The sequence below is a fragment of the Acomys minous genome (genome assembly GCF_964271855.1).
Source record: "Acomys minous genome assembly, chromosome: 9".
Lineage (NCBI taxonomy): Eukaryota > Metazoa > Chordata > Mammalia > Rodentia > Muridae > Acomys > Acomys minous.
Genome location: NC_140490.1, coordinates 85167676 through 85311854, shown reverse-complemented (window position 1 = coordinate 85311854; position 144179 = coordinate 85167676). Strand labels below are relative to the sequence as shown.

Sequence of the window (144179 nt, the reverse complement as noted above, 5' to 3'; positions counted from 1 at the left end):
GACAGAATGAGAAATCAAAAGCCTTCTGACTTAAAAAACTATAGGTTGGGATGAATTTATAACATCCTACCAGACACCAAAGAAAACCATCAACCAAAAATTTTAAAACTAGATGAAAGGAGCATGGGAGAATAGCAAAGTAGAAGGATCCAGATGGTCCTAGAAACCTACAAGTAGAGCATTATGATAGGCAGATTTGGGCCCAGGGGTCCCGCTCAAACTAAGGCACCAGCCAAGGACAATTCAGGTGGGAAACTTTAAATACCTACCCAGATATAGCCGGGCAGAACATTCTCCACAGTTGACTGGAGAGTGGGGTGTGACTTTCACACGTACACTGGTGCCTCATATTTGACCATGTACCCTGGAGAGGGAGACCTGGTGGCACTCAGAGGAAGGATAACAGGTTACCAAGAAGAGACTTGATACTTTATTAGCATATACAGGGGGAAGAAATCCTTCTCGGGAACAGTCATAGGGGAGGGGAATAAAGGGAAAATGGGAGGGAGGGAAGAATGGGAGGATACAAGAGATGGGTTAACCATTGAGATGTAACATGAAGAAATTAATAAAAAATTCAAAAAACAAAAACAAAAAATTTTAACTAGAAATAGAAGTATAGCTTAATATGTACCATGGAGAAAGATGCAAAAAATCATCAACAAAATACTTCAAATCCAAATACACGTAGTTTTCAAAAAGAATATTCTCCAGGATCATATTGGCCTGATCTCAGATATGCAAGGACGCATCAATAAATATAAGAAAATAATTGTAATAAATCATTACTTGTTAGTGTACTTAAAGACAGAAATAAATCTCATCTGCATGGATTCAGACCCTTTGAAGCAGTAAAGAAATGTTCCACCTGACTTGCCTTGTTTTAGGTGCTCTCACAGCTATGCTGAGGTCAATCACAAGGAAGTCATTACAGGACCCAGCGTTGTTCCGATGGCTATGGAGACATTCAGAGACCTGTGTCCCAGACTGAGAAAGATACCCATGGATCTGCCCTCCATCAAAAAAAGCACCACTATTGGAAGAAGACATCCATAAACCCACCCACCCACCATGCCACACAGGCAGTCTGTGGACACAAAGAGGTCTACTTCCTCACATATCACACAGGACAGAGAGAGGAGGTCTCCCAAAGGTTCACCAGCTGTGTGGCTTCCTGAAGCAGGAGCCATTGCAATGTGCAAGTGTGTGGTGAACAGATGGACGAGAACGAGAAGCAGAACGTTTTGAGCATTGTGAAGGGAGACAAAACTGGAGACATGAGGGAGGAGGGGAATAGCCTGTTGGGAGTATCCAGCCTGGAAACCTGAGGCAATGGGAAGTCCAGTCCCCTGCCATGTCTCTCCCATGTGAGAGGGACATTCTAATTCTGCAGGACACTAGCACATTTAAACATCAATTTATAGCACCCAGTTCTGTCCATAGGCATTAAAAAACCATTCCAAGAGTAAGCATTTGTTTTCTTGCCAGAGGAAAAACAGGGGGACATCTTTATGAGGCTGTTTGTGCTCAATTCTGTAGCTTCCATAGAATGTCATTCATCTGATTAAAGAACTTCAGTTGTAATTCCAGTCATGTCCAATTCATGTCTGGACCCCTGTCCATAAAGCAGCAGGGGTCAGTATCCAGGTTCATGACTCATGTTATCACTAAGTACCACGGGGACATCACTGGCCAAGACAGCTGCCTGGGATCACTTGGATATCCAGGAGCTGTGCAGAACTGGCCCTGCCCCTCACAGGCTTCCATATTCTGGACAGCTGGCCCAACCTTCTACCTGTGGCAGCACTCAGGAGACCAGGCCATGCACATTCTCAGAGCAGCACAGTGATGGCCCTGGTGGCTGGTGCTCAAGTGAGCCAGCCCAGTGGATATGAATTTGGGCTTACCATGAAGAGTGGGTACAGGGGTGATACCCTACCCCTCTCACTCCTCATCACCTGTGGGAGCTAGGAGGCTCTTACTTCTTTTGGGAACCACAGTCGAGCTGTCCCTGATGGAGGGGGCTCAGTGATATGAGAACAGGATAATTGGCCCTGTCATGTGAAAGCTCGATGGTGGCATGAACATGGATGTGGCACTCTTCTCCCATGCAAACACTACCTATGATAGTCAGGAAAGCTGGCATTGTCCATGGCAGGCAGAAGAGTGGACCCTGTACCTTGCCTGGGTACCACAGTGGAGTTGGCCTTGTTGGCAAAGTCATGAGCGAGCCGGCCCCTAGAGTGTGAGAGCAGGAGAGCTGTTCAAGCCCCTCAGCAGCTGCACACATTGACGAGTGGGGTCTAAGCCTTGACTGGGTGGGCAGTCCTCAAGAGCTTGCCTTGTTGGTGCTAATAAAATAGAGCCAGTATGCTGACCACCTCATCTAACTCCCAGGCACAAATCCAGAGCTTTGAGTTGCTCACTCCCAAATTTACATCATCTGTGGATTGTTGAAGTACATACAAGGGCTGGTCCCTCTAACTTAAAGCTATAGGATCTCTATGACACAGGGAAATGACAGGATAATCAGAAGAACTCCTGATGAGGAGCCAATATTCATAGTGCCACAGCACCCAGAGAAACTGAACCAGGCCAGTGACTCACTGCAATAAATATTTACAAGAGTTGATGTGTGGACAGAGGGCCAAATTTTGTGAAAACACCTGCCACAATATATAATTTCCATGCTTTGGTGGTGGTGGTGGTGGTGGTGGTGGTGGTGGTGGTGGTGTGTGCGCATGCGCACGTGCGTGCGTCCATGTGTGTTATTTTGAAGGGCAGTGGGCAAATGTGTGAGGACGGAGATGACTGAAATTCTGATGTAGAATGTAAAACACAGAAGCAACTATTTGGTAATTTCATGATACAAGTCTTAGAGAGACTTAAGCTATGGGGAGCAAATCTCAATATAATAAAGGTTACATATAGCAAATCCAAAGCCAATACTGTCCTAAATTGAACAAATCTCAAAGCAATCCTTGTAAATCAGATAGCTATCTATTCCCCTCGTTACTTTTCACCACAGTACTCAAAGTACTAGTGCAGGAAAAAGACAAGAAAATGAAAATAAATATAATAAAAATTTTAAATAGCTTTATATATGGTATATTCATTAGAGATTCCACAAGTTTCTTTTTTATTAATTTATTCTTGTTACATCTCAATGGTTATTCCATCCCTTGTATCCTCCCATTCTTCCCACCCTCCCCTTTTCCCCTTATTCCCCTCCACTATGACTGTCCCTGAGGGGGATTTCCTCCCCCTGTATATGCTCATAGGGTATCAAGTCTCTTCTTGGTCACTTTCTGGAAGGATAGCAGGTTTCCACAAATTTCAACAAACCCAATTGGCACATCCGTTAACCACAGACACCTTGGGATTGAGATCATGATAATTGTCCTTTGCATGATAGCATTTTTTTAATGGAAGAATTGAAGGATTTCTACAATGCAAACTCAAACCTCAGAAGGAACAGGCACAGGAAGATGGTAAATGACTGAAATGCATCCCATACTCAGGAATTGGTAGATGTAATATTGTGAAAATAACCATCCTACCAAAAACTTTTACAACTTTGATAAACTCTGAATCGATTTTCCACATTTTTCAAAGAAACCATCATAAAATTCATATCAACCTATGAAATACCCAGATAACAAACTAATCAAGAAAAGAAAAATACTGGAAAGCCTTATTTGTTTGTTTATACCATCATCTGAAATTCTTAAAAGGATAGAAGAAAGCTTTCTTTTATAGTTTCTAGGTTATTTTAAGTACAGTAGTTGTTCATTACTTTTCAATGTTCTGCCATAAAATTTTCTAGTGATTCAATTTGGTTCTGGGCTGTTATTGCTGTGAAACTAGACAATTGCATCAACCTAATTTCTGCTTATACATCTTTTTGATTATTTACTTCATCTTGGTTTTTCTTTATTCTGACAAATGCATCTAGAAATTTACCAATTTCTTTCACAAGTTCCATCTTTCTCGAACTTTATATACAGTTACTGTATTTATATAACTTTTATTTTTTGATCCCTAACTCTTCTAGTGACACCAATATTTTTCAAAATTGATGATTCTTAATAAAACACTCACACACCTAATTTTCAGAAAATATAGAAGAAGAATGAATGATCTTGACAGCCAAAAACTGAGGGAGCTTGCTGTGATAATATTTCTTCTAGGATAGTAGATGATATGCCATAACTTCTCACCCACATGACGCCAAAAAAATGTGACCTAATCAAAGAAGCTACCAACTAACTTGGTAAACTAGACAGGATAACGTGTGAAGGCCTCAAGCTTATATAAAGAACCACAGGCAACTGATTAAACCTGAAAATAGAAAAGGGCTCTTCCCCAGGGAAAGGAACAAAAATATTGTAAATATAATCTAAAATGTAAAAAACTACTAAATTTCACTTAAGTGATTTATCCCTATACTTTTGACAAGAATATGAATCTGGTCTTATCAAAATAACATAACACTTTGGGAAGAAGATGCACCCTAACAGCCCTGCACTGGAAGCCAAGATGGAGAAGACTTCCACAGCCACCATGACCTTCCCCTTAGTGCTATGGTAGACAGGAAGAAAGGTGACCCAGACACTGCAGAACACCAGCATGCTGAAGGTCAGGAATTTGGCTTCATTGAACCTGTCAGGCAGATTTCTGGCCAAGAAAGCCACGGTGAAGCTTCCCAGAGCCAAGAAGCCCATGTATCCCAGGACAAGGTGGAACGCAATGGCTGAGCCTTTGTTGCACACAATGACGATCAGCCCATGTTCAGAGTGTGTATCTGTGTCAATGAAGGGTGGTGACATCACCATCCAGATTCCACAGAGAACAAGTTGGACAGAGGTACAGATGGGAATGACAAAGTTAGGTGCCCCTGATACCAGCATCCATCTCATTCTTCTTCCTGGAGTAGTCAGCTTGAAGGCCAGGATCACAGTAATTGTCTTGGCCAACACAGTGGACAAGGCCACTGTGAAAAAGACTCCAAATGTGATTTGCTGTAGGATACAGGTGCCCATGTTGGGATGCCCAATGAAGAGCAAGGAGCAGAGGAAACAGAATGTGATAGAGATCAATAGGATGTAGCTTAGAATGCAGTTATTGGCTTTCACAATGGGTGTGTCATGATATTTCACAAAAGTACCAAGTACAAGGGATGTGAGGATAGAGAAACACAGGGACATGCAGGCCAGAGCCATCCCCAGTGGGTCCTCAAAAGCCAGAAAGGACACACGTCTTTGCAGGCAGTGTGTGTGCTCTGTGTTGGCATACTGGTCATCTGAACAGCTCATGCACTGCTCCATATCTGCAGAGATCATTAACAACAAACACTAATGAAACATCATCATTACATACGTAATCACTTAGTATCCATATGAATCAGAGCATACCACAGTAAACAACATGTTGTTAAACAACAGTTTTTATCTTGTCTGTTGTAGGAAGCAGTGAGATCAGGATGCTCCACAGAAATGCATTCCTTGTGGTGGAACATACCACCTTCATGATAAAGGGAGAAGAAAAGTTACTTATTGTTATGTATAACTTTCACATTATTAAAAGTTTATAAAAATAAGAAAAATACTTTGTCAGTGCCTTATACATAGTAATATAAAATATCTAATATTAATTAATTACTCAAAACTTAAATTTACTATGTACAAATCTGTGGACTCCATTTGTGCGGTTTGGGTGAAAATGGCCAAGTATATCAGAGATCTGACTGCTCGGTTACTAGGGAGTAGCACTATTTGAAATGATCAGGTTATATGTTCTTGTTGGAGTTAGTTTGACCCAGTTGGAGTAGGTATGTTGAGCTAGAGAAATTATGTCCGATAATAGGCTTAGGGATTTTAAAAGCTCCAGCCACCCTCAGTGTCTCTCTCTTCCTCTTGTCTGAGGATCTGTATGTAGGATACTCCATCCCTTCTCTGGAACCATGCATGGCTTCACACTGCAGTACTCCCTCACACTATGATATGAGACAATATCTGAAACTGTATTCAAGCCCCATTAAGTGCTTTCTATCATTATGGCTGTCATAGTCAATATATTGCTATGACAAGCCTGACCATGCTGCTTGTTTGGAATGTGAGTTTTGGAACTTTAGATTAGGAAGGCAGTTGAATGATTTAAGTGAGGATTAATAGGCAATACTAAGGGAAGCATAGAAGATCATACTTAGGAATATTTTAACTATGTAGGCCAAACTCAAAAAGTTTTAGAGGGGAAAATATTAGTAAATGGCCTAGAGACTTTTAATAGTTTGTGTTGACTCTTTCTATAAAAAAAAATCTGCCTGCACTTAAATTGAATAGTTTTTGATAAAATGTTTTGGAAGAGAAAATGTTAAGATAGCCTAGTTTTGACTATCTCATATGGTTATTAGTGGTCACTCTTAAATAGAACAATAAAGAAAAGGAGCTGGGACAGCAAGGAAAAATTCAAAATGTATAGTTTGAGGAGAAAAAGAGCAACACGGTGTGTAAGGGAGCTAATTCCAGAGCTCGAGGCAATGAAAAGTTTGAAGAACATCCTGATGCTAAGTGCAATCAATGAAGTAGCAAGCTCAGAGCAAGACCCACTGAGCTAAGCTTCCAATTTGTGAAAGGAATGGGATGAGAAACTTAAGCCATGGAAGATGTCATCCAAAATAGAAAGTTGTTGAAAATGTCTTTAAACAATGGGCCAAGTTTTATTTCCAATCAACAGAAAGCCTTGGAAGCTTTGGCCACATGGTTCTGGCATTAGAGTAAGAGATAGAAGTAAGGGACTGTGAAATCTCCCTCCATAACTAAGGAAAGCCACTAAGCCAGGTATTTGTCAGATAGCTCAGTGTGTACAGGCTACCGGGTAAAGCTATGGATGTAAATATTGGGTTTTATTAGAGTTCCCAGAATTTTTGGAAATTTCAGAGTCATGAGTGACTTGCCAAGGAAAGCTGAAGACAGGGCTTCAAACCTGCCCAAGACAGAATTTGTTGCAGCCCACAAAACAGGAAGAAGTAGGGGATGTGAAGAGTGCCTTGACATCCCACATGGAGATGCAGAATTTGGAGTTCTCTCGGCTGAATTTGGTCTGTCTTTGGATTCCTCTCTTTGCTTTGGCTCATCCCTTTTGGAATGGTAGTAATGTGTTCATTGTCCTAGTATCTCGGCAGTATGGAAGTAATGATACGATTTATTATTTTGCTTTACAAAGGGTTACAGTTAAGAGATTGCCATGAGTCTTAGAAAAGACTGTAAACTTTTGCAATTTAAGCAGTGTTGAGAGTGTGAGAGATCATGAGTAGTTTTGAAGTTGGACTGTTTCTGTGTTATGATGTGGCTTCAGGGCTATGGGACCAAAAAAGTGGCATATGGTGATTTGAAAAAGTATAGCTCTCATAGGCTTAAGATTTCTCTGCTTGATCAATAGTGAGTAGCACTATTGGAAAGAATTACTAGATGTTGCCTTGTGGTAGTAGATGCAGCCTTGTTTCAGATAGTGTGTCACTGGGAGTGGGGCTTTTTGATGTTAAGATCTCAAGCAGGCCCAGTGCCTGGCTCTCTGTTCCTGCTGCCTAAGTATCTGGCTATAGAACATTCTCCAGAACCATATCTGCCTGTGTGCGTCCATGTTCCCTGCTATCACAATAATAGACTAAGCATCTGAAAGTGTAAGCAAGCCCCAATTCAATGCTTTCTTTTAAAGGAATAATCATGTTCATTGTGTCTCTTCACAACAATCAATCACTGACTAAGAAAGACACCATGTCTAGATTAAAAAGTCAGCCAATACAACGCATTGTGCACATTGCCTCATACCCTTGGCCTGTATCTCCATATAGCAAAAGGATATGTAATGTCTAATGCACATACCGTTTGCACAAAGCAATATTTCCAATAAAGAAGCCTTACATCTCATGTAACAAAATCCACTTCAGCTTAAGTTCATCACTTCAACAATTAACATACGGATTTGGAAAAACGACATTTGCTTTTCAAACTAATATCTATTCCTATGATGTCTGATATATGGACTTCTCTATGTTAATATATACTTTTGTTCTTGTCACTACTCATATGTTAGAAGCAAAAACCCAAACTACTTATTTATTTTGTATATCACAGCATAAAAATATAAATTGTTATTAAACATTTTATTTAACATTGCTGCATATATATATATATATATATATATATATATATATATATATTATATCTTTCTTTACTCTGCCTCTCTAGGACATTTGCTATGAACTTGCGGATAGAGGGGATATATAGTATTGATTTAAGAGATGGTATTGGGAGGTGCTAAAGGATGAAATTGAAGGGGAAGTAATAATCTTTCAATTAAAAGATATTTAAATAGGATAAAATCATGTGTGTATGAGGTAACACATAAATGTGTATCCATGGTTGTGTGTGTAATTTTTGATTGTCAATCAGAGAACACGTGTCTCTTTGCATGTATTTGCTGTTCAGAAGACTGTCATCAGCCATGTTTCTTTACTGTCTATTCACTGTGGTAAAGTCCTTTTTATTCCCAACTATACATTCCAAGCTAAATATCATGCAACATTTTGCATATTTTGGATCCTTCCTTCCTTTCTCAGCAGCGCTGATTACTGAGGAAATCTACCACATCTTTGCGTGCATCTGGGAATGTGCCCTCCTGTCCTAATTCTTGCACAGCAACTGCTTCATTCTCTGAGCTGTTCCCTAAGATCTTAAATACATTTTATTCCACAACAACAAGATTATGAGCTGGGCGCTAGGACAACAAGACGACATGGACCAGTCATGTAAATTTAATTCATACAAAAAAATCAAAGACGATTAGACATATGCAAAGCAATACTGTGTGCAAGTTTTTCTGGTAGAATACTAGTTACAAACCTTTTATTAAACACTTTCTGGAAAATATATAAGACATGTAGCCATCATAATGTGTGGTTTAAGGAAGGCAGTGCATGTTCATTCCATGGTCCATAATATGCTTGATATCAGTACAATGATAACACATATTTTATGTCTTCAGTTTCCTTTCATGCCCTGTCAAATTCTTAGTTTGGATAAAAGAAGATATTCAATTTCAGCAATTTCTTCTGCACACAATTACATACCTGTCTCATTAGACACTTCATTCTCTAGGCACTGGACACAATCAAAGCAGCATTCCACTGTTTGTTCCTGATGTAATTTCCTGAATCCGGGAGAGCATGTCACACTGCATGTAGAAGTGGGAACCTAAGGCAGATGGGATAAGAATTGGTAACTGAGGTGAGTTATATATATTTTCCTGTTATCCAACATTATTGTACTCAAGCATTTGAGCATGTCATCTAAGCCTGTAATGAAAATGAAGGCCATAAAATAGGCCATTAGGTAGCATTCTATGTGTCAATATGTGGGTATAAATTAAGATTTCTTTCTTCCAAAATGTGGGAAAGAGCCTAGAACTCATTGGCACAGGAGACAATACACTGAATGGAAAGCCAGAAGACCAGGTTCTAAGATCAAAAATTAATAAATGGGACATCAGGAAACTGAAAAGCTTATGTAAGGCAAAGACCCTGTGAGCAGAACAAAGTGACAGACCACAGATTGGGAAAAGATCTTTACCAATCCTGCAACCAACAAAGGGCCAATATATAAAATATATAAAGAACTCAAGAAAGCAAACACCACCAAGCCAAATAATCCAAGTAAAAATGGACAATACAGGCGGTAAACCTTAAACCCCTACCCAGATCTAGACAATGGACAGAACACTCTCCACAGTACAGTGGAGAGTGGGATATTACTTTCTCACATACTCTGGTGCCTCAACTTTGACAATGTCCCCTGGAGGGGGAGACCTGGTGGCACTCAGAGGAAGGACAGCAGGTTACCAAGAAGAGACTTGATACCCTATGAACATATACAGGGGGAGGTAATCCCCCTCAGAACAGTCATAGGGAAGGGGAATAAGGGGGAAATGGGAGGGAGGGAAGAATGGGAGGATACTAGGGATGGGATAACCATTGAGATGTAACAAGAATAAATTAATAAAGTAAAAAAAATGGGGGAGAGAACTAAACAGAGAAGGCCCAACAGAGGGATAGCGAATGGCTGAGAAACATTTAAAGAGATGCTTAATGTTCCTAGTCATTAGGGAAACGCAAATCAAAATGACTTGAAAATTCCATCTTATACCTATCTGAAGGTGAAGATCAATAACTCGAGTGACAACACATGCTGGTCAGGACGTGGAGAAAGTGGAACACTCCTCCACTGATGATGTGAGTGCAAACTTGTGCAGCGACCTTGGAAATGAATATTGTGCTTTCTCGGAAAATTGCAAATAGTTCTACTCCAAGATGCAGCTATACCACTGCTGGGCATATACACCAAAAGATGCTCCACCATACAACAACGACATTTGCTCAACTATGTTCATAGCAGCTTTATTTGTAATAGTGAGAATCTAGAAACAACCTAGATGTCACTCAACCGAAGAATGGATAAAGAAACTGTGGTTCATCTACACAATGGAATACTACTCATCTTAAAAACATGGACATCTTAAAATTTGCAAGCAAAATGATGGAACTAGAAATGATCATCCTAAATGAGATAACTGAGACCCGAAAAGACACTACATATGTCCTCTGAGAGACTCTACCAGGTGGAAAATAGGGACAGTTACTAAGAATTGAAGTTGGACACTGGGCAGAGTGCTGAGAGTGTAGCTAAGCGTGGGGGGATGTAAAGCCTGGGAGGGAGCAACAGCTCCAAAGGGAGACCAACAAGCCTGTCCATGGAGGCACAGGGGGTTCTCCACAAACTGATGATCCAGTCAGTGACAACATATGCAAAGAACCAAGAACCCTTTTTCAAATGTAGCCAATGAGATCCTTCACATGGGAAGATGGGGAAACTGCTGCTAAACCTCTCCTATACACTCAGTGGCCCACTACTTTGACTCTGCCCCTAAGCAAGATTTCATAGTGGGCACACAGTGGAAGGGGATGCAGATTACTCTCATGATAGGCTGTTCCCAGAGGTCTAGAACAGGAGAATGACCAGAAGATGGAGGTAGAGTGCCAGTGGGAAGATGAGATGGAGGGGATAACAAGTGGGAGGCATACTGAATAAATTATAATAAATATAATATACACTTAAAATCTGAACAGAGAAGATGGTTACTGCAGAGACAGAGAAACAAATCAAGAACCATGAATGGTGAGGATCTACACACTCTGCTCATTTGTAGTACATAGACAGCACAGTCTCCTTGTGGGTCCCACAATATGGGTTGTATGAAACACCTCTGATATGGACTGGGGCCTTCTAAAGCTGGTCACTTCTGCCCTGGCAGCATGGCCTTGGCAAGCCACAGAGAAAGAGGTTACGTGTAGCACAGGGACTACTGGATAAACTGAGTTCCGACTTTAGGAGAAGGTAGCTCCTCTCTCTAAGGACTAGGGGAGGGATGGTAAGAGGATAGGATTGGGAAGCGTTAAGGGAGGGGGCTGCAATCTGGATGTAAAAGATTCAAAGGAATTCAAACTTCTAATCTCACTACATGGGAATAGCTCTGAGGCTGGCTGAGATACTAATGCAAATGCATAGACAAGGCTTCATACTGGTCACAGATCCTCTGAGACATTTTACTAGAGGCCACTCTTTGTAGACCATGAAGGAAGATTGTCAGATGTCTTACTTCTGCAGATACAATGAGCAGAACATCAGCTTTCATAGATCTGTGCATCCTACACACCTCATACTATTACAGTGTTAGAACTGTGTAATGCCTGTGAGAAATTATGTTTTCAGAAAAAAAGAACCGGACACTGATATTGGATCAAACCTGACAGAATTCATGTCTCTCAGCGGGCTGCATGCTGACATCCTGCATGCCCCTTGTTCCAGCCCCAGCACCTCAGTTGCTGTTACCCATCAGAACTGCACAGTGTGTTAGAACACTTCTGAATGCCAATTCATCCAGCATTTTAGTCTGACCCTTACAGGACTCCTACTAAGCCTGGAATCTCTCAACATTTAGAAACTGGACCACAAATGCAATCCCTGGCTTGCTTAACTATTTTCACTGATTTTTGTCATGCCCCTTCAAAGGTATTATTTGCGCCAAATCAGGCTGAAGAAACTGTAAGAGAATGACATCCCATTTCCTCTAAGGGGGGTTGGGTAGGTTTCTGTTTGTCCTTTTGGTCTACAGATGCTTATTTTCATTGGGGTTTGGTTATAAGTTATTATTGGTCTTATATGGAAAGAAAACTATTTTGGATTTAGGGAGATCTCTCCTTTCTTCTTTCTTTCATAGGTAAAGAGATAGGAGCTGAAGAGAAAGAAAGGGGGATATAGAACTAGAGAGGGAGGATAGAACAAAAGGTAGATGATTGAACCTACTCCTTACCTCAAGGCCTTAATTGTTACTCACAAAGAAGGTTATTTTTAATTCACAAATATAGAATTTTGTATATTGATGCAAATCATGACCGTGTCAAATACTAGCCTAATTTTATCACACAAATATATATCCTAGGACTAACAGATAGATATGATTCTATAGATATATAATTTAAAATGGTTAAAGAAGGTCTTCAAAAGTCTCAATGACCTACAGAATATGACATTAGTTTTTTTTGTTGTTGTTTTGTTTTTTGGTTTTGGGAGGTCTTTTTTTCTTTTTTGTTTTCCAGACTGGGTGTTTCGGTGTAGCCTTGGCTGTCCTGGACTCACTTTGTAGACCACATTGGCCTCAAAGTCACAGCAATCCACCTGCATCTGCCTCCCAAGTGCTGGGACTAAAGGCATGTGCAACCATGCCTGGCCAGAATATGGCATTTAAAGATGTTTTTATTCTTCTAAAGATTCTTTGACAAGACAAGTTAACTCATGACAACACCAACCTGAATTCAAAGAAGATGATCAACACCAAAGATTCTCTTTATGGAGTTTGCTTCAAAGGCCACAAACAAGCCTCTGGGAAAAATGCCCTTGTTTTTGTCACAGACAGAATTCTGCCAAAAAAATGGGCAAGCTTAGATGCAGGCAGATTAGATGACTGAACTGTGCCATAACAGGTAAGCAAGTCCTCAATAGTTTCTGCTTTGCAAATATGTCTGGCAGAAATATTGAGCTAGAAGGCCAAAGATGATGCTCCAATGTTATAAAGAGTGTTGAGTGATTGTTCAGGCAGTAAATTGTCTCATTCACTTTTTCATTTTGGATGTTGCTAACATGTACTTTTGGTTCACTCAGACATTTAAATTTTATTCCTTCTCAAGACTCTGATAGGGTAGTAGATCAGATAGTTTAGTCTTACAATCAAGAGTAGTAGGTTAGGTGAGAAGATATTTTTAGATCAAGATAGATGATTTAAGTAAAGAGACGAGGTATGATAGATATTGATTTTCATTCAGTTATTTATACTACACAAGATAAGAAAGATGTTTACTCCAAGCTTGACAAATACAAACAGCCAAATCACTGTGAATGTAACATTTATATAACTCATGGTTCTCCCTGCTGTATGTAGTTTACTTTATTCATGCATAATAACATAAATATGGTAAAAAAGAAACATAATAAAATAATTTTTAAAATACTTTTTTCTTCATACATTGATCCTCCAGGAATACTTAAGTGGAATAAATAGCTCTTGAAGGGTTTATAGAACAATGAGTTGGGTAGAGGAACACACATGATGGAACGGTGAAAAGTTATAGGATGAACATGAACAAATCACATTTTTAGAGCACCCTCCTAGACTTGAAAGTTTTTTTTAACTTATAATGAAATGCTACAGTACAGAGAAATGTTTCTGTAAACAGTTACATGACATTGTTGATTACACTATAAAATTGTTCATGTATAATCTAGAAACTTCATGGTTTAAACCTCATCACATAATTTTAACAGTTTAAATATTTATTATTCTTCTAATTTTGTATATATGTTTCTACAGTATAAGTGAAGAGAAATGTCACATTAGGTGTCCAGGGAAACCAGAAGCAAATATCCCCATGACCTGCATTTATAGAAAATTGTGAGTCATCAAACATGGATGTTGAGAACTCTGCTTGAGACATTTGCAAGAAGAGCAATTGTTCTTAACTCGGCCATCATTCCAATGACACAATACTTTATAAAGTAAAAGTATGGGTAAGTAAAGGCATGTGTACATACCAGTGTTCCTCCCATGGACCACTCCAAGTCTTCAGATATATGCAACTGTTGGCTTTGTGGGAAATAAGGGGAATAGTCTCCTATTTTCACTTTTAATCCAAACCCTTGTGGAAAATTCCAAATGTTGAAAATGTCATAATCTGTGCACAGTTTTTTTCTCCAATTCATGTTCACTAGCTCTCCAACAGGGTTAGTAAATACAATGTTCTTCAGAAAAGAAGCTACCTAAAGGAGATGCATCATTAAGTAGTTACATATACCTACCCAGAAAGGCCAAGTGATGTTGTGAATATTCAATGATTTCCAATATAGCCCAGAAAAGACATTTATGTTGATGGTTACCTATCCAGTGAAAAGCAAGATATCTCATAGGTAATTACATTATATTATACTTCATTTCTATGTTTTATGATGCAAAATGTCAGAAAAATGCTTACCAAATATTGGGTAACATAGTACAAGAGATCTTTACACTCATTACTTGTGTGAAAACTGTCAATACACCAACTAACTAAGTCTGGATGTTAAGAGTGTGTGTGTGTGTGTTTGTGTGTGTGTGGAGCAAGACATTTTAAAGTAGAAGCCAAAAAATTTGAGAGAATAAGAGGCCTGAAATCTGTTGAATGGAAGACAGGTAGTGAGTAAATCATGTAAATATTGTATACATATATAAAATACAAATAAATTTAATAAAAATTGGTAGTCATTATATGTCTACATAAGTAATTGATGTTTTATAAAAATAATTATCCATGACATTGGTCGATATGTTTGTTCTTGAGAAATAAATTAATTTCTAATTGTCACTTGTGTACTTTATGATAGATATTTTAGTTATTATTTCTCATATCGAACTCATTTGGTGAAATGTTCTGATGCATTCTCACAAAAATGACTATCTTCATACAAAAATGTTGTCATCCATTTAATGTTAATCTTGTGTTGGGGGATGGTCTAATGTATTTTGTTGTTAATTACTACTTGCTGTCTCTGTGACCCACATTTTGATTAATAAAAAGCCATCCCACCTGGGCAAGGCAGAGGAGATGAAGGTGTGGCTAAGATTCCTGGGCTTAGGAGAGAGACAGGAATCCTGGGAAGAAGAAGAGAGAGAGACACGAAGAGGGTCCAAGGAAAGGAAGAAGAAGGCTGCCATGGGTTAGATGGAAGAGAAACACATGGCCAGTGTGGATGGAGATTTGTCCCAGATGCAGAACATTAACCAGTATTTGGGATAATGGATAGGAGGTAGCTTGATAGAAATATTTAGAAGCAGATGGCATGGTAGTGGGGCAGGTATGTGATATCTGCCTCACTCCCTGTTTCCACTATGGGAAATAGTTTAGAGAATTGATGTCTGCCCTGCCCCAGGATAACTAAGGCTATTTTAAAATATAACAAGTATCCGTGTCTTAATTGATTGCTAGCCAGGCATACTAATATTACAGATAATTTAATAACAACAATCTCGTGTAGTATATTTATTCACTTAAAATTTTTAGGAGCTGGGTGGACCTTGTTTAGAAACCAGAATAATCGAGTCAGAGATTTGGACTATTTTCTTAACCAGAAATACCAAGCTTCCGAGTCCAACACAGAGGGAGAATTCCACTGTTCAAGAGAAATAAACTACAAAAATCCTGCATGCCCCGGAATGCTCGGTAAGCACGGACCAACTGGCAAGGTGCCGCTGCAGTAGCCGCAGCCGCACTAACAGGTAGCAGGGGATACAGGCAAGATCCTGCCTGCAGAGGGGTTTGGCGCAGTGTCTGGAAGACTTGGACAGTAACAGGGGGATCAAAGAGCTTGGTTCTGGGGTTCCACAGTGAGACCCTAAACCCGTACAGCGCACGGACCTCCTAGAGAGCAGCCTCTGTGCCTGTAGACACTCAAACAGGTATCTCAGATCACTGGCAAGGCCCTGCCTACTGAGGCAATTGCCAGGTAGTTCTGAAGAGCTGGACAGAAATAGGTCTAGGGGGAACAGAGAGTGTGCTTCGGGGGTCCACAGTGAGACCCTAACCTGCGTCGAGCATGGATCCCCTAGAGAGCAGCCTCCTTGTCTGCAGATACTCAAACAGGCAGCAGAAATCGCTGGCAAGGCCCTGCCTACTGAGGGGCTTACCTCGGAGTCCTGAAGATCTGGACAGTAGCAGGTCCAGGGCTAACAGAGAGTGTGCTTCTGGGGGTCCACAGTGAGACCCAGAACCAACGAGTAGCCACTGTGGCTGCAGACTCTCAAGCGGGTAGCCTGGAGCAGGCAAGGTCCTGCCGGCTGAGGTGATTGGTGTGGTGCCTTGAAATCTGGACACCACATGGCCCAGTGAGATAAGAGCGTATTTCTGGGAACCCACAGAAAGTTTCAGAGCCCGTGCAGAGAGCACAGACCGCCCTGAAGAGCAGCCACCAGGCCTGCAGCCACCCAAGTGGGTAAACAGAAGCAAAGACAAGGCCCCACCTAGTGAGGTGATTAGCGTGGTGATCCACCTGTAGGTGTGATTGCCATGGTGTCTGGAAGATCTGGACCATACTAAGTCCAGGGGGATCAGAGAGCTTGTTTCTGGGCTCACCAGTCTGCAAAGAGTCCCAGAGCTCGACAGGAGAGCAGGCAGGTGGGGATACACCTGCCAGCTGCAGTGCTAAAGCTGTGCCTACAGCTTGTCTGTTCTGTTCTAAGAATTTAGAGGAAGGGTGTACTCTTCCCAGCAGTGGGACAGCAGCCTGCCATCGTTAACCTGGAGCTTTGTATCTGAGACTGAACTGTGGGTGGTGTATCTCCAGGCTGGAACTACTGGCCCAGGAACAACAGAAGACAATGGGTGGCTCTGATGCCAGACCCACCCGCCAGTCCCGAGAAAGCCCCAGGGGCCAGTGTCTAGGTGTGCGGGAGTGCAAAACCTAACACCAGACCCGAGGATGTTAGCCTCATCTGCACCCCCTGTCTTCTTCTCAGACCATTCGTGGGCCTCTTGCCCCAGAGGGAACAGGGAACATGGATCTTAGCCTACCAGTCCACAGAGAAACCCAGGGCCATCACAGGGAACCAAGAAGCTGTTGATACTCCACCCCCACAGACACAGCGCTAAAATGGTACACCCAGTTGGTCTAATCTAAGAACCTGGAGGAACGGTGCACACTGGCCAGCAGCTCAACAGGTTCCCATCAGTGATAACCAGGAACTTGGTATCTGAGACTGAACTATGGGCAGTGTAACTCCAGACTGGGGTTACTAGCCCAGGAAAACAGGTGGTTCTGATCTTGGAAAAACCTGCAAGTCCTGATAAAGCCTCAGGGTCTGGAAACCACTGCAATGTGAGCACAAAACCAAACTCTGAGCCAAGGGTGTTTGCATCAATTGTGCCCCCTGTCTTCCTCCCTAACCACCTGCAGGCATGCCGCCCCAGGAGGAATGGAGAGTGTACATCAAGCACACCAACCCTCAGAGAGACCCAGGGCCCACACAAGGTCTCAGGCAGCTGCAGTCACACCTCCGGCCACAGCTTTAAGGCTTCCCACTGACGAGCAGACGTGCTTGAGGGCGTGTCACACCTGCCCACCCTCTGTCTCCCTCTCTGGATGCTTGGTGGGCCTGTTGGCCCAGGCAGAACAGAGAGGGTGGATCAGGGCCCTAACTTCAGAGACATCAAAATGACTAGAGGTCAACGAAAAACCTTAAACAACAAAATCCCCCAAAATATGGCATCTCCAGATCCCAATTATCCCAATGAAAACAACCCTAAGAACTCAAACACAATTGAAATACAAGAAAATTACCTCCAATCCATCGTAATGAAGACGATAATGGAGCAAACAAATAATAACTGACAACAAATGCAAGAAGATGCAGCCAAACAAATTGAAGACATTAAAAAAGACCTATAGAGAGGAACTGGAAAAAATCCAGGAAAAGACAAACAGCCAGATGATTGAAGTTAATAAAACAATTCAAGATCTTAAGACCCATAGAAAGTCACTGGAAGAAACTCAAGAAAACACAAACAGTCAGATAAAGGAAATTAATAAAATGGTTCAAGATCTGAAGATGAAAATGGAAACAATGATAAAAACACAGACAGAAGAAAGATGGGAACAAACAAACTCAGAGAAGCATGCAAGTAATACAGACCTAAGCTTCTCTAACAGAATTCAAGAGATGGAGGAACGAATCTCTGCAGCAAAAGATGCTATGGTAGAACTTGAAACAAGCATTAAAGAAAATGCTAAATCTGAAAAGTTCCTGACACAAAACATCCAAGAAATAAAGGACATCAAGAAAAGACAAAATCTGAGGATAATAGGAGTTGAGGAAACAGAAGATGCCGGGCACCAAGGACCTGAAAATATCTTCAACAAAATCATAGAAGAAAATTTTCCCAATCTAAGGAAGGAGGTGCAGATAAACGTACAAGAAGCCTATAGAACACCAAATAGAATAGACCAGAAAAGAAAATCCTCCCGCCACATAATAATCAAGACACAAAATGTACAGAATAAAGAAAAAATATTAAAAGTGGAGAGGGGAAAGGGCCAATTAACATTTAATGGCAAACCTATCAGAATTACACCCGACTTTTCAACAGAGACCATAAAAGCCAGAAGGTTTTGGAGAGAGGTCCTGCAAACCCTAAGAGACCATAGGTTCCAGGCAAGACTACTCTATCCAACAAAACTCTCAATAAATATTGATGGAGAAAACAAGATTTTCCATGATAAAAACAAATTCAAACAGTTTCTGTTCTTACAGAAGTTAATAGAAGGAAAACTCCAAACCAAAGTGACGAACTACAACCAAAACTATATGGGATTTAGATAACTATACTGTCTCAAAAACAACCACATAAGTACTATACTGCAACCAACATCAAAATCATGGAACGTAACAGTCACTGGTCACTAATATCTCTCAACATTAATGGTCTCAATTCTCCAATAAAAAGACCCAGACTAATCGAATGGATGCATAAGCAAGATCCAACATTCTTCTGCATCCAAGAAACACATCTCGCCCATAATGATAGACATTATCTCAGGGTAAAAGGCTGGGAAAAAGTATTCTAAGCAAATAGACACAAGAAGCAATCTGGTGTAGCCATTTTAATTTTTAATAAATTAGACTTTACAAAAAATAAATCAAAAGAGATGAGGAAGGACACTTTATACTCATCAAAGGTAAAGTCAACCAAGATGACATCACAATTCTGAACATCTATGCCCCAATACAAGGGCACCCACATTTGTAAAAGATGTATTAACAAAGCTCAAACCACACATCAATCCCCACACACTAATAGTGGGAGACTTCAGCACCCCACTTTCACTGAAGGATAGGTCATTAAAACGAAAACTAAACCAAGAAGTAATATCATTAACCAACGTCATGAATCAAATGGATCTAACAGATATCTACAGAACTTTTCACCCAACCACAAAGGATTATACCTTCTTCTCAGCACCCCATGGAACCTTCTCCAAAATTGACCTCATAAAAGGTCACAAAGCAAGCCTCAATAAATTCAAGAAGATTGAAATAATACCTTTTATCCTATCAGATCACCATGGTCTGAGACTGGACTTCAACAACAACAGAAACAATAAAAAGCCTACACACCTAAACAACTCTCTACTTGATGACACCTGGGTCAGGGAAACAATAAAGAAAGAAATAGAAGACTTCCTGCAATTCAATGAAAATGAAGGAACAACATATCCAAATTTGTGGGACACATTGAAGGCAGTGCGAAGAGGAAAATTCATAGCACTAAGTGCCTTTAAGAAGAAAGTGGAAATATCCCACATAAGCAACTTAACAACACAGTTTGATGCCCTAGGAAAAAAAAGAAACAGAAACACCAAAGAGGAGTAGACATCTGGAAATAATCAAACTCAGGGCTGGAATCAATAAATTAAAAACAAAGAGAGCAATTCAAAGAATCAACAAAAACAGGAGCTGTTTTTTTGAGAAAATCAACAAAATAGACAAACCATTAGCCAAACTAACTAAAAGGCACAGAGACACTATCCAAATCAACAAAATCAGAAGTGAAAACGGAGACATAACAACAGACACTGAATAAACACAAATAATCATAAGATCCTATTTTAAAGGCATATATGCCACAAAATTTGAAAATCTATAGGAAATGGACAATTTTCTTTATTGCTTTCACTTGCCAAAACTGAATCAAGAACATAAAAACCAATTAAACAGTCCTATCTCTCCTTATAGAAATAGAAGCAATTATTGATAGTCTCCCACCCCCCCCCCAAAAAAAAGCCCAGGGCCAGATGGTTTCACCACAGAATTCTACCACACCTTCAAAGAACAGCTAATACCAATACTCTTCAAGCTACTCCAAAAGATAGAAATGGATGGAACTCTACCAAATTCATTCTATGAGGCCACAGTCACGTTGATACCTAAGCCTAACAAAGACCCAACAAAAAAGAGAACTTCAGACCAATTTCTCTTATGAACATTGATGCAAAAATACTCAATAAAATACTCCCAAAAGGAATACAACAACATATCAAATATATCATTCACCATGACCAGGTAGGCTTCATTCCTGGCATGCAGGGTTGGTTTAATGTTCAAACATCCATCAATGTAATCTACCAAATAAACAAACTGAAAGATAAAACCCCACATGATCATCTCCTTAGATGCAGAAAAAGCATTTGACAAAATCCAACACCCTTTCATGTTTAAAGTTTTATAGAAATTGGGAATACAGGCACATATCTAAACATAAGAAAGGCTATATACAGCAAGCCAACAGCCAACATAAAATTAAATGGAGAGATACTCAAGGAAATTCCTCTAAAATCGGGGACCAGACAAGGCTGCGTACTTTCTCCATATCTCTTCAATATACTTCTTGAAGTTCTAGCCAGAGCAATAAGACAACAAAAGGAGATCAAGGATATCCAAATGGGAAAGGAGGAAGTCAAACTATCCCTATTTGCTTATGATAGGAGAGTGTACATAAATGACCCCCAAAATTCCACCAGAGAACTCCTACAACTGAAAAACACCTTCAGCAAATTGGCTGGATACAAAATTAACTCAAAAAGTCAGTAGCCTTTCTATATACAAAAGACAAACATGCAGAGAAAGAAATTAAGAAAGCTACACCCTTCACGATAGCCACAAGCAATATAAAATATCTAGGAGTAACTCTAACCAAGCAAGTGAAGGACTTGTTTGAAAAAAACTTTAAGTCTCTGAAGGAAGTGATTGAAAATGACATCAGGAGATGGAAGGATGTCCCTTGTTCATGGATCGGGAGAATTAATATAGTAAAAATGGCCATCTTACCAAAGCAATTTACAGATTCTATGCAATCCCTATAAAAATACTTACACAATATTTTAAAGACACTGAAAGTTCAATTCTCAATTTCATATGGAAAAACAAAAAACCCAGAATAGCAAAAACAATCCTATGCAATAAAAGATCTCCTAGAGGAATCTCCATTCCTGATCTCAAGCTGTACTATAGAGCAACAGTAATTGAAACAGGATGGTCCTGGCACAGCAATAGGCCGGTGGATCAATGAAATCAAATTGAAGATCCAGAAATGAATCCACACACATATGGTCACTTGATTTATGACAAAGAAGCCAAATCTATTCAATGGAAAAAGGATAGCATCTTCAACAAATGGTGCTGGTCTAACTGGATGTCCACATGTAGAAAAATACAATTGGACACATATTTGTCACCATGTACAAAATTCAAGCCCAAGTAGATTAAAGACCTTAACATAAAACCAGAGACACTAAATCAGTTAGAAGAAAAAGTGGGGAAGAGCCTAGAACACAATGGCACAGGAGACAACTTCCTGAACAGAACACCAACAGCCCAGGCCTTAATGTCAACAATTAATAAATGGGACCTTATGAGGCTGGGAAGCTTCTGTAAGGCAGGAGACACTGTCAAGAGAACAAAGCAATAGCCTACAGACTGGGAAAGATCTTCATCAACCCTATGTCTGACGAAGGTCTGGTATCTTAAATATATAAAGATCTCAAGAAATTAAACACCACCAAACCAACTAATCCAATTAAGAAATGGGGCTCAGAATTAAGCAGAGAATTCTCAACAAAAAAATATCCAATGGCTGAGAAACACTTAAAGAAATGCTCAACGTCTTTAGTCATCAGAGAAATGCAAATCAAAATGACTCTGAGATTCCATCTTACACCCATCAGAATGGCCAAGATCAAAAGTTCAAGTGACAGTACATGCTGGTGAGGATGTGGAGAGAGAGGAAAAGTCCTTCATTGCTGGTGGGAATGCAGTCCAGTGCAACCCCTTTGGAAAGCTATCTGGCACTATCTCAGAAAACTGGGAATAGGGCTTCCTCAAGACCCAGCTATTCCACTCCTTGGAATATACCCAGAAGATGCTCGAGCATATAATAGGGACATATGCTCAATCATATTCATAGCAGTCTTATTCATAATAACCAGAACATGGAAACAGCCTAAATGTCCCTCAGTAGAAGAATGAATAAAGAAACTGTGGCACATTTACACTATGGAATACTACTCAGCTACTAAAAACAAGGAGTTTCCAAAATTTGTGGACAAATAGATTGAACTAGAAATGATCATAATGAGTGAGCTAACCCAGAAGAAGAGAGACTCAAATAGTATATACTCACTTATATCTGGACACTAGGCCAAGGGGTACGTCTCATGAAAGTCTTCACTTACCAGGAAAATGGGATAGTGGTGAGGACATCCTAAGGTGGGAGAAATATGGGAAATAGGGAAATAGATGGATCCAGAGGGTCCTAGAAACCTACAAGAAGAACACTATGATGGGCAGGTTTGGGCCCAGGAGTTCTGCTCAATCTATGGCACCAGTGAAGGACAATATGTGCAGTAAACTTCAAACCCCTACCCAGACCTACCCAAGGGACAGAATATTCTCCACAGTTAAGTGGAGACTAGGGACTGACTTTCACACGAACTCTGGTGCCCCTTATTTGGCCATGTCCCCTTGATGGGGAGGCCCGATGGCACTTGAAGGAAGGATAACAGACTATGAAGAAGAAACTTGATAACCTAGCATCATATTCAAGGAGAGGAGATCCCAACAGTCACAATCATAAGGAAGGGCAATGGGGTGAAAGTGAGGGGGACAGAGGAATGGGAGGATGCATGGGATGGGATAGCAATTGAGATGCAATATGAAGGATTTTATTTAAAAAAAAAAATATTTGGGACAAAAGGCAAAAAAAAAAATTTATATTAAAGTGTTTTGAAGTCCAGAAATCCTTCTATTGAGAGAATAATTCATATGATCGTTTGTGGGGTATTTTAAAATATCATAACAAGCATAATCTATGTACAATAATTTACCTGATGACAGTCATTGAATATTCCTATGAGTTCTGCTATTTGCTGAGACTCTACTTGTTGAAGAATGACTTCATGGTAGGTGTGAGCCACAGCATAAACAGCATTATATAAATTGTAACCTTCTTCACTCAGAGCCATCATAAATTTATGCTGCGATAACCATTCCAAAGAAGTGTTGAATGAACAAGGATTCATTGTGCTATAGTTGGTACAGGAAATTGAACAGTTAAAATGATTCCACGTTTGTCTCATCCCAGAAATGTCTACTGGGTATTTGGAAGTGCTCATTGATTCCATAAAATTTCTAAATTTAGAAATATCACCATGGTGATGTGCAAAAGTGACAGCCCCATGGAAGCGGTCAAGGCAGAAGTCTTCCTTAGATGTGATGACATCCCATTGTGAGGTGGTGACCCAGATTCTCTGTACACCTAAATATACCCATCTTCTGAAGCTGGCTTCTAGGGTAGAGTTCATTTCACCATAAATGATAACAACCTTTGCTGTGGATGTCAGGATTTGTTTCTCATATATTACACCCCTTGTCACATATAAGTGCATATTATCTGGGATCACATTCTCAAAAGCTAAACAGACTCCATTAATTTGCATCTCTTCTTTCAAATCTGAGAGAAACTGTATACCCTTGCCATCCTCCATGATGACTAAACCTATCCAGGACCATGAAAAATAAAGCATCAAAGAGACCATGGCCTGGGTCAAACATGTATCCTTGTGTGCTATCTGGTAGACATGGGGAAACTGGACATTGTCATTCAGAATAGAAAGAAATGGTCCAAAGAAAATCTGAAGGATGAAGAACAGAAGAAGCTATGTGAGAAATATGCTTGGTTGGAAGTTCTTTCTTAGATATGTTGTGTTACTCACTATCCAGAGCTCCTATAAAGGACAATAAGATCACTTTCTAAAGGCCCTATATTATTTCAATAGAATTCTTTACTTTTCTGACATGCTTGTATGTTCAGCCAAAGTTTTTGTGTTTGTCCATTTCAATCATTTTTTGTAGTACAAGGAAATATTAGTGAAATATCAATATCAGATACTTTAATTCTTTAGAATATACAGATCAGCACACACAAACCCATGCTGCCATTATTCTCTGTCATAATTTAGGGTTAGCACAGATAAATTTTACCTCTCCTTTTTAATCACACAGCCTCACCTTTGGACTTCTAGAAAAAATTGCCACTTTTAAAGATGTAGTCCATGATGGTCCTGTAAGTTCTATATAACATTCAGTTATTCCACAGATATAATTAGGAATTATTGCAGTATTTTTGTGTAGTAAAATTTCATCAATTATTTCCAATGTTTTAAAACACATGTCATCAAGAACAGAAAATACCAAAGACATGTTGGGTAAAATGTAAGAGTTTTTGTTGATCTCATCAGTAGCAAAAAGCAGTACAAGAAAGAACTCATATTTCCATGTTAGTATGCTAAGAGGAGACACAAGATCATTATGGAGAATGTTATAAAAATGAAAATTTCAAATCAATTGAAGTCAATCTTTTAATATACTCACTCTAAATTTCTGTATAAAGTATATCTTACCTAATGTAAGGGAATGGAAGAAGAAATCTTTAAAGACTAAAGCATTTCAAGACTTCATCAAAATAGATCATTCTCATATGAGACTATCTGGGCAAAATACATAAAGAGTTGACTTTTTTATATCTGAATCCCACCCATGAACTAGAACATGGACCTAGACATTTAATCTGCTATATATTTGTCTTGGAATTCTCAATCTAGAGAAACATAAAAAAACTCATGACTTCAACAATATATCTAAACCATGGCACCTTATCCTGTAATGATTAAAATATATATAAAAAGGCATTACCCAAGATAGACTTGCCCATTGTGGACCATGTCTTGGGAGCAGGAGATCACAGGCTGCCAAACCATCTATAGGGAAGGAGGTGGGGGAAAATTGGAACTAATCCTGCCCCACTGTCCATCATGGCTGATGTCCCCCTAGTTTGGGAGTCAAAAACTTTGGGAACCCTGCATTCTTCCAAATACTTGAGCAGACAGCAGGCCCTCTGTGGAACAGAGGATCTGTGTAGTGAAACTTAGTTTGAAGAGCTGAGTCCAACACAAGGCACAAACCACATTACCTGCTATCTGAATAAGACCTGTGGGACAGGTGAGAAACTCTCAGCTTGGGTCTGTTTCCACCAACACACTGCTTATTGGTGTGGCCAACCTGGGACACAGAAAACTAACAAGAAAAGGTAAGGCGGGCACTGGCCACAACCCACACTAGCAGCCAGCTCAAGATGGTCTGTGAGTCACCCAAGCATCTTTGGGCTTGGACTTCTCTCTGCCCAGCCAATAATTACCAGCCTGGCCCATCACACAAAGTAAACCAACAAAGGTGAGTTGGGCTTCAGACACACCACACAGTATCCACTATACCATAGTAGCCTGAGGGGTAACAGAGTGGATATCAGCTTGAAGCTCTCTCAACCTGCTCCTCTTCTGCCTGGGCCAGCTGAGACAAAGACAGGGAACCCAGTAGAGCTGAGGTGCATACAGGCTCCAACATTCATTGTCCCCCATCCTGAGAAGACATCAGGGGAGCTCTAGAAATTAGCCTTCAGCTTAGGATTCTCTCTACACACTCCTAACCTGCCTGGTCAATGTAGGGCACACATATAGGGTGACCCCATTGGAATACCCTCCAGTCCCACTCACAACAGAGATAACCAGATGACTAGAGAACAGGAGAAAAAGAAAAGAATCCCCACCTAATCAATTAAACCAATAGAAATGTGGATTAGAACTAAAGAGAGAATTCTCAACAGAGGAATATTGATTGGCTGAGAAACACTTAAAGCAATGCTCAACATCCGTAGTCATCAAAGAAATGCAAATAAAAATGACTCTGAGATTCCATCTTACATCCATCAGAATGACTAAATTCAAAAACTCAATTGACAGCATATGCTGGTGAGGATGTGGACAAAGGGGCACACTCCTTCTTTCTTGGTGGGAATGGAAACTGTACAATCACTTTGGAAATCTATCTGGCACTTTATCAGAAAACTCAGAATAGAGCTACCTCAAGACTCAGCTATTTCACTCCTTGGAATATACCAAGAAGATGTTCCACCACAAAACCAGGACATATGTTCAACCATGTTCATAGCAGCTTATTTGTAATAGGCAGAACCTGGAAACAACCTAGATGTTACTCAGTCAAGAATGTATAAACAAACTGTGGTTCATTTATACTATTGAATATTACTCATCTATTAAAAAAAGGAAATCCTGATATTTGTGGATGAATGGATGGAACTAGAAATGATCATCCCGAGTTAGTTAATGGAGACCCAGAAAGACTCACATGGTATATACTCACTTATAATTGGATACTAGCCCCATAGGTATGTCCCATGAAAATCTTCACTTACCAGGAGATTGGGATAGATATGTGGACTTGCTATTGGGACTTTAGGTGAGAGAAGTATGGGAGATTAGAAAAGTAGAAGGATCCAGAGGGTCATAGAAATCTACAAGAACAACATCATGATGAGCAGATCTGGAACCAGGAGTGTCTGCTCAAACAACTGCACAAATCACGGACAATACACGCAGTAAACATTGAACCATTACTCAGATCTAGTCAATGGACAGGACATTCTCCACAGTTATGTGGGGAGCAGGGACTGGCTCTGACATGAAATCTGGTGCCCGTATTTGAATACTTCCCCTTGGTGAAGAGGCCTCGTGGTGCTCAGAGAAAGGATAAGCAGGCTACCAAGATAAGACTTGATAGGATGTGACCATAAGATGGGGGAGAATGTCCCCTTCTGTCACAGACCTGGAGGATGGGAATAGGAAGAAAGAGGGAAGGAGGGAAGAATGGGAGGATAGAAGTGAGGGGATAACAATTGAGTTGTAATCTGTATAAATTAATTAAATAAAAAGTATTGAAAAAAGAAATCGGAGAGTTCTCATACTAGCCCTTTAAAAGCACACTTGAAAGGCTCTAGAACAAAGTGAGGCGAACACAGCCAATAGGAGTAGAAAACTGGAGATCATCAAACTCGGGCCTGCAATCAAAAGATTAGAAACAAAGAGGACACTACAAAACATCAATGAAATCAAGAGCTGTTGGGGACAATGGGCCATATGGCCAATGTTCAGCCATCTTGTCCAAGTCTTCACCTTTAAGTCTCTGTTTTTTCCAGAGCTTACCTTTCACCAGAAACTAGTTGACCCTCTTGTGGGTCATCAGTTAGACTAAAGACAGATAGAGATGGAGCAACCCTGTTGTGCTTTAGCAGCTAGACTAAAGCTAGATGAAGACAGGGCAAGATACCCTGGTGTGGCATGACATTATGACGCTGCCTAGAATTCCTGTGTTTTGAGAAAAGCCTGCAGTTGGGTTGCTATAGCAATATCCTTCTTTGCCTTCTGACTTATAAAAGCTGCTGCCCGACTAGTAAAGTTTGAGAGCTTGATCAATCAGACTTGCTCACCTTCTTTGTGTCTTGCATTTTGAACAGCTGAACTTCCTCCTGACTTTTAGTCAAACACTGCATGCTGGGGCAAAGAGCTGGTTCTCTGAGAAAATCAACAGATAGACAAACCCTTGAGCTGTCTAAGTAAAACACAGAGAGACCATATCTAAATTAACAAAATCAGAAATGAAGTAGAAGGATCCAGAGGGTCCTAGAAGCCTAAAACTAGAACATTATGATAGGCAGATTTGGGCTCAGGGGTCCTGCTCAAACTAAGGCACCAGCCAAGGACAATACAGGTGGTAAACCTTAAACCCCTACCCAGATCTAGCCAATGGACAGAACATTCTCCACAGTAGAGTGGAGAATGGGATATGACTTTCTCACATACTCTGGTGCCTCACCTTTGACCATGTCTCCTGGAGGGGGAGACCTGGTGGCACTCAGAGGAAGGACAGCAGGTTACCAAGAAGAGACTTGATACCCTATAAACATATACAGGGGGCGGAAATCCCCCTCAGGAACAGTCATAGGGGAGGGGAATAAGGGGCAAATGGGAGGGAGGGAAGAATGGGAGGATACAAGGGATGGGATAACCATTGAGATGTAACGAGAATAAATTAATAAAGGAGAAAAAAACAAAACAAAAAAAGGGGACATAACAAGAGACACTAAGGAAATACAAAGAATCTGTAGGTCTTACATCAAAAGCTTATATCCCACAGAACTAGAAAATCTAAAGAAAATGCACAATTTTCTTCATAGATTTCACTTACCAAAGTTAAAACAAGGTCAGGAAAACAAGTTTAAAATTCCAATAATCCCCAAAGGATATAGAAGCAGGCATCAAAAGCCTCTAAACCACAAAATCCCCCAGGGCCAAATGATTTGAGAACAGAATTCTACCAGACATTCAAAGAATATCAAATACCAATACTCCTCAAGGAATTCAACAGAATAGGAACAGAAGAAACTTTCCCCACAAATTCTGTAAAGCCACCATCACCTGCACCTGAGGTATAAACCACACAAAGACTCAACAAAGAAAGAAAGCCTGAAACCATGAATATTAATGCAGAATATTCTCAACATCATATGCAGGCGGGGGAGCTTAAATTAGCTTAAGCGATCCTACCTAAAAGATAGTCTGGAGGTATCTCCATCTGTGACTTCAAGCTAAACTACAGAGCTATAGTAACAGAAACTGCATGGTATTGACACAGAAACAGACTGCTTGATCAACTGATATGCATCAAAGCCTAGAAATAAGCCCACACACCTATGGACACTTGATTTTTATTACAAAGAAGCCAAACCATACAGTGAAAAAAGGAAAGCGTTTTCAACAAATGGTACTGGCCTAATTGGAGCTTGCATGTATAAAAATGCAAATAGATCTTTATTTGTCACCCTATACAAAACCAAAGTGCAATGGGATCAACAACCTCAACATAAAACCAGGAACACTAAATCTACTAGTAAGAAAGTTAGAACCAACCTTGAACTCGTTGACACAGGAGATAATTTTCTTTCTTTTTTTTTTCTATTATGTCTCTCCAATTTCTTTTATTTATTCTATAAGTCTCCTAGCCCACTTCAACTCTTATTTTTTCACTTTCTTTTTTTAATACATTTTTATTAATTTATACATATTACATCTCAGTTGTTAGCCCATCCCATGTATCCTCCCATTCCTCCCTTCCTCCCACTTCCCCCCTACTCCCCTCCCCTCCCCTAAGTCTGTGTCTGAGGGGGACCTCCTCCCCCTGAATATGCTCATACGGTATCAAGTCTCTCCTTGGTGACCTATTATCTTTCCTCTGAGTGCCACCAGGCATCTCCATCCAAGGGACATGTTCAAATATGGGGCACCAGAGTTTGTGTGAAAGTTAGATCTCCTTCTCCACTCAACAGTGGAGAATGTCCATCGCCTAGTCTGGGTAGGGGTTCGAGGTTTACTGCCTATTTTTTTTATGGCTGTTGCCACAGTTTGCGGAGGACCCGAGGGCCCAGACTCGCCTGTAGTTTTCCAGGACCCACTGGATCCTTCTATTTCCTCTTTCTCCCAGGCTTCTCAAGAACCTCTACTCAACAAAGGATATGTCAAGGAAACAGAAGTTGAAGTGAGAAATAATGACACTAACTGAAGTCATAAATAAAATGGACCTAACAGATATCTATTCAACGTTTCAACCAAACACAAAAGATTTTACCTTCTTTTCAACACTTCATGGAACCTTATCCTAAATTGATCTTCTAATGGGTCACAAAGCAAGCCTCAACAGATGCACGAAGATTAAAATAATACCTTGAATCATATCATACCACCATGGAATGACACACTTGGAAACTGAAAAATCTCTACCCAGTGATGACTGGGTCAGAAAACACAGCACTAAGAGCCTTCAAGAAGAGATTGTAAACATCTCATATAAGCAACGTAATGGCACATCTGGAAGCCCTAGGAATAAAGAAACATTGGTCTGGGTTAGGTCCTCTGCATACATTCTGTGGTTAACTTGGAATGTTTATAGGATTCCTGCAAGTAGGAGTAGGGGTATCTCTGCCTACTCTTGACAACCTTTTTCTTATACTTGGATGCCTCATCCACCCTTGGTGTCAAGGTTTGCACCTAGTTTTGTTGCATCTTGTTCTGCCATGTTCCATTGATATCACTGGGAGGTGTGTTCTTTTCTAAAGGAAATAGAGGAGTAGTGGATCTATGGGGAAATGGGAGGTGGAGGAAAGCTGGTAGGAATTGAGGAGGGAGTGGAGGCTGTAATCAGAATGTATTGTATGGCAGAATAATGTTTAAAAATCAATAAACACAAAGCTGCAGAAAGTTCTGTGGAAAACAAAGAAACAGGAAGAAAACTAAAATAAAACAAAAGAAAAAATATGGAGAAATCCTACTGAAATTTTACTAATTACCACTTCTGTAGGATGAGACTCCACAGTTTACACTTGTTCTTCTGGTTTCTACATATGTCCTAATTCACAATAGCCATAGAAGAACTATGATCAGTCCCCAAGGTATTTACACCACTTTCTTTCTTTTTTTAAAAATTAATTTATTCTTGTTACATCTCAATGGTTATCCCATCCCTTGTATCCTCCCATTCTTCCCTCCCTCCCATTTTCCCCTTATTCTCCTCCCCTATGAGTGTTCCTCAGGGGGATTACTTCCCCCTGTATATGCTCATAGGGTATCAAGTCTCTTCTTGGTAACCTACTGTCCTTCCTCTGAATGCCACCAGCTCTCCCCATCTAGGGGACATGGTCAAAGGTCCATCAGTAAAAGAATGGATAAAGAAACTGTGGTACATATACACTATGGAATGCTACTCAGCTATTACAAACAAGAAATTCCTGAAATTTGTGGATAAATGGATTGAGCTAGAAATGATCACAATGAGTGAGTTAACCCAGAAGCAGAAAGACTCAAATGGTATATACTCACTTATATCTGCATATTAGCCCAAAGGGCATGTCCCACGAAAGCCTTCACTTACCAGGAAACTGAGACAGAGGGGAGGACATTCTATTGGGACTCTAGATGAGAGAAGCATGGGAGAATGGCAAAGCAGAAGGATCCAGAGGGTCCTAGAAACCTACAAGTAGAACATTATGATAGGCAGATTTGGGCACAGGGTTCTCGCTCAAACTAAGGCACCAGCCAAGGACAATACAGGCCATAAAACTTTAAACCCCTACCCAGATCTAGACAATGGACAGAACACTCTCCACAGTAGAGTGGAGAGTGGGATATGACTTTACACCCCTTTCTAATGAGTAATTATCTTTCTAGTAAACTCTCAAGTACTTCATGGAGAAAATAAGTTCTGAGAAATGCATCTTTAGGTAATTCCATCATTATCCATGTAGATTATGCTGAAACAAACCTAAATGTTCTTTCTTACTGCACATTCAGGCTATTCTACAGAGATTATCACATCACTCATCTGCATTAAACAACATGGTATATGGCCCATGATAATATATCTGTGTGCTGAGTAGTTTCAAGTCTGTCTTGTCTTTATATTCCCTTAAGTCTGCTGTACCTAAACCACCAGATATCTTATATAGTAACTTTGACTGAAACTACTTTAATTAGGCTAATGGTTACAATAATGTTTATTTTTGTTTGTATAGATTTTTTAGATGTCAAAGAGCAATAAATGAGCTACTTTGAGAAATCTTTATATCTGACTTTTATCCTTTAGACACTGGAAACTTAATTTGACCATGAAAGTGGTAAAGCATAATTCTATCCATCTCTATGAGTACTACTGAATTCAACTTGAGGCTGCACTTGTCAGGAAGCCTGATAAATTTTCACACAAAAATATTTATAGTAATTTTGAGATTTCTGATAGTTTTGGGAAGCTGATAACATAGAGCATAAAAGGCAAGAGGAACCTGAAAAATGAGTACATGCTTTCAGTCCAACTTCTTAGCAAGGCTGAAGCAAGATGTCTTGGGCCCAGTAGACTGTGGCCATCCTATGAACTGTGGTTGTGCTGGCTAATTTTGTGTTAATGTGACACAAGGTATGGAAGAAGGAGTCTTAATCAAGAAAATGTCTTCATGAAATAGGTTGTAGGCAAATCTAGAGAAATTTTTCTTGATTGGTGAATGATGTCAGAGCCCAGCTCAAACTATGCAGTGTCACCTCTTGGTAGGTGGTTGTAGGTTAGTACAAGAGAGCTAGCTAAGCAATCTGAAACAACAGAAATGCAAACCCTGATGGCTTAAGCTGAAAAATAATAATGTGAAGCAACCATCAGAGTTACAGTGGACACAGTGCATTGTGGCCAACAGCTGTAAAACACATTCTACAAAATCCACATGAGATGCAATTCAAATGATATGTGGCATGAGAATCAGAGACTAAAGAAAGCACAGAAAAGGTCAGTATGTACATAAATAAAGCCCAGGCATATTCTATGTGCAAAGTTGATGAATGTCAATACTTTTTCTCTTCTCTCTATGTTATGCAGTCACCACTGTTAAGTTCTTACACTTGGCATATTCAGAACTTCACAAAGAAACTGAGAATACCTCCTTTTCAATGAGGAGTACATTAATTCTCCTAAAATTTCCTTAATGTTACATGTTCTCACTAATTAATATGAATATTAATCATATTAATCATGCCATAAATCTGTAACTGAGCATATGCAAAAGTGAAACAAAGTAATTGTGGAGACATTGAATCTTTTTTTTTTACATACTTATTGTCAGTTCCAGAATGACATTAGGAATTGGTATAGATTTTTAAATCAATGTATATGTATGGTCATATATATGTATGTATGTAATACTGCATATATAATCATGAATATTAGTCACACACTTTTCTATGTGTGAAAATGAACCTTATTGTTAAAGGTCAATATTAAGTGCCTCTTTGTGTAGACCTTTAGGAATACATGCTGACGGAAGAAGTCTTTCCTCTTGACACTTGAAGAGACACAGTGGTGCAGTCTCTTCACACTGAACTCATACCTGTGGTGTAGATTGTGTTTTCCTCTCAGATTTTGAGAACCTGTGCAATAACAACTTTCAACATAAGGAGATCCATGAGGCAGAAAAGTGAAACCTGAATCTCTCACCTCATAGCTTAGTGAATTAGAATATAAGATATCCACACTACAATAAAATACACTTGAAAATATTAAAAATAATGAGCAAGGAAGAAATGTTTCTGTAGGTCTCTCAATATTACATAGAGAAGTACAGGACAGAAACCTTCATAGTTTCTCTACACAGGAAAAATTTATAATTCATGGCATTCATGAGGGAACGAAGAATTTAATCACTTTAATGACTTACTTAAAATTAATGATAGTGTTATAAAAATCTTCCTCTATAGACTGCGGATATGTGAAAAGAACAAAATTACAGTCTGTCTGTAAATCTCCATCATCTTCACTGTGTTTTATTCTCCAAAAGCAGGTGGGTTCTGTCAAACTGCACAAGATGAGATAAAATTTCAGAAGCAAGAAGGAAATAATAAAAACATGCAGCTTTCTCATGTTGTCCAAAATCTAAGACTTAGCAGAGGTGAACACAGCTTCTCATGCAGACAAACATCACACACACACATACCTCTATGTATCTCTGTTATTACTGTTACAGACTGCAGGGGGATGTTTATATCTCCTAGTTTCTTTCTGCCTACTCTGTGCCATGCTCCCTGGATACACCTGGAAAATCTTGGCCTCAGGATCTGGATCTGAGATCTGAAATATTTTCATCAACATAGGTCAGAAAACATGTTATGAAGGGCATGGTCTCCAGCCTCACTTGCCATGATTTCATTCACATTCATGCCATAAATGCTCTTGGGACAATAATCTCTTGGGCAGCTTTGGTTCCCAGGCTTTGTCAACAGCCACATGCATGAAGAAATTGACAATCAATTCAGTAGATTTCATATGAACTTTCATAAAAGTTCATGAGAGGTGAGGTCATAAAGGGCCCATCCTATTGAGAAGTATTATTGAATTATGCTACAACATGTCCTGTTTTCCATGATAGGGAATGGTACCCTTAAATATAGCATCCAGCCTGAATCATATCTCCCTAGTGTGATGCTTATATGCTAATGTATTCTAGTCACATGTGAAAAAATCACAAAAACTTCCTCTGTTTACTTTCCACTGGAAGACTTATTATCATGTCAGTAGCAGAAAATTTGTGAAATATAGTGACTTAACACCAGTTGAGTCCAATATCCATACAAATATAGATCTTCACCATCAAACTGAGTTCTAAAACATGACCTCTCTTATTCATTCCCCCTGTTTAGTGTCTGGTAGTGAAACATTACTTTATCTAGCACAGTAGTTTCCTCCATACTTGCTCCTATTGCTGAGTAAAAGATAGGTATCATATATAATTTCCTTATGCAGTCCTTTCTTTTAAGGCTTTTGCTATAGAAAGAACCTTTGTCTTTGTTTACAGACTCTGGTGCCCTCTGTTTGATCACTTCCCCTTGGTGTGAAAGCCTGGCAGCACACACAGGAAGGGGAAGCAGGTTATCCAGATGAGACTTGATAGGATGTGGTATTATGGTGGGGGAAGTGTTCTCCTTCTGTCAGAGGTCTTGAGGAGGAGAATAGAGTGGGATAGTGAAATCAGGAAGATACAAGTAAGGAGATAAGAGTTTGAGTGTAATCTGAATAAATTATAATGAATTAAAATTTTTTAATTTAAAATAACATTTGTTTGGTTAGAATGTAGAAAACACATTCCTGATAGAGAGTCTCAATGTGTGTAAATTAATTATTTTCATGCATCATTATTGATGACAGAGAAAACATTCATATATTATATTAAAAGCCTAAACTCTGCTGTTATTCATAGGTTTTTCATTTTCATTCATCTAATGATAACATTTATGTCATTTCCATATCTTGATTATCCTAGGTTTTATGGAAATAAATATGGATGTGTCTATAGGATGCTGAGTTATACACATTTGTTACATTCTCGGGAGTGGTAGAAAGGGACAGATTATTTTGAGTTATTATTTTTGATTTAACCTTGTCCTATTTTCATAGTAGCCACTGTAGATAGATTCCGTTACCACTTGAATAGAGGGAGTTCTTTCTCCCTAAGTCCTAACCTACTTTGTTGGATTTATTTTGTGCATGTTTGCCTTCCATAGCTCATTGTCATAGAATCTTGTGTGGATTTAGGTTGTGCTTTGTCTGTCATTATGTTTGAAATCTTCATAAACTATCTGAATTATGTGTTTGTTATGTATCATATCTTCTGCTCAATACTTTAGAAGGCTTACTGATTGGGGGAATTGAGCATTTGGGCCTCTGAAACTTTTCTTTCTTTATGTATTTTGGATGTTAATCCCTTGTGAAATGGAAGGGGATCAGACATTTTTCACACAATGGAGGCCTCACTGTTTCCTTGCTGTGTACTTTCTGACTACATCATCCCATCTAGAAACTCTGAAATGCTTTTCTGAGCTGTTGTCAGACATCCCAGATGCCACTGTCTGCACACGTTCATTGGAATGAAATTCATATAATATACTCAAGCTATTTCAAACCTGCAGGTCACATATTCAATTTGAATTTTTCCATAGATTGAGAGATAGCATGCTGTTTTGGAACACAGGAATTTAAGTTATACTTTATTTGTCTTTTGCCTTGATGCTTCACTATTTGGGTCATAGGGTGAATGAGAGTCTCAAGAATGCAGAACTGACATGCTAGGTTTGAAGGGAGGAAGGAAGACATAGCTATCAAGGATTAGACCAGGAAATATGAGTCATCTAAATATTGCTGGCACAATTCCTGGACAGGAAGTTCATTCTTCAGTGAAAGGTCCGAAGAAGGCAAGTTCAGGTGATCAGAGATAAAGAAGATAGGACATGTGATCTCAAGAAGTGTTGCATGCTCTAGTTCTTATCCCAAGAAAGCTTACTATGAAGTACATCGTCGTATATTTTATTTATTTATTTACTTTATATCACAGCCACAGTGTCCATTCCCTTGTCTTCTCCCAGTCCCTCCATCTCAATTCCCCCTCTCCCCCCTAGTCCCTCTCTCTCTCCTCAGAGAAGGGTAGGCCTCCCGTGCATATTAAACAGCCTCAGCATATCAAGTTATAGATTGATCTTCTTCGATTGAGGCTACAGGAGGCAGCTCACTAAGGGAAAGTGTCCCAAGGACAGACGACAGATTCAGAGATAACCTCTGCTCCAGCTTTTAGAAGTCCCATAGGAAGACCAAACTACAAAACTGTAACATATGTGCAGGGGGCCTAGGTTCATTTCATGAACTCTCTGTATTTGGCGGTTCAGTCTATGGGCAACCCTACAATTGGGCTTAGTTGATTCTGTGGGTTTTCTTATGGTGCTCTGGACAATTCTGGTTACTACAAATCTTCCTCCTTCTATATGCTGAATACTCATAGCTCTCCTACTGTTTATCTGTGCATCTCTGTATCTGTTTCCACCAGTTACCTTAGTTTAGCCTTTATGGTGACAACTGGGCTAGAATCTAATCTATAAGTAAAGCAGAATACCATTAAAAATCACTTCATTGAAGGAGTGTTCCTCTCTCCCCACATCCTCACCAGCAAAAGCCTTCACTTACCAGGAAACTGAGACAGAGAGGAGGACATTCTATTGGGACTCTAGATGAGAGAAGCATGGGAGAATGGCAAAGTAGAAGGATCCAGAGGGTCCTAGAAACCTACAAGTAGAACACTATGATAGGCAGATTTGGGCCCAGGGGTCCAGCTCAAACTAAGGCACCAGCCAAGGACAATACAGGCCGTAAAACTTTAAACCCCTACCCAGATCTAGCCAATGGACAGAACATTCTCCACAGTAGAGTGGAGAGTGGGATATGACTTTCTCACGTACTCTGGTGCCTCACATTTGACCATGTCCCCTGGACCGGGAGACCTTGTGGCACTCAGAGGAAGGACAGCAGGTTACCAAGAAGAGACTTGATACCCTATGAGCATATACAGGGGGAGGTAATTCCCCTCAGGAACAGTCATAGGGGAGGGGAATAAGGGGAAAATGGGAGGGAGGGAAGAATGGGAGGATACAAGGGATGGGATAACCATTGAGATGTAACAAGAATAAATTAATTTTAAAAAAAGGAAAAAAAGGAAAAAATATAAGAAATAAAAAAAAATCACTTCCTTGACTCTCTTTGGCCAGTCATGTTTGGTTCCATATTTGTCTCTGGGCTATATAGCTCTTGGCTCCTGGCCATCTAGCTAGTGTAAGGACTTAGTTCCTTTTCATGGCATGGGTCTCCAGCTGGGCCAGTCATTAGTTTACCACTTCCATAATTTCTATGCAACCTTTGGAGGTCTAAGTTTTTGTGGATGGGTTGGTGTTCCAGCCCCTCCATTCATACTCTTTCCTAGTTAAAGGAAATGACTGGTTCAATCTCAGAGTATCCCAGTACTATGTTTCTTAGCTAGGCTAATACTCATAGGTTCTTGAGAGTTTCCATTGCCCTAGGATTCTAGCTTTTTATAGAGATCCTCCTGCATGCCTGATTCCAGTTGTCTTTCCAAGAGAAAGCTCCATCAGTGCTTCCCCCCTAAAAACATCCCTCCTGTTAACTTCCCAATCCCCATATTCATGTGCATTCAGTCCCCTGCTCCCCACTCCCTACCCCTGTCCACCTATGATGTCTATTCTACTTTCTATGTCAGTAATATTTATGTGTCTCTGTTTTGAGGCCTGCTTGTTAATTAGCATCTTTGAGTCTGTGGATTTTAGTATGGTTATCAAATATTTACTCATAAGTAAGGACACACTGTCATTGTGTTTCTGTGCCTTCGGTACCTCACTCGGGGTGAATTTTTCTAGTTCCATCCATATGCCTGTAAATTTCATGATGTCATTTTAACAGATGAGTAATACTCCATTCTGTAAAGGTACCACATTCTCTTTATCCATTCTTTGATTGAGGGACATCTAGGTTGTTTCCGGTTTCTAGCTCTAAGAAATAAAGTTGCAATGAATACAGTTCAGTAATGGTCCTTATAGTATGGTCAAGCATAATTCGGGAATAAGTAAATCTATTCCCAATTTTCTGAGAGACATACATATTGTGGTTGTACACATTTTTGCTCCTACCAGTAGTAGAGTAGTGTTCCACTTGTTCCTGATCCTTGTAAGGATGAGCTGTAGCTTCAGTTTCTGATATTAGCCTTTCTAATTGGTATAAGATTAAATCTCAGAGTCAGTTTTATCTGAATTTCCCTGATGGCTGAGGATGTTGAACCTATAAGTACTTCTTGTCCTTTAAAGTTTCCTTCATTGAGAATTATTTGTTTAGCTATGTACCTCATTTTTAACTGGGTTATTTTGTTTGTTCACATCTACTTTTTTGAATTATTTATAAATTTTGGATATCAGCTCTCTGTCTGATGTGAGGCTCATGGAGATCTTTTTCTATTCTGGGGTATGCCATTCTGTCCTTTTGACAGTGTCTTTGCCTTATGGAAGCTGTTCAATATCATGAGGTCCTGTCTTTTAATTAATTAGTTAGTGCTGGAGCTATTGGTTTTCTGTTCAGAAAGTTGTCTCTGGCACCACTGCATTCAATGTTATTTCACACTTTCTCTACTATCTGACTTAGTGGATCTGGCTTTATCTTGAAGTCTTTGATCTACTTTAACTTGGATTGTGTGCAAAGTAATAGATCTAAATCTAGTTTTACTCTTCAACATGTAACCATCCAATTAGACTAGCAAAATTTGTTGAAGATGCTTTCTTTTATTTCATTGTACAATTTGGACTTCTTTGTCAAATATGAAATGGCCATGGGTGTCTGGATTTACTCCTGGCTCACAGCAGTTAGAAACCCACACCAAAATTCCCTACCTTTAGGTCCAGGTGGGACACAACTCACAGAGCAGAGCTATAGGCTACAGAAAGAGATTAAGCACCTAACCCATGATTTAGAGCTTCTCAGCACACACCCCAAAGAAACTCAGCAGGTTCTGGGAACTACTCACCAACTAGCCAAAGACCATCAAATGGATAAAGGCCAGAATAAGAACACAGTCAACAAAAGGGGACTACATGGCTCCACAAGAACCTCCCAGTAAACACTGGATATTCTAATCCAGCTGAAATGATGGGAAATGACCTTTAATCTACACTTATGGTGATGTTAGAGGAATTTAAACAGGAAACAATAAATCTCTCAAAGAAATGCAGTAAAATACAATCAAACAGAGGCCTTCAAAGACATACAGGAAAATAGAATGAAACAGGTGAAGGAAATGAATAAACTGCATCAAGACATGAAAATTGAAAGCGAATCAATAAAGAAAACACAAACGTGAGGAAATCCTAGAAATGAAAAACTTAGAGATGAGACAGGGACCACATAGGTAAGCATCACAAACCAAATTCAATATATGAAGGAGAGAAACTCAGGCACAGAAGATACAATTGAAGAAATTGATACATCTGTCAAAGATATACCCTCAATACCAGGGTTTGCACCTCTAAAACTAGACCAACTGTTACAAAGGATCCACATAGACAACACCAGCTGCTTCTGCAAAAAGGAGCACATCTCCCAAAAGATAACAACCAGACTTTTGTGGTCACATTTTCTGCAAGATGATTGTGCTCATGGAGCACAGCGTCTTAGCACAGAGTGTGGGCACTGAGAACTTATTAACTTCACAGAGGAAGAGAGCCAGTGGCAGGATAACTGTCTTCTGGAATTCCACTGATGAGATAAAGACCCCACAGATTCCTGAGGAGCCCAGTCAGTCTTGAGAATCATGGATCAGAGCAGAGCCATAGGCGATTCCATGCACCCATGGAGCATAGTATCTAGACGGCTGGATCCCATTAATCTTGGAGCAGGAAAGCCAATAGTGGGCAGCTGTCTTTGGGAGTTTCCCTGGTTAAGTAAGGATATGCAAGCTCCTGGGTAGCCAGTAGGTTCTGAAAAATCAAATATGAGAGGAGACATGCATGTAGTTCCTTGTGAACCACCCATCTTTCAGAGTTGGTAGTCACCAATATGAGGTGGGCTCCTATAGGAACAACCAGCTCCATGCCCAGGGTTCTTCCCTCAACCCTGACAAATCCATCAGGCAACAGGATATCTACCAGCCAATGTTAGAGACAACCAGATGGCTCAAGGCCAGCATGCAACTCAAAACGAATCTGAGATTCCATCTTATATCTATAAAAATGGCTAAATTCAAAAACTTAGGTGACAGCATGTGCTGGCAAGGATGTGGAGAAAGGGGAACACTGCTCCATTGCTGGTGGGAGTGCAAACTTGTACAACCACTTTGGAAATCAATCTGGTAGTTTCTCAGTAAATTGAGAATAACTGTACCTCAGGACCCAGTCATACCACTGCTGGGAATATACCCAGAAGATGTTCTACCACACAACAAGGACATTAGCTCAACTATGTTCATAGCTGTGGGAAGGATTGTAAGCTTTGTCCCAGGTGAAAGCAGTCTTGGCAGGCTTTGCCCGTTGGAAACACCACAGATACATTGTGATAGAGTGGATGGAGCCATCCTGGGCCTGAAATTCAGGAAGCAGACTGGTGGACACTGGCTCAGCTATTGTGTTTCTAACCAAATGTCGATGGGTGGAGGGATCCTGATTCAGACCAGACATTGCATGTCCGAGAGAGACCCAGATGGAGAGGAGATGAAAAAGCTGCAGTTTTTGGACCAGGATCGCACATGGATTTGGGGAGACCAACTTATATGCCAGACCAGCATGCAGGCCAGAGACACCTGGGGATCCGTCCTTTGGATCAGATACCAGAAGGTTTATTCTTGTTTTCCTTTAACCCTTTTCCCCCTCTTGTATAGGATAGTTGTGTTGTATAATAAAGTTTAAAATTCTTAAGAAACAGACCAACAAGTGGCACAAGATATGGGGCCTGATGGGTTCTATAACTTCTAGTGATATGAGGGAAGATTCAAAATTCGAAGATACAGAAATGCTGTTTCAGGTTATCAGCAAAATCGCAACTGCCATTGCAAAACTCTTTCTTGCTTTAAATTTACAGGGAGTTCTCTGTTTTTTCATTGTTCTTTTTATTGTATTTCATTCTTAGAAGGACTAGAAGAAAGGCTAATAAAATAGAAAAGCAGGAAGGGTCAATAATTTCTATCCTTTTGGAAAAGATTGCAGATTTGAGTGGACAGATGGAAAGAATGAGGATAGAAAATGAAGGGATGGGAAAGCAAATAGCATTTTTTGTAAATTAGAGTGATGAAGGACAGAAAATAGAGAGACTGGAAAGCCAGAAAAAAAAAGACCAGAAGTGTCAATAACCTCTATCCTTTTGGAAAGAATTACTGACCTGACTGAACAAATGGGAAATATGCAGAAAAAAAATTGGAAGAGCTGGAAAAGCAAAAGGCACCTTTGGTTAAAAAGGGTGAAGAAGGTCAGACACCAAGGGAAAAGGAAGGCAGACAGACCAAAGGGTCTTTAGAGGAAAATGTCCCAGTGAAGGACACCTCCAGAGTCGCCCAGACACCTTCAGCTTTTTCAGTCACTATAAGACACATGCCCACGCAAAATGGTGCTGAGGGTTATGATGAAATGGGCTGGTGTCCTGTAGATGTGATGGATTTAAAACATTTTAAGGAATCTGTCATCAAATGTGGCATGAACTCTGCCTTCGTTAAACAAATGTTAAATAGCTGGGCCATGCAGAATAGATTTGTTCCCCACGATTGGAAAAACTTACTTCAATGGTATTAGAAGCAGCAAAACAGTTACAGTGGTTATCATGGTGGCAAACAGTGGCTGTAAGAATAGAGCAACAAAATATGACACAGGGAATAAATATTAATAGACATCAATTGTTTTGTGAAGGACAATATACTAACTTAAGAGAACAAATTCAATCTCAAGATAGAGTGATTGAACAATGTTGTATGTCAGACTTGAGAGCTTGGGAGCTGGTGGAGGAACCTGGGAAAACAACTATTCCATTTACTAAAGTGTTCCAAGGACCTAGGGAAACCTTCACAGAATCTTTGCAGAGATTAGGATCTGCTATGGATAGGGTGTTGGCAGATTCTGACACCAAACAGGCATTAAATCTTATCATAGCTTATGAGAATGCAAATACTGAATGTAAGAGGATACTTAGACCATTAAAGGAAAGAGGTGCTCCATTAGATGACTGGGTAAAGGAGATAGTTAATACGCAAGAGTATCAAAACAATATTGTGGGACAAGCTTTAGCCAGAGAGCCCAGATATCATAATATTCGGTGCTTTAATTGTGGTAAAATTGGTCATGGACAAAGAAACTGTAGTGATAGAAAGAACAATTACCCAGAAGAAAACATAACTCATAGGAGAGAACAAGGAGGTTCTGGCCATAATGATAACAAGGTGCTAAGACTTCCAGGGTACTGTAGTCGCTCTACGAAAGGTAAACATTGGTCTTGGGATTGTCAATCAAAAACATGTGCAAGGCAATATCTTGCCCATGGGAAATTGCAGGAGGGGTCCATCAGCTAAGGTCCCCATAAACAATGCCAGCTGACTTCCCTTAGCCAGTCCAGAAGTCACAAACCCACAGGAAAACGGGAACTGAGTATCAGTGATTTAATGCATGCTACTGAAGGCAGTGCAGTCTTGGATCTGGCTTCAAATATATTGATTGACAAGAGAATTGGTCTTCAAACTCTTCAGAGATCCACAGAATATGGCATTAAATAATGGAGGGCTTTCCTGACAGAGAAACATCTGCTCCTGGCTGCATCTCCATATACATCATTGAAGATGAGGGTATCAAGAGACGAGGGTGACATATTGGTCAGTGGACTGAGGAACTGCTCTTATCTCTACTGCTGATGACAGCCTGACTGTCTGCTATGATCAACAGTGATGCTGGAAAGTTGGATGTCCAGCTTTGCAGAGACTAGGTGAACCAAACTGTCAGAATTCATGCTTCACAAAGCAGTTTGTTGAATGTTTTGGGCCAATAAGTCTGAAGACTGATCACCCCAACGATGGAGAGAACCTGGTGACTGTCCAAGTGGTCAGCTCTCTCTGTCCTAACCTCACATGGAAGTTGCCTGCCTGCACTTCCTTTTCATTAGATAGAATTTCCTTCTTAGGTCTCTGATGGGATTGAAGACTAGATAGCCACAGTGTTACTAGAAGCTTTAGTTTAAGAATTAAAAACACTGGAGCATCTTCTGGGTATATTCCAAGGAGTGGATTAGCTGGGTCTTGAGGAAGCCCTATTACCATTTTTCTGAGATAGCACCAGATAGATTTCCAAAGGGGCTGTACTAGTTTGCATTCCCACCAGCAATGAAGGAGTGTTCCTCTCTCTCCACATCCTCGCCAGCATATGGTGTCACTTGAATTTTTGATCTTGGCCATTTCTGATGGGTGTAAGATGGAATCTCAGAGTTGTTTTGATTTGTATTTCCATGATGACTAAGGAGGTTGAGCATTTCTTTAAGTGTTTCTCAGCCATTTGATATTCCTCTGTTGAGAATTCTCTGTTTAGTTCCAAGCCCCATTTCTCAATTGGGTTATTTGGTTTGGTGGTGTTCAATTTCTTGAAACAGCCTAAGTGTCCCTTAGTAGAAGAATGGATAAAGAAACTGTGGTACATATGCACTATGGAATACTACTCAGCTATTAAAAACAAGGAATTCCCAAAATTTGTGGACAAATGGATTGAACTAGAAATGATCATATTGAGTGAATTAACCCAGAAAGACTCAAATGGTATATACTCACTTATATCTGCATACTAGCCCAAGGGACATGTCCCACGAAAGCCTTCACTTACCAGTAAAGTGGGACAGAGGGGAGGACATCCTATTGGGACTCTAGATGAGAGAAGCATGGGAGAATAGCAAAGTAGAAGGATCCAGAGGGTCCTAGAAACCTACAAGTAGAACATTATGACAGGCAGATTTGGGCCCAGGGGTCCTGCTCGAACTAAGGCACCAGCCAAGGACAATACAGGCGATAAACTTTAAACCCCTACCCAGATCTAGACAATGGTCAGAACATTCTCCACAGTAGAATGGAGAGTGGGATATGACTTTTTCACATACTCTGGTGCCTCACATTTGACCATGTCCCCTGGACGGGGAGACCTGGTGGCACTCAGAGGAAGGACAGCAGGTTACCGAGAAGAGACTTGATACCCTATGAGCATATACAGGGGGAGGTAATCCCCCTCAGGAACAGTCATAGGGGAGGGGAATAAGGGGAAAATGGGAGGGAGGGAAAAATGGGAGGATACAAGGGATGGGATAACCATTGAAATGTAACAAGAATAAATTAATAATAATAATATTAAAAATTAAAAAAATTAAAAAAAGAATTAAAAACACATTTATAGATTGATAATTGCCATTTCTAATGAAGAGACTTTAGAAAGCTTTAGACAATAGGAAAGGACTCTCTTTGATAGGATAGTGGAATACTTTCCCCAAGGTTAACAAATATAAAAGGACTGGGTTATGTATTTGACACTTGATGATTCTGTATATATGTATATTTGTGTATATAGTTCTTAATTATGTTTTTAAAAGAAAAGGGAGATGTGTGTGAAGGATTGTAAGCTTTGTCCAATGTGAAAGCAGTCTTGGCAGGCTTTGCCCCTTGGAAATACCACAGATACATTGTGATAGAATGTGATGAAGCCATCCTAGGTCTGAGATTCAGGAGGCAGACCCAGGGGACTCCAGCCGGACTATTGTGTTTTTAGTTGAACATCCATGGGGCCAGGGATCCTGACCCAGTCTGGCCATTGCACATCCAAGAGAGACACAGGCAGAGAGGAGAAAAGAAGGCTGCAGTTTTTGGAGCAGGATCGCACATGGATTTGGGGAGACCAGCTTACAGGCCAGATCAACATGCAGAACAGAGACACCTGGGGAATCCATCCCATGGATCAGATACCAGAAGGTTTATTCTTGTTTTTCTTTAACCCTTTTCCTCCTCTTGTATAGGTTAGTTGGGTTGTATAATAAAGTCTAATCCTTAAGAAACAGAGCCAACACATAGCTGTAGATTGCGTTTCGTAAAATGGCCAGTTTTTTTTTTTTTTTTTGGTTTTTCGAGACAGGGTTTCTCTGTGTAGCCTTACCTGTCCTGGACTCACTTTGTAGACCAGGCTGGCCTCAAAATCAAAGCAATCCGCCTGCCTCTGCCTCCCGAGTGCTGGGATTAAAGGCGTGCGCCACCACGCCTGGCTGAAAATGGCCAGTTTTTACTGGGTTAATCCTACCAATCCATAAGCATGGGGCATCTTCCATTTTCTGATATCTTCTTCAGATTCTTTCTTCAAAGACTTGAAGATCTTGTCAAATAGGCCTTTGACTTGATAAGTTAGAGAACCTCCAAGGTAATTTATATTATTTGTAGCTATTGTGAAGGTTATAGATTCCCTAATTTGTTCCTAAGACAATTTGCCATCTGTATATAGGAGGGATACTGATTTTTTAAATTAATTTTTTTATCCATCCACTTGGCTGATGGTGTTTACCGTCTGTATGGGTTCTCTGGAAATTATATGGGAGTCACTTATGTATTCTATCATATAAGCTGTGAATAGTCATACTTTGACTTCTTGCTTTCCAATTTGTATCCCTTTGATCTTTAGTTGTCTTATTGCTCTGGTTAGGACTTCAACTACCATATTGAAGAGATATGCTGAGAGTGGGCAGCCTTGTCTTGTCCCTGATTTCAGTGGGATTGTTTAAGTTTCATTCCATTTATTTTGATGTTGGCTATAGACTTGCTGTATATTGTCTTTATGTTTTTAAGGTTGTGCCTTGTATCCCCAATCTCTCCAAGACTTTTAACATGAAGGGGTGTTGGATTTTGCCAAACAAATTTTCAGTTTCAATTAGATGACCATGTGGGGTTTTCTTTCAGTTTGCTTACATGGTATATTACACTTATGAATTTCCATATATTGAACCACCCCTGCATGCCTGGGATGTATTCTAATTGATCAAGGTGGTGATATTTTTGATGTGTCCTGAATTCAGTTTGTGAGTATTTTATTGATTATTTTTTTCATCAAAGTTCATAAAGGAAATTGGTCTGAAATACTCTTTCTTCATTGTCTTTGTGTGACTTAGGTGTCATGGTGCCTGTGGCCTTGTAGAATGAGTTTGTCAGTGTTCAATCCTTTTCTATTTTGTGGGATAGTTTGAGGAGTATTGGTATTAGCTCTTCTTTGAAAGGCTGGTAGAATTCTGTGCTGAAGCCATCTGGCCATGGTTTTTTGGTGGTGGGATACTTTTAATGGCTGCTTCTATTTCCTCAGGTTTATAGGTCATTTAACTTGTTTACCTGATCTTTATTTAACCTTGGTAAGTGAATGCATGTAGAAAATTTTCCATTTCATTTAGATTTTCTAATTTTGTGAAGTACAGGATGTTTAAGTAAGACCTAATGATTCTTTGGATTTCCTCCATGTCTGCTGATATGTCTCCCTTTTCTTTTCTTTTTTTAAAATTTTATCTTTGGCGTGTCGTGTCCTCCTGCCAGCAGGAATGACGCAGACACCAGGATTCTTCTCAATTATGCTTTATTGGGAGCATCCTTTGAAGCTGAAGCGAAAGACCCTGAATGCCTGTGAGCAAGCCGCTTAAATACTGTCTGGATGTGGCGTGTCAATGTCTCATTGGTTACATTCGGATGCCTCATTAGCATGTCTCATTAGCATGTCCCATTAGCATGCCCGCATTAGCATGCCCGCAGATGAGAGGCTGTGTTGGAGTACTTCATTTGCATACCCCTGTCGGGAGGGGTGCATTGAGAGGGCTTATGTCTGCGCATGTGCGGGAGCTGTAGCAACTGTAACAGTTGCCACCAAGTGGTAACGGTCGCTGCCATTATCGGGTGTGGCCGTGCCTTACATTGGCGTATAAATTTACTTAATTACACATAGATGAAAAACTACATACAAGAAGAAGATCCAAGAAACAGTCAGCAATTATATAAATCTTACATTAAAGGTGTTTTGGTTAATTGTATTTTGAAACATTGCAGAAAACAACATTCCTATCTTGGTGAGTCCAAAATTCTAAATGAAAATCAGTACCTATTATATCTCATCTCTATCAACTTAAAACATCTATATAGACTTAAAACATCTTAACCTATAAATAACTAAGCTTAATTGTAAGACTAAACTATCTGGTTTTCAACCCTATCAGAGACTTGAGAAGGAATAAAACTTAATTATTAGAATGAACCAGAAGAGCAGTTTAGGAGCCTCTAAAATGAAAAAAGACAGAGAGAGTTTGCTGCCTGAACAGTCACCCAAAACTCTCTATAATGTTGGAGCATCATCTTCAGCCTTCTGGCCCAATATATCTGACAGACATATTTATGAGGCAGGACAATTGAGGACTCGCTACCCTGTCTTGGCAGAGTTTGGCCATCAACTCTGCCTGCATCCAAGTTTGCCCATTTTTAGGCAGAATTCTGTTTGTTGCATAAGCAAGGGCATTTTGCTCCATGACTGGCTTGCTGAATTGGAAGACATCTCCATAAGAAGTTATTTAATTAATGCTCATCATCTTCTTGAGGTAGTCCTCAACCTAAGACATTATTTGTTACTAACAAATAAGGTTATTTTTAATTCATTGGTATAGAATTTTGTATATTGATACAAAATAAGTTTAATTTTGATACATTAAAGTCAAATTTCATACTATTCTACACACACACACACTATATATATATTTCTACTCTGAGATATTGAACTCACACTACTCAATTATAATACAAAGTCTATTTCTAATACTTTGAAAGTGCTTTTGCAGGATGTTTAGGATAATTAAGTAATACAAGCTAGTTGTTAATTGATCAAATCATGGTTATGTCAATTACTAGTCTATTTTTATCCCAAGAATACATACTAGGTTTAACAGATAGGTGTGATCCCATAGATAGATAAGGTAAAATAGTTAGATAAGGTCTTCAAAAGCCTCAAATTCCTACAGACTATGGCATTTAAAGACACTTTTTAATATTTTAAAGATTCTTTGACAACAAGACAGGTTAACTCCTGGCAACACACACCCTGCCTCAATAAAATGTCTCCCTTTATATTTCTGGTTTTTTGTTGTTTTGGTTTGGTTTGGTTGTTTGCTTGCTTCTTTGATGTCTCTCTGCGTTTTAGTTGGTTTGGCTATGTGTTTGCCTTTCTTGTTGATTTTCTCAATGAACCAGCTCTTGATTTAAGGGTTTTTTGTATTGTTGTATTTGTTTCTAATTTATTGATTTCAGCCCTGAGTAGATTATTTCCTGCCCTCTACCCTTTTCAGGTGTGTTTGCTTCTTTTTTAAAGCTTTCAGGTGAGCTGTTAAGCTGCTAGAATGGAATCTCCCCAATTATTTAAGAAGGCATTTGGTGCTATAAACATTCCTCTTAGCACTACTTTCTTTTTTTAATTTTAATTTTATTAATTTATTCAGATTACAACTCAATTGTTATCCCATCACTTGTATCCTCCCATTCCTCCCTCCCTCCCACTTTCACCCTATTCCCCTCCCCTAGGTGTATGACCGAGGGGGACCTCCTCCCCCACTGTATGGTCATAGGCTATCAAGTCTCATCTTGGTGACTTGCTTATTCTTTCTTTGAGTGCCACCAGGCCTCCCCACCAAGGGGAAGTGGTCAAATATGGAGCACCAGAGTGCATGCAAAGTCAGTCCCTGTTATCCACATAACTGTGGAGAATGTCCTGTTGATTGATAGATCAGAGTAGGGGTTGGATGTTTACTATTGTATTGTCCTTGGTTAGTGCAATAGTTTGAGCAGACCCCCCCCTAAGCCCCAATCCACACATTGCGATGTTCTTCTTGTAGGTTTCTAGGACCCTCTGGGTCCTTCTATTTCCCTATCATCTGTATTTCTCTTACCTAGAGTCTCAGTAGGGTGTCCTCACATCTATCCCAATCTCCTGCTAAGTGAAGACTTTCATGGGATGTGCCTTTTGGGCTAGTGTCCAATTATAAGTGAGTATATACTATGTGAGTCTTTCTGCTTCTGGGTTAACTCACTCATTATGATCATTTCTAGTCCCATTATTTGTCCACATATTTCAGGATTTCCTTGTTTTTAATAGCTGAGTAGTATTCCATAGTGTAAATATACCACAGTTTCTTTATCCATTCTTCAACTGGGGGGCATTTAGGATGTTTCGAGGTCTGTCTATTATGAATAAGGTTGCTATGAGCATGGTTGAGCATATGTCCTTTATGTGTGGTGGAGCATTTTCTGGGTATATTCCAAGGACTGGAATAGCTGGGTCTTGAGGAAGCCCTATTCCCAGTTTTCTGAGAAAGTGCCAGATAGATTTCTAAAGTGGTTGTACAAGTTTGCATTCCCACCAGCAATGAAGGAGTGTTCCTTTTTCTCTACATCCTCACCAGCATGTGGTGTTGCTTGAATTTTTCATCTTAGCCATTCTAATGGGTATAAGATAGAATCTCAGAGTCCTTTTTATTTGCATTTCTCTGATGACTAAAGACATTGAGCATTTCTTTAAGTGTTTCTCAGCCATTCAATAGTCCTCTGTGGAGAATTCTGTTTAGTTTTGAGACCCATTTCTCAATTGGGGTATTTGGTTTGGTGGTGTTTAATTTCTTGAGATCTTTATATATTTTGAATATTAGACCTTTGTCAGATGTAGGGTTGGTGAAGATCTTTTCCCAGTCTGTAGGCTGTCACTTTGTTCTGTTGACAGTGTTTCTTGCCTTACAGAAGCTTCTCAGCCTCATGAGGTTTCATTTATTAATTGTTGACCTTAAGGCCTGGGCTGTTGGTGTTCTGTTCAAGTAGTTGTCTCCTGTGCTAATGTATTCTAGGCTCTCTCCCACTTTTTCTTCTAATTTAGTGTCTCTGGTTTTATGTTGAGGTCTTTAATCCACTTGGACTTGAGTTTTGTGCATGATGACAAATATGTGTTCAGTTGCATTTTTCTACATGTGGACATCCAGGTAGGCCAGCCCCATTTGTTGAATATGGTATCATTTTTCAATTCAATAGATTTGGCTTTTTTGTCAAAAATCAAGTGACCATCTGTGTGTGGATTCATTTCTAGGTCTTTGATTTGATTCCATTGATCAACCAGCCTATTGCTGTGCCAGTAACATGCTGTTTTAATTTCTGTTGCTCTATAGTACAGCTTGAGATCAGGTATGGAAATTCCTCCGGAGGATCTTTTATTGTATAGGATTGTTTTTGCTATTCTGGGTTTTTTGTTTTTCCACATGAAGTTGAGAATTGATCTTTCAATGTCTTTAAAATATTTTGTAGCACTACTTTCATTGTGTCCCATGAGGTTGCATATGTTATACCTTCATTTTCATTTAATTTTAGGAAGTCCCTAATTTCTCTATTTTTTTCCTGTCCCAGTTGTCATTATATAGGGAGTTGTTCTGTTTCCATGAGTCTGTAGGCTTTTTATAGAATTAAATATGTTAATTCATTTTTTTTATTCTCTTGAGACTTTCTTTCTAACTACTATGTGGTCAGTTTTGCAGAAAATTCCTTGAGGTAATGAGAAGAAAATATATTCTTTTGTGTCTGCTTTGAAATGTTCTGTAAATATCTGTTAGGACCATTTGATTAAGAATGTCATTTATATCATTGTTACTCTGTTTATTTTGTGTCTGAATGACCTGTCCATTGGTGAGAGTGGTGTGTTGAAGTCTTCAACTATTAATGTTTGGGGTTCAATGTGTGGTTTAAGTTTTAGTAATGTTTCTTGCATTTGGGACATCGATATTTGGAATTGAGGTATCATCTTGATGGAATTTTTTTCCTTTGATGACTATCAAGTCCTTCCTCATCTAATTTGATTAATTTTAGTTAAAAGTTTATTTTATTAGATACCAGAAATGGTTACTTCTGTTTGCTTAATTTGCCCATTTGCTTGAAAAATATTTTTATAACCCTTTACTCTGAGGTAATGCCTATCTTCATTGTTGTGATGGTTTCTTGTATGTAACATAATTTTGGCTCATGTTTATGCATTTATTCTGTTAGCCTGTGCCTTTTTATTGGAGAATTAAGTCCACTGGTGTGGAGAAATATTAATGAACAATGATTATTAATTCCTGTAATTTCGATGTTGATGAGGGTAATAATATGTGTCCATATGTATGCGTGGTGTGTGTGTGTGTTCCTGCTTTTGATTTTGCTTGTGTAAAATTACATATTTTCTCAGTTTGTTTGGGTTAAGTTACCTTCTTTTGTTTGAGTTTTCCTTCTAATACCCTCTGTAGGGCTGGATTTCTGGAAAGGTAATGCTTAAATTTGGTATTGTCGTCAATACTTTGTTTTTTCCATCCAGGGTGATTGAAAATATTCCTATGTATAGTCCTCTGACATCTGTGGTCTTTTAGAGACTGAAAGACATCTACCCAGGTGGCTTTTTAAAATCTCTGTTGAGAAGTCTGCTGTAATACTAATAGGTCTACCTTTATATGATACTTGTCCTTTTTCCCTTGTGACTTAATTTTTTCTTTGTTCTGTATGTTAATGTTTTGATTATTATGTGGCCTTTTTTGGTCAAATCTGTTTAGTTATTTTTTTCAGCTTCTTGTATGTTTATAGGCATCTCATTTTTTAGGTTAGAGAAATTTTCTTCTTTGATCATGTTGAAAATATTTCCTGTGTAATTGAACTGTGAATCTTCTATTCCTACTATTGTTAGATTTGGTCTTTTCAAAGTGTCCCAACTCTCCTGTATGTTTTATATTTAACATTTCTTTGACCAATGTATCAGTGTGTTCAATCACATCCTCTACATCTAAAATTCTTTCTTCCATCACTTGTATGCTGTTGGTGACGGTTGCATCTGTAGTTTTAATTCTTTCACCTAGGTTTCCCCTCTCTAGGAGGGGAACTTGTACTTTCTTTATTGCTGCTATTTCCACTTTCAGTTATGTTCATTTCTTCATCTGTTTGTATTTTCCTGTATTTCTTTAGAGACTAATTTATTTCTTCTTTTTTTTGTTGGTTTTTTTTCAAGAGAGGGTTTCTCTGTGTAGCGTTGGCTGTCCTGGACACACTTTGTAGACCAGGCTGGCTCACAGCAGCGATTTACCTGCCTCCACCTCTCAAGTATTTATTTCCTCTTGAAAGGCCCCAATAATCTTCATAAGATTAGATTGGATATCATTTTCTTGTGCTTCAGCTGCGTTAGGCTATCCAGGGCTTACTATAGTAAGACAGCTGGCTTTTCTGGTAGCTTCTAGCTATTTGTTGGGTCCCAGCCCACAGGGATAAATGGAATCAGGGCTCACCTGAAAGAGGGAGTGGGGATTGAAAGTAGGATACAGAGACTTGAAAAATAATGAATCAAGTCAGGACATTTCTGATCAAGATTCACTTTATTGCCAACTAGCGGAACATATATAGGGCAAGGTCAATAGGATCTATTCTTATCTCACTCACCCTAGCCCCCAGGCAAGAATGCAATAGCCTAAATTGCTCCCTGTAGAACTTCCTAGTTCTCTGAGTAGTTCCTTGTAAGAATTTCCTAGATCCTCTGGGTCGTTCCAAGTTGAGACTTCTCTACTTCTTTCAAAGGTAAACAGTCCAAGGATAGCCTAGAACACAAGACCTCGTGGTGAGGTAAAGGTCAGCAACTCGAAGGTCACAGCATACAGCCTAAGCGCACAGGATTTCTGACATGGCAGAATTTGTCATGGGTCCCCACAGCTGTTCTTGATTGTGTTTCTAGGCTGGCCTTTTGCCATATTGCTCTCCCTGGTGTTCTCAGGCCTCTGGTTGAGTGTAGAGGAGCAGGGGAAGTTTACCATTGTTAGGAGTGCTTTAGATGGACTGATGGTCAGGGCATTGGGAAGGAGGAGTCTCACCTGGTGGTCCCTGGTGGTAGTCCCTGATGGTAGTCCCTGATGGTAGTCCCAGCAGCCTCTAGGAATGCAAGCAGAACTGTAGGCCTGGAAATGATTTACACAGAGATGTGCTGGAACTCACTGCTGCTGGGCTTGTGGGCTGGAGAAGGGAGGGAAGCAGAGGACTTGGATATAAGGCCCTTACCTGGTTGTCTCTGGTGGCACATCAGACAGTGATGTGGGAGTACAGGCAAAGAAGTGGGCTGTAAAATTTGCCTTCTGTCTAGTTGTGTGCACCATTTATTTTAATCAGATTATTTGCTTTATGAGGTGTCCAAATGTTTCTAGTTCCTTATATAGATATTATGCCCCGAATAGATGTGCAATTAGAAATAATCTTTAACCAATCTTTAGCCAATAAAGACTATCTGAATGATAGTCCTTATTTCCATACAGAGGCCTTTCAATTTCATGAATTCCTATTTATACCTTGTTTGGTTTAGTGCCTATTGCTATAAGGGTCATGTTCAGAGAGTTTTTTTTTTTCTCCTGCCAATGAGTTCAAAAATATTCCCCACTTTCTCACTTTATTAGATTCAGAATTCTTGGCCTTATGTTGAGGTAATTGACCAATTTGAAGTTGAGATGTCCACAATGGCAAATATGGATCTATTTGCCTTCGTTAACATGTAGCCACCCAGCTTGACCTGTACAGTTTGTCGAAGATTCTGTTGCTTTTTTTTTTTTTTCTGTGTTTATGGCTTCTTTGAAAAAGATCAGCTGTGTGGATACTGCTGAATTTGATTGCATTGATCAATCATTATGATTTTATTCCAAACCCACTCTGTTTTAGTGTTGTGTCTTTGTATTACAACCTGAGAGTGGGGGGGGGTCTTAATACCTCCATCAGTTCTTTAATTGATCAGGATTGTTTAATGCATTGTTTTATGTTTCTATACGAAGCTGAAAATTAGACTTTCAAGTTCTGTGTACAATTGTGTTGGAGTTTTGATGGATATTGAGTGAAATCAGTAAATTGCTCTTGATAAGAGACACTGTCACTATATTAATCCTACTGATCTATAATAATGGGAAGTTTTTCCATCTTCTGATATCTTCTTCAATTTCTTTTTCAATGTCTGAAATTTTTATTATACGAATCTTTTACTTGTTTTACTAGAGATACCACACTATTTCTTATTTGTTTTGTTTTCAACACATCCCAACCACAGTCCCCCCTACTCATCCCTCTCCTTTCCACTAGACACACTCTTTTTCTGTTTTCCTTCAGAAAGAAGCAGGACTCTTACTGATATCCACTGAACACGACATAACAAGATTCAATAAGACTAGACTTGAAATCAAGGATGTGATACCTCTGGAAGTTCTTTCATTGTACTAGATTGTTTTAGATATCCTGGGTTTTTTTCGTTAATCATTCAATATGAAGTTGAATATTTTCCTTTCAAGGTCTGTAAAGAATTGTTTCATGGAGAAGGGTGTTGTGAAATGTGTCCATTCCTCAATTTCTTTCTTAGTTCAGTGTTCACTTCTTTATAGGAAGTCTGCTGTTCTTTTGTGTGTGTTAATTTTAGATCCTGCTACAATGTTGTGTCTGTCACTGTTGAAGACTCCTGGTGAAGTTTTCTCTTTTTCACTAATTCATTTATTTGTTCATTTTACTTCTGAATTGAAACACCAATCACTCTCTCCTTCAAGTTCCACCTTCCCACTCATTTCCCCCATAACCCTCCCTGAGGTACCAAGCCACCCTGTTGTCAAACAGTTGATTATTTTTGTTACTCTGAGGTAAGATAAAAATTTCAAAGTTGTTTTAATTTGCATTCTCCAAATTACTGGGGAGGCCATTATATTTTTAGATTTATTTTTAGCCATTTTTCTTCTTTTGAAAAATACTCTGCTCCAGGCCCAGGTCCATATGTGGTACAAACATACCACATGGAATACCATTCAGCTATGAAGAAAAACGAAATCATAAACATTACAGGTAAACAGATGGAATAAGAAAATTACATATTGAGTTAAGTAACCCAGGCCTGGAATGATAACTAAGTCCCATGTTCCTCTCATCTGAGATTTATATCTCCAAATTTTCAGGTGTGAATAACCAAAGAAGTAACTAAAGAAGGCAGATAAGTTAAAAAGGGATCAATAGCCAGGATAGGGGCCTGGGGAAACATGAGAGAAGGCAATAGCAGGGCAAAAGTGATCTATCTAAAGAAATGGAAAGGGGTTTTACCTAAGAAGATTGAGGGAGATAAATACAGATGAAACAGGGAGAATGGTAAAATAATAGTGAAGGAGTCTGAAAGTCATAAGGAATCATACTATTAGCTGTTTTCCTAAATAAATACTTTTAAAACATATGTAGGTCATGTTTAGTGGAGCTGGCAAGATGGCTTAGTGAGTAGTGCTTTACACTAAATTTGATGAATGATCTGGATTAGATCCCTGGGCCCCAGATGGTGGAATGAAAGAATCAACTTCAACCAGTTGTCTTCTCCTCTGCATTTGCCATGCAGGCTCTCGTACCAAAAAAGTAAACAAATAAATATGTAATCATTTTTAAATGATAAAGTTGATTTAAACCCAGTAATGCATGCATGGTTCAACAAATGCAAATCAAAATGCAAAGCAGCACACAGAGTTAAGGAGAGAAATCACATGACCATCTCACTTGCTGTAGAAAAGGCTTTTGACAAAATTCAACATCCCTTCCTGTTGTTGGCAATAGAAGGCTGTAAAGTGAGAATTGAAGGTGCATAGATCAACAAATAAACACTGTGACAACCCTGTAGATAATGTGATGCTAATAGGGAAATTTTTTAATTAATTTATTCTTATTACATCTCAATGGTTATCCCATCCCTTGTATCCTCCCATTTTCCCCTTATTCCCCTCCCCTATGACTGTTCCTGAGGGGAATTACCTCCCCCTGTATATGCTCATAGGGTATCAAGTCTCTTCTTGGTAACCTGCTGTCCTTCCTCTGAGTGCCACCAGGTCTCTCCCTCCAGGGGACATGGTCAAATGTGAGGCACCAGAGTATGTGAGAAAGTCATATCCCACTCTCCGCTCTACTGTGGAGAATGTTCTGACCATTGTCTAGATCTGGGTAGGGGTTTAAGGTTTACCGCCTGTATTGTCCTTGGCTTTGCCTTAGTTTGAGCAGGACCCCTGTGCCCAAATCTGCCTATCATAATGTTCTACTTGTAGGTTTCTAGGACCCTCTGGATCCTTCTACTTTGCTATTCTCCCATGCTTCTCTCATCCAGAGTCTCAATGGGATGTCCTCCCCTCTGTCCCACTTTCCTGGTAAGTGAAGGCTTTCGTGGGACATGTCCCTTGGGCTAGTATGCAGATATAAGTGAGTATATACCATTTGAGTCTTTCTGCTTCTGGCTTAACTCACTCATTTTTAGCCCAATCCATTTGATTGCATCTTCTTGGGTAAATGATATGGCTCAGTGGATCAAATCACCTTTTAGTGGCTGGCTCCCTGAGTTGGATCCCTGGATTGCATGGTAGAAGAAGAGAATGGATTCACCTAAGCTATGAGTCCTGGCCTGTGTGAGTCCATCCTTACACTTTTCAGCCATTACAGAATTTACATATTCTTTTCCATGTACAAATATTTTCTCTACATGTATGTCCATGATCACTGGATCAGAAGAGGGTGTCAGATCCCCCAAAACTAGAGTTTTAAGGAGAGTTACAAACTATCATTGGACAGGAACAGGAACTCGAGTACTCTGCAAGAACTAGAGCTCTCAAGGGCTGAGCCATCTCAGTCACTATTACAATATTTAAAACTGTAACAGAAATCTGTGTTTGAAAAAGAAAAAAAAGTGTTTTTTAACTTACTGTGTTCTTTGTTCTTATTGGCAATCATTAAACAAACAAAACCCACCAGAATTCCTCTCTAAGGCATTGAATAAACACACAATACTGTGAACATAGTACAAAGCCTACAGCTGGGAGAGGCACATGTCCAAACAAGCCAGCATACTACCATTCTTTCCCTACGTGGATGTGTTCTGAGATTTCCTTATTAATATTTACATCTACAGCCACAGAGCACTGCAGCTCTCAGCCTGAGACAAAGAGGCTCCTTTGTGTGTAGAGCAAAGGTGAATGCAGTGTCTCTTACCTGGTCGAAGTGCAGAAAATAAGTGATTGGTGAGTGCTCAGTCCTAAACAGGACAGCAATGCCCTCCTATCCCCATGTAAGATTCAGAGAACACCGAAAAAGAGAGGACAAAAATCAAACACGTGGGGGATAAAAGAAGACTATTGTGAAACACTGTCATCCAGATATCATCACTGTAACCATGAATACACCACAGCTATGCAAACATGAGGAAGCTTGGGCCCTCCAGCTTTCCACAATGGATAGAGGAAGTACCCATGAGGTCATATCTCCTCCTGAGGAAGTAATACATTTTTAGTAGTGAATTGATGATGGAGGAAATGGTGTCATTTTTTTTCACATATTGTGGAGCCACTAGCAGAACAGGTGTGCGTGTACACATACATATACACACACCAATAAACAAATGCAAAGTAAAAAAACCTTAAAGAAGGGAAGAAAAGACAAAAGGGAGGAAGTCAGCCAGTCAGTTTGTGCTGTTAATCTTCTGATTTATGTTCTTGGGAGGCTGGACAAGGTACCCATAAAAGGACTGTGGGTTGGTCCTATCAGACTGTGTGTGTTGGGTGAAAGAAGGGTCCTTTAATAAAGACACTGAGTCAGAGACTCTGCCTTCCTCTGAAGAGTGGGCACTTTGAGGATAGTCATGAAGAAATAAGGGCTCTGGGACCGTGCAGTGGAACACTGCCCTCTGGCAAGACATGACCTTCCTCCCCAAGGATTTATAGACAGTTAATGGTTACTAAGGGACAGGGTCTCAGGCAGTCTCATCCCATCCCCCTAGATCAGAAGGCAGTTAGCGATTACTAAGGGTAGGAGCTCAGGAGGATACACCCCTTTCTAAGGCTGTGTAGATAGCTAAGAGCTGATGAAGGACACACACACACACACACACACACACACACACACACACACACACACTGCTATTGATAGATCAGGCTGAGATGAAGTGGCAAAACCTCCCACCTGAACAGGAGCAGACAGCCCTTTAACTACAACACTGAAGGGCAACAGCCTCTCCATGGGAACAGAAGCTGTGCTCTGTGACAGGAGGCCTTGAGACTCTTTTTTTTAGGGTTTGAAGCAGGAAGCGCCTATAAGGCTGGGGTCTGCTGGAAAGTGTACTGGTCTTGTTTCTTACTCTGCAATTTCAGATAAGGATCATTTATTATGATGGGTATTCTTGAGCACTGCAGTCTGGGTTTCAGATAGAAACCATCCTCCTGCCTGGGTATCCTTAAGTATGGGAAGCTTCTGCATCAGCATTTGCCAACTGGAGATATTTTTACCCTTTATGTATATATAGTATTGCCATGTGCCTATAAATAACCCCTTACCAATACTCCTTTAAGTAACTCCAGTTAAACTCACTATTTGACCAAGCTAGATTTGAGTAGACTCTCTTCTTATCTATCTACAGTAAATAGACATTTCTCCCAGATGAAGTTCATTCAAGAAGCTCCCCCCCCCCATGCCTTCAGCCCATCTCAACCCACTACATGCCTGCATTGTGAAGCAAAGGCAGGCATAGTGATGTCACAGACCACTGTTGCACCCTCTCTGTTTCTGGCCACCCTGGGCCCAAATCAACCTTTTGTACTAGCACCCCCAGAGAAAAGAGGTCCACCTGGTCAAGCAGCCTCACCCAAGCCACCTGAAGCCATGGACGTCAATGGACATCCCAAACCTCAGCCCTCCCCAGAGACTCCTGGGCCTCTTGCCCTGAACTCTAGCACATACCTGGAGAACGAGAGTCTGGAGCAAGATTCCCTCAGTATGGTGGGTTATGGGCTCCTGCCAAAAACAGGTGCTGTGGTTATTGACATGGGCACAGGCACCTGTAAGGTGGGCTTTGCAGGACAGTCCCACCCCACCTACACGGTGGCCACCATCCTGGGTTGCCAGCCCAAGAAACAGACCACCAAGGGCCGGTCAGAGCTGGAAACTTTTATTGGGGAGGCAGCCCGCTCCCGGCCAGAGCTAAGGTTGGTGAAGCCTATTCGCAACGGTATTGTGGTGGACTGGGAAGCTGCCGAACTAATATGGCAGCACATCCTAGAACATGATCTCCGAGTATCCACCCAGGACCACCCTCTACTGTTTTCAGATCCCCCCTTCAGCCCTGCCACCAACCGAGAGAAGCTAGTGGAAGTAGCCTTTGAGTCTCTGCACTCCCCAGCCACATATGTGGCATCTCAATCCATACTGTCAGCCTACGCCCATGGGCGTGTTAATGCACTTGTTGTGGACACTGGCCATGGAGTCAGCTACACGGTGCCAGTTGTTCAGGGCTACAACCTACCCCATGCCATCCAACGCTTGGACCTGGCCGGCAGCCATCTTACTGCCTTCCTAGCAGAGATGCTGCTGGGCTCTGGCTTCTTATTGCGACAGGAGGACCTGGACATGGTGGAGAACATCAAACATTGTCACTGCTATTTGGCCTCGGATTTTGAAAAGGAACAGGCCCGTCTGGATGAGGAGTGCAAGCAGACCCTGAAGCTGCCCGATGGACGGACTGTCACTCTGGGGAAGGAGTTATTCCAGTGCCCAGAGCTCCTATTCCATCCCCCAGAGATTCCGGGACTGTCGCCCATAGGCCTCCCGGCTATGGCTGAACAGAGCCTCCTCAAGGTGCCTCCGGAGCTGCGGACCCACGTGGCCCAGAACGTACTCCTGTGTGGAGGCTCTTCACTCTTCACCGGGCTGGAGGGTCGCTTCAGGGCAGAGCTACTGCGCTCTCTGCCCCCCAAGGACCACGTGGTGGTGATGGCGCAGCCCAACAGGAATTTCTCCGTGTGGATCGGGGGCTCCATTCTGGCTTCCTTACAGGCTTTCCAGTCCTGCTGGGTCCTGCGGGAACAGTATGAAGAAAGTGGACCCCAGGTCGTGTACCAAAAATTCTACTAATATGGGGAAAGGTGGGAAGGGCTAAGGGAAGTAAAGCTTTCATGCCAAGAAAATTCAGCTCTGTTATCTTTCAGCTCTGTCTCATGCTCTAGGGCCCACACAGATGAGTCGCGTTTTCATTAACCCACTAGCCCACCACCAACTTACTCTTCAACCCCAACCTCCTATCTTTAACCCCTCATGCCCCTGATATTTTCTCCTCCAAACATTGCTGGCTTGAAACTACCCTAAAGTATACATGACTTTTCCTTCAGATACCCTAATTCACCATCCATGGCCTCCTCCTCAGTTCAGTAAAACACACATTTCCAAGATAACCTCAGAATCTGACAGAGAAAGAGTCTATGGACTCTTAAGTGGCCTTTATTCATCCATCCCCCTTGATAAAATTCCTCAGCCCCTCTAAACCATTCCTCCCCCCCCAAAAAATCTTCATAAGATGTTCTACATACTAGACCCCAGAACTTTTCCAGGAATACGCCAACTCTACTCACCTTCCATAACTGAAACCTCACTTTTTATCCTTTCAAACACACCCCTAATAGTTCCTTAGTCTTTTTTTTTCTTTAATTAGTTCTTTGAGAATTTCATACATGTATACAAAATGTCTTTGTTTTACCTGTGTACGCAAGTGCACTCATGCTCACACACGCACACACACACAGTGCGCGTGCACACACACACACACACACACACACACACACACACACACACCGACACCACCCCATTTCCTCTTCAGTGCCCCTATACCACACCTTTCTTCCAACCTCTTTTTGTAGCCTTCTGAGTCCACTCAGTCAGTACTGGCCATGTGTGCATGAGTGTAGAGCCATCCACTGTCCTACAGGCATTCCAACAGGGGATATTTCCCTGGAGAAAAAACCCATTTTCCTTATCCAAAGCTACATGAGCCCCCTCTTCCATCTATGCTGAAATACTGAATGGCTTGGTCTTGCACACAACCACAGCTGCTGTGCATTCACAAATGCGGCGGTCCTGGTATGTCCTGAAGACTATTTTCTGGCAGTCCTCCCCAACTGCTGGTTTTAAAGATCTTTATGCCCCCTCTTCTGCAAAGTTCCCTGAGTCATGTGAGGAACAGTGTGATGTAGATGTCTCATCGAAGGCTGAGAACGCCACATTTACTCGGTCTTTGCACTCTGACCATCTGCAGGGTCTCTCTATTGATTGCCATTCACGGCACAGCGAATCTTCTCTGACGAGGGGCAAAAGCTGCACGGATCTACCAGCACTAGAAGACAGGAGGGGTGGCAGGAGTGTGGGCCACACACTCTTGGCTACCCAAATGCAGACCCTCCCCCTTGGTTTTCTCCAGACCCCACACATGAATACTAAATTTCCACCACCCTCAAAAAGCCTTCCTTAAATGGCCTTCTAACAGATCCCCTCTCATCCAAAACTCATCCCTGAAACTATCTGCTTCCCGTCATGGTACATCTCACCAGACCTCCCCCTCACATTTTTGTAATCAGATTCTCTTATAATTCATCTCCATAGACACCCCCCAAAAGAACATCAAGACCCCACACCTTATGATGCTCCCTACTCCTCAAATCTGACACCATCGTTTCCACTAGAAAAAATGTCCCACAATGGTCACCTTAGAAGTATGCTTTCTGACTCTGTTCCTCCCCCACTCTCACATCCCTCTAGATTCTCAGATTTGGGTCATATTCTGGACTTTAGGGGCATCCTTTGCTGATCCCAATTATAACAAGCCCTTTACTGTGGTTGTAATCTCCCAACTCCCTCCCCCTGATCCTTCTCCAAAGACACTCTCCCAGGTCTTCCCCATGCTGAGCCCCCAGGACCCTCTTCTCTGGAATTTCTACATGTTTCCTGGAACTCACAGCAGGACCAATTCCCAGGTACCCTCTTATCATCCCAGACTAGGATAATAAAGGTACCCAGGTTCTGAAGAGCAATACATTAAGTTATGACCCTTAGGCAGATGTTCCTAGAGAGACGAATCTGGACACTAGTTCCCTCCACCTGCCTCTAATGGACAGTTGTCCTAGCCTGTCCCAATTCCATTTCCTTTCATCCATTCACAATTGCTAGACATCTCTTTAGGTTGGCACCCAGCCTATGACTTCAACATAGCCCCAGGGACTTTCTCTGCCCTAGGACCATGAGGCATCTCCAGCTCAAGTATGTCCTTGCTTAACATGGAGTGGAAACCTAGCACTTCCCATGAAGCACCTGGAGGCCTATAGGACCATCTGTGCCAAGTCTGCAGTACATACTGTGGGACATCAGGACCCCAGCCAGAAAAGGGGAACATGTGTGTCAATTGTTGTTACAATAAACAGATTTCCCTGGAGTTTTTTCAAGGCTGCTATCCCAGGCCTTCTTACCCCTGAGCTTAAAGTGTCATTCTGTCATGGGCCACTCTCTAGAGGCTCACATATATATACCTTGTGTCTCTGTCTACATCCCTGACAGCTTTTGTATTGTGCTGTGATTGTGTGTGCATGTGTATGTGTGGGGTACATGCACATATGTATACATGGATTACAGGAGGATGTCCTTCTCTGTTGTTCTGTCCTTTGTTCCTTTGAGTCAGGGTCTCACTGAACCTGGAGCGAGATTGGCAGCTAGCAAGTCGTAGTGGCTCTTCCTGTCTCCCCATACACACCCACAGCACTGAGGTTGTAGACCTAATGTTTTACACGAATCCTGGTATTTTTCTTTGTTTTTTCTTTTTTCTTTTGTTTTCTAGACAAGGTTGCTCTCTTTAGCCTAGGATAGCTTCAGAGTCAGAGAACTGCCTGCTACTGCCCTCTGAGTGCTAGGATTAAAGGTGTGTGCCACCATGACCAGCTACATGGAGCATTTAACATAGACCGCTACACATACTGAGCAAGCATTCTTACTCACTGAGCCACCTCCCTAAGTGCTGTGCCATTTTTAAAGTGGGGGGTCTCGTATTGTCCTGTCTGGAAGTCCTGGCCTCAAGTGATCATTGTGTACCAGCTTTTCACATACATGTGTATATAGGTGTGTACCACTTCCAGATGCTCTTGATTTTGTTTTTTTTTTCTTTTTCTTTTTTTTCAAGATTTATTTGTTTTACTCTGGTGCCCCATATTTGAACATGTCCCTTGGATGGAGATGCCTGGCACTCAGAGGAAAGATAATAGGTCACCAAGGAGAGACTTGATACCCTATGAGCATATACAGGGGGAGGAGGTCCCCCTCAGACATAGACATAGGGGAGGGGAGGGGAGTAGGGGGGAAGTGGGAGGAAGGGAGGAATGGGAGGATACATGGGATGGGCTAACAACTGAGATGTAATATGAATAAATTAATTAAAAAAAAGAATATTACTACTCACAAGACTTCTAAAAAACAACAACAACAAAAAACAAACAAACAAACAAAAAAGATTTATTTGTTTTATGTATGAATGCTCTTTCTACATGTACTCCTGCATGCCAGAAGAGGGCATCAGAATCCAGTATAGATGGTTGAGAGCCACCATGTGGTTGCTGGCAATAGAACTCAGAACCTCAGCTGGGCGTGGTGGCACACGCCTGTAATCCCAGCACTCGGGAGGCAGAAGCAGTGAGTGCAAGGCCAGCCTGGTCTACAAAGTTAGTCCAGGACAGCCAAGGCTACAACAGAGAGACCTTGTCTCGAAAAACAAAAACAAAAACAAAAACAAAAAAGAACTCAGAACCTCTGGAAGAGCAGAGCAGACAGTGTTCTTAAAGCTGAGCCATCTCTCTAGCTCTTTTCTTTTTTCTTTCTTTCTTTTTTTTAACTTGCCAAAGGTTTCTTCATAGGTATAGTTTGATCATGATTTCCCCTCCTCCAACTCCTCCTGGATCGTTCCCAACTTCCTACCAGTATATTCTCTTTTTTTTCAAAACAAACAAACAAACAAAATATCAGTATGACAAAAAAAATCTCTAAAATGAAACAAAAAATGCACAAAAAGCTCCTTTCTAAAGATTTATCACTGTGTTTCCCTGAACCATTCTCTACCTAACATAGATCATAGACAGACAGATCACACATACACACAGATACACACATACAATAACACATACATCACACACATATACAGATATCACAAACTCACACATAGCACACACTTTACATTTACACACACACACCAGACACAAAAATACACACACAGAGATCCTCTCATACACACACCACACTCACACACACTCTTACACATCAGACACAACCACATACAACATACTCAAACACAATCACACATACATCACACATTCACACACATTACACAATCACACGTACCAAACATCAAAGAGCCACATCATACACACACATACATATCACACACTAGCATCACACATATCACACACCACACACACACACTCATACACTTATACAACTCACATTCACACACATCACATACTCACACTTATATTCACACACATCACACATACACACATCACACTGAATCACACACATATCACACACAGCACACACACATACATTCACACACTCACACACATATCACACACCCATCACACATGCACACACACACACACACACACACACACACACACACATTTTTCCTCTCACTCTCCCAGCATCACTCTTACACAATAATTTCCTGAGAGTATGAAAGTGCTTATTTGGGGAGCGCTCTACCTTAGCCCACAAGCCTGCCATCAGAAAACAGGGGTGCACAAGAGAGAACTCTAAATATTTGTCTTTATGAGTATGGGTTATCTCACTTAGTATGTTTTCCACTTTTATGCATTTCCCTATAAATTTCACAATTTTATTTTTATGGATGAATAAAAGATTATAAACAGGTAAGGAGGAAAGGATACAGGTGGGGAATCAACTAAAACTAAGTATAAAAATGCCCTGAGGAAATATGCTACTTTATATGCTAATTTTTAAAATTTTTTTCTCTTCCCTTCCCATTTATTAGAAATAGAGTCTTTTCTCGTGTATCCTGATTACAGCTTCTCCTTCTACTCACAGTTCCTCACCATCTCCCCCCCCATCCAGATCTGCACCCTTTCTGTCTCCCATTAGGAAAGAACAAGCTTCTAAGAGGTAACAACAAAACATAGGGGAAATAAAATATAATAAGCTAAAATGTATGCTTGGTTTTTAATGAAAACAAAATGTATTAATTTTTAAGAGGAAAATAAAAGAAGAGGAGAAGAAGAAAGGAGGAAGGGAAGGAGGGATGGATGGAGGGAAAAAGGAGAGAAGGAGAAGGCAGGACCATAGAAGGCTGTTTATACATTCTAGCCATGGGTTGGGCCCCACCATAAATTTGCCAGGCACTTTTTGTTCTACCCACCAGGGGGCAGCACCTTCCAGTTCCCGAGACCAAGATAGTTTTGATTTAACACAGTGGTTCTCTCTCTCTTTTTTTTCCCCTTTTTTTATTAATTTATTCTTGTTACATCTCAATGGTTATCCCATCCCTTGTATCCTCCCATTTTCCCTCCCTCCCATTTTCCCCTATTCCCCTCCCCTATGACTGTTCCTGAGGGGAATTACCTCCCCCTGTATATGCTCATAGGGTATCAAGTCTCTTCTTGGTAACCTGCTGTCCTTCCTCTGAGTGCCACCAGGTCTCCCCCTCCAGGGGACATGGTCAAAGGTGAGGCACCAGAGTACGTGAGAAAGTAATATCCCACTCACCATTCTACTGTGGAGAATGTTCTGACCATTGGCTAGATCTGGGTAGGGGTTTAAAGTTTTACGGCCTGTATTGTCCTTGGCTGGTGCCTTAGTTTGAGCGGGAACCCTGGGCCCAAATCTGCCTATCATAATGTTCTACTTGTAGGTTTCTAGGACCATCAGGATCCTTCTACTTTGCTATTCTCCCATGCTTCTCTCATCTAGAGTCCCAGTAGAATGTCCTCCCCTCTGTCTCAGTTTCCTGGTAAGTGAAGGCTTTCATGAGACATGCCCCTTGGGCTAGTATGCAGATATAAGTGAGTATATACCATTTGAGTCTTTCTGCTTCTGGGTTAACTCACTCATTATGATCATTTCTAGCTCAATCCATTTATCCACAAATTTCGGGAATTCCTTGTTTTTAATAGCTGAATAGTATTTCATAGTGTATATGTACCACAGTTTCTTTATCCGTTCTTCTACTGATGGACACTTAGGCTGTTAAATGACAAGCTTGCAGAGGAAGAAATTAGGAAAACCACACCCTTCACATTAGCCACAAGCAATATAAAATATTTAGGAGTTACTCTAACTAAGCAAGTGAAGGACTTGTTTGAAAAAAATGTCAAAACTCTGAAGAAAGAGATTGAAGATGACATGAGAAGATGGAATGATCTTCCTTGCTCATGGATCAGGAGAATTAACATAGTAAAAATGGCCACCCTACCAAAAGCAATCTACAGATTCAATGCAATCCCTATCAAAATACCTACACAATTTTTTAAAGACATTGAAAGTTCAATTCTGAACTTCATATGGAAAAACAAAAAACCCAGAATAGCTAAACAATCTTGTACAATAAAAGGTGCTCCAGAGGAGTCTCCATACCTGATCTCAAACTGTATTGTAAAGCAATAGTAATTAAAACAGCATGGTACTGGCACAGCAACAGGCTGGTTGATCGGTGGAATAAAATTGAAGACCCAGATATGAATCCACACACATATGGTCACATGATTTTCGACAAAGAAGCCAAATACATTTGATGGAAAAAGGATAGCATCTTCAACAAATAGTGCTGGTCTACTGGATGTCTATGTGTAAAAAAATGCAACTGGACCCATACTTGTCACCTTGTACAAAACTCAAATCCAAGTGGATTAAAGACCTCAACATAAAACCAGAGACACCAAGTCACTTAGAAGAAAAAGTGGGGAAGAGCCTGGAACATATTGGCACAGGAGACAACTTTCTGAACAGAACACCAACACCCCAGGCCTTAATGTCAACAATTAATAAATGCGACCTCATGAGGTTGAAAAGCTTCTGTAAGGCAGGAGACACTGTCAAGAGAACAAAGCGACAGCCTACAGACTGGGAAAAGATCTTCACCAACCCTACATCTGACAAAGGTCTAATATCCAAAATATATTTAAAAAAAACCTCAAGAAATTAAACACCACTAAACCAAATAACCCAATTGAGAAATGGGGCTTGGAACTAAACAGAGAATTCTCAACAGAGGAATATCAAATGGCTGAGAAACACTTAAAGAAATGCTCAACCTCCTTAATCATCAGGGAAATGCAAATCAAGACAACTCTGAGATTCCATCTCACACCCATCAGAATGGCTAAGATCAAAAACTCAAGAGACACCCCATGCTGGCGAGGATGTGGGGAGAGAGGAACACTCCTTCATTGTGGTGGGAAGGCAAACTAGTACAGCCACTTTGGAAATCTATCTGGTGCTATCTCAGAAAAATGGGAAATAAGGCTTCCTCAAGACCCAGCTTTTCCACTCCTTGGAAGATACCCAGAAGATGCTCCAGCACACAACAAGAAAATTTGCTCGATCATGTTGACAGCAGCCTTATTCATAATAACACAGTGGTTCTCAATCCTCCTAATGCTGCAGCCCTGGGCCCTTCAAATTGTGGTGACACCCCCGCCCCGCACAAGTACAGTGCATTGCATGTAAGCACTCACACACATAAACACACAGAGGCACACACTAAAATTAATCAAGAAATAAGTTCTGGGGAAATAGTTCAGTGGTTAAGACTGCTGTTCTTCCAAAAGTCCCGAGTTTGTTTTCTAGCACCCACGTCAAGTGATCCACAACTGCCCGAGGATCTGACACTATTTTCTGATTTCCTAGCACCCTACACCCCACATATATGTTCATATTGCACCCACTTAAAAATAAGTAATATTAAAAGATTTCTGGCTGTGCTCTCCCCACACCAGTCTCTTACTTTGACCTCCCCTCCCTTCCCACATCCCCCTCCCTTCTCAGAGAAGGGGTGACCTCCGTGGATATCAACCTGACTTGCCATACCCTGTAGGACTAGACCATCATCTTCTATTGAGGCTAGACAAAGCTTTCCAGTTAGGAGAAAGGGATCCAAAAACAGTCAACAGAGTCAGAGACAGCCCCTGCTCCTGCTGTTAGAGATCCCATGAGCACCAAGCTGTTACGTATGTGTGTGGGGGCCTAGATGCTCTCTGGTTGGTGGTTCAGTCTCTGTGAGCCTCTGTGAGGTCCAGGTTGGTTGGTTTTGTGGGTTTTCTTGTGGTGCCCCTGACACCTCTAGCTCTTCCAATCCTTCCTCCCATCTTCCATAAGATTCCTGGAGCTCTGCCCTGATTGTCTGTCTGTGGGTCTCTGCATCTGTCTCCATCAGCTGGTGGGTGAAACCCCTCAGATGACTGTTACGCTGGCCTCCCGTCTGCAAGTATAGCAGAAGGTTACTAATAGTGTCAGTGGCAAGCTATTTCTCATGGCATAAAACTCAAGTTGTACCAGTAATTTGTTGGCTAGGTGGAAAGTTTTATGTGTGGGTTGGTGTCCCCCTCCTTCTGCTGGAAGTTCCACTTAGGTACAAGAGGTTGCCCCTTCTGGTTCCATATTGCCTGCTCCTAGGAGTCTCAGCTAGGATCACCACCATCTACTATTGGGAGCCTCCCCTGTCACAGAGAAACACACACACACACACACACACACACACACACACACACACACACACAGATTTCACTTCTCCCATCCCTCCCCCCTCTCCCCACACCTGCTCCCCACACTTGCTCTGCAATCCCACCCAGCTCCCTTCCTCCATCTCCTTCAGATGTCTATTTTACTTCCCTTCCTGAGTGAGATATAAGCACCATCCCCTGGGCTCTCCTTGTCACTTAGCTTCTTTGGGTCTGTTGATTGTAAGGTGGCTATCCTGTACTTTATGTCTAATACCCATCCACTTATCAGTGAGTACATAGCATGCATGTCTTTCTGCATCTGGGTTACCTCAGTCAGAATGATCTTTTCTAGTTCTGTCCATTTGCCTGCAAATTTAAAGATTTCTTTGTTCTTAATAGCTGAGTAGTATCCCATTGTGTAAATGTACCTCAGTTTCTTTTTCCATTATTTGGTATAGGGTCATCTAGGTTGTTTCTAGTTTCTGGTTGTCAGGAGTGAAGCTACTATGAACATAGATGAGCAAGTGTCCTTGTTGTATGGTGGAGCATCTTTTAGGTTTATGCCCAGGAGTGGCATAGCTGTGTCTTGAGGTAGAACTATTCCCAGTTTTCTTAGAAACCACCAGGTTGATCTCCAAAGTTGTTGTACAAGTTTGCAATCTCACCAGTAATGGAAGAGTGTTCACTTTGCTCCACATCTTCACTGGCCAGCAGTGTCACTTGAAGTTTTTGATCTTAGCCATTCTGACAAGTGTAAGATGCAATCTCAGAGTCATTTTGATATGCATTTCCCTGATGACCATGAATGCTGAACATTTCTTTACATGCTTCTCAGCCATTAGAGATTCCTGTGATGAGATTTATTTGGTTAGCTCTATACCCCCTTTTTTAGTTGATTTTTTTTGTTTTGTTGGTGTTTAATTTCTTTTGTTCCTTATATATTTTAGATACTAGCCCTCTGTTGGATGTAGGATTGGTGAAGACCTTTTCTCATTCTGTAATCTGCCATTTTGTTGTTCAAGATGTCTGCTGCTTTACAGAACCTTTCCAGTTTCATGAGGTCCCATTTATTAAACATTGATCTTACTGCCTCAGCTGTTGGTGTTCTGTTCAGGAAGTTGTCTCCTGTACCAATCATACTTACGTATTTTTAAGTTCACACGATACTACTGATGCTATGAAATAAAGGCAGCTGTGTAGACTTCACAGGCATTGCATCCCTTTCCTGGAAAGTGGATCAGGGGTTTCCGGTGGACACAGTAACTTGTTTTCTTTTCCTGTGTCTGCGACAAAATGCTCTCACAAAAATAACTTAAGGAAAAAAGATTTATTTTGGCTGAAATAAATCTCAAAGTACTTGAAGCAGCTGGTCATGGCATCACAATCAGGAGACTGCAGGGAATGCTCTGCCCATGTCAATGATGTCACCAGGATCCTCCCCTACAGGCATGCACAGAGACTCCTCTCCCACCTGACTCTAGGTTCTGTCAAGTTGAGGACTAGCACTACCTGTTGCAGGATGGTTGTAGCTTGTTAAGTGGATGTGAGACTATATGAGGTCCTCGGTTTGCAGATGAAACCTGACTTCAAAAGGTACATCTGTTATTTGCCTGCAAAATTTAAAATGTCTTTGTTTTAGTTGCCGAGTAATATTCCACTGTGTAAATATACCATATTTTCTTTATCAATTCTTTGGTTGAGGGACATCTAGGCTGTTTCCAGTTTCTGATGATTATAAATAAAGCTGCCATGAACATAGTTGAGCAAGTGTCCTTGTGGTAGGGTAGAGAGTCTTTTGGGTAAATGCCCAGGAGTGGTAGAGTTGGGTCTTGAGGTAGATATATTCCCTCAAGAGGTCCCTTGAGAAGGTGTGGGTATGTGCTGTTGAACTTCATGTAGTATGTTGGCTGGTTCGTGTTACCTAGATGTTAGGTCAAATACCAGATGTTTCTGTGGAGATATTTTTAGGAATGAGTAAGCTTCACATCGGTTTGGGTGATATAAGATGGTCATCCGTAACAGAGTGATCCTCACCTAATCAGGTGAGTGCTTTGCCAGCAAGAGTCTCAGGTGCAGGCAGAACTCTCTGCTTCTTTACAAAGTCCTTAATAAAGTATTCAGGAAAGAGAAGGAGAAAAAGGAGATGGAGAAAGTAGAGGCAAAGGAGAAAGGGTAAAGTAAGGGGGAAGAGGAGAGAAGGAGAGATAGCAAAGGATTTGTCCTACACCTGAAGAAAAATATCTCCGTCCTCCTCTTTATCCTCATCCTCTTTATTCTCCTCCTCCTAATACTCCTTTTCCTCCTCTTTTTTTCCTCCTTTCTTCCTCCTTTCACTCCTCTTCCTCCTCTTGCAGCCATCAACTATTTAGAAATCCTCATGAAAGTTTGGATTCCTTATGAATTCCTCCCACCTCTGTGACACCACGTCAAGCCTAAATTTTTGTAAGTCTTACATGCAGGTAATTGCGGATGCTGAGTCGAGTACACTACCACATCATACCTGGAAGATAGTGTCCACTCCTTTCTCCTGCTTTTACATTGTTTCCTTACCCCCATGATGTTTCCTCAACCTTGAAGAAGGTGGAGCTCTTTTACTATTTATGAGTCTCTACAGTTACTGGTGAAAAAAGAAGTTTCTTTGAGCAAAGCTGACAGCAGCACTGACCTGTACACCCTGGTGGGAGTGTTCCTAAGTCCGGTGGCTTCCCCTAAAACCCTGGGAGACGTAGTAGTAAAATTGCCATACCAGTGCTACAGAGAGAGATATGAAAGGCCAGCAGTTGAAACAAAGCAAGCCTGAGCCACCCTCCTTTATATGGGGGACCTAGGCCTGGATCAGAGTTCACTGCCTTCCTCTCTCCTCAGATCCATGAAAAAAAGATGATGGTCCGGAAGCCTGGTAGGGAGGGGGGTAGGACAAACCACTGAAAAGGAGTTCCAAGAAGCTGCAATGCTGTGGGGCAAGGGGACACAGGGGTTATCTCCTTCCTTTCAAAGAGTCACATACCACGTCATGAGGACTTTAGGGGCAAGCCAGTGTCTTCCCCATTCCCATACCACCACCATATTTCATAGTTCATGGAGGCCTCAAACACCCATATATCCTGCCTACTCATCCACACTGTGCTCTGAGACTCACTGATGAATTTAACTGGTGAGGTCCAATCCAAGGAAACAAATAAGGTGGCACCAGAGAGACAAGGCTCAGAAAGTGAAGGTGCTTTCTTGCTTCACAAGTCTGTGACCTGAGTTCAATCCCCAGGTCTCACATAAAGGAGGAAGGAGATATTTGACCCCACAGTGTCCTCTCCTCACCTCTACGCCTGCAGCCACCACAATAAAATAATAAAATGAAAATGTATTATAAACAGAGGATTATAAACAGCAGAGATCGTCCACTAGCCTCCACATCCACATGACACAAGCATACACATACAATTATTTTAATAATACAAAATAAATTTCCAGATATAGTGATGCACACTTTTAACCCCAGCACTCAGGAGGCAGAGACAAGCGAATCTCTGAGTTTGAAGTCTGCCTGGTCCAGAAAGTTGGTTTCAGAAGAGCCAGATCTATAGAGAGAAACCCTGTCTCAAAAACAAACAAACAAACAAACAAACAAACACAAAACAAAACAAAAACTGGAATGGAAGCAAGCCCCACAGGGACAATTCATGCACAGTAAACCAGGGCAGAAGCCCATGACTAAGGAAGTGACAGATCCCAAAGTCAATCTACTACTACTGTTCTTCTAAGTGGTCATGGTGTCAAATGGCCTTCTGAAGGTCATTTATATCCATAGATTAGTGCTGCTCTCAGTCTGCCTGAGAGAAGCTTCTCTTGGCCGTGGGAAGTGGTCAGTGCAATGACTGATCAAAGCACTGAGAAACAGTGACTGTTGAGTGCTAAGCCTTAAGATGGGACATCAATATCACGCCCCTCCAAATCCCAGGAAATTGTGCAAAGAGAACATGATCCATGTAAAATCTGGAGGGAGGGGAAGAGTGTTGTGAGATGTCTTCAGCACACGACATGAATGTTGCACGTAGGAACTCTCAGCAGCTGTGGTGACCTGCAGGAGACTGGGCCCATCAACATTCCACCCATGAATGGGGAGAGGCTCACAGACCCCCACCTCTCCTGAGAATCTGCTGACAGCTAACTGCTTCTGGGGGGATGGAGAGTCCTTTTCTTCAGTGGCATAGCCACTGGCTAGTTGCCCTTGTGCCTGTAAATGACCTTTCATCCATGCTAGTGAAAGCAACTCTAATTGTACTCAGTATGCCACAGGAAAACAAAGGCAAGAAAGTAGGACATGAATTTGTTGAGAAGAAAACATTCAGTGGCCATGGGAGTGGGATAACAGAGGTGAACAATGAGGGCACAAACGAATAAATGAACGAATGACACTATTTGCAAAAGAATCCTTTATGTTTTTATTTATTTATTTTTGGTTTTTCAAGACAGAGTTTCTCTGTGTGATAGACCTGGCTGTCTTGGACTCACTTTGTAGACCATGCTGGCCTTGAACACACAAAGATCCATCTGCCTCTGCCTCCCACCTGCTAGGATTAAAGGCGTGCGCCACCATGCCCCGCATCAAAAGGAATCTTTCTGACAACAAGGCATCAGAGACAAATTCTGAATATTGAAAACAGTCAAAGACTAGGGGAAAGCATTCCAGGCAGCAGGAAAAAGCAAATGGGAAGACAAGAAGCAGAAAAAGACTTTAGGGAACAGGAAGTTAAACAGTGACTAGGACCCACTGCAGTCATGTGGTATGAGCAAGGCGTGTTATAGATGAGCCTCTGCTTCCCCCAATTGTTCAAGAGAATCTCAATAAGGAAGGCTTCGTCCAACAAATGCCAGGGTAAGATGGAGAGAGAGAGAGAGCTTAGTTAGAGTGCTTGCTGCCCACATATGTCTGTAATCCCAGCACTGTGGTGGGCTGAAACAGAAGGATGGCTGGCGCTTTTTCTGGCTACGAGCTGAGCTCTAGCTTTGGTCAGAAGCCCTGTATCAATAAGGTGGAAAGTAATAGAGGATACTGTAAAAGACCCCCTTTGGCCACTATGAGCATGCATAAGGATATACATCTGTAACCCTGGCTGTACGAATTTTGACTAATGTCTACTTCAGATCCCTGCTTCTCTCACTGTAACGAGCATGTAGAACACCTAGAGATTTATTCAAAAGCAAATTCTGGGCCAGCTATATGGCACAGGCCTGTATTTTCAGCACTCAGTGGATTGAGGAAGGAGGATATGAAGTTCAAAGTCATGCTTGGCTACAGAGCAAGTTGGAGCATGCATGTATGTGCATATACGTGTGAAGGTCAGAAGATAACGTAATTGTCATTTCTTTGGCACCCCCCACCTTTTATTTGAGACAGGTCTGGAACTGGGCCACAGCTGTCTGGCCAGTGAGCTCCAGGTATTTGCCTGTCTCCTCTTCCCATCTCCCCATCGCAGCAAGGACCAACACACTGGCTCTTCACATGAGCTGTGAGCATCCAACTTCAGGTCCTCACATTTATGAGACAAGCTCTTCTCCTGACCTCTCCACAGATTAGAAAGAAAATTCTGATTAAGCAACCGTGGAAGGGGTTCCTGAATGATGGGGATATGGCAGCCTGAGGATTCCAATGAGAGAGAAGAGAAACCAGATGAGGGCTGAGGAGATGACTCAGCGGGCAAAGGGCTTACTGCGCAAGCATGAAGACCTGAGTTCTGATCCCCAGCAGCAGGTAAGTACAGGATAGGTGTGGCAGCCCGCCTGTCATGCTGACTCCTGGCAAGTGGAGACAAGGAATTCCAGAGCAAGAGGGATAGCTAGACTGACTGAGTCAGAGAACTGTACATTCAGCTGAGAGAGCTAGCTCCAGAATATAAGATGGAGAGTGATCAAGGAATAGACCAGACTTTAAGCTCTGGATTTTACATAAACACACACGCACACACACACACACACACACACACACACACACACACACACACACACACACACAGTCACACACATGAAAACAGATACACACACACACACACACACACAAATTCAGTTGTGTTCAGCCAGGGTGTGTCTGAGAAACATTATAGACAAAATGGAGGGATGTGACCGTATCTGCGTCTTCCACAAGCTTCACAGCCAGCCCTGCAAGCTACCAGCGGAAGCAGGTAGACATTTCATTTCTATGCTGCCTTGATTGAACATATATAAACTGGATACATCAGAAGCAAAAAGGGAATTTTAGGCATAAGTATCCAAAAAACTCTTGTGACATGGAAGGAGGGATGGGAGAGATAAAGTAACACACAGCCACACGATGTCCTAAAATTATTCCCTAAAGGGATCATGAAATTGAGACTGCACCAAGAGTTACCTGAGTACCTTAAAGTGTTCATCAACACATTTTGAAAAGGTTCTAGACACAGATATGAGAGAGATTCTTCCTTCCACAAACTCTTAGTCTAGTTGGCCAACTTGCAACTTTATTCTTGGCATAACAAAGGGCAGTTGCTTAAGAACCATTTACTGCAGGTCCCACGCCTTTCGATATGCAATTGCTCAAATTATACTTTGGGCAAGTGACCCCATAACTTCCATTATTGGAACAAATAATAACAGAGCTTTTACCACTCAACAGGACCATAAACATAAGCCATCACAGGCCCCTTTCTCCAGAGCAGAGAATCTTTTTTTTCTGGCTGTACAGCCACGTCCCCCATGGCTGCTCCAAGCTTCCAAACATAAGACTGGTAATTTTCCTTTTTCAGTTCTCCACAGTCCTGCAGATAAAGCTGACTCCAACAATTAGGGTGGAAAAGGACCTGAACTGGAATAACCACTGGTGCTTGCAGTGCTCCTATATGAGGCTTCAGGAAGGGAAGTATTCTAGAGGAGTCACTACGAAGCACCGTTTCCAAGGTATAGTCAGGTCAGTACATTCCCAAGGCACACAAGGAGGTTGCCTCATGGGTACACCAACACCTCTACATTATCCCAGGAAACAGGTTGAAGAAAACGAGGATCGGGAATACATGTCCGATAAACCTTCATCTCCGACTTTGTGATCTTCAGCAGGCTCATCCATGTCAGCAACCCCTTGACACACAAGCCTTTTGGGTAGCCAGCATGCAGCAGCATGTTCTGGGTGAAAACACAAAACAGAGCCTCAACTCCAGATTGGGGCCATTCCACTTTCCACTTAAAGGATCCTTCCATGTCACTCTAGCAAAGGATGACTGAGTATTAGTATGCCAGAACCAATCAGCTGCAGAATTCCCCTTGGCATCAAGCAAGAAAATATTTAAAATGAAGAGAACATTAACTCAAAGCATGTTTAGGTGACTGAGATACAGTTCCCTCTTCTTTACTTTTTTTTTTTTAAGGAGGAAAGATTTATTTTGTCCTATAGTTTTTTTATTAATTTATTCATATTACATCTCAATTGTTAGCCCATCCCATGTATCCTCCCATTCCTCCCTTCCTCCCACTTCCCCCCTACTCCCCTTCCCTATGTCTGTGTCTGAGGGGGACCTCCTCCCCCTATATATGCTCATAGGGTATCAAGTCTCTCCTTGGTGACCTATTATCCTTCCTCTGAGTGCCACCAGGCATCTCCATCCAAGGCACATGTTCAAATATGGGGCACCAGAGTTTGTGTGAAAGTTAGATCTCCTTCTCCACTCAACAGTGGAGAATGTCCATCGGCTAGTCCGGGTAGGGGTTCAAGGTTTACTGCCTATTTTTTCCTTGGCTGTTGCCACAGTTTGCGGAGGACCCCAAGGTGTACGTCCCTATGAAAAACTGTACCTACCAGGATAGTGGGTAAGAGGGGAGGGCATCCTATTGAAACTTTAGGTGTGAGAAGCCTGGGAGAAAGAGGAAATAGAAGGATCCAGCAGGTCCTGGAAAACTACAGGCGAGTCTGGGCCTTGGGGTCCTCTTCTTTACTTTTTGCAAATAGGTTTTTATGGTAGAGTGAGCTCGCTCCACCATTCCTTGTCCCTGAGGATTATAAGGAATATCCGTGATACGCTTTATAGGAGAAGAATCACAAAACTTTTGAAAAGTTTTGCTAACATACCCTGAACCATTATCTGTCTTAATAGCCTTAGGCACACCAATGTGAGAAAAGGCAGACAAACAATTGGAAATAACATTTTGGTATTGTTTGGCTGTTCATCACTGTACTTCAAGAAGTTTCAAGAGAGAACTGCTCCAAGTGAAGGCTTCGAGGCTCTGGCTCCGGCGGTTCCAGGTTCCAGCAGCAACTCTGGTGGAATTACTGGTCGGCTGAAATTCTGCTGACTACACCAGGGGACTCCCTGGAACTGAATTCAACAAGGTCTACATCTCGTGTTGCCTTAAATCTCCTTTCTAGGCTAGGTGGGTTGGGAGGGAGGTATAAGTATTTAAAGAATCCGAAATAAAGTACGTTGCAAAAGCTGGAGCCTACAAGCAGTCAAGACTCTAGCCCATAGAAACACATGAATGTACTTAAGTCATTTTTTGCAAAAGGCTTCAAATTTCTCATTAATTGGTTGTTCTGAGGTTTAAATGTGTGTGAACAGTTGAGCACAGCACCCTGGTATGCAGAGAGATTCAACCATCTGGTCTATAAGCATTCTTGACAAGTTGCTGCAATAAAATATTTATAAAGAAGAAACATTTAATTTTGGCTCATGGTCTCAGCATTTCCAGTCCAGGGTCACATGGCCTTGTTTTGGGCCTGTGTCTCCATAGTGCATCATGGTAACAGAAAGCAGAGGAGACACATTTGCCTCATGGCAGCAGGAAGCAGAGTGAGACAAGAGGCAGTAAGGCTCCCAAAACTCCTTTCCCAGGTACCCACAAACTAACTGCCTTCCTTGGCCCCCAAACCTTAAGGTTTTCACAACCTGTAATCATGCCACGGGCTGGTCACCATGCCTTCAGTTCACTGTTATTTAGGGATATTCAAAACTCAAACTATAGTGCGCAACTTCATCATGTTATCTGACCACCAAACAACAAAACTGTAGAAATGTGTACATTTATTTACATACTTATTTTAAGTTGCACACATCTGTTCTCTCTCAGTTATTAGCAAGTGAACAAATGTATATGTGCACATATGTGATACACTGGTGGAAAAGTGATTTAAAACCCGCTAAACACTGTTGAGTAAAAAAGCATACTCTTCTATTAAGCTGACATTCAATACTTGTCATAAAGGAATATTTTTACATAAGGCTATTGAAAAAGCTGAAGCAGAAAAATCATAAACCTCACTACTTCATTAGCTGGGTTGTGAAGGAATAACTTCTAGCATTGACAGAGAGAAGTGGACATCAAATACACCACCTGGTTCAAAGCCACAGAACCATCCTAAGGTGGGGAGCATAAGCAGCAAACAAAACAATTCTGCCACACCTCTTTAAATACTCATTTTACTACACTGTGACTCACTCAGACAAACATTTGTTCAATGAGAACTCAGTTAACCAGATGCCCATTGTGTAAACACCCAGGAAGATTTCTTTCCCCAGTAGTGACTAAGCAATTCTTCTGTTAAAAAAATTCAAGTAAAGTGAGACAGACTAAAATAAAAGTAGCCACCACTGTTTTTTTTATGAGTGACAACCAAGAATAGAACGTGTATTTATTTACAGCCACATTAACATCAACTGTTGGTATAAAAAGTCAGGACAGGAAAATAAGCCTAACTAGGGATGGTGGATAGACAGTACAGAAGCAAGCATCTCATGTGTAGAAAACGGACTTCCAGTATCTGGTAACACAGATCCCATGAAGGAACTGAAGGAAGACATTAAAACAGTTTTTCCACACAAAATATGGCTTTATTTTGTAACTCCGGTTGTCACTTTGTGCACGTTGAGCAACAAGGCATTTTAACATAGTCACAAGAAGGTATAAGTAACAATGCAATGCCTTTTTGTATAAAAAATTTAAAGTTACAGTAAAACTGGGAATGGTACTTAAAAAACAGAGACGTGCTTTCTGTGAATCAGAGTCACAGCCTTTTGCAAGACTATGAACCCTTCAACACACACACACACACACACACACACACACACACACACACACACACACACACACACACACTGTACCAAGCAGCCCTAGATGATGTCTTCTGCAACCTTGGTGTCGAATATCTGGTAACATATCCGATGCTCCGTTCCACTTACAACGTTGTAGGACTTGATGAGGCACTCCAGCCATGGGTATGCATCTACAGACCAAGAAGGCATCGCATTCAGCCATTGTACCAAGCACATAACTAGCAATGCTGACTAATTAGATTTTTTTTCCCCAAACTCACATAAGAGTGATTACAAATTTATAAAACACTTGACAGACTTTTCGCTCATTTTCTTGAGCTGACTGACTGCTTAGGACCCTCCTCTGTGTTTTCCTTAATTGACTAGAAAGAGCAGGAACCTGAACTTGAGATCACATCAGCATGAGCCTTTATGTCACCTATCCAGGTGGCAGCAATAATGCCAGCCGTGGTATTTGTCAAGAACCAGGGCAGGCTCATTTCTAACACCAAACAGAAGATCCTGGTAGGTCTGCAAGACAGCTGGTATGTCACTCGAGCTCATTGAGGGCAAAGAAGCTCCTGTGCATGGGTGGTGTAACTATACATTATACTATATATGTGTATGTGTGCATGTGCATATCCAACCATATATATTATATTTATAAAATAATATTATTTTTGACATATGTTACATGCATAATATAACATATTACATATTATATAAAGAAATATCACAATAGTATATATTATTTATATTTAACAATACAAATTATACACACATATTAATTTATGTGTATATTTCAAAAGTTACCAAGCCTAGAGACTTTTATTTCTGGAAATCTATGCATGGTAAGTGCAATAGCCAAAACAAATTAAAACTGAAAACAAATGGATGTATCTGAATTAATCTTTGCTCCAGATGAGAAAATAATTCTCATCTCTGAAGAACTGATGTTACAGTGCAGAGGAAACCTACTGTTGAGGAAGAAACCCTCATCATGAGCAACCTCTCCCAGTCCCATCAGCAACAGAGAAGCAGGCACAGGTGACATTAGTCACTGAGAACAATTGCTAGAAGAATCAAACTTCTTAACGTAATTTAGGTCTGCAGCTTCCAGTGGAAAAGAACTGCTGGCCAGAGAAGAACTTGGAGGCGGGGCTATCCTGGGCATAAACCAGTGGACGAGCCAATGTTTGTGCAAAAATGGCTAAAGTTCATTAATATTTCAAAATATATACAGAAAAATTCTGAAGGTCATTAACGCCAGAAGAAATCCACTGAGTCAGATTCAATGAATGCAGCTTATTTGAGGACATGTGTTTTGTGAAAAGTGCATTTATTCGGTATAATTGCAGCCTCAATGTCTCTAGGCTCTATGTGCAAACTCAAGGGTCAAAAGTGCTGTGACCAAAACTACCAAGCTTTAAGTATATTTCATAATATTTTACAGCTCCTTCATTTATATTTATTTTACCTCTGCTGCTACTTCATCAAGACACAGATAGGTACCGGTCAGACTTAGTAACTCCCATGGACTCAGTTGGCTTCCTTCCATCCAGTCCATGGAGCACACACACACTGGGGGCTTTTTCAGGAAAGAGAAAGAAGCAGCTTTGAAATACTCCCTACCGATTTTTGTTCCTGGAGGACAAATCGCATTCATGATCCTTTCCAGATTCCTCTGAAGGTCATGATCAGTGAGGATATCTGATGCTGGGATCTGGAAAAATTTCTCCTAAAAATGTTGACAAACGAAGGAAATACTCACTATGTGAAAACCGTTAAAGTACAGAATCTCAGTAAAAGAAAAAAATGCTAACATGACCTACTATACATCAGTTTATTAAAGTTGTAGAATTCATAAGCTGGAATACTGGTCTAAGCTAAAACCCTATCCCCCACTTTAATTCTAAAAGAGCTTTGAGATTTACACACACATAGTAAGAGCAGGTAGCAAGGCTGATGACACTTGCATACTCAGGAAAATAAATCTAGTGTTAAGTATGAAAGAATATAACACTAAAGTAAAGAAAATTTATTTCCTTTCTCTCCCCTTGTATTTTAGAATTTTAGAGAAGAGATTTTTTTGGCTTGCTAGCTTTCTATTATCAACACATATACTGTACATAGCAGCTGCCCAGTAAATATTCATTTAATAAGTGACTAGATAAACTGTTCAGACTAGAAGAAAAAAAAATCACTTAACTTTAACTTGGGTTGTTTTCCAATTTATGTAAGCTAAAAAAAAAAAAAAAAAAAAAGACCAAACCCTAAAACCTGTCTAACCCTAGCAAAAGGGCGGTCTTCCTCTTAGCCTTTTTTTCAGTATGCCATTCTTTGTGAGGGCCAGTGACTTGACTGTTTGCTGGAGCTACGGGTCACTCTGAAAAGTGTAATGATGTCCTCTGAGCTTGGAAAATTTAGGGTAGGTAGCATCAGCTTGACCTCAGGAGAGCAATCGGCTACATGGGCAATACCTTACGACAACTTATGTGATGAAACTGTATCATGGCCTAGGTCAGTGGTTCCCAACTTATGGCTCATAACAACCCCTTTGGGGGTCAAGTGACTGTTTCACACAGGTCCCATTTCAGACATCTTGCATATCAGGTACACAGTTACAGTTGTGAAGTAGCAACAACGTAATTTTAGGATTGGAGTCACTACCACAACATCAACCTTGGGCAGGTTGAGACTCCCTGGTCTTGGTCCAACTTCCCCAGCTGCCGGCACTCCATGCATACTGTTAGACATGGTGCACGAAAAGCAATGCTGTCGGCTTTCTGTGGAGAGGGTAAGCTTGTGAGTATCAAGGCTAAGGCCAGCCTGAAGGACTTCTCAGCTTACAGCTACTAGTGTCGGAAACAACAGGGGTCTTTGGGGCGTCACCATAGTACACACAATAATACACATCTATGTATCGAGTAACTTCCTTTCCTTTTAGATGACCCTATAGAGGCTTACAAAGTACAGCGAGGTGACGACAGCATGGCTCTACAGCTGCCCTTTTGCCCTGAGTGACGGGGATAACGAGTCTTCAGATTTTGATTCCTCAACTTCACGTTTTTAAAATTTTGGTTTATAAATGGATAATCAAAAGCTACAGAAATACACACAGTTTTAGATTCGTGTGGCTGTATTTTTATATTCTAAGTTATTTTAAGTTGTTTTAAGAACAAAACAAAAAGAAACTGAGTTTTCAGGTAAAAGGGACCCCAGAAGGTCCAGGGAAGGAGAACTAAGTAAAATGAATATTATAGATTTTAAACATCAATTTTAGTTAAGTGTCTTACCAGGTCTGTTACTTACAGAATCCTTGAGGTAAGCTTCCAATACTCCTGTTCCATCATCAAATGTGAACATCATAACAAACACATACTGTAGAGGTACAATGCCCAGAACTAGTGAGGGGGAAAAAGCACATTATTCCAGGGTACTAGACTTTCTATAAGTTAAAATCAAGAGTGTTTTACTCTAGTTCATAGGAGCAGATAATGTTTACTGAGAATATTTACAACAGAAAGAACACTTTCTTCTCGAGAATCAGTCCTTGGAACACACACAACAGAATCGCTTTGGAACATTCCATCATATTTAGGAAGGAGTAGCCTCATGATATTAAGGAACTGTCTCCTAATATTGATAAAAATCATACCAAGTGATAATAGAATGTAACTCATTACATGTTAATTATATGGAAAAAATTAAAATGACAGAATATTAAAGAAAGCAACACACAGTTACTGTTTAAGTTTATTCCCCTTCAGTATTATGAGCATAGTATTATTATTTTTATTACAGATATAAGCTGATTGAAAGAACAAACATGCCAGTGTCTGGGGTTCCATAAGCAGCCAGGATGAGGAAGAATGATAAATTGGAGATATCAAAACACATGAGAATTTGCAATTAAAGCAAAACTCTTCCTTTTCAGGAGTTGAAGACACTGCATAGATACATGGAATGTTTTAATACCTTCTATTCACGCAGCCTACATTCCATTAGGAAGATTAATTAAGGAGGCAAGTCAGCTAAATAAGTTGGGTACAGACACAATTTTAGTATGCACAAGCAGTAGGATGGGAATGGAGTTTCAGGAGGTCTCAATAGTTATACTGAAGCAATCCTAAGAAGGATGAATTATAAAACTATGGCGGACATGAAACAGCACTGCACAGCTCAACAGAAGCTCATACAAAGTAATATGGGTTCTCACTGGCCCAAAGTACATAACACAGGCACAGACACCGACACACACACACACTCACACACACACACACACTCACACACACACTCACAAGAAGCACACATATATATGTTTAAGAAACAAAATTTCAGTCCAGGGGAAAGAAACTGGGTATACAGTTTCATGAAAATAAGAATTCTCACTAAATTTTTAGTTGCCCAAACTAAACCTACAGCTGTCAGTGGTTATGAAAGGCACGCTGTGAGAAAACATCGGCAAAGTGGACACGTCTTGAGACAGAGAAGTCAGGAGTGCAAGAAAATAACAAAAGACAGAAGAGTATTTGGCTTGAAAATACAGACTCACTGTAGGCACAAAAGACATCGTGAGACACGCAAAGAGCATTGTCCTTACAGAGGAAACGGACATAAAAATGCAAACTATTAATTCTAGTAGACAGAACATGGCACATACTTGTAGGGAGACCTGGCTTCACTGTTACGGGCTGTCTAAAAGCTAAGAAGAAAAGCTTTAAGCGCATGCCTTACAAACACTCTGCTCCTGGAAGCTAAAAACAGTCAGGTGTGCAATAGACTCAGTTGTGCTGGTTAAGAACTTGAAAGACAGTAACAGCCATCTCAGCACCTGTTCCAATACAAGTACGAATCATAAAGGTTTTCTCAGGATGTGTATTTGTGACCAATCATTAAATGGAAAAGAGGTAGTCAAGTATTGAAATATGATTATGATTATAATGCTTGGAAACGACAGCAAGTATTTTAAATATTCCTCTTTCTTTTTTTATTGCAGTTGTAGCAAATCCATTTCCCTTATGAAAAGTTAAGCTAGTTTTGTCGTAAGTATTCACAAATATTGAAATAAAAGGCGGTGAGATAACAGAATTAAAATTTTAGAATACAAAAGTCTAGCCCACCTTCTGCTACACAGGAAGGAATCCATAGTCTTCTATCAGTAATGGTACTTAGGTTTTGTATGGGCTTCAAGTTTGAGCACTGTTTACATCTGAAAGGAGTAAGAAAAAAATGTTAAATATTTAAGTATGTTCAAATTAATTTACATCTTGTTCAAGTACGGACAGTTTTAGAAAGTACTATTAAACAGAAGAGCACTTCACTGTCTATATTGTATAGTGCTAATTTCAAGAGAATTATGCTTAACTTAGTACAGAAAAGCAGTAAAAGATATTATGGGTGTTGTGGTTTCGATAAGGAGGGTCCTCAGAGGCTCACATATTTTAATATTGGTTCTCCGACTGGTGAAACTGTTTGGGAAGGATTAGGTGGTGTGGTCTTGTTAGTGGAAGTGTGTCATTGGGGGTGGGATTTAAGGTTTCAAAAGACCCAGTTAACTTTACCTGCCCCCTACTTGTGGATAAAGGTGTGAGCTCTCAGCTAGTGTTCTCAGCTACTGCTTATGTGGTGCCATGATCCCTGCCATGGTGGTCATGGACTAACATGCTAAAACTATAACCAGGTCCCCAATTAAATGGCTTTTAGAAGCCAAATTGGTCATAATGTCTCTTCATAGTGATAGAACAGACTTTAAAAAAAAAAAAAAAGGAGCTTCAGAATAAATAACTTAAAAGTTGAGAACCAGGACTTGGTCTAAATCATTAATTCATTCAGCTGGCAATTTTCTTACCTGTTAAAACAAAAAGACATAGGAGATATGTTGGAGGAAAAATTTGAATTTATGGTTCTATGAGCAATATCTAATAATCTTACAAAAATATAGTCAATAAAAAGAAGTTATTCTGAATGAACGGTGAAGACAAGGAAGATTTCAGTTAAATTAATGTTTTCGGTGAGTACACATTCAGAGGCATTGTGCATAATGCCTGCGAGTCAGTGACAGTCGGAAATACAAGAACATCTGAACCAAGACAACTACTCAAACTCAAAGTCATTTAGTATAACATGCCCTCCTGATATATCACTATATTTAAATATGAGTAATTTAATTTTATTACACATAACCAAATGTACATGAGATGTTGTAAGAAAATATATCTGAATAAAATGGAACTCAAGAGTCCCTGTAATTTACGAACTGGGAAAATTGGGTAACTGCTATCAAGTTTACCATGTAATCACCAAATATATAGGTGTTTCTTCACTAACAGCAACAGTAATAAAAAATAACGGAATAAAAAGTATTCCCTGTCATTTGGTGGCAGGTGGACAGGAAATAGTTCTTTAGTGAAAATCAAACTTAAGGTCCATTAAAACAAACAAGTGTTACACATTTAGAGGTCAAGGGAGAGTGAGAGAGGAACAGGATGACAGAGTTTCCAAGGCGGATGTTTCATGAGAACTGTAGGGAGCTTTTCATCACCCTTTCCGGGTCAGAGTCCATAGGTTCCACACTCTCTAGCAGGATCCAGTGGCAGAACCCAACAAGGTGCTGGCTCTGCAGCTCCTGAACTCATTCTTTCTAACTCTAAAATGTCCTCTTAGCCAGCACCTCAATTCTTGTGGAAGAAACGAGTTTTGCTTATGACTGAGAAACAAAATGTTTTAAGCCTTACATGTTGCACACAGTGTGTTTAGAGCTCTAGAAATGTGAGTACGGAAGCTCTGAAACTTATCCCGGAGTGGCATGGATACAGTTAACTTGTTGAATACAGGACTCAGGCCACAGCTGATGACTCTGACAGTCCAGTCATCCACACAGAGAGCTCCGGCTTGTCGTCACTCCCTAGCACGTGAATGGTGCACCACGCACCGCCAGACTCAAAAAGATCAAACCCCAAAGTTCTCAAAATCCACAGAACAGTTTGCTGAACATGTACCAATCTGTACTACAATCATTACAGCTTGGTACAGCTACATACCACAGTCATAGACACAGAGCTGTCTATAAGCAGGAACTGGTACAAACAAGAATAGACTGAGCACGGAGGAGCTGGAGAAGGACTAGAGACACAGTTATCGTTCCCAGATCCCCGCAGAGGAGCACACACCCATAGTGACACACCTTTCCTCTTACGAGGAATGGTGCTGCAAGATCCAGGACCTCCAGGTCCTCAGGGCCGGACCTCACAGGGATCACACTGTGGAACATGCTCGACAGTTTAGAGATCTCACAGAGCCGTCCTCCTGTTGAAAAAAAAGAAAGGAATTCTTCAACAGCCCACAGAGAATCAGAGCAAGACGCAGGATGTCAGGAACACGTGTGACATGGCAAGTGCTACGTAAGAAATGCACAGAAAAAGGAGTTATAAACTTAGAAGAAAATTTAAATTTTGCATGACAAGGGAAAAAATGAACAATTATATAAGAATTAGATTTAATAAGCACAGGAAATAAATAGCACAATTTCACTCTCTTAAGAGTTGCCAACTTAGGTATATGTAGTTGAGGATTTGCATCCCGGTGTTATGATCCAATCCCAGAGGCTAAGACACGGCCAGCTTCACCTAAGCAATCAGCCAATTTAATGTTAATAGGTATACTCAGAGCTGATTAGTTTACAGTCAAGAATCCAACAAGTTTGATAAATGTGAGTTTAATGCATAATTTGAAAGTCCAATTCCAGTAGATATGTGTGCACATACATATTTGAATCTTAACACACTGTTTTGAGATGTTTGTATCAAAGGTATTTGTACTTCATAGGGTGCATATCAGATATAGTTAACACTAATAAGAAAAATATGAACAAAACAACATTTGAAATCCCCAACAGCAAGTGTCTTACCTTCTATCAAAATTAGACATTCACTCGAGAGGGGAAGAATGCCATCATTTTTCACAAAGTGGACAGCCACCTGCCGCCCGCCTTGGCCTTCCGTGGCCCAGACTTCTGAGTCATACAATAATGTATGTTGCAGCTTGCTATCTGGGGCTTTAGTTGAAGCATCTTGTAAAATTTTATCCACATTTTCATCGTTTGGAACTTCTTGTCTAAAATGATTGATAACAAAGTACCAGCAAACACTGTAGGTGCATTCTCAAAATTTCCAATTTAATAAATTACTGGGGAAAAAAACTATTTTAGTGGATGAAGAGACAACTTAGTGGTTAAAAGAACTTGCAGAGAACTTACATTCATTTCCCAACCTCCACATGGCGACTTACAAACATTTGTTACTCCAGTACTGAGCTTTGTGCGTGCCAGATAAACACATGGTGCATATGCACATATGCAAGCAAAACACTTACACCCATAAAATAATCTAAAGCTAAATTTAAACACTATTTTATATGCAGATTAAACCAGCTCTTTTCTTAATTTAGGAGATAATTCACTTTTCAGATATAAGAGATTTCATTCGACAGGCGTTTAACATTGTGAGGGTAAATATGTACGGTACGCCATAATCACAGAGAGATTTGTGCCTGCGTGGGTGCACGTGTAGAGGTCAGAAGACAGTCTCCTACCATGTTGGTCACGAGGACTTTACACAGGTCGTCAGTCTTGGCAGGAGGCAGCTTCATCTGTCAACCCACCTCTTTGCCCAGTGTGGAGTCCAGAGTGCCTGACATTTCCTCCCAGTGTCAATCTATTATCCTTTACAAGCAGCCATGTCTTCGCCCCGGTTACTCTCACTGTCACAGGGCACCTACTTTAAAGCGTTATTAGCTCACTTATCTTTAATTTGTACTTCGCACTGGTCACATTCAACCATGCAGAAAACGGCATGGCTTGGCAGTGAGAGGCTGAAGTGCTTATCCTGACTCTGTCACCAGCTGGGTATGTAACTTTAGGTAATCGCTTACACTTGCTAAGATGTCTTATTTGTCTAGAAGGACATTACAGCATAGCTTTAATCTTGAAAAGCTGTGTAATCCTGCAACACTAAATGAAACAGAATCTGGTCGTGTTGCACAAACTACCTAAATTCTTCATAATACAGTTTAATCACAACTGTGAGTTCATGATCACATGGGTAGAAGACAGATTCCTCAATTTTTATTAAATGCCTTTAAGGATTAACTTTGTCCTCAAACAATACAGCCTGAAATTTTGTGAGGCAAAATAACATGTGCACATTACTCTAGAAAGATATTAACAAATAATAAACAAAACACAAAAATATGTGGATACGTAAAGGTATGCTCATTCACAACAACACAAGCCTGATGCACACTATTCCAATGTGCATGTTTGTGCATTACCTATATTTCCCAAAATGCCACGCTGTATTTTGAGGGACTGTGGTACATTGCATTAGGACGGCACACAGGATTTAAAACTATCTCAACAAGTTTTGAAATGAATATATATTAATAAGAATAAGAAATTCCTATATATTCATACATTCACATGATAATTGGTGTTTGGAATGAAGGCATTACAGTCAATAAGCAGGGCAGCACATTTTGACTTGTGTCTATCAAAGCTCTAAACACTGGATTTCACACATGAAAACATCTATTCTTTTTATTATCACTAATGACTCAAAGGACTGTATTCATGGGAATTTAGCACTTTCCCTTTAAGTTATCAGCATTCTTTAAAATACTACAAATTAAACTGTTATTTTCTTAAGACTTAAAACCGTGTATACACACAAACATATGGGTAGGAATATATACAAACAATATGACATAAAAACTATTTTAATTTTAGAATATACTTACAATGAGTGACACTTAGGACAAAGCAGTTTAACGGACTGGAAAAGCTGCCTGGGCTTATACGATCTTAGTTTTGCTCTGATTCGATATTGTTGAGGAGCTCTCTGCTTCAAAATGGCGCACAACGGTATTGTCTCTAAATAATGGTGACCTGTAAGCACTGTAACAGATTTTAACATTAAATCGGAGCAAGTATGGGGTCTTAGGTATGTTCAGCATGCGTTTCCCTAAGGGAAATACATACTATAAAAATCAAATTAACCTTAGCTGTGGTCCCACGGTTTCCAGATGTGCACCTAGGGCCACGGAAGCAGACACTCAATGGGTACCTTGGTGCAGTGTTACTGAGGCAAGTCATATTTAGTTATATAGCAGATGTATAAGTATTTCCATATAGGACTAACAGAAATTTTCAGGAAATTCTAACTTATGGGCATCAGTGAGGTTTCTTTCACCGAGAAAAGTATCTGGAGCCTGTGTAAAGTGTAGAACTGCTCACTGCCAGTGTCGTAAACAGTATTTGCCAGGCAACATCTAACTTTCTAACTGGTATTTGATCAAGAGACAGAACAAAACACTCATTAAACATTACTTGTTAGATGGGCTCTTGAGCAACATATTCCCAATTTAAGATTTTATTTAGCAGCAGGTTCAGACCCGGCTCGAGCGCACGTGGATCAGCAAACAGGCTGCACCAGCACACAGGCCAGAGACACCTAAGGACCCGTCCTGTGGAACGGATACCGGAAGGTTCACTCTTTTTTCCCTTTAACCTTTTTTCCCCTCTTGTGTAAGCTAGTTGGGTTGTATAATAAAGTTTAATTGTTAAAAAACAGAGCCTACATTAACTCTCATTTATTAAAGAGCCAGAATGTGGGAATGGAAAGGGTTATTAGCGATGCAGTGTTTGAAGGTGAAGGAATTCACTGTGTAGGCAGAAAGGAGAGATGATGGAGGAGGGGGAGGAGGACGGAGAAGAGGGGAAGGGCTTAGAACCACGACAGAAGAGAAGGACCGAGAACAGATGACCGGGAAATAAAGCAACAGAAGGTTTCTGATGGCCGCAATGAGTTGTGTAGCAGGAATGACTCAGCCTTGACACTTCCCTCTTAGCATAGCCTTACAAGCCTCAGGTACCCAGCTGAATTATTTCTGTTCACAGCTTTAATGAACCAAACCCCTCACAGCCATCCCCTTTATGTGGTAGGTAAATGGCTCAGCACGTAGGGAAACACTTCCCTGCCGAGCAGGCCTGACCAACGTCAAGTAAAATGACACACTTCACATGCTGAGATAAGGTTAGAAGTTTTAGATTTTGTCTTACTTTTAAACTTCAAGGAAAAAAATCATGAGAATGTAAAGAGTCCCTGAATATTCTTTAAAAAGATTCATCAATAATTATACACTGGCACGTTTACTCCAGCCCCTGGGTCTACCTTTCTCTCTCTCCCCCAGTGTCTCCGTTGTTACTGAATTACAGAGAACTGTTTCCACATATCATGCCCTGATTTCCCCAAACATATCAGTGTTTCAGGAGAACAAGTTGTTTTGTTCACATTGCTACAGGGCCTGCTTAAAATAACTAACACAGACTTAACCCTATTATGGGATTATCTGATATTTTCTTATTCCAGCTGTCTTCTGGCTTTCTGCTCTAATCCTAGGCAATGCATATTTATCTTTCATGTGTCCAGACTTCATCATCAAATGATCTCTAGTCTACTTACGTTTACCCTATGACACCGACTTGAGAAGGGCAGCTGCTTATTTTGCTGAGTAAGCATTCATTTAGGTGTGAATGGATTTTTCTCACTCTAAGATTCTGATCATGCAATTTTGCCATAGAGACTACTACCATTGTGAATACTAAACTTTGGAAGGCCAGGCTAAAGAGTTTATGTGTACAGTGTTAAACATATTATATAATTTTAATGAAATTAATATCAGAGTAGAATTTATACCATTAAGTTAAAACCAAACCTACTGCTATAAGTGCTACAAACTTTAATAGTGCATAATTTAAATTATATATTCATACTCTATATAGAGAAATGCACATGTACGGGTTCTATCTTACACCACTGTAGGAACAGGCATAAGAAGAAAAGCTAAATACAAACACTGAGTGCCCACATGAGGATCTACTGTCACCTATTGGCTGGGAAAGGCAATGACAGGTGTCTCTATGTTGGTTACTATGCTGGAAAAGGTCTTACCTGTAGCACAGAGTTGTTGGCAACTTTCTACTTCATATAGGGAAACTAAGTCTGATCCGGAGCCTACAGAAAGAGTAAAGGAATCACATAATATGTAGCTCTATAAAGTATCATTCAGAAACAATGCAAAATTAAAAACTATAGAGCACCACTGAGAGAAACTGAAGAAAGCCTAAGTGTTGAAATCTCCTCCCCACAACTTACTTGCAGATTCAACAGGAGACTAACAAAAATTACACAGAAAAATTTGATAGAAACGTCTTTCTTTTCTTTAAAGCGGAATGAAAGGAATTTAGAATAATGAGTAAGAGCGTGAAGGACAAGAACATTAGTGTATTTATTACTAGATGACTCCAAGACCTAGTTAAGAAACTGTGGTACTGGTTAAAGACTGACAAACCAGCAGAGCAAAGATAGCTTAAATAACCCACACTCTGTTGACAAAAACCAGGAAGGCAATTCATAAAGAATAGAGAATGTTGTTTTGTTTTTGCTTTCAAGAAATGGCTTTGCCACTACTAAAAGTTAGGGTAAAGTACATACTTGACAATACACTGATAAGTAGCACATGGAAAGACCAAAATTAAACTCATATTTAAACTCACTTAATGTTTTGGTAGACACTGAAGCCATCTAAACATGAACGGGAAACACGGTACTCTTACTAGAAGCAAATACACTTGCACAACCTGTACAGACGTTACGAATTTTTTTAAAAAAGGAGACATACGGAAAAAATTCTGAGCAAGTAAAATGTCAATGCTATAAACTGTCCTTACTTGAAGGTGTTAAACAGTTGTCCTCATTTTCTGATTGGTATGTATCATCTGAGGGCTGAACGGCTGCCAAATCTACAGATTTTAAAGCTCTGAAATTCAAAGATATGAAGTTAAATTGCATAACAAAGCAATACAGTAGTTCAGCTCTACCCACTAAATCCATGGGTTCATGAAATTATAAAATTCGGTAGATACCAGCCAATGGTGTACAGGTTTTAGCACACTATTGGAGAACTTCACTGCTATCAAAATTAAGAACAGAGGTCGGACATACGTAAGTCGAGGAGTCAGTCAATGGGATACTACAAAAGCAATCGAGCAAAGCCTTAGAATTTAGTGCCTAACACTCACAGTTAGAATGCCACTCAAGATTGTAAAAGTAAGTCCATCCCCTAGGGACACCGCCTTCCAGTCTGGACACAGCCGCCACCCCCCCCCCCCCACCGTGGTTCTACCTGGTAACCCTTTCAGCCTCCTCTTCTAGTCACCTGTCTCCATTCCTTTGTGACTCCACTGACCTGGAACCCCAGCTCCCACACTAGGTTGAGAACCAGGTAGGGGACCAACATTTTCTTTCCTATCCTCCATTTTGATCTCTCTACACTTACCTTTAGTCCTGCTGCAGTCTGACCACAACAGGAGCCCTTCCTCCCAGTTCACAGCCCCATGAGACTCAGGGTCTTCTTGCAGATCCAGGACTCTCCTGACTCTTCAACATCATTATCCCTTTCGGCCTTCTAGGCTAGCTCCATTCCACTGTTACTCCCAGACAACCAGCAGAACACCTCTATTCTATGAGGGATGCCAAAGCCATCACATTTAGCTGGAATGCAAGGACCCCACAGCTGGCATACCTGGCTTGGACTTAAACTGGGCAAAAGTCATCAAAGAATGGAATACCTACCCAACAGAGACAAGACCACCTATCTACACCAAGAAACACCTCAAACATCCTAACTCCAGATGCTTGCTGCAAAAACACAAACATGAACAGCCGATATAATATGACTCCTCCAGAAGGCAGCAACCCTATTGCTCTTTAGCCAAAGCATATAACAAGGACTTTAATAGTCTTGAATATGTTAAAAGACCATTAAGATTATACGAAGAAGTAACTTAATGAAGAATATGAAAGCACTGAGATGATGATAGCAATTTAAGACATGAAAGTGAGATTTAACAAAAATAATCACACGCACACACACACACACACACACACACACACACACACACACACACATATACACATACACACAAAGACACTGAAATAAAACTGGAAATAAAAAAAACTATAGATGTCAAACAAAAAACCTCTCAAGTAAGCATCAACAGCAAAATACAAGACATAGAAGAGATACTTTTAGTTCTTATAGAAATAGCTACATCAGTTTAAAAAAAAAATCCAGGCACAAAAAAATCCACCAAGTTGGTACTCTATGAAAAGATAGATCAAATTCATGAAAGAGGAGAAAACTAGGTCAAAGTAAAAGAAATTCTTTTCAACAAAATAATAACAAAAAAATTACCTAAAGTAAGAGATGTCTATTAAAATACAAGAAACATACAGAACATCAAATAGACAGGACTTGAAAAGAAACACCCCATGATATACAATAATCAAAACTCTAAACACACACACACACACACACACACAAACACACAACAAAGGATATTAAACGTCACAATGGAAAAAACAAATAAACAAACAAATAAGTAACATACATGCAGACCTACTACTCTAACAACAGATTTTTCAATAGATTAAAAAAGCCAGAAGGATCCGGACTGAGAGATCACGCATGTCACCATAGACTACTACACCCAGTGACACTATCAATCACAGTAGATGGACAAAGAAAAACATTTCATAATAAAAACTAGTTTAAGCAATTTCTATGCACTAATCCAGCTCTATGGAAGGGACTAGAAGAAAAAGTTCAGTCAGAAGGGAAGGTTAACTACACTGAAGACGATACAAGGAATAAATAATCCCAGAAATTAGACCAAATTGCGGAGGAGAGACCCACACCACAACTACAACTAAACAGCAAGAATTAATAAATACTCCTTATTAATAACTCCAAATTAGTCATCTCAATAAAATGACATAGACTGACTGACTAGATTATGAAACAGGATCCATCCTTTTGCTGCATTCAAGACACACTTTAACCTCAAGGGTAAATATCACAAGCAAAAGAATGGGAAAAGGTATTCCAAACAAATGAACCAAAAAGTAAGCAAATGTAGCTATTTTAGTATCTGACAAGATAGACTTCAAAGTAAAACTAAGCAGAAGAGAAAAAGACATTCCATATCCATAGGAAAAAAAATCCACCAAGAACACAGTACAATTCTAAATATTTATGCACCGAATATAAGTGTACCAAGCTCATAAAAGAAACACTACTTCAGCAGAAATAATATTGACCTTCATACAGTAGTAGTGGGTGACAGCAATACCTCATTTTTCACAATAGATAGGCAATCTAGATAAAAACTAAACAGAACCGTTGGAGTTAAATAATGTCATAAACCAAATGGATTTACAGAATGCTGCATCCCAATACTAACACACTTTGTCTTCAGCAGCCCATAGAGCTTTCTCTAAACCTGACCACACGTTAAAACAAAAACCAAGTCTCATCAGATGCAAAAAATTGAAAGAATACCCTGCATCCAATCTGACCAGTATGGATTAAAACTGAATGTCAACAACATTAGAAACAACAGAATGCTTACAAATTCATAAAAACTAAACAACTGACTACAAAAAAAGTTGGATCAAGACAACCTACAACAGACACCTGCTTGTAATATAAATTGGTGCATTATTGCCACAAATGTTATAGCTCATAACTAACAACTTTTAGAAATTAGATATAAAGCACATTCTATGAGATGATAACTCACCCATGACACTGAAAAAGTGGCCAAGAGAAAAAGATTTGACAGGTCATGGGCCACATGGGGAAAACTATGATTATTTGGCTAAAGGAACAAACCAATAAAATGACTTCTAATGATATAACACTATACCCGTCAAGCAGAGCGTCATGCAACCTCACCAAGGAACCTTCTTTTTGTAATAGTTGGTAGTTCATAAAAAGACCACTACCCGACAATATGCAGAGAGCTGAGAGCCTCTGGAGTAGTCAGGCTTAAATGAAACCCCTCCTTCTCAAGGCTCAGAATTCAATGTAGGAGGCAGAAAGACAGTAAGAGCCAGAGATGGCGAATAACTCCAAGGAAACAGCACATTCTAGAAACAGGGGACTGGTGCATACAGGACCTCACAGACACTGTGACAGCCCATTTAAGACCTGTACATATTTGAACCAGACAAAATCCCAGCACTGAGAAGAACAAGTAGACACAAAGTCGCACCTCGAACCAAGAAGCAATTTAGGACTGACACCTGCTGACAAAGGGAATATCAGTTTTATGCAAAGGAGTGTCACTGGATAGGTGAAATGCACTCTAGGGCAAGACGCCAGCTGAGGAGCAGTTGGCCGATGCAAAAGAAGCTCCATTTATTCACTTATTTTTGCTGTTGTTTTTGTTGTTGTTTTCTGTCTCATTGATTTTCTTTTCCTTTTTTTTTTTTTTTTTTGGCCTGTTTTGATTTGCTTTCCTGGTTTTGTTTTTTGTTCTTTTTTCAGAGAAACAACACGAAGTTGGGAGAGTGGGGAGGAGGGAAGGCTCTGGGAGTAAAGGATAGAATCAAAAATTGTTGCACAGAAAAAATTTTAATTAAGAAAAAAGGACTGGAAAAGTGAAATTATATGCTAATACCCTGTGAATTACAACACTATTGGCGCTACTAAAATAGAAACTTAATGTTAAAAACAATTGAAGTAAACTGAATCTTCTATGACAATGATTTATTTCACTTTATAAAATGTTATGTTTTCTCTTTGAAGATACATGGTTTGTTTTTGTTTTGTTTTGTTTTGTTTTTTGGTCTAGAATTTACATAGTGTACCTTTCTATGTATATGGTACCCACTGGAAAAAGACAGGGAATAGAACTGAACTCTAACAGACTATTAAAGCTATTTTGTAAAAAAAATAAACAAAAAAAAGTCATATTCTTTAAAAGTTTAAAAATTGTGGCATACTACCATGCTTTGTGATGCATTTAATCAGAATCACTTTAGAAGATTCACTATTTTTCATAGTACAATTAAACAAGTTCTTCAATTCCTAATATGTAATCCAAGTTTTGTAGACAGGTTGAAACCTGTTTGGCACTGTTTGCTGCTATATGCAGTGTAGCAAATGATAAAAGAATATAACTGAAAAGAAAAACAACTGTTAAAAATCTTAAGTTATAGTACTGACTTTACTATATCTCACTATTTAAGACATAGAATCACTTTTCATTTGGCTTACATTGGAGAAGAAGAAGAAAAAGAAGATGATGATGATGAAGAGGAAGAAGAAGAGGAGGAGGAGGAAGAAGAGGAAGAGGAGGAAGAGGAGGAACCTAAGAAAGGAAACAGCACGTAGAGAAGGCTTGGGAAACTCTATGGTCCTATCTGCCTAGACCCGGTTCAGAGCAGTGATCCAGCCCACCTGCTCATGGGAAGGGAGCAAATAACGACCCGATCTACCTAGCAGGTACTAGAGTCCAAGTCTCAGCAAGGCTAAGAGAAGAAATGGGAAAAAGACAAATGCCTCACACATTTCAAGAATAATGTTACCCTGTAAATTAACCTAATGACTATCACATTTATATTTTCCAGGCAGGGATATGAAATACTCACTTTTTCAGCTGATCCACTTCAGGGTTACTTTCTGGTAAGACCCTGATCCCACGACCATAGCTGGTTCCTCCATGCAGATGAAACTCCAGTCTTACCAGTGAAGTTGTGGACTCTGAATTAACTGGCTGAAGTTTGGCATGGAGGCTGTAGATTCTAAGGAAGCTTCCAATCTGAAAAATTATTTTAAAAGATGATTTCAGACTAGGGGTCTAAAAAAACAATTTCCGATACTTGAAAATTTTATAACCACTAGGAGGTAGTAACCTCAACAACAAAGGACACTGTTCAATGACGGAGGAGAGTGGCAGCAAGACAGCACTGTCCCTTAGCACCAGCTTCGTGGATTCTGTATCAGATCCTGTGTGCAGGGCCATGCTTGTACACACACCAATGTGCTCTCGACACAGCACAGGCAGACTCATTCCAGAGGCCCATCAGTAAGATATATTAAGGGAATCTAAGGCAAACACATTTATATTTGATGATAATCTCTTTTAAAAATATCTTTAAGAGATTAAACATGAGGAATAAAATCCTTTCACTATGAGACTCTGGAAAAATTAACCATGTAACTACATCTAAATAACATTTCTTTTTTTTCACAGGTTAAGTTTCTTGTTAGCTACAGCAATCCTCGTGCCACTGCCTTCTGATTGCTGGGATTACATGTAGAAGCCACCATGTGCCTTTCCCCATCCTACAAATTCTATGGAAAGCAAAAGTTTTTAATAAAGCACTTGTACTTTTATTACAGCCTTGTAAAAATATATTCTGTGAATTCAAGTACAGGATTAGTCCAGAATTTTGAACTAATAATCCTATAGTCAATCTCAGTTATTTTGCTAAATGTGTTCTAAAATACAATTTTAACTGAGGAACTTAAGCCTTTTCAATAAAGATTTCAAGTGAGAAACTGTTGTAGGCTGTTAAAAGCTACCGGCACTTAGAGCCAGTGCTGTGATATAATCCTCTACTATGTGGAAGACTGTCTGGGTCCATGGCTTTAAATCCATCCTGGGCAACTCTAGTTTAACAAAACACAATAAAACAAAGACACTAACATCTACCCAAAGAAACAAGCCAAACAAAGTAGACTGCACTGATTTTTTTTTGTGTGTGTGTAGACTTATAAGCAAAAAAGCAAACAATGAAACCATTCACTTAGATAGAAATAGCATTCCTGACTGTAGCAGATGCGTAAGAGCCCACCTTTCTCTTTTCTCCCTACATGTCTTGCATCATGGTGGTGACACAATACAGCAGAAAAGTGGCATCCAGTGACAGGGGGAGGGAGGGGAGGGGCTAGGGGGAAGAAGAGCAAGCGGACCAATCCAGCTTCCACTCTGAACTCTGTCTCCATTTTAATCTTTAGCTCCCATGGAGCCAAACAGTGGAGAGCAGGGAGGGAGAAATTCCCCCAAGACCACTCCTTCATTTCCAAGGGGTCCTTCCCGCCAGGCCCCAGGGGGTTTTCTGAGGACAGGAATTCAGGAGGAGCTGTCCAACTTCCTTTACCTTCTCCTGTTTCATGGATGCAGTGAAAAATGTAGGTTTGGGAAAACAAAGCACGACAAAATAGAAAAAAAATGTATTTTCTAACAGGGATTCCCAAAGGACATAGTAGACTGGTAAATAAAGCAATTTTAATTTTTGCATAATTTTTCAAATGTTTATTACTTTTTTATTAGTTCAGCAGACTTTCATAACCTTCAGAGGACCAGAAAGAAGGCTGATACTCAGAGAGGAAAGAATTACATTAACAAACAGAGACTTAGCTACCGAAAAACACAGTCTTTTCACATTAACTTTTACATGTAAGGAAATTATAACCAGAAACTTCAGTGTCTTTCAGGACATCTGAAAAAGTTTTCTAAAAATTCATATGGAAGGGAAAGGACAAATATCATTCTGAAGATGAAGAGGACGAGACAAAGGGGACACCAAAAGGTCGCACACCTAGTTTTATATCAAAGGAATCTGAAAAAACTATCTTCAAATCTTGAGGAAGAAGTGTAAATGTGAATGTATGGGTGTTTATTAATATTGCACCACACTGCAATATTAAGAAGATGTACAGGCCAGAGACAACTTATCTTTCTGAACAGATCACAGAGTAATGATGGCAAGTTGCTATTATCAGAAGTGCCTGCTGGAGGCAACACTGTTTAGTTCAAGCCTGAGTAAATGTGACTGTGAGATGTCCCTGATGCTCTATTATTGAAAAAGAAAGTTGCTTGGTCTTGTCAGTAATGTAGTAAGTTCCTATAAGCAGAGACATGACAACAAAAACACAGAAGTGTACTTTATTCTGTTACAAAAGTCTACCCAATACATAACCATTAAAAATGAGAGTATTTCCACTAAAAAAAAGTCCAGTGTTTTTATTTTCTTAGTAGCCAAACTACAGTTATTGGTCCACGAAAGGCCAAAGTGTTATAATGACTACAAATGTTTTACACTGTTATAAGAATTACATCTGGGTAAGAATGTGTATTTAAAAGGTATGATTTTAGCTTATAGGCACAAAGTTTAAAATGTCATTTGGTACCTGTTGAAAATACTGGAAGAACAGCTTAATTTAAAACAATTTCAAAGACAACTTGGGCTGGAACTGACCTGCAGGCTCCTTCCCTGAACACAGGCTTGGAGAGAAGCCACCAACCATCCTGCGCAGCTCTGGTGCCCGTGAACAAGGACTAGCATGGGGCCATCACCCTGAGGGTGCAGCAGTAGCGTGCATACCTTGGTGGAAACCAACAGCTCTCTAATTGGACTTGATGCAAGCTCAACAGGAGGGAAACCATGCCTGGCCCTGGAAACCCAGCCAGCTAGTCAGGGCCAGAAAGTTGTGGATCTTGGAAGAGGAACTACAACTGCTACTTGAGTAAACCAGCATAATCCCTAACTGTACTGTTAACAACTGTCCTTATATGCATAGGTAAGGGCGGTTCTCACCACTCACCAAGAAAATGTCTTTACAATGGACAAAGGCCGTTATGGAAAATCACAAGCCACCAAAAACGCAGAACTGTAGAGCCTAGTCCCGATAAACACATCTACAACACGAGTCCTGCACCTAGAGCTCAGGGGTTGTTTCAAAAGATGGGATAACTATTGTAAGAGGCAGAGGAACAGGGAGTTTGTGGTGAGACGATCGTGTCTCCTAGAAAGGTAAAAGAAACTAAATCCCTTAAGTCTCTCAATAAGGCTGCTTAAACATGACTCGAACAAGGATGACAGCAATAGACGTGCTAAAGGGGAAGAAGGAAATCTCAGGATGCTTTAACCCCAGGTAAAGAACTACAGGCAACTGAGGAGTACTGAGAGAGGGACGGTCTCCAGGGAAGAGAGTACCAGTTAGATCTCCAATGCCAAACGGCCAGCCCTGAAAACATACATACAACTAACATTATAAGGATATTTAGCGCGTACACACACACACATACACACACACCAACAACAACACTACCACCAGCAGCAACAACAACAATAAACCACCACCACCACCAACAACAACAACAAAAAAAGGCAAGAATTTGAAAGAGAAGCAGCAACAGAGGGACATGACACATGAGAGGGCTTAGAGGGAGGGTGAGGATAAATGACATAATATAATCACATTCTCAAATAAAAATTGTAATTAAATTATTTATGTATGCATGAGATGGGTTCAGAGCTTTGTTTAACTCAGGCATGTTTTATAACTTAAAAGTTAAAAACAAGCAAATCTGAAATTAATTTCTAGAACCTAAATAATATCAACAAAAATATTTATATGAACAAAAAATACAACTAAAAGGAACATAAAAACAAAATAGTATGCATCTTTCTACTCAATATCACCTTCAGGGATTTTGCCACTTGGACATGATTATCATAAACTACAATGTCTATCACCAGATTCTGTAGCCGCAGAATGTGACTTAAGTCACCTTCGAAAGCCAGGTCTTGTATGCAGACTCTCCAAGAGGGAAACTTCGTCCTGGTGCCATCCCAGACCTGCCATGGGATGGTAAAGCAAAGCTTAAGAATCTTTATGCAAAAAGAGACTCAAGTTTTAAAATTAATAGATATATACTGGTATCTTTAATTCTTTAAACATTGATGTCCATCACTCTGTGATTGTGAAATGACTAAATATAAACTGTTGCTCATGTAAAAAATGTAGAAGATGTGAAGATGAAAAAACAAAAACAAATAAAATAAAACTGTACACACATACCATATGATGCCAAGCAGAACATTAACCTGCTGTAGACTGACATTTTTTTTTCTATTCTGTGCTCAAACCCACACACTTTCTTCCTGCACACATGTACACCCAACTGTGGATATGTATGACTTCTGGCTACTATAAAAAACAAAGATATGATACAGAATAAGAACATTAAATCCACAGGATTGTGTCTGTTTAAAACTGAGTAACAAGAAAATAGAATATGTCTGAACAAATTACAACTGAAAAAATCTTTTCAGTGCCTACACTGTATAAATAGAATCACAAAAAGTGCACTGAACTTATATTTCATAAATATTCCTGAAGGCTAGAGAGGTGGCTTAGTAGATGACAATGCATATTGCTCTTGCAGAAGCCATAAATTTGGTTCCTACTACATCAAGCATCTTACAACTGCCTGTAACTCCAAGCTTAGGGGATTAGACTCTTCCAGCTTCTCCAGGCACCTACACAAGTATCCACATTCCCATGTATATATGTGGAATTTTAAAAATGCATTCTTAAACCTCTGGTAAAACATGGTCCCTGCCTAACTTTAACTGCCAACCGGAAAAAGCCCAGATCCATCTAAGAGATCCTCAGTCTGATTTGTGATCCTATCTGTGGGGGACACTATACTACCTGTAGTATTGTTTTGATTGCTGATGGGTAAAGGAAGGTCAAGTCCATGGTGGCCAGCATTAGTCCTGAACCATGTAAGGAAGCTGGCCGAGTATAAGCTGGTCTATAAGGCAATGAACATTTCATAAATAGCATCCTCTATGATTTCCACATGACTCCTCCATTTAGAATTTATAAGTAGGGCAGTGTGGAATAGCAACCTTGCAGAGGGAAGTCAGGGTGGGTACTCAAGCACAAACTGCAAGCTTGCTATTCTACACTGCACTACCTCTAAATTCTAAATGGAGGAGGCATGTGCAACTAACAAAGTACAGCAGAAATCATGGAGGATGCTATTTATTAAATGTCTACACAGTGAGTTCCAGGACAAGAAGGGCTCTGTAGAGAGATTATGCCTCAAAAACCAAAATTATTTCTGATACATTTGAAATTCAATACCAGGAAAAAAAAATCATACTTCTAGTCTCCAAAAGTAGCAAAAAGCATAATATTGCCACATATAATCCCAAGGACAGTTTTGCTATTGTGTGGGTATTTTGAACATATAAATGAAGGTATATTAATAAGCAGACTATCATTAAGATTTACTTCAACAAGTCCATGTCAGCAATTTTACTATATAGTCAGAGAACATTCTGTCACACACAAATAATACATAAAACAGGGTTTGCCTCAAGTGTACTTTTTCCCACCCTTAAAATTATTTCTATAAAAGAAATTTAGAAAAATTAAAATTGTTAAACGGTATGCAAAGACTTGAGACAAATTTTAAAACTTCCCTTAGAAAGCTTAATTTTCTGACGTTCACTTTTCAATGTTATGTGTTAAAGTAAGCTCCTGATCTTGTTCATACCTGTCAACACTGCAGTGTGAAGGGGCGAGGGGGGCGGGGGAGGGGGGCGGGGGGGGGGAAGGGGAGCTGCCCAGGCCTCACCCCAACCGATGATGAGCGACTGGCAGCTGCTGGCTGCTGGGGGAGGGGGCGTGGCCACTGGATCATTGTTGGTTGGGGTGACCGTGCCCTGTGAGTGGCCCTATACTTAAGCACACATGGGCAGTGATAAGCGGACTCAGGGGGTTATTTCAATACAAAAAGATTAAGGACATGAAGCTGGGAGTGGTGTGCTTTGTGGGAATGGGGCAGATACGGAGGGGGATGTGGGAAAGTAAGATGATCACATTTGACTGTGTATAAGTACGAAATTCTCAAAGAATAATTAAAAAAAAAAAGAAAAACCCTTTATCCAAGGTGTAAAAAAACAAAACAAAAACAAACAAACAAACAAACAAAAAACGAAGTAACTTGAGAGCTGACTGACTTATCTGACAAAAGTTATCGACTCAAATGGGTGCTTTAAAGAGGATAAGCACTTTCATCTCTTATTGGCTGAAGGCTGGAGGCTTTATCTCAGAACGCCAGCAGTTTTCTAACTGAGTAATGCGTATAGAGACAGCATCTTTGGTCTTGGGAATGTTCAATGGTTGGTGAACAGGCATGGGTTAAGAATGTCAACGTTGGTCACGGAACATGGGTGACTTATCAGCGACCTTATGTGACTTTCAGTTCAGCTTGGCCTGACTTGACTCACTTACCTTAGATTAAGCACTTGCTTTCATATGGCAATGTTTACATAAAGTTGCGATGTTCAATTTTAAGAGCTTGGCATTTTATTCAGGGATTTCTATTTTTCAGTGTTCCTTTAAAATGTGCCATGAGGAAGTGGCATTGGTAAGCCCTAAGTCTTATCTAGGTACCATGGCACTCCACTGTTTGTTTGTTTATTAGAGATGAGAGAAAACTAAGGATCTCGGTCAAAGTGATGCTGCTTTAAAAAAATCCTCTTCAGTACAGCGGCGTAAGAAAAACAATTAAGTAACTACTTTCTGTTGGTCATTCATAGGCATTTAAGTTACTGCATTTTTTTTCTGGCTAATTTTAAAAAATAACGAAAAATATCTCAGTGTTATGTATGCCTTTCCCATGAGCCGTGCAGACTAGGAACGGAACTTGGTGACAACAGGTCCTGCAAGTAAATCGGTGACAACATAGCTGACCTTCATAAAGCAGTAGAAATACCCAGGAGTTTCACTAAAGAGAATTCTGCTGTGTTTTTTTTTTTATAATTATAATAAGAAATACATTCAGCAGGTCACACAGTTTTAAAATACACATCTGACAATCCTGTGTTCTTTGGAGGAAAAGCACAGAGAAATGCAGGAGTCGAGGTGCATGAAAAGAGGCTCTCAAAAAACAGTATGAAGCGCTTTAACTCTGTGGAATTGTCTGGCAGGACTCAGTGCCGTGGGCTCCTTATTGACAGACAGACAGATGGCACTAACGCCTGGCTTCAAGTACGTAAGGCGTACCTTTAGAAGAAATGACACCCCATCCACTTCTGCTTTGCCCAGGAGCTGACAAGTCAGGTCGTAATACTGCATGGGCTGAACGTTAGAGAACTGCAGTAGAGCGGAAGCAGCTGAGATGTGCGTAGACGCCCATGCCCGCAAGGCCTCTATCATACTGTGGTCCTGAGCACTGAACGTAAAGTTCTTGTTTGCAGTACGCAGTGTGATAGGAGACCCTACGGCGCCATCAAACGCCAAGGATGCAAAACCATAGTTGCTGATTGCCTGCAGCTCATTTTTATATGCTTGGATCTAAGAAGATGAGAAAAAGGAGAAAACAAACAAAAGAGCTGATTAAAAAAAAAAAAAAAAAAAAACAACCCTCAGAAACCAAAGAAACTTGAGATGTGAAGTTTTTCTGGCTTGAGAAGCAGAGTGAATCTTTACTATTCCTTATTAAATTAACTCCTGAAACAATACAGCCAACTGATGCTGTATCAGGGTACACAAAGACGCAATTCTTAAATCACTAACATTTACTTTTTCAAACAGTCAATAACAGTTACTCTGGTTCTACCAAATTTCCATTCTTACATTTATGTGTTTAATTTATTAGAGTATAACTTTCGCTAGAGGACAGCATACTGTGAGTTACTGATGTGAGATAGTGAAATCCAGAACCCATGAATGTGCCAAGCAAACGCAGGCAGCGGAGACTAAGTCACCTATGTGCAGGGCCATGTCAGGGCGGCATCCGCTGTGTGAGTGTGCAGGCTCACGGCTGGTAGTAAGACACAATTATTTCATTTTCTTGTTGCTTGACAATTTTTTTTTCCTCTATAGTTTTAGTTCCGATTTGTCTCCCCATATTCAAAATATACACTTTGTAAGTAGCACATAATTATTTACTTATTTATACCATTCTGGTCATCAGGGCATGGTCACTATAAAGAACATTGTTCCAATGATAGGAGCCGCACAGAGCTGTTTCCCTTCTGTCCCCCACTCTGTGCGTTTCAACATCTGCTTCCTACTGTCTCTCTGCTCTTTTCTTCCTTTGAAATTCTTATGGTTTCATTTCCTTGCGTGGGTGTAAACGGCTCCTTGTGTCCCAGTCGGTGCTGAAGCACTATTTTTCTACCAGAAACTCTGTTTTCCATCCCTTTGCCCTTTGCCCAGCCTACTGCAGAACAGCACTTTTTGCCAATGTGATTTTACATGATTGTTTTTCCTTTAAATAGTTATTTATCTCAGTGAAACTACTACAATAAAACCACTTTCACATTTATGCACCCTCAGATAGTTTGTTACTTCTTAGCAAGTTTCAAGGTAGAAAGCCTTCAGTTTATTAAAGAATATTTTAGTTAGCTATAAAAATAAGGGTAAATGAATTTCTATCAAAAATCACTGCTACCATTCTCCCGTATGGAATGTGGTTTCTCAATTCTTCAATTTCTCAAGATTGTGTGTGTCCATTCATCTATCCTTATTCATTTCTTTTCTCCTGCACCTAAAATTACAGGTTACATTAGCAGAGATTATCCCAAAGGTCCACTGTACTCTATTTGTATCTCATACGTGTTCTTCACAACTCATTTCTTTGGATCTGTCTTCAATGTCTCATCCTTATTAACAGATCCTATAGACTTTTCATTCCCTGTTCCTTCTACATATTGAATTTCTGTTTGTTCTTTTTGGGACTCTATTTCTATTTCTACTAGTTTCTTTTTATTCATTTAACTTTCTTCTTTTTTTTTTTAATTTGCTGAAAGTACTTTGCTTAATCTTCTGGAAAAAATTACAATATCTACTGGGGATCTATTGTTCAACAGATTCATGCCAGGACCCCTGTGAAATTTGTTTCTAAACTCCATTTGCTTTTAAAAACGCTTTCCTTCTAAGCTCTTCTGTTCTCTTCTGTTCATGTCTAGTATTTTTTTCTTTTTGATTAGTCTCTGCAGTGAAACACTGCAGCTGTTCGAAACTATATGTTACCTCCCCCTCATGGGCAGAGTTTTGTTCATTTTGGCAAGTCGCCAGCTGAGCTCCTGAAAGGAGGAAAAAAAACGTTCCTTCTTCAGTTCAACTTGTAGGAAGCTCAGGGTTTTCCCGAAGCTCTTTCGTTTTACTGGGACTCTCCTTGCAAACGGCCTTCTTTCTGGAACCTGTAAGCTTTGACAGATACGCACGAGAGGCCTTCCTACAGGATAAGGGCCTCTGTGAGTTACGGCAGAGTTTAGTGCGGTTATGCTTGTGTGCAAGGCCTGCCACGCGCGCTCCTGTGGTAGCGCTGTTTGCGGCTGCTATGGAATGCGGGCCCAGGTGTCAGAACCAGGGAGCCACTATACCCCTTCCTCTCGTCTTGCTTTCTTTGCTTCCTGCTCCGGCAGCCATGTGAGAAAACAATGCCACCAACATCTGTGCCCTAAAACTGAGCCAAGATGAACTGTCCTTATAAGTTGCACCTGGTGACACTTTGCCACATAATAAGGAAAATCAACAACTGTTAAAGCGGTAGAAGGCTATTTATGCCTCGCTACGCTGGCCTGGCAGCGTCCCGACTGCTGCATCGCTCGTTGTTCTTACGATCCTTGTCCTGCACAGCGTTCAGGCAAGCACTTGTGGGCTAAAAGCAGACTCCTGGTACATTCTGTACAGCGGTTTCTCTCTAGAGCCTAGTCCTGAACAGACATATTTATTTAGCTGAACTCAATCTTCCCCTCCTCAGCTTCCCAGGACTACACAGCTCACACTTCAGGTGTCCCGAAACCAGCCAGAGCAACAGTTAAGTCCGCAACTTCAATAAAATAGAATTAAAAAGCATTTACACGGATGTAGACTTTTATCCTTGACAAATTCCACGTGAAAACTTGGTAACATGAGCTATATTTGGAAGTGAGAGGGCAACTGGAAGCAGTCCACGTCACGGCTTCTAAGGCATTTCCTGGGAAAGAGGGCGGGCGATTCACTTAAGGGGTTAACGCCTGATACCGTTTACATTGCTTAGCTCTTGGAATGCTCACTGTCTCTCTCTCACAAGGCAGAAACAGGACTAGTTCCAGCTATTTTCAGTGAACAACGCAGACCTCTTGTCTCATAAACGCTGACTGTAGAAAGTACAACTCGTACCTTCAGCCCACGGAAGCAAACAATGTCTCCAACTTTATAGATGATGGGAAGGGCCTCGTAGCTTCTACTGAAGAGTGTGCAAGTTAACTTCACGTTTGTCTGGTCCATAATTGTTACAACTGAACAATAATCTGGGAAACAAAAAAAAAATATTTAACACAAATTAAGGTTATTTCAAAGCACTTATAAAATAAAAATATGCTTGTATAAGAATGCCAAGGAAATATTTCTCTTTTAAGAAAAAGGTATCAAGTTAACCCAGAAGCAGAAAGAGTCAAATGGTATATACTCACTTAATCTGGACACTAGACCAAGGGACATGTCCCATGAAAGTGGGACAGAGAGGAGGACATCCTAGGGACTCTAGGTGAGAGAAGCAAGGGAGAATGGGGAAATAGAAGGATCCAGAGGGTCCTGGAAACGTACGAGTAGATTATTATGACGGGCAGATCTGGGCCCAGGGGTCCTGCTCAAACTATGGCACCAGCCAAGGACAATACATGCAGTAAACTTCGAACCCCTACCCAGATCTAGCCAATGGACAGGACATTTTCCACAGTTGAGTGGAGAGTGGGGACTGACTTTTAAACGAACTCTGGTGCCCCATATTTGACCACGTCCCCTGGATGGGGAGGCCTGGTGGCACTCAGAGGAAGGATAGCAGGTACCAAGAAGAGACTTGATACCCTATGAGCATATACAGGGGGAGGAGGTCCCCCTCAGTCACAGTCATAGGGGAGGGGAGTAAGGGGAAAATGGGAGGGAGGGAGGAATGGGAGGATACAAGGGATGGGATAACAATTGAGATGTAATATGAATACATTAATAAAATATTTTAAAAAATAAAATAAAAAGGGAAAAAACAACAACAACAAAGATTGCCATTGTCACGGTGTCTCTTCACAGCAATGAAACCTGCCTAAGACAGCATGTTTGTGCCAGACATAGAGTGACTGATGTGTGAATGTTACAGTACTGCAATGGTATGTATTTTGGTACTGTACTTCCCTTTATTTTCTACTTCCTTATGCTTTCCTGACACTTAAAATCATTCTAAAATCTTTACTCGTACGATGTTGGAACAAAGCTCTGCAATCTAAAGGCTACGTTCACGTCATAAACTAAAACAGCGAAAGAACATACATAAGTATTGCTAGGCAGTTGAAAAGTCAGGCTTGAGGCCGCTCCGAGGCTCGGATCACGGAGGGATGATGGCCCCAGGGCGAGCACTGCAGCTCTTGTCCATAAAATACCTGTGGTTCCGACACCTACCAGTTCCTTTGCTTAGGTACGGAGGTTTGAAAAACTTCACGACACCACAGACATTGACAACAGTGCCTTCCTTGAGCAGATTCAGGGGTGTGTACGTATATGGTGCTATTGGCGCCTAAGGAAAGAAAAACAGTAGATTTACCAGTCTGTATTTAAATTTTAAAAAATGTAACACCTATAAATTAGCAAGTTTGTACGATTTCCTTTTAAAAGATTCATCGTAAAGAAGAGCGCTTCACAGGGAGGCGGGGCTGGTGACTATGGATGACAACGCACAGCTTTAGGAAGTTATACCATAGACACTAACTAGTTTTTAAATTTTTTAAATAATTGTTTATCAACAGAAATCAACACATCCATCTATACAGCTTAAGTATTAATTATACTTCTTTAACAAGAAAGTACCAAAAAATTCATTAAAATGTAGAAGTTGGCATACAAGGTGGAGCAAGGCAGAAAGGATATACTTTCATCTGTGTGTGTCATCAGTGCTGCAGATGTAGAAGAATGTTCCGAATGAGATGACTGACTGAAATCACACCTCTGGAAGCCCAGGGCAACTACCAGAGCTCTGTGCTGTCAAGGACCTGTAGCTCATCAATTATGATGGAGGCAGAAAGGAAGATCTGGGCCTTAGCTCTCAAAATGGACCCAGGGTTCTTCCACCTTAACGAGTATGTCCCTGATGCTGAGATCAATGGGAAAGCCAGCACAGCTCATGGATAGGAACCGCGATCTGCCTAACAAACACACACCTTTAAGTTATTAATTTGGCATTCCGTGGAAACTAGTCACTACCCATGTTACTATTTTCAATATAGATTAATAAACTAATTTTTCTGTGTAGTCGTCCTTTTGCACGTTGGATTAATGTCCTCTTCAATGAAACGTTATCTATAAATATTACATATAAAGTTACATAATAATTCCAAATAAGCAAGTAGCCAATTTGTTTCCTTGTGACAGCAAAGCGTGATGCCCCTAGAACCAACTAAACAAATGACACAACAACCACTACCACACTTCACAAACCAACACAAACACCATCCGCACACAATGCATGAAAGGGAATTTAATTTACAGCAGTGGGTAAAAAGCAAGACAATATATTTCTAAAACATGAAAACCCACCTAGCAGGACTAGCAGGGCTGGCGAGATGCTCAGCAGCCGAAGCATGGGCCATAAATGTGTGAGGAACAGAGAATCCAGGTCAATGCTGAGCGCGTTTGCACCCCACCTGTACTCACTATGCTCTGGAAGCAGGGGGCGGGGGGAGGGAGTGAAGGAGGGAGGTTGGGAGAGAGAGAGAGAGAGAGAGAGAGAGAGAGAGAGAGAGAGAGAGAGAGAGAGAGAGAGAGAGAGAGACAGACAGACAGAGAGAGACAGAGAAAGAGAGAGAGGGAGGGAGGGAAGGAGGGAGGGAGGAGGGGGAGGGGGAGAGGGAGACAGGGAGGGGGAGAGGACCTTGGGAGCAAATTGGCTAGCTGGACTGGAGTTGGCAAGCTCTGGGTGTGATCAGACAGCATGACTCAGAATACAGGGTAGAACTTGAGACAGAAAGGCACCAGAGCACTAGTTGTTGGCATCCACACGTACTTCTGAGGCATGCACAGTGGTTAAAGACCTCTCCCTTGCACAGGACCCAGGCTTAGTTTCTAGCACCCATACCGAGTGGCTCACAAAACATCTATAACTCCAGTTCCAGGAGATCTAACACATTCTAGCCTCCGTGGGCACCTGCACAAAAGTGGTGCAAATACACTCAAGCAAGCGTGCATGCACGCGTACACACACACACACACACACACACACACACACACACACAGAAATACAAATAAATAAGTAATAAATATGAGTATGATTATATTAACTTTATCAACGCATGGCTTTGTTTCCAGGTACACTAGGCTCTAAGTACAAGAGCCTTCCTACTACTGCTTTAGACACCAAACTTTTATAAAATAATGAGAATTGGATAAGAAAAATGTACCATAAATATAAAGATTTTTATTGATATAATCTGTTAAATCACTACTCAGTGCATAAAACTCTACTGCAATACAAGCTGACAAAAAACAGAACAAATGAATTTGCGTGTGGCTTAAACTAATAAAACTGTTATAACTTCATAAGGTAAAAACTTTTTTTCTGTTTTCTTATGTTTGTAGAGCTTACACAGAAATGCAGACAACAACAACAACAAAAATAAAATATTACTAGGTAAATAGAAAACTATAGTATAACATCATCTTATTAAAAAGTGAAGATATCATTTTCCATTGTATTGACACTAAGGAAAAAGTCAAGTAAAAAAGTAAGCTAGTTTAATATCAAACTATAAAGAAGATCAAATTATGAAGCAGACGCAATAACTGTGTGTGTACATATCACTGTGTATACTAAATGAAAGGAAATTTCACCTTACCGAAGACATTACTTCTGTGGAAAATCCTCTTACAGATTTATCCAAACCCTGAAAACAAAACAGAGGCGGCTTATCTGTGGGCATGTTCCTCCAATGTCATGACAGGCTTTCAAACATGATTAGCTACGCACTTAACATACTCAAACTCTCTCTGATGGAGCTCACAACTGCCTGGTACTCCAGCTGCAGAGGCTAACACCCTCCTCCAATTTCCACAGGCACCTAGAAACAGGTGCACAGACCCCTACGCCAACTAGGACACACACATACATATAATTTCCAAAGTTCAAAAAGGTAGGAAATTGGAGTTGATACTCATTTTTTTCCCTACACAGAACCATCCCTAGACTTTTACCAAGTAGCAATCATTTTAACTATAACTATAAATGTGACCATCTTCAAGCTAATTATGTTTTAACATCAAAAAAAAAAAAAGGAAGAAAAAAAGAAAAAGAAAAGCCTTCGCAGGCTACTGGGCTACAAAAACATCAAGTTGAACTATAGGCTCCACTATGCCTTATTCAAGGCCTTTAGCAAAGAGGCAGTTTATAGGGGTGCAAAGGAAAGAAGTGAAAAGGAAGGGAAGTAATTATACTCACAAAGAATAAAGTGAGACAAAAATCCATTTTCCTTAAAAGGGACACTTGCTTAACTTAAAACGAACTTAAGTTCCTACCAAATATATCTAGAAATAGAGTTAATTGCAAACAGTAGCATGAGGCCTGGATGTCTTTGAATTTATCAGCCTCATTAATAAATACCCTGGAAGGACATTTCAGACAAGGAGCCTCATATAGGATGGTGAGCACTTGGTTTGTTAAGCACACTCTATGAGGCTCACTCACACCCAAGCCAACAATGTGCTTCTGTCATTAAGAGATACGTGACTGCAGGTTTAAAGACTCGTTTTTCTTCATGAAGTCACTCTAAAAGCAAAGATAATTTGTTTGCTTATGTGTTTATTTATTTGAAAGTGTTCAACTGTTAGGAGCTCAGAAATGCTGTGATAATGTATTCTGCTTTGAACCCCAAACTGAAAGCATTTAGGCAACAGCAGAAAAAGTGGAGTTTGTCTGAGATTCTAAAACCTACATAAGAGACCAGAAGGGCCAAGGCAGACACCTCCACTTAGCCCCTTACAGGAACTTCAGTGGTCATGATCAGACTCACAGCACTGAGGAAGAGACTAACAAACCAACACCACATGCAGGCCAAGTGGAATTGTGTGGAATTCCACACAAAGTGGGATTTCTACTTACTCCTTAGATGAAAGTTTTGTTCCTACTTTTATTGTGGTTGTTTGGTTAGTTTGCTTTGTTTACTATGGACAATTTTAATGGAGCGGGAAATGATTCTGAAGGGGAAAAGAAGTTACTCGGGCCACAAAAGCTAGACCTTCTTTCAGTGAGTCATTTTTATGGTTCACGCACACTATTAACATTTTTATTTGTGGCTAATCTCTCTATTGTCATTTTGGCAATTTCAATTCAATGAGAACATTTCAAATTCCACATGCAACTTCAACAACCCAGTTAGACTACTCAGCTCATCCACACACTTACACCAACAGTATTCAGTCCAACTACATTGCCCCAGTAGAGCCAAAACAGGACAAGAGAATAAAGGTGCACAATTACATAGTTTAAAAATCTTTAAATGCCATCAAAACTTTGAAATGCTTACTACCTCTGACTACTACTAATAAGACTACAAATCCGGACACTTTTCTGGGTAAGATACTAATTAAAAGCCTGTGTTTCCTTTGTAAAAATCATTAGGATGACTTGCTCATTTTCCCATAGGCATGGCTTGTCTATCTAATAAAATTAAATGGCTTAAAGAAACAGGCCTGGATGGTCTGAAACACTGCTGTTTCTCCTGTTAGACCCTACTCATTTGCACTTCTTGTTTTCGCAATTACTGATTGATTTCTCTGAGGCCTAGCACTTGAAGTCCACTACTGTGACTCCTATTTACTTGCTCTCTGGACCTCCCTCAAGTTTACAGTCTATTTAACAGTCACTTACCAAATTTAACCACTAGAATTCCCAAAACAGGCAAACAGAGACAAGTTTCAATTTTCTATCAATCATTATTACTTGATGGATATCACAGATACATGACATTTCTCAGGAAATTTATTTTGAATATTTGTATAGTCTACAATCTTAACATTTTAACCAGACTATATTCATATCTTACACTATTTTCTTCTAATTATTTGTTTTATTTCTTCTCTCCTTTATGGTATATAAACTCCAGGGAGTAAACATTAAGTCCGGTTTACCACGACAGCCCTAGTACTAATAAAACTGTCTATCCCACTGGTGGGTTTAATAGTTGTAGTTCATAGTCTGATTCCTATTTGCTGCTCCAGATCACCTAAAGCAATTACAAGCTTTAACTGAGATTGACCAGCAGCATCTAAATGCCCAAGGTACTCTTCCTAGATTGACAGGATTCGTTGAGCAATGATAAAGACAGTGAAAGAATGATAAGCCTAGAAGATTTTTAAAATTGGCTAAACCCTGAAGGAAGCACACAGCCTTTTGAGCTAACACTGGATGATCTTGACGTGAGCCTATCTGAGGTCCACAAAATTCTTTGAAGAAACAGACTTAAAAGCGACAAACAGAAAGCGTTATCTGATAGCAACTGGCCCCCCCTCAACACCCCCCCTCCCCCCCTGTGCCCCCCCCCCCTTCCCCAGATGGGATTACACACTTCTCTGAGCAAACAGCTGAAAAGAGAGAGCAAAGGAAGTTAAACCATTTGGAGGTTAGGCCCCCTTATGTTTTTTTTTTTTTAATAACTTATTTTATTTTAGTGTGAGGGTGTTGCCATTGGAACTGGTATTACAGACAGTTGTGAGCTGCCATGTGGTGGCTGGGAATTGAACCCGGGTCCTTTGGAAGAGCAGACAATGCTCTTAACCACTGAGCCATCTCTCCAGCCCCTAGGCCCCCTTATGTTAAGTAGGATCCCCTGTGCTTGGGAGGCACCAGGAGGGAAGAATGTATACAAAAAGCCCATCATGCCCATCCTGGGCAGCGTGTCCCCTTGAACTTAGGGATTGGGCTCGGTCCAGCCTGGGGCTGAATTAAAGATTCCTCTTGCATTTACAGTGCTTTTGAGTCTTTCTGGTTCTTTTTGGGATCAATCTGGGCGTAGCAAGAGATTCTCCCTACGTAAAAAACACTGAAAAGTTATATATTAAAGGCAAACTTTTAACCGCGTTACTACGATGATGATTAAGTCATGTTAATTAAATTACAAACAGAAAGATCAGTTAGCTACTGTGACACCCTGGATGTGAGAGGAAAGGTGAAGGGCTCCAGCAAACCAGAGCGTGGCAAGCAGGTCGCCAATAGGTTTTGCTACCCTTCTCTCCCATTCCCTCTACCTTGCCAAACTGTTAGGTTACAACCCTAAAGCTAACCACAAAGCTCTATTTGCGTATTTAGCTATGTCCCCCTCCTAAGGATGACTACCAAGTTACAGCTACCAAAGCACTGAAGACCAGCGATCAAAAGCCACTTTTTTGCTATGCTGATTAACTTGTCCAATCAAAACAAACTAACTCATCCTAACACAAGGATTCTCCTTTTACATTTATAAACTGCCACTTGCCTACAGGCCATGTCTGCCTCCTCCTTACCCAGAGGCAGTACTCCGTCCCTTCAGGCAGATTTCCCTCCCCCGCCCCTGCAACTCCTTGCTCCTTTTCTCTTATGCCTCATCCTCTCTCTCCTGCCTTGGTCTTTTATTCCCTGCCCTTTGTCCCTCTAGTGCAAATAAATCTCCGTTGTGTTGAGAACTTGGGTCTTGGGGTGTCCTGTGCCAACTCTGAGGTCCTTTCAAACTGAATTTCACCTATTTAAAAAAAAAATGAGAAGCAGAGGGAGACACTACAGCAAAGCTTTGGCAGATGGAAAAGCAACTTTTCCTTATATAGACATTTTCTACACTACAATGAATGCAGCATCTATTAAAATCACTCATAAGTGTGTATCCCTGTAAAATATACATATAAACACTTACCTATTTCTAGAGTACAAGTAAAAGGCTAAGCAGAAATGTAGCAAACACACACCTCATTCCTTATTAAGGTATAATCTTCAAAACAGCTGTTTTACTTCCAAATGTTAAAGAAATAACTTGAGAGTTTCCCCCCTGAAATAGAGAGAAAAATAGTAACGATTATCTATCTATGTATCTATCTATCTATCCATCCATCCATATATATATTCAAACTTTATGTTTTGAGAACCTTCTCCAAATATTACTGTAATTGCATAAACCCTTCCAAAACACATAAAGGCACTTGGAGGTTGTGAGGAAGGGTTCTCACATATAACTACCTGGAAGTTACTGCCACAAAAGTCTCTGCTACAGCCTCAAGCCTGCACAAAGACCTAAGCAGGCACACGCGCACACACACACACACACACAGACACAAATTCAACCTTCTGTCTGTGCAAACCTGGACTGATGCTTGCTGCTAATATCTCTGGCTGAGGATTATGGCCGTTTTCAGCAAGAATGCTCATTTGCCTTAAAAACTTGTTCTGCCACAGCCTTTCTTTAATATACTCACAGTTTGCTGTGGAATTTTTAGAGAATCTTTCTTAATTTCATTTGGGCCATCCTTCTAGGAAGGCAATATACCATGCTCAAATATTAAGTCATCTGAGAAAAACCTGAAGACCTAAAAATACGTACAGTTCATAACTTGCTTTCTTAGGAGATACAGATAAAAATGAAGTTCATCCATTTCCCAAGCTTTGTTTCATCATGTAATACTGTCTCTTAGCAAAACAAAATAAACATTGCCTTTAGAAACCCATGACAACTTAAGAAAGAAGAAAATTCCAAAGCCAGAATGAAAAAAAAAAATACTCAAAGTAGGGTAATGAGACAAAAGAAAAAGAACAATTTAGTCTCTGCTCCAGTCTGTCAACTTCAAAAAATAATTATCTAGTCAAAAGCACAGGCAAAATAAAGTGTTTCATCACAATACTTTTCATGATTTCTTTCAGCTCTCATATTTAAACCTCTTTCCCTCACAACGTGCGCACACAGCCACACCCACACACCATGGACTCTTTGTAAACATCCACATAAAGTATGTTTTATTTATTGCAAAAAGCTTAAAAGTAGATCCTACATTAATACTCTTCCATGTTTCATTCCAAAGATAAGCACACCTTTCCTGATAAAATAAAAAACCCTGACAACTTGATTCCTAAAAGAGTTACCATAAACCACGTGCGGTAGTGCAAGCCTTTAATCCCAGGCACAGGCAGGCAGGCCCTGGACATGCTCCAAAACACCCAGAGATATTTAAGAGACATTGTCTCAAAACAAACAGACAGACAGACAGAAAGGTCCTTATAGACTATGGGTGCAGACAAATGCACGATTCAGAAGGAATAATAGCAAACAGCTGGATAATTTGCAAAGTTTCAAAAAAAAAAAAAAAAAAAAAAGACCTACCAGACAGCTGAGGGGAGGGGTTCTTCAGCCCAAGAGGAGAGCCTTCTCAGCTAATGCAAAAAGTGTCAGCAGCTGAGAGAGAATGTAAGGAATGCTTCTAGCGGATGGTTAGGGCGAAGAACAGGATTTAAAGTCATACAGAGCACCTGGGAGCGGGTACCCACGGGCATCAGCCATTTACATGGTCCTCTTCACAGACCTGGAAAAGAGAGAGAAGAAAGTGGCAACAGTTACTGGGGGAAAGGCAGGAACCCCGTGTGGATCTTTCTCTCCCCGGGCCTTTCATTTCAAACCCTTTCATTTCAAACCCAGGCCTCACAGTGTGCGTAGCAGAGAAACACAAGGCTGTGAATTCAGTGAAAACCCAGTGTGGCTGGAAAAGAAAGCAGAAACAAAACAGAATAGGCACAGGCGCAAGGCTGAAGCCTACAGTCAGGGCAGGGCAGGACAGTCCCATACCAAGGATCTCGCCAACAAGTCCAGACATGAACGCATGGCTTAAATGTGTTTCTCCTTTCATCTTGCCCAGCAAGGCTAAGAATCACAAACAGCTAAGTTTCCTGGACTCCCTGACCCTCTAGGCTAATTGTTCTTTCTCTAAGGCCTTTTAAATTTCTGCTCTTACCTCCTCTGAACCAAACTACCTAGACTTAAATGTCACCTCTACCACTTCTTATTAAATGAATTAACACATGAAGCACACAAACCACCACCCGTCATAAAGAAAACACTCTATAAATGCTACATTTTGTAGTTTTTTAGCATTAGATTTCTATTTTTTTTTCCTACCAATATACCCATCCCTCTTAACACTAATGCAAATCACTTATTCCTTCTATCTTAGATGTATCTTAGATATATCACCTGAGTTACTGCCACTGCCTAACTGGTTTCCATCCACTACACCTGCTATACCATGTCTATACCATATCTGTCTTATATTGTTTGTGCAGGAGTCAGAACGGTCTAACCTCAAAGTGAGCCATGTCTTTCTCCTCATATCTGGCATGAGACTCCCACATCGTTCCAGCAGCACCCAAATTCCTGAGCGTACATATGACTGACTGCTCTCTCCCTAAAGGAAGGCGAGTAAATCGGTTCATCTCATCTCTTTTAATCTAACTCATCTGAAACCAAAATTCACTTACGTTCACATATCAAACCGCTTGCTTGCTACTAATTAAAGATTAAGAGATCACCTGGAGTCTGGGGGCTAGATCAATTTATCTTTGTACCTCAGAAACATATTCTAGCCCACCACAACAGAATCAATGCTTGCTAAGCGAAAGCTGAAAAATCGTGAATAACATTTGAACTATTCAGTCTCCGTCGTAGTGGCAAAAATTAAAAACCATGCTAGGGGCTCTCACAAAGAAACTAAATATAAAACATGCACATAGTTTTTAGGAAGAGAATGCATTTAACAAACTTGTCTGCATACACATCTTACTACGGTCACATCCTGGCCGTAAAGACCGAAAAATCTAGTTTCTGTAATTTATTCAGTGGCTGAACTTGCAGGACACCTTCGACTTCCTTTATTGATTCAAGAGGCACAAGAATTCTGTTTCATAGTGACGCCCGAAGAAAATTCAAATAAAATAGAAAATTCCACCTGGAATTGGCTGCTGAGAACACAAAGAGCAACGTTTTATGCAAAGCATATCCCATCATTTGCTTTAAGTCTCTGATTTAATTTTGCTTTTGCTTTTTTAATAATATAGTTTCAGTGTTGGGGTGGAGATGTTAGAAGTACATATGATTTTAGGGCTTTATTGCAATTACAAACACATAGCCTGCTTCTAGGCCGCTGAACCGTATCTACTCTTCACTTAGCTTTTTTGTTTTGTTTTGTTTTGTTTTGTTTTTCGAGACAGGGTTTCTCTGTGTAGCCTTGACTGTCCTGGACTCACTTTGTAGACCAGGCTGGCCTCGAACTCACAGCGATCCGCCCGCCTCTGCCTCCCGAGTGCTGGGATTAAAGGCGTGCGCCACCACGCCCGGCTTCACTTAGCTTTTTGGATCCTAAATACTTCTAAAAGCTAGTTTTAAGAACTCCTCACGCCTTTAATCCCAGCACTCTGAGTCAAAAGCCTCTTTGTGAACTGTGCACCAGGTTCAATCTTTTTTTCTGAAAAACTTGTCAGGCCCACTCACTAACATTGCTACTTTAATGTGCTGGGGCCAGCATTCCCAAATTACGGATCTGCCTCTGTGCAAGTCCCTGGGGCTACTGCCTCTACCCCACCCCACCCCCAAAACACACACACACACACACACACACACACACACACACACACACACACACTCCGACAGAATGCTAAACTCAGCAAAGCACCACACACACACACACACACACACACACACACACACACTCCGACAGGATGCTAAATTCAGCAAACCACTACACACACATACACCACACACACTCCGACAGGATGCTGAACTCAGTAGGTTAAAGCGGCAGGCAACATACAATGCATTTTCTGAGCAACTACAACACGTAACGCATTTTCTAAGCAACAACCCCAAATGTGAAAGTGAAAGTAAACAGGCACTCGTTACATCACGCAGGGCCTGACCTGGCCAGCCGACCACGAAAAGAACTCCAAAGCCCTTAAGTTCACTCACCCACAAAACTCCGGGAAACCCTGGCAACTGTTTAAAGCAAAACAGAGCGGACTTACGTAGCCTGCTCTGAACGTACGCATGCGCATTCCGATAACCGCCCCTAGTTTGCCCGGGCTTAGGAGGCAGAGCTTCGGCCAAGCTCCGCCCAGTTCGTCACTGCAAGGAAGGGTTCCCGCCACTCCCTTTCCACGCCCCTGGCGGGGGGCGGTTCCTGGAGGCTGGAAGTTGGGAGGAGAGCAGGCGGAGACGTGAGCGGACAAATTCCTAGCCAAAAAGAGCCCTATTCAGACTAGACGCCAGGTTCCCTTTAGTTGACTGAAGCCCTTGGCTGCAAAAGCCTTTATTCTCCTACTAAGTTATGCAACCAGATGAACGTTTTCCAAGGATGTAAATGCAGGAAGATGACAACGTTATTTCGTTGTTTTTAATCGCAGTTTAGGCCGATTATGCTACTTTCAGGCAAGCTGACGCTATCAGAAACATTGTCAGCCTCAAGATTTTTCTTTCTTTATTTTTGAGTAATCAAAACTTTAGGAACTTGGTAATGAATAATTTCAGAGTATAGAAAGCTGAGCAAGAGTGCTTTAAAGGTTTATAATGGTTATATGGGGTAATTGGAAGCCTTTAGGATCAGGTTCAAATGTATTTTGAACACAGAATAACATTTAGTACCTTTGTCAAAACGTCTTCCATTAGTTTAAGTTAAATCTACATCTATTCATTATGCTAACCCATTTTGTCAGGAAGTAGGAAAAATATTGCAATCCCCTTGAGGAAAATGAAGGTCATTCGTTCACCCTTTTCAACTGTATGTAGCAAAAAATGACATGTCCATGTTAGTAAATGTTAGTCTTTCTCCCCCATAATCTGTTTATAAAAAGATTATACACTAGGAGCTGGAGATTAAGAGTGACTAAGAGCACTGCCTGCTCTTCCAAAGGACCTGGGCTCAATTCACAACACCCACATGGCAGCTCACAACTGTAACTCCAAGATCTGACACCCTCACAGCAATGCACATAAATTAAAATTAAATAAAAATATTTTTAAAAAGATTATACACTGATGAAAATGATGGGATTCTATGCATTGATGGGGGAATGAAATTGATTACCTATTGTTCTATCAATAGTAAAACAACAACAACAACAACAACAACAACAACAACAACAACAAAACAGTTCAAGATATCTTTCCCATGACTGAGAAGAATAGAGAAAAATAGAAGTGATTTCCATGTAATTGAGTTAAAGAAATTTCAGTGCGATTGGGAAGGTGATGTCAGAATTTGACACAAAGGGATACAATATATAAAGAAAAACAAATAATTTGACATTGCCACTTATGTTTTCATTAAAATGATGCAAATGTGACCAGTTTAGAAGTGAGCATATTAGACGAAAGGGAGACTTAAAACAAATTGCATTTCTTGGTCTGTCATTTATGTCTGGCCATCTATGCTAGTGCCAGCCATATTAAAATTTCTAATATTAACAATAGTGGTCTAATAGGAATCTTGATCAACTCCTCCCCATTTTTATATTATATAATATCATTTGATTTTTATTTCTGACAGGCTTTGTATTAAACCATCAGTCCTTCAGTACAAAATCTCCATTGTCTTTGCCGTAGTTAGATTTATAAATGAGGCTGTGTTTCAGATTTTTTAAAAGATCCAAAGGAATATTTTTCTGGCATCTCTATAGCAGATATGTCACGATTTTCTGTCTGCATACAGATATTATGGAAATTCTTCCTGGGACCATGTCAGAAAATATGTACATCATTTCCTCTGGCAGTACCACAAAAATCAAACAGAAGATTGGATGACACTTTATATTTGACTGAGTGAAAAACTAGACAAAAATGAAAAACAAAAAACAAAACCCTACCATCTGATGATAGTACTCAGCCCTTAAATCAAGTTGCCCCAAACCTTGTTTTCCTCATGATTTCCAATAATATACAGTACTATTACTGTATATTATTGCCAGTGTTTCTCAACCCATGGATCATGGCCCCTTTGGGAATGAATGACTTTTTCATTGGGGTTGCATATCAGCTATTCACATTAGGATTCATAACAGTAGCAAAATAATTACAGTTATGAAGTAGCAATGAAAATAATTTTATAGTGTGTGGGGGGGTCACTACAACATGAGGAACTGTGTTAAAGGGCCATAGCATTAGGAAAGTTAAGAACCACTATCACCAATAAAGCTATTAACTGCTAGTGATCCTCACATGAAGTCGATAACCTGTGAGACAAGAGAATAGAACCTAATGTTGTTTCAAAGAAATGTACACATTCTGTGCATCTACACTCTAGCAACACCTGAGTGTTTCGCCTACCTTCCCTAGTTTCCCTTTTATCTTCACAATGCCAGTTTTAGATGTTTGCAATTTTTTAAACTTGTATTTGTCGTAAATTCAGCCACCCATTCCAGATGTATAAGTCACTCTGTCATTGCTATTCACTGTAGCAACCTGGACTGATGAAGCTACAGGCTGACAATGTTGGAGTATTCTTTACATGGCTATAAATATCCACTATATATATATGTTTCCCTACATAATCCACCTGTCTGTCTTGGAACCAGAATTTTTTTTTTTTTTGCCATATCCCAAACCCCTTTTTATGATTCACCTGGACCAAAGTAATAGCAACCTAAAATAGTTTCCTGCATCCATGCTTAGACATTAACATCTAACTCTTGACTTAGGAACAGAATGATTCTTTAAAAATATAATCATCAAATATCACATTCCCTTGTGATTTTTTTTTAGTATTAATATGATCTCTAGGTGGATTCTCTAGGTTTGTGTTCACATCTCCTCAATCGCTTCACTAAATTGTACACGTTGTTTTTATTTTTGAAACATTATATACATATTTTCTAAAATTCTTTCCCCACATACTGTAGTGGATGTAAATATTTTTTTGTTTTGACCTCAAGTATAGGATGTGAAACCGACTTGTGTAAGGGTGTGCAGTGTCTTTCCACTGAAAACAGACTTGTGAGGGAACAGGTGATGTTTGTCTACTGGAAGAGGAACCATCTTTTGCAAGGGCATGGTCTTTGCCAACTGATAAAGATCCTAGTACGGACTATACATACATGAGCAGCAAACAAGAGGCGGGGCTTTTTGGTCTTGGCTGTTCAGCACTTCACTTCGAGACGCTGCTAGAGAGAACTGCTCCAGCAAACGCTCAGAGGTTATAGGTTCTGGCTGCTGCTCCAGGTTCCAGTGACTGCGGTTGCAGTCACTGTTGCTGAATTACTGGTTTGCTGTTTAATGGGTCTGTTGGAATCCTGCAGATTATGCCAGTGGAATTGATGCACAGAACTGAGTCTAAAAAAGTCTACTTTGCCTGTTTCCATTCACCTCTTTTCTCTCCTATCTAGAGTAGGTGGGTTGGAGGGGAGGTATAAGCATTAATGAACCCAAAATAGCCAGTCCCAGCATCTGTCCCAGTCCAGCACATTCTCCATGGTTGTGGGGAGAGTGGGAACTGCCTCTGATGCCCCCTGTTTGACCACTTCCCCTTGGTGGGGAGGCCTAGTGGCACTTGGAGGAAGAGGAAGCAGGCAGATCTGATAATCTGTGATCATATGGTGGGGGAGGAGGTCCCCTTCTGTCACAGACCTAGGGGAGGGGAATAGGGTGAAAGAGGGAAGGAGGGGGGAATGGGAAGATACAAGTGAGGGGGTAACACTTGGGATGTAATATGAATAAATTATTAAAAAATTTTTTTTAAATGAAAATGTATTAGTTTTATTGGCCTTGGCCATTCTTACTGTTATAAGACGAACTCTCAAAGTAGTTTTGATTTGCATTTCCATGAAGAGAAAGAATGTTCGACATTTATTTGTTTTTCATCCATTTGTTTTTCCCCATTTGAGAATTGTTTATGTCTGTACCATATTTTTAACCATGTGTTTGTTTCCTTGGTGTCTTAGCTTTAATTATTTCATATTACGTTTTAGATATTATTCCTCTATTGGGTCTTGCCAGTACTAAAGGCATGGTTGGAGTTAGGGAAGTGAGTATTCCAATTCTGCAGCCTTCCACTTTGTCCTAATGGTGGTGTCACTTGCTAAATAGAACATTTCAGTTTAATGATGTCTCATTTATTGCTTGTTCTAGTGTTTGTATATAGGAATTTTAATCCAGTAACATGGCTGCTTTGGCAAGGGATCATATCAAAAGACCTAGGTCACTGTGATCCAGCCGGAATGCAGTGTCACACCACGCACCTTTAATTCCTCTGGCTGGAGGAGTACAGTCACACCCCTAGCACACACATTTAAGGTAAAATTAGTCTGTATAAGGAAGGAGCCATGTCAGAAAGAGGAGCAGACAAATTGAGGAACATAGTTGAGCAAATGTCCTTGCAGTATGGTGGAGCATCTTTTGGGTATATGCTCAGAGGTGGTATAGCTGGGTTGCGAAGTAGTATTATTTCCAATGGCAGAATAAATTAAGGATAGGATAAACCCAACTCTCATGAGAACAAGGGAAAGAAAAACTATTTAAGAGCAGCGCAGGGAGAAAGCGTCAGTGAGTTGGGAGTCAGTGCAGCAAACGAGGCACATTTGGAGTTGATTTTGTTCCTGCATTCATGCGGTTCATTGCAGGTTAGCAGAGGCAGTTGAAGCCAGAGTATAAGAAAGAGCCAGAATATTAGAACAAATTTCCGGAGTTGGTTTAGAGCCAAGCAGAACAATTCAATGAGAAGTCAGAAGAAGTCAGATAGAATCAGCCAGCTTGACAAGGACTTTGATCCAGAACAGGCCAGCTAGATTTCAGAAGAAGCTAGAAAGGGTGAGCTTATTTAGTAGTAAGCCTCTGAGATAACGGTTATATCAACCAGATAAAAGATACTTTCCCAGCTTGTCTTACCGGTGTTCTATTCGGAAAACCATTTTTTGTTCCAATGGATTCAAGACTAATCACTGATTACTTCTATGATCCAAATTTTGTATGGTTCTTCTGACAGAAAACGATTCATATTTAAGCACTTAACATCAGTATTTTCATCTCGGATGATCCATTTAACTAAAAATTCCTCATAAATATTCCTAGTAGCTTGAGTTTTTAGATAATTGTAGACATAGTCATGCTGACAACCAAGAATAGCCGTTATGCCATCTAAATTGGAGGAAAGAAGGAAGCTCAGAAGACCCAGTAAGGAAGTAAAAATAAGGTCCGTGAACTTCATACAGTAAATGAAAAAAAAAAAAGGTTCAAGAAGGTTCAAAAAACACTTACTAAAGTTATATAAGTTTTAACAGTTACTGAGAAAGAGACCAGCTAGAGAGTCATCACCGACTACATGTTGTCAATGGTCACAAAGTCTTCATGTGAACTGAAGCAAGAGTTTAGTGAAATAGGTCGTGAGAGTAAAAACATTAAGGAAAAGTCTCAGATTATTCACTGGAATAAAGGAAACGATGCCCTCAGGGCGAGATCTCACTCAGCAAAGCTATCAATTTGTGAAAAAGAACGCCAAAAACCTGCCACAAGGTCAAAGAGAATGGCTAAAATACCTTAATACCATGTTTCAGACACTTTATTTTGCCTTCATGCAGAAGTAACTTAAAATGATCATGAAACCACACAAGATAATATTATAGCGTTTTAGCTTATGTGGTAGTTTCAATGAGATCCACTCTAGAGCCATATATTTCAATGATTATTCCCCAGTTTGTGAACTGTTTCACCATTATTAGGAGGTGTGGCCTTGTTGGAAAATGTGGGTCATCTCTTTTACCTAGTTTTTTGGGTCTGTCATTTGTAGTATAGTTATCCTGTAATATATGGCTAATGTCTGCTCAAAAGTAAATACATACTATGTGTTACTTCCTGAGACTGGATTACCTCACTCAAGAGCATCCTTTCTAGTTCCACCCATTTGCCAGGCAAATTTCATAATTTCCTTGTTTTTAATAGCTGTGTAGAATTGACAACAAGGGCAAAGAAATTCCTTGTTAACATGGTCTCATTTGAAATTGGTCTCGTTGAGAATTTAGTTAAGTTTGCTTTTGAATGGAACTGTCATCTTTATAAACGTCTCCCATAAGGCTTAGTGAGAACTGTGAAAAACTGGCAGAAAGACTATAAGATTCAGAGGTCAGGCAAAAATACTATAAAATAATGTTTTCTGGAAACAATATGACCGTTGCCTTCCTGGAATCACAGCAGCCATGGTTGACTGCATGAGACACGCATAATATAAAGTCAATCAATATTCCAGCATGGATGGAAGAGGGACCCCTCCACCTACAGTTGAGTATCTATTAGTCTTTGCTTTCTGCTAGATTATTATTATTATTATTATTGTTATTATTATTATTATTATTATTATTATTGTTGTTGTTGTTGTTATTTATAATGTTACATATTTTATATACTACAATAATATATTATTTTATTTTCTCTATATAAGATGTATTATGTTATTAATGTATGATTAATATTAATATAATATTATCCTATGATGTGCTGGATCTTTTCCTGTGGTGGTAGCATCTGGAAGTTTGCTCCTTCTCTACTAAGAGTTCATACACTTGTGCACACACTGAAGTAATTGGAGACTCAGTGGGTTGTGATATCATGAACAGCGTATGTGGAGGTGTACTGAAAAAACTTGGAGATGTGAGTGAAGGATGAATATGATAAGCTTTCTTTGTATACATGAATAAAATTCTCAAAAGATAAATAAAGAATAGGAAGGGAATAAAAAAATTAGTGATAAAATAAAAACTACTTTTTAGATGTAAAATTATCCTTTACAATAAAGTCATGAATCTTAGTGAACATGTACTAGTTTGCATTCCCACCAGCAATCAAGGAGTGTTCCTCTCTCTCCACATCCTCGCCAGCATGTGGTGTCACTTGAGATTTTGATCTTGGCCATTCTGATGGGTGTAAGATGGAATCTCAGAGTGGTTTTGATTTGCATTTCCCTGATGACTAAGGAGGTTGAGCATTTCTTTAAGTGTTTCTCTGCCTTTTGATATTTTTTCTGTTGAGAATTCTCTGTTTAGTTCTGAGCCCCATTTCTCAACTGGGTTATTTGGTTTGGCGGTGTTTAGTTTCCTGAGTTCTTTATATATTTTGGATATTAGACCTTTGTCAGATGTAGGGTTGGTGAAGATCTTTTCCCAGTTTGTAGGCTGTCTCATTGTTCTGTTAATAATGTCTCTTGCCTTACAGAAGCTTCTCAGCCTCATGAGGTCCCATTTATTAATTGTTGACCTTAAGGCCTGGGCTGTTGGAGTTCTGTTCAGGAAGTTGTCTCCTGTGCTAATGTGTTCCAGGCTCTTCCCCACTTTTTCTTCTAATTGATTCAGTGTCTCTGATTTTATGTTGAGGTCTTTGATCCACTTGGACTATTGGGTCTCTAGGTGAAAGAAGCATGGGAAGATGGGAAAATAGAAGGATCCAGAAGGTCCTAGGAACCTACAAGAAGAACATTAAGATGGGCAGATCTGGGCCCAGGTGTCCGGCACAAATTATGGCACCAGCCAAGGACAATACATGCAGTAAACTTTGAACCCCTACCCACATCTACCCAATGGATAGGACGTTCTTCACAGTTGAGTGGAGAGTGGGGTCTGACTTTCACACAAACTCTGGTGCTCCATATTTGACCATGTACCCTGGATGGGGAGGCCTGGTGGCACTCAGAGGAAGGATTGCAGGCTACCAAGAAGAGACTTGACACCTTATGAGCATATAGAAGGGGAGGAGGTCCCCCTCAGTCACAGTCTTAGGGGAGGAGAGTAAGGGGAAAGTGGGAGGGAGGGAGGAATGGGAGGATACAAGGGATGGGATAACAATTGAGATGTAATATGAATAAAGTAATAAAATATATTTTTAAAAAGAAAATGTAATAAGTTAGAACCCATGAAAATTATGTGTGATAAAGCACTGTAAAAAATTTTTTGGTGCAACATTTGATGTGTCTGAACAATATTTTTTCCATAAGGTAGCATCTTCCATAGGCTTGGTACTTAATGTAAGATTGCTGAGTGCTGAGGTATTTAATGGACCACCATTTTGTCCCACTGTTACCTTGTGTTTGCCTAGACACTTCTCAGGCTTCCATTCTCTACCAGCTGCATCCTCCTACACAACGCTTACGGGATTGCTCATGATGCTGGCCATTGTCTAGATATACTAACCAAAATAAGTGGTGTGTATATGCAGGCTTACACATGAATCTAAGATAGCTAAGAGGAAGTATAAATAAAACAAAATTATTACTGTGCAGGGTCTGGAAAATACTGCTGAGCTTTGCAATAAGCCAGAATTTACTAGGTCACCACAAATCCCTTACTGATTTAGCCCCCCTTGAGCATGGATGAAATATGATATTGTCTTTTAAAAATATGTATTCCTGAGCTTAATCGCCAAAATCCCTTTCAGAGCCACAGGCCTGATATTGGTCTAGCCGTTAATTAAAAGACTCAAATATTTTAATTGGTGTAATCATCATCATGGTTATGAATAAGTACTTCATATGAATCATATCAGTTAAGCCATGTAGATTATTTGATGGCTATCACTGGTCTCCCTCCTCTGAGATAATTTTCTAGCATTTGGTCTCTCCATTTCTCTCTCTGCAATAATGACATTAATTAGCGCACCTTGACAAAGACAGAGAAACATTATTTTGATACACATACACACAGAGAGACTCCAAAACTGTTCAACAAATAGAACAACTTGGCACAAAGTATATTTTTAATGTATGAGGAGATCAATGGTTATTCAAATGAATTCAAAGACCAGCAAATGGATTCTGGCATTAAGATGTGAATGATGTGCATGGCCTGGCACAGGGGAAAGAGTTTAGGACCAATAGCTATATACACTAAACAATTCTGGTCTTGATTAGAAGGTAGCAATGCTGAAAAAGAAAAAGAAATCAAGAGAGAAGGAGAACAGTAATGGAAATTGAGATACAAATAGCCACACTCATTACTCCAACTTTATTTTTTTAAATTTTTTATTAACTTATTCTTGTTACATCTCAATGGTTATCCCATCCCTTGTATCCTCCCATTCTTCCCTCCCTCCCATTTTCCCCTTACTCCCCTCCCCTATGACTGTTCCTGAGGGAGACTTCCTCCCCCTGTATATGCTCATAGGGTATCAAGTCTCTTCTTGGTAACCTGCTATCCTTCCTCTGAGTGCCACCAGGTCTCCCCATCCAGGGGATGTGGTCAAATATGAGGCATCAGAGTACGTGTGAAAGTCATACCTTCCAACTTTAGCCTAACCACAATGAATAGACCCAAAACAGAATTTGCAGGCATCAAAACATCCTTCAATGAAATCGCTGCTAAAATACCAAAATCCTGAATAAAGAAACATCCAACTTGGTACACGCAGCACACATTTGTTGAAGATGATTTTTCCCCCATTGTGTGGTTTAGGATTCTTTGTCAAAAGATGTTCCATCATTTACATGTCCATAGGTGTGTCTATTTACTACTGGATCTTTCAATTGATTTGATTGATCAACGTCTCTTTTTTCCTGCCAATGTGATGGGCTTTTAAAATTACTTCTCCTATGTAGTACAGTTTGAGATCAGGGAAGATGATATCTCAGGAAGTGGGCGTTTTTTTTGTAATCATACAAGATTGTTTTAAATATCATAGGCTTTTGTTTTCCCATATGCAGTTTAGTATTGGTCTTTAAAGGTCTGTAAGAATTGTGTTATATTTGTGATGGGAATTGCATTAATTCTGTGTTTCTGTGTCTTTTATTTATAACAATAGTGGTTTAAGGAATAATATCACCTTAATAATTATGTGAAACAATATTAATATTAATAAGCATACAATAAAAATTAATGTACAACATACACAAATTTAATCAACACAAGGAAAACAGCAAAAAAGATAAATATTTGTTTTTTGCATCCATTCTGTTACCCTGTGTCTTTTTGGGGGGAATTAATTTCATTGATGCTGAGAGATATTAATGACCAATGATTTTTAATTTCTATTATTTTCATGTCATTGTTGGTAGTGTGTGTGTGTGTGTGTGTGTGTGTGTGTGTGTGTATCCTTATTTTTGTTTTGTGTGTGTAAAGTTATTTATTTTATGTGTTTTCTTTGGTGTACTTAACTTCTGTGGGTTGGAGTTTTCTTCCTTGTATCTTCTGTAGGGCTGGACTTGTAAATAGATATTGGCTATTTTGGATTTTGTCATGATATTTCTTGTTTTATCCATCTACAGTGATTAAAAATTTCCTGGGTATACTAGTCTGGCTTGACATACGTGGTGTGTAAGAGCCTGCAAGTCTTCTGTAGAGGCTCTTTGGTCTTTTGCATCTCCGTTGGAAAGTATTGTGTAATTTTAGTAGGTCTGCCTTTATATGTTACTTGGGCTTTTTCCCTTGCCTGCTTTTCATATTCATCCTATATTCTACATATTTAGTGTTTTGATATTTATGTGGAGGTTGTGGGACCTTTCTTTTCTGAAATCTATTTGGTGTTTTGTAAGCTTCTTGCACTTTTATAGTAATTTCTTTCATTAGGTTAATGATTTTGTTGAAAATATTGTCTGGGCTTTTAATCTGGAAATTTTCTCTTTCTTTTACTCCTAGTATATTTAGATTTTATCGATGTTTTGTTTCAGTTGCATTTTAGATTTAACTTATTTTTTTTTTTTTGTCCAATGAATCTGTTTCTTCAATTGTGTCTTCAACCCCTGAGATTCTTTCGTCCATCTTTTGTATTTTGTTGGTAATGCTTGCATCTGTGGTTCCCATTCCCTTATCTAGGTTTTTTATGTCCGTAATTTTCTTTGTTTGTGTTTTCTTTATTGTTTCTAATTAAATTTTCAGGTCTTGGACAGTTTTCTTCACCTGTTTGTTTATTTTTTTTCTTGACTTTCTTTGTCATTCTTTAAGGAATTTATTGATTTCCTCAATTTTTGGTCGTGTTTTTCTTGGTTTCTTTAAATGGTTTCTCCATTTCTTCTTCTTTAAGAACCTCTATCCTCTTCATAAAGTTAGATTTAAGACCATTTCCTTTTACTTCGGCTGCATTAGACTATTCTCAGCTCTGGTGATGCTGCATTACTCTAGCTGTTGTTGATTGTGTTCTTACACTGCTGATTAGGCATCTGGGTTTGGGTTGATTTTAGGTCTCACTGGTGATTTCTGTGGATGTCTTTTTGTGGGAGTCCATTTCTGTTCTTTGTTTTTATTTCTTCTTTGGTCTTTTGGTGTGGAGGGGAAAAAGGACTTGTGCACATAGATAAAAGCCTGAGAAGCCAGGAAAGTTAAACACATATCTTACTTCTTCAATGGAATGAGTGCACAGATACTCTCCCTGGAATGCCAGGAATGGTGTAATTTTACAAACTGGTGCCACATTGCTGTCTGATGAGACAGTCTCTGCCTGTAAAACTTGAGCATTGCTTTTATACCAAAAGACCCATTCTTATGAGTGATGTCATTTGCATATTACAACAGCCTAAGCAGCTCCTATGTTATCTTAGAGCCAGGCCAATCCTGAGCCTCACAGGTTTTATGATTCAGTCAAGATTCTTTTTTTTTTTTTTTTTTTGATTTTTCGAGACAGGGTCTCTCTGTGTTAGCCTTGGCTGTCCTGGACTCACTTTGTAGACCAGGCTGGCCTTGAACTCACAGAGATCCATCTGCCTCTTCAGTCAAGATTCTTAGATCCTAAATCTAGGGCACTTTCTCTGAGTCAACATTCCCCATATTTCTGAAAGTTGCCTGACGTAACTTGTAAAGAATCTTTACATTTTTGTATACTAGGAACTGAGTTAATTGTTATTGGAATTCTTTTCCTAAAGTTTGATGTACAGACTCTTGATGTATTGGCCCAGTACTGGTTACAGTAAAATTGGGCTGATCCAATTTCCATTCTTTCTTCACCTGCTGATTTTCCCTGCCTGCTATAAGCTTCTGTGAGAACCACCATATTATGAGATTTATAGCCTAGATTTATGGAGACCTACTTGACCACTGAGTCAGGCAATCTTTGATTAAACTGAGGGCTTGACTTTTGGAATTTTGGTTAACCTTTAGTGCAGCAGGCCATCTCTGTTCCTCTGACTGAACTAGCCTACATGTGAGTAGCTGGAAATTGCCAGAATTGGAGCCATGGGCCAGGCCATGAGGCTGGTGGTGAGGTGGGAGGGATAAGAGGTATAATGGGGTCTTGAGTGACAGTCTAAGGGTTGAGTCAGTAAGCTGATTTGTGGGTCACTTGCCTATCCTAATGACTGTTTTTGGCCTGTACCTGAGCAGCTGTAGTCTGCCAGAATTGGGGCATGGACTTTGCTACAGGGCATTCAGTAGGGGAGGTAGGTGGTAGAAAGGGCCCTGGTGAACTGAGCTTAGGGAGTGGGTCAATCATCTCAATTTCAATTAAGATACTAAAACCATACATACGGCCACCCTGCTAACAATTTTTAAAAAGCTAAATCCTAAAATATGATACCCCAAACTTTGAAAGTGAGTAAATCATAGTGAAATGGTTTTAATGAATATTTCACTCATTATAATTTTCACATTACAGCTCTAATATTATCTGCTCCCTCTCATATTTCCATTCCCACCCTCCCTCCCTCTTCTGCCTGTTCCCTCCCATAGACCTCTGAAGAGGGGCAGCTCCAATCTCAACTGTCTGGCAGCCTATTAAGTCTCATCAGAATAGCCTTCATCCCCTTCCTCTGTGCTAGGCCACCTGGTCAAGGGGTAGTGGCCAAATCATGGGCAACAGGGTGCATGTCAGAGGTTCAGCAGCAGTTCCACACCCCCTCCTAACCCCCCATGGAAAATCAGCATTCCATTGGTTACATCTAAACAGGGGTTCTCTGCTTACATTGCTATGGGCTGGTGCATCAGTGTGTGCAGAACCCCTTGTGTCCAAATTTGCAGGACTTGATGGTCTTCCTGTGGCTCTCCTGCTCCCTCCTGGACCTTCCATCCCCATCTTAATCTTCCCTACAACTCTCAGCATTCCTTCCAGAGTCCAGCTTCAAATATCTGTCCTGATCCCCAACTGGATGGAGTCTCTCAGAGGACATCTATGTTGGGTTAATATCCATTTATAAGTGAGTACATATCATGCTTGTCTTTTTGGTCTGGGTTACCTCACTTAGGATGATCATTTCTTGTTCCATCCATTTGCCTGAAAATTTTCAAGGGTTCCTCGTTTTTCATAGCTGAGTTGTAGTCCATTGTGTAAGTGTACAACAGTTTCTTTATCCATCTTCAGTTTAGGGACATCTAGGTTGTTTCCAGATTATGACTATTATGAATAAATGTGCTACAAACAAAGCTGAGCAAATGTCTTTGTTGTATGGTGGAGCATCTTTTGGGTATATGCTCAGGAGTGGTACAGCTGTGTCTTGAAGTAGAACTATTCCTAATTTTCTGAGAAAGCACAAGGTTGATTTCCAAAGTGGTTGTACAAGTTTGAACTCCCACCAGCAATGGAGGAGTGTTCCCCTTTCTCTAGAGAAAGGGAATAAGCAGTATGTGCTATCACTTGAGGTTTTTATGTTAGCTATTCTGCTGGGTGTAAGATGGAACCTCAGGGTCATTTTGATTTGCATTTCTTGAAGACTAGAGATGTTGAGCATTTCTTTAAGTGTTTCTCAACCATTCAATATTTCTCTATTGAGAATTAATTGAGTTACTTAATTTGGTGGTGTTTAATTTCTTGAGTTCTTTATAGATTTTGGATCTAGAATTGTAGATATTTACCCTTTTCTGGATGTAGGGCAGGTGAAGATATTTTCCTAGTGTTTAGGCTGTTGTTTTGTTCTGTTGACAGTGTCCTTTGCCTTACAGAAGCTTTTCAGTTTTATGAGGTTCCATTTGTTAATTGTTGACCTTAAGCATGAACTATTGGTGTTCTCTATAGGAACTTGTCTCCTGTGCCAATGAGTTTAAGGCTTTTCCCCACTTTTTCTTCTAACACGTTTAGTGTATCTGTATTTATGTTGAGGTCTTTAATCCACTTGAACTTTAGATTTGTGCAGGGTGATGAATATAAATCTATTTGCATTTTTCTACATGTGGATCTCCGGTTAAACCAGCACCATTTGTTGAAGATGCTATCTGTTTTATTTCATTGTATGGTTTTGGATTCTTTGTCAAAAATCAAGTGCCAATAGGTGTGTAGTTTTATTTCTAGGGTTTTGATTCAATTCCATTGGTTGACCAGCCTATTTATATGTCAGTACCATGGTGTTTATATTAGAGTTGTTCTATATAGTGTCATTTGACATCAGGATGGAGATTCCTCCTGAAGATCTTTTACTCATCAAAGGAAAACACACCCAGATGGTGTTTCAATCCAGAACATCTATGGCCCAAATGCAGGAGCACCCACATTCATAAAAGAAACATTCTTAAAGCTTAAACCACACATAGAACCCCACACATTAATAGTGAGAGTCTTCAACACCTTATTTTAAACAATAGATGTCATTGAGACAGAAACCAAATGGAGAAACAGTGAAATGAATAGACAACATGAATCAAATGGACCTAACAGATATCTAAAGGACATTTCACCCAAGCACAAAAGAATATACCTTCTTCTCAGCACCTCATGGGACCTTTTCCAAAACTGACCATGTAGTTGGTCACAAAGAAAATCTCAACAAATAAAAAAAGATTGAAATAATCCCTTGCATCTTATCAGACCACCATGGATTAAAGCTGGAACTCAAAAACCACAGAAACAACAGAAATCCTACAAACCCATGGAAGCTGAACAACTCCCTATTCAATCACCTCTGAGTCAGAGATGAAATAAAAAAGAAATTAAAGAATTCCTAGAATTCAGTGAAATTGACAAAACCAAATTCAAACAATAACTGTCCACAAACCTGGCTTTACAGAAATTAATAGAAAGGATACTCCACCCCAAATGAACAAGGTACAACAAAACTACACAGGAAATAGATAACTACACACCATCACAAAAACACAACCACACAAACTCCCTATGGTTTTTACAATCACTGGTCATTAATATATCTCACTATCAATGGACTAAATTCTCCAATAAAAAGACACAGACTAACTGAATGGATACATAAGCAAGATCTGACATTCCTCTACATTCAAGAAACACATCTCAGTCACGAGGATAGATATTACCTCAGGGTAAAAGGCTGAAAAAATATTCCAAGCAAACAGTTACAGGAACCAAGCTGGTGTAGCCATTCTACTATCCAATAAGACTTTCAACCAAAATTAACCAACAGGCATGAGGAAGGACACTTAATACTCATCAAAGGTAAAGTCAACCAAGATGACATAACAACTCTGAACATCTATGTTCCCAATACAAGGGTACCCACATTTGTAAAAAAACTATTAACAAAGCTTAAAACAAACATAGATCCCCACACATTAATAGTGGGAGACTTCAACACCCCACTTGCACTGAAGGATAGGTCACTGAAACAGAAATTAAGCTGAGAAATAACGATATTGACCAACATCATGAGTCAAATGGATCTAACAGATATCTACAGAACTTTTCACCCAAACACAAAGGATTATACCTTCTTCTCAGCACCCCATGGGACCTTTTCCAAGACTGATCACATAGTATGTCACAAAGCAAGCCTCAACGGATACAAGAAGAGTGAAATGATACCTTATATCCTATCAATCACCACAGCCTAAGGCTGCACTTCAACAAAAACAGAAATAACAAGAAGCCTACAAAGACATGGAAACTAAATAACTCTTTACTTAATGATATATGGATCAGATAAGTGATAAAGAAAGAAATTAAAGACTTCCTGAAATTCAATGAAAATGAAGAAACAATATAGCCAAATTTGTGGGACACACTGAAAGCAGTGCTAAGAGGAAAATTAATAGCACTAGGTGTCTTTATAAAGAAAATGGAAACATCCCACCTAAGCAACTTAACCACACATCTGGAAACCCTGGGAAAGAAAAGAAGCAGAAACACCCAAGAAGAGTAGATGTCTGGAAATAATCAAACTCAGAGCTGAAGTCAATAAATTAGAAACAAAGAGAGCAATTCAAAGAATAAACAAAACCAAGAGCTGGTTCTTTGAGAAAATCAACAAGATAGACAAACTATTAGCCAAACTAACTAAAAGGCAGAAAGACACTATTCAAATCAACAAAATCAGAAATGAAAAGGGAGAAATAACAGACACTGAAGAAATACAAAGAATCATATTCTATTTCAAAGGCATATGTGCCACAAAATTTGAAAATCTAAGGGAAATAGACAATTTTGTTGATTGATTCCCCTTGCCAAAACTGAATCAAGATCAAATAAACAAATTAAATAGCCTCATTTCTCCTATAGAAATAGAAGCAATCATTGATAGTCTCCCAACCAAAAAATGCCCAGGGCCAGATGGTTTCAGTGCAGAATTCTACCAGACCTTCAAAGAAGAACTAATGCCAATACTCTTCAAGATGCTCCAAAAGTTAGAAATGAATGGAACATTACCAAATTCTTTCTATGAGGTCACAGTCATGTTGATACCTAAACCCCACAAAGACCCAACAAAAAAGAACTTCAGAGCAATTTCTCTTATGAACATAGATACAAAAATATTCAATAAAGTACTCACAAAACAAAACAAGAACATATCAAAGATATTATTCACCATGACCACGTAGGCTTCATTCCAGGCATGCAGGCATGGTTTATTATACAGAAATCCATCAATGTAATCCACTGTATAAGCAAACTGAAAGAAAAAAACCCCACATGATCATCCCCTTAGATGCAGAAAAAGCATTTGACAAAAATCCAACACCCATTCATGTTTAAAGTTTAAGAGATTGAGAATACAAGGCACATACTTAAACATAATGAAGGCTATATACAGTAAGCCAATAGCCAAAATCAAATTAAATGAAAAGATACTCAAGGAAATTCTTCTAAAATCGGGGACCAGACAAGGCTGCTGACATTCTCCATATTTCTTCAATATAGATCTTGAAGTTCTAGCAAGAACAATAAGACATCAAAAGGACATCAAAGGTATTAAATGGGAAAGGAGGAAGTAAAATTATCCCTATTTGCAGATAATATAATAGTGTACATAAGTGACCCCAAAAATTCCACCAGAGAACTCCTACAGCTGATAAACACCTTCAACAAATTGACAGGATACAAAATTAACTCAAAAATGTCAGTAGCCTTCCTATATACAAATGATAATTATTCAGAGGAAGAAATTAGGAAAACTACACCCTTCACATTAGCCACAAGCAATATAAAATATCTAGGAGTTACTCTATTCAAGCAAGTGAAGGACTTGTTTGAAAAAATTTCAAATCTCTGAAGAAAGAGATTGAAGGTGACATCAGAAGATGTAAGGATCTCCCTTGTTCATAGATTGGAAGAATTAACATAGTAACAATGGCCATCTCACCAAAAGCAATTTACAGATTCAATGCAATCCCTATCAAAATACCTACACATTTTTTAAAAAGACATTGAAAAGTTAATTCTCAACTTCATATGAAAAAACAAAAACCCAGAGTAGCTAAAACAATCCTATACAATAAAAGATCCTCTGGAGGAATCTCCATTCCTGATCTCAAGATGTATTTTAGAGCAACAGTAATTAAAACAGCATGGTACTGGCACAGAAATAGGCTGGTTGATCAATGGAAATGAATTAAAGACTCAGAAATGAATACATACACATATGGTCACTTGATTTTTGACAATGAATCCAAATCTATTCAATGAAAAAATGATAGCATCTTCAACACATGGTGCTGGTCTAACTGGATGTCTACATGTAGAAAAATGCATTTAGACTCATATTTGTCACCATGTGAAAAACTCAAGTCCAAGTGGATTAAAGACCTCAACATAAAACCAGAGACACTAAATTGGTTAGAAGAAAAAGTGGGGAAGAGCCTGGAACACATTGGCACAGGAGACAACTTCCTGAACAGAACTCCACAGCCTAGACCTTAAGGTCAACAATTAAGAAATGGGACCTCATGAGACTGAGAAGCTTTTGTAAAAAAAAAAATGACACTGTCAACAGAACAAAATGACAGCCTACAGACTGGGAAGAGATCTTTACCAAGCCTACATCTGACAAAGGTCTAATATTCAAAATATATAAATATCTCAAGTATTTAAACACCACCAAACCAAATAACCCAATTGAGAAATGGGGCTCAGAACTAAACAGAGAATTCTTAACAGTAATATCGAATGGCTGAGAAACACTTAAAGAAATCCTCAATATCTAGGCATCAGAGGAATGCAAATCAAAATAACTCTGAGATTCCATCTTACACCCATCAGAATGGCTAAGATAAAAAATTCAAATGACACCACATGCTGGTGAGGATGTGGAGAAAGAGGAACACTCCTTCATTGCTGGTGGGAATGAAAACTTGTACAACTACTTTGGAAATCTGTCTTGTATTTTCTCAGAAAACAGAGAATAGGGCTTCATCAAGATATAGCTATTCCACTAGTTGGAATATACCCAGAAGATGCTCCACCACACAAGGACATATGCTCAACCATGTTCATAGAAGCCTTATTTGTAATAGCCTAAATCTACAAACAACCTAAATGTCCCTCAGTCGAAGAATGGATAAAGAAACTGTGGTACATTTACAACTATGAAATACTACTCAGCTATAAAAAAAACCAAGGAAATTCTGAAATTTGTGGACAAATGGATGGCACTAGAAATGATCATACTGAGTGAGTTAACCCAGAAGCAGAAAGAATCACATGGTATATACTCACTTATAATTGGGCACAAGCCCAAAAGGCATGAAAGTCTTCACTTACCAGGAGATTGGGATAGATGTGAGGACATTACACTGGGATTCTTAGTAAGAGAAATATAGGAGAAGGGGAAGTAGAAGCATCCAGACATCTTAGAAAACTACAAGAAGAAGAACCTCATAACAGGTGGATCAGGTCCCAGGGGTGGTCTGTTCAAACTATTGCACTAACCAAAGACATTACAAGTAGTAAACATTGAACCCCTACTTGAATCTAGCCAATGGACAGGACATTCTCCATTGTTGGGTGGAGAGCAGGGACTAACTCTGACATGAGCTCTGGTGCTCCATATTTGACCATCTTCCCTTGGTGGGGAGCCCTGGTGGCACTCACAGAAAGAATAAGCAGGCTACCAAGATGAGACTTGATAGCCTATGATCATAAAGTGGGGCAGGAGATCCCCTTCAGTCATAGTCCTAGGGGAGGGGAATAGGGTGAAAGTGGGAGGGAGGGAAGAATGGGAGGATACAACTGATGGGATAACAATTGAGTTGTAATCTGAATAAATTAATTAAAAAATGCCTGGTACAGAACTCATGTACAAAGTTCTCAAAAGATTTTTTAATATCTCGTTTATGAGATATATCTACATATCTATCTATGTATATACTATCTAGCTAATCTATCTACGTGTATGTGAAATACTAATAAAAATTTCTGGTGCAGAACCCAAAAAAGATTTTATTTTATTTTTGGCTTATACATTTGTATTATTACACATAAATAAAAATTACATACAGCAAGAAGAACCATAAAAATCATGAATTATATGAATGTTACATTCATAGTGTTTTGGCTATTTGTATTTGGCATCCTTATAGAAAACATCTTTCCTATCTTGGTGATTCTAAAATTCTGAATGAGAATCAATATCGATCATATCTGATTTCTGTTGACTTAAAACATCGATCTTGTCCGAAAAACATCTTAACCCCTAAACAACTAAGGTTAATTGTAAGACTAAACTATCTGGTCTTCAACCCCATCAGAGACTTGATAAGGAAAGTAACTTATTTACTTGAGTGAACTGGAAGTGCAGGTTAGCAGCTTCCAAAATGAAAAAAAAATGACAGAGACAGTTTGCTGCCTGAAGTCACATGCCTCTGTGCTAGGCTTTACATGTATGTTGAGTGTACATGTATTTTACATCAGTATTGAGGCCTCAGTTGTCATTGTTTTCACTGAGGAAAATGACTCTTATTGGCCAGGAGTTTATCAAGCAAGCCAAGATGGCTGGCAAAGACATTACAAGCATCCACCTGTCTCGGTCTTTTCTGCATCTGAATTCTAAGCATCCACCTCCATGCTTGGTATTGTTTGTTTGTTTGTTTGCTTGCTTGTTTGTTTGCTGCCTTTTTCATGAGTACTGTGGGTGTAGCTCAAGCCTTCTTATGTGCAAGGCAATCATTCACTGACTGAGCATGACTCACCAGTCCCTTCACATTATTATCTCCACTAGGCATGTTTTCTTGCTTCATCCACACTGGAGCATACACCATGCCTTGCTCTTTAATGGCCTCACAGTATTCTGTGAATGAATGAATCCATGGACAGTCACTGTGTTTACATAATGTGGTGTTATGAGATATGTTTCTATGAATATTCCTGTGCTTAATTATGGTTGAACATATATTTAAAGTTTTCTTTGGTGAATAATCAGGGCTGAAATAGTACCTTTTTATTTTTTTAAATTGCTCTGTGTGTCTTCCACCAGTACACTTATTAAAAAGTTGTTTGTGTGAATTTCCTATTTGTTTTATAGCAGGCTACTTCTGTGGATTTCCATCTTGAATATCTATTGAACACTTTAGTTCTAATCAAGAAGTAATTTCTGCTTGAGGTCAGTAATTAAAAGCTCAATAGTATTATTTCTGATCTGGAAAATACCATACCTATTTAAGTCATGCTAAATTTGAGACATTCGATTTTGTAATCTATAGTAAGCATATATCACATGCCTTTGAAATTTAGTTAATGGAGAAACACTAGAGAGTATATTAAGACAGCATATGTATACATGTATAATATATATTTGGTCACACAAAGCAAATAAATGTAGAGTAATGGTAGTGATCCTAATAATAGTTTCCATAGATCAGTGCAGGCAGATACATTTTATTTGTAAATCCCAGAGCCTTGATCATCCTTAGAAAACACTACATTATTGACAATTCTCCAAATGAAGGAGGGACGACCCATCCTAGAATTCAGTAGTTCTAGACCCTAGCCTGAGTTGCAGACTGCATGTGATGAATAAAGTCATCTTACCATATCCATCCATCACTTTCTGCTTCCCTATTGTAGCTGTGATGTTCCAGATGTTTCTAGTTCCTGTTTCCGTTGATTTCCTTACCACAGTAGACTATAGTTTTGATCTGTCCGCCAGGACAAACTGTCTCTCCTGTATGTTGCCTTTATCAAAGTATTTGTCACAGAAAAAACAACCAAGCCACCTACTTTGCATTTCAGTTTGCCCGCCTATAAAAGGATCTACAGTATGTATAAAAGTTAAGTGATTTGGGGGCATGTGATGTCTGTAGAATAGAAGGACAGCATTCTATTCAGTCGCCTTTGTTGTTAGTATGATGAAGTAGTTCTCAGCTTCCCAGAATGTGACTGAACTTAGCACATCAGACATTTAACAAATACAATTAGAGACACTATGTATAGCACCTTCTGTGAGTTGCATTATCCCAAGTCTTGCCTATATACCTAGGTTGAACTTGGATAATGGCTCAATGGTATAAAGCAGCCCTGCCTCATCTCTCCTTGTGACAACTTGGGTTTATCTATTGAATACAAAACTAGAGCCCAGAAATAACAACTTTCTTAATATCTTGACCTAGAAATGTCCAGTCAGTACTCTCATTTTCTGGTTAAATACCTGTGGAAACCAGGGTTATAGTACAAAGGGAAGGGTTTTTTTTTTCTATCCATAGCACCCCAATGGTAGAAAAATGATCAGATGTTCAAAATCATCTAGAGACATAGATAATCTTTGAGGTCTGTTTGGAGTACATGAAACGCTGCCTTAATAATTTTAAAATGGAATATTCATGGTACAGAAATGTTAGGAAGAATGACCAAAGGCATGCGACTATTTTAGTACAGTCTCAGACACCGAACATATCTTCCAAAAGGCATTTGTCTAAACTAGATTTTTGCTTTTTCCTGCAATATAGAACCCGAGAACTCAATTTGACAAAGATCACATACTCCACAGCCTATTGTGAGTTGCGTTTTGCTGAGGAGCAATTCCTTTAGAATAGAGCCTTGTAAAGGCGGAAGTGGCACTTGTGTGTTGTGCTTTCACAACCACATGATGGTAGGGGTACCATTTCCTCCTTCTCTGGAAATGTGGTTTCCTCTTTTGTGAAAGTTGATAGTAGAAGATTAGAGGCAGTTCATTTATCTGTTGTTTTTGCTGGATGACAAATATTTGTTTTAAAATTTACTTTTAAAATTCTCTCAGAATTTTATATGTGTGTGTGACGTCACATCATCATTTTCACCCCCTTTTACTCACTCCCTCAGTATTCTCTCAGATTCTAGTCACCCTAACACAGCCCCTTTTAAACTTCATGAATTCTCTTTTAACACACTGAATCCATGTGTGCATGAGATCATCCTACTGGTAGTGACTCCCTCCAAAAACGAGTCTTCTCATACAGAAGCTGTCAACTGCAAACTCTTCTTCAGAAGTAAGCCATCATGAGATGAGCTCTTCCCTGGTCCAATGTGGATTTGAGCTAGCACAAAAGCTGTCGTCTTATAAGTGTGGCATGGATATTGTATTGTATTTGGTGCTGGTGCTACCAAAGGCATTTAATGAAACGTATATAATGAAGTGATGTATACTGCTCTAGTTACGTACTGATGCAGAGCATTTGCCAAAGGATGGCAAAGAACTCTGGGTTTGGCTGAGAGTATGGATAGGATAGGTATGTGTGTTTTCCTTTTGACTTAATGCTGTTAAGGAAAGCAGTATTTATTGAAATATAAACAGTAAATTAATTACCCCGTAAGTTAGCATGTGAAATCCCCACACAGAAGAAGGTATTGGAAAATGAACATGTGTCTTTTTTCCCCTGAATTCTCCCTCTATATTTGTGGACATACCATTCGCTGAATAATGCTGGAAGAAAAACTGTCCAAGAGATCAATGATGCAGATCCCATAGGGAAAACTGTACAGTGCACAGGAGAGTGGAAAGCAGATTTTGTTTCACAGCAGCCTTCAAAGAGTCATGATATTCCTTTTCTATTTAGAGATCTGATGGCACTACATTGAATTGCTTCTAGACTGACTGTTAGTTCCTTAGAATTGGAAAATGGACTGGCATTATGTGGTGGTAATATAATACTGACAATCTAAGCTTTCAAAATGTGGTCCTCCAAGCAAAACTAGATTTGATGGCATGGAAGTGCCCATAATGATCAAGTTTATTTCCTACTGACATTTCCCCATAGAAAGAGTAGTAGGAAGAATCACTGGACCTTCCCTCAAGATTCAGTCTGCTCCTTCCAGGTTTTTTAGATGTAGTTATACCAATTTTTTTTTATGGCTATGGTGTCTATGGAGATGCTAGAGTACATACATAGGTTGGGCAAAGTTAGCTGAACAGCTCCACCCATGAAGCCACCAAAGAAGCCAACTTTAATGAAATTGAAAATTTTATAGTAGAGTCACAGTGGGGTCACCCGTACTCCTGTAGCTACGCCTCACTTGTGAACTTTGGTGGAAGCACAATTTGGTTTGTTGTTGGGAACTTATATGGGGTAGGTCGATATTTATTATCATAATAGCCTGTTTCTCTACCAAGTAAGGTATGCTATTGATTGTATGGAAAGGCCTTATATAAAATATAATATCTGACTAGAGCTAGGTTTGTTATTTCTTCATTACTGCTCTTCATGAGCAGTAATTTTGTCCATGAGCCTTGCAGCAGCCTTGCATTCACATTCTAAAAAATAGATACAATTGAATGACCTTATTAGTTACCATCCAATACAGAAAAAAAAAAAACCCCAATGATCTAAGTAGATGTCGCTGTATCACAGCCTGTGGAATTATTGGCTCTATTGTGGGCGAAGAAATGTTTACATCAGCTGTCTTCAGATTGGAAGGTCAAAAAGTGCTGTGCCTGACAGAACACATGACATGAAGATCAATTAGCCTGAGACAATTTCTAAAACTTTCCTGTCACTTCTTACAATAGGTGACAGAATTAGTTTCTCTATATTCTAACAAATGAAAGGACAAAGTATGAAATGATATACATAATGTGTTTTAATCATATGTGGAAAAGAATGGAACTGTGCCACTGACAGGGAGATGGATAACCCAAAATATCATTACACTGTTAAATAATATCACACACTTTCTCTGAAATTTAAAATCACTCACTCACTCACTCACTCACTCACTCACTCACTCACTCACTCACTCCATCTATCGATTTATCTATCTACCTATCTATCCATCATCTATCTAATCTATCACCTATCTATCTTATTTATCATCTATCTATGACCAGCATTGTTATTATCTCTATCATCTATCTGTCTATCATATAACCTATCATCTATCTATCATCATTTATTTATCTAGCACTTATTATTTTATATCATCTATTGAACATTATGACATTGAAATAGAAAAGGGAATACTCATGAAAAAGAAGAGTGCCAACAAGACATGAGGAGAAGTGAGAAGAAAGAGTAGAAGGGTATAAATATCATAAAAAGCCTGAAGTACATATATATATATATATATATATATATATATATATGCTACTATGTAGTTTTGTACAATGAATATATGAAAAAAATGATAGCAATTTCCCTTAAATCATAATATTACTTACTGCCTACATATTTGTTGTGATTGGACCAGCTTGTTTGAAGTGATCTTTTTCATGTATTTATAAGCAGATAGTGGGGCATCACAATGATTATATTTAACATGACTCCATTTACCTCTTTGGTAGTCAATAGCTTGAAAATCAGAAAGAAATATTTTGTGAGTAAGTTTTGATTCTTTTGCATATGACCAACATGATAGTATTTTTTCACTTTGTTAGATGTTATTTCCTTTGTAAAATACAACCACCTGGCCAATCTTTCTGTCAATGTCTGAATAAATTCACTCAAAGACAGAAAATATGTGTATTTTACTGCAGACACCTCTGAAATGAACATTGAGCACTAATCATACTTAATGCTTAAAATTTTAGCAATTTCTCTTGGTTTTGGATGTTTCACTGGTGCACTCAGAAAATTTTATTCAATAATGTTGCCTATGACAGGAGAGAAAATTCTACCTTTGGATTATTATGTGAAGCGCTTTTGTACTACTCATAGACCAACTTATGAACTTGTTTCTAGGTAATTGTTTGAAAAAGCCATTACTTTGACTC

General features: G+C 39.9%; 3 protein-coding genes across 11 annotated transcripts; 1 reads left to right on the top strand and 2 right to left on the bottom strand.

Annotated features, from left to right (window-relative positions):
* Positions 1-4424: 4424 nt before the first annotated feature.
* LOC311605914 (vomeronasal type-2 receptor 116-like) lies at positions 4425-34107 on the bottom strand (the record flags this gene model as incomplete). The annotated part of the gene is made up of 8 exons (XM_084796751.1): positions 4425-5329; positions 9131-9254; positions 14202-14426; positions 23574-24380; positions 24757-25033; positions 25718-25806; positions 28088-28235; positions 33905-34107. The coding sequence occupies 8 exons, from the start codon at positions 34105-34107 to the stop codon at positions 4425-4427; spliced, it is 2778 nt and encodes a 925-aa protein (XP_084652877.1).
* A 25036-nt stretch (positions 34108-59143) lies between these two features.
* Positions 59144-65495, top strand: LOC311604981 (actin-like protein 9). Of its 2 annotated transcripts, XM_084795270.1 has the most exons (2): positions 59144-60511; positions 65475-65495. In XM_084795270.1, the coding sequence occupies exons 1-2, from the start codon at positions 59159-59161 to the stop codon at positions 65478-65480; spliced, it is 1359 nt and encodes a 452-aa protein (XP_084651396.1). In that variant the 5' UTR covers positions 59144-59158; the 3' UTR covers positions 65481-65495. The 2 variants fall into 2 exon arrangements, with proteins under 2 accessions (XP_084651396.1, XP_084651395.1); XM_084795269.1 differs by lacking the exon at positions 65475-65495 and having other exon boundaries at positions 59144-60578.
* Positions 65496-78590: 13095 nt separating this feature from the next.
* LOC311604980 (protection of telomeres protein 1-like) lies at positions 78591-119032 on the bottom strand. Of its 8 annotated transcripts, none has more exons than XM_084795264.1 (18): positions 118969-119032; positions 116282-116480; positions 114879-114958; positions 110786-110833; positions 108360-108474; positions 107088-107218; positions 103980-104270; positions 100598-100753; positions 96755-96924; positions 91987-92075; positions 91208-91270; positions 88995-89151; positions 87109-87314; positions 86372-86507; positions 84323-84411; positions 82512-82603; positions 80832-80937; positions 78591-79390 (listed from the first exon to the last, which is right to left on the bottom strand). In XM_084795264.1, the coding sequence occupies exons 4-18, from the start codon at positions 110792-110794 to the stop codon at positions 79278-79280; spliced, it is 1923 nt and encodes a 640-aa protein (XP_084651390.1). In that variant the 5' UTR covers positions 110795-110833; positions 114879-114958; positions 116282-116480; positions 118969-119032; the 3' UTR covers positions 78591-79277. The 8 variants fall into 8 exon arrangements, with proteins under 8 accessions (XP_084651390.1, XP_084651388.1, XP_084651387.1 ...); XM_084795262.1 differs by having other exon boundaries at positions 114827-114958; positions 118913-118984; XM_084795261.1 differs by having other exon boundaries at positions 118913-118984.
* Positions 119033-144179: the final 25147 nt, after the last annotated feature.

Coding starts and splice junctions, on each gene's coding strand:
- LOC311604981 (XM_084795269.1), top strand. CDS start 59,159: ATGTCACAGACCACTGTTGCACCCTCTCTGTTTCTGGCCACCCTGGGC.
- LOC311604980 (XM_084795264.1), bottom strand. Junction 89,152..91,207: donor CCAACAACTCTGTGCTACAG/GTAAGACCTTTT, acceptor AATCTGTTACAG/TGCTTACAGGTCACCATTAT. Junction 86,508..87,108: donor ATGTCTAATTTTGATAGAAG/GTAAGACACTTG, acceptor TTTTTTCAACAG/GAGGACGGCTCTGTGAGATC.